Raw genomic sequence first — 121,896 nt, 5'->3', positions numbered from 1 at the left:
ATTCTCGTAGAAATCACATCCCAGTCATGCCATTTGGCATGTGAGTGTACTTTACAACCATTTACTTTACTATAGACCCTTTGAAGGATGCTTTTTAAGAGTACAGACAGCATTTACGCTGGATAGATGTCCAAAAGAGAACTGAGCAGGGAGGAAACATGTCTTGTGAGAAACTGTGGCCCAAACTAATTGACTGATTGACCCTTAACAAGGTTTGATGGCTTTGTTCAAGACGGAAATGGTGAATTCAGTTGTGAACTGTTGAACATTGAAACAGTCTGTGATTCTTGGAAACTGAGTTGTTCTGTCATTTACTGGTGACCTTTAGGTCATGTTGTGTTTTCACACTGAGGAAGGCAACAGAAGTGCTGTACTGATGACGTAGGGCTTGAAGTTGACTATTTTGTTTAGTCTTGCATAGATAGTGAAAACGCAATTTTACCATGAGGATTTATGCGGTGAGCAACTGTACCAGCTGTATTTTGTAGATCCAGTGCAAATTTGAAGACACAAACCACCCAACACTTTATCCATTCCTTGAAATTCAAGATAATGTTCTTTAAGAACCAATGATTCCACTTGGAACATCAAAAACATTGTACATTCAGAGATTAAAATTTAACATATTCTAGAGTTTATTCAGCAGAATAGTGATTCCAACACACCATAGAATCCAGAGTGGACTCCCACAAGAGGTAGAAGTTTTGCCACAGCCCTCACACAGTCCCAGGTTAAACATCGGGTAAATTTGTAGACGTCGGATCAAGTGTAGTTGAAACAGCAAAGCAATGGGATAAAACACACTATAACCACCAACTTAACTGAAATGTTTTATTGTTGTTTGACTAAGATCAAGGCAAAATGCTCTGTGCCTTGTCTCTTTCACAGCGTGTGGATCTAAATTCAGACAGTGCATGGCTACAAATATAACCATATAAAATGTCTGTTCTAGTGTTAAAGACAGTGATGTTAAAGCTGGCTATATGGATACTGCTGAACATGTTCCAGTCTGGTTATATTCTACTGTCAGCCACTAGTACATACTGCTATTCTATTTTGAAGGCATATTTTCCTTATAGTTCATGTGTACTGATTGTTGGCTAGATGTGTAAGTGTGTGTGTGTGTGTGTGTCTGTCCGTAAGTGTGCATGTGTGTGTGTGTAAGAGCAGACTGTGGCCCGCAGAGACCCAGTCCTCCATCTCTAAGCCTGTTCATTCTCCTGGCTCAGAGAGACAGCCAGTGCTGCTCTGTTTACAGCTAGAGGGGAGCCCAAGAGGGACAAAAAGCAAAAGAATTAGCGGTGAAAAGAGCAAATAAATAGGTTCTTCTACTTGAAAGGCTTGCAACAAAGTGCTGCCAGCGCCTGACAGACAGTGAGGCAGAGAGAATAAGCGAGGGGACAGGAGTGTTTCTGTTTTTTTGGCCGGGGCCTGGGTGGGAGGGAAGGAGCTGCGAGCTGAAAGGCTGGAGAAAGTGGAAGTGTGCAGCGTCACACAGTGCTGTTCCTGACGGAAGCCTTTTAATGAGACCCGTGGGGAAAGAAGAGCTCATCAGACTATAACACATCCTGAGAGACCATGCCAACACACACACACTCTCTCCCCTCTCTTTAAATCTCTCTCTCTGTCGTTCTCTCTCTCTCTCTCTCACACACACACACACACACTCAATCTATTTAGTTCTGATATGACTTTTGTGTCAACTATACACACACTGGTCACACATGCAGGGAGGGCCTGTGCTACCGACCTCTGATACGTCATCCAGTGCCAATGCTCTTTGCAATGCAATTCTTAATAACAGCAATAAACCATTTGTAACACTCACTTACCCACATAATTTGATGCAATAGCTATATTGTCTTTTTCTGGATAAGACCTATTAATCTCCAAAGCCAGACTTTAAATATATAGCTTTGGAAAAAAGAGACCATTTAAAAATGATGAGTTTCTTTGATTTTACCAAATCGAAAACCTCTGTAATATAATCAAGAGGAAGATGTTTGATCACAAGCCATCAAACCAAGCTGAACTGCTTGAATTTTTGCACCAAGAGTGGCATAAAGTTATCCAAAAGCAGTGTGTAAAACTGGTGAAGGAGAACATGCCAAGATGCATGAAAACTGTGATTAAAAACCAGGGTTATTCCACCAAATATTGATTTTTGAACTCTTAAAACTTTATGAATATGAACTTGTTTTCTTTTCATTATTTAAGGTCTGAAAGCTCTGCATCTTTTTTGTTATTTCAGCCATTTCTCATTTTCTGCAAATAAATGCTCTAAATGACAAGGAAACAACATGTATTTTACTCAAACATATACCTGTACCTATAAATGAGAAGCTGATTTTTAAACTAAGATGGTGGTCTCTTAATTTTTTTCCAGAGCTGTATACTTAACTTTTAGTAAATACTGAAAATATATAACTTCACAAGGAAGTTAAGAAACCTCTAAAAGCTTCTACTTCTATTATATCTGCTATATTTACGTTTACATCTGCACTACCTTCCTACCATCCTTCACTACCATTCGATATAATGCAATTGTTTTTTTAAACTATTTATTTTAGAACTTGCTATGTTATTATATAAACGTGGAAATACTTGACATCATTGGTAAATTTTATATATTTTGTATATTTATCTGCCACTATTGTACTTTTTCAAATTGGTCAAGCTGGTCTAGTTGGTTGACAATATTATCACTTGACCAGCATAGAATATGTTTTTGATGATGATGAATTTGATTGTTTACCTGGTGTACAATCGTTATCAAACCCACTGAACTAAAGTAACACTAAGCTAGAACTGACCAAGCTCGACCATTCTGATTGATCAGCGTGACTAAGTGCACAAATCTCAATAAACGTGGATTTTTCGATCACGTAGCTGATCAATCCTTATGTCTACAGCTAGCATTCTCCTCCAAGTGTATTTAGCTGTGTATTTAGCAGAAATGTAAAAATATGCGCTTTTCAGGCTTTACAAATCTATAAGGAAGTACATTGTTCTTTTTAACCTCCCCAACTTGGTGACATCCTGTGATACTCAGAGACCTAGCCAGCACGTTGGCACTGGCTATGACTTTGTTAGGAGAAAATAAAATCAAGAGACTTATTTTGCTCTAACTCTCCAGCTTTGTGATCGTGCTTTTTAGAGCAGGTTGCTAAACATAATAGCAGGCATGGTCCTCTCAAATAGATAACAGTCCAAATATAGGCCTCCACTGTTCTCTAAACTATCACTAAAGGCTGTAATTGATAAATGGCTTGAAATATTTGACCTCTGAATTTGCCAACAAGTGCAGAATAATAGAGGGAAGGTGCCTGTGACAAAGCCTATGTTTAGGGCTGTTATGTCGTGGAAATAGGCCTAGTCAGTTTATTACCCATACAAAACGCCTCCATTGTTTGTGAGGAATACAGGCCCGCTAGTTATAAAAAGGCCTCCACACAAATAGTGGTTAGTGCAGACACAGGCCACAAAGTTGAGGGCAGACAGGGACAATTGTCTCCAGTAGAGCGGGCTAAAACAGGCACTGTCCAGTGGAATGTAGATGGACAAGACTATGCTTGCTTTTTCTTTTCACCACACTCCTTCAGGCCATCTTCAAATTTGACCAGGCTCTGGAATCAGCAATTATACAGCAGCAGCAGCAGCAATCTGCAATGCTGGCGACAGGAAGGGGAAATAAAAAAGAGAGAATGAGCGAGACGGAGGAAATTTAATGGTGATTGCACTGTGCCCAGAAGAAGTGAGGTGAGGAGAAGAAGAGAAGGGCTTGCCAATTACCTCACATGTTAGGTGGAGGCAGATGCGAGTTTCCCTCCTTTTTGGAAAGCTCTTGCTCAGCTTATTAAGGGTCTCTCACTCTCTTTTTTTTTTTCTACTCTTTCTCCGGCCACTGGAGCCCATAGTCTGGCCCCTCAGTCTGGGTGAAGTAGTCTGTAATGGACAGAAATTATAATGATGGAGAAAGGGCAACTGCAATGCGTAGCTGTGGAACTACATATCAACCAGATTACCTACTGTAACTGAGTATCTACGCATTCACAGAGGGAGCAGTGGACAATAAAACATTAGAACCTCTAATGCATTAATTTTACTTTGATTCAAATGTGTACATCATTATTGCATTATTCAGTATGAGTACGTAAATTAAACGTCAAACTTTTTATGTAGCATATATTTTATTCATTCATTAAAAAAATCACCTTTTCAGTGCGGTATAATAACCAGCTCAAACCGTATCCAGGGAGTTATTATGGCAAGACCATGCATTACATCATACATTCACTTGCCAAGGCCTCTGAAACTCTGAAAAGGCTGTAATGTTCTGGTCCAGTCTACCTAGCCAACTGCTCTTAGAAGAGAGAGCTCTGGCATGCAGCCTAATCTCCCTGATTCCCCGTCCCTCTCTGTTCTTCACCACTTCTCCATTGTCCTTCTCAAATTCATTAGCCCCCGTCCTCATTCAGGAGAAGCGGTGTGGATCGCACAATCGCTCACACGCTCAAAAGACATATTTCTGATAAGCCAATTATGCTGCAGAGCCCGGAGAGCCATGGGCTCAGAGGCAGGCCCTGTCATGCAGGCCTCGCACCAACAAAGTCCTGTCCTTGGGGCGGTCCTGCTGTGGGACAGGGCCCAGGTGGGACACCACTAACCACTAACCTCTGACCATTCTATTGTGATGACATACTGCGGCAATCTGTGGCAAATCAAAAAGTCACCAAGAGTCAAATTCTTTCCTTAGGCCTAAGGTGACATCCTTTGATCAGTTTACACACTGCTGTTCCATGACTTTTTGCCTGTCTGTGTCTTACGCTGGATAATTAGCATTAATATTAAGATTAAAATAAAGTATTTGAGCACCTCTAGTTTCATAAAACACAATGAAGTTTCATGATGTGATAATAAGTAAATAACAGAGGCTGTTTTTAAGGATATACAGTATTTGGATTTAACGCAATAATAAGCTAGAGAAAATGTCCCCCAAATAATGTAGGCCATAACCCAGGTGCCTCCCTTATTCCATGGTCAACGGCTAGCTGTAAACTTCCCCAATGCAGGCTATCGTGTTTGTAAATGGCATTAAAATAACAGGAATTTGTGTTATTGAATCATTGTTTAAATGAATGTCATGCTGAGACAACAGAGGATAATATTTCTCCACTGTATGCTGTCTTTTTCTGTGGAACTGAATGGCAGACTTTATTATATGAGATGATAACAGTGAAACAGAGGGATAGTCAGAGTTTGGTGGTGCTAAAATTATTTTCTGATTGAGTTTATACTGTAAATCAACTAATTGAGTGTGACAGTCTGAGTAGTAGGTTTATTCGTGGCATGCTCCTTCTTATTATACTTTAGCAGTATATTAATCATCTCTCATAGATTTTCCACAAACACTTAACCCATTTTACAGTCGGTATCAGAATTAAAACTTTAGTTCACGGCGGTTGATCATGCCCAACCCATGCTCTGCCAACAAATGTGAGATTTTGTAGATACTGCTGTGAAGTTCACCATATAATGCAAACCATGAAGAGAGTAGTAAAAATGAATCTGGCAGTATGTGGGGTTGTGGACTTAATCCTCAACTGCTTTCCAACTCCACTCTATGTTCAATAGTTTTCCTTTACAATTGTATGAGTGCAGCTTGGCCTATAATTTCTGTTATGGTCATGTGCAGCCTCATAATTAATAATTCAAATGTACATGGAACAAAATGTAACCCACCTGAACATATTTTTTTTTAAGTCAAGATGCAATGTAACGTTATCTAGCTAGCGATTGTTTCCCAAACTTCAGCTGTTTTAGCTGTTATGCTATCTAACGCTAAGTAGCATTCATGCTATCTGTGAAGTATAGCTATAATTACATATTAAGAAGGGTGCTTTTACCAGTTGAGTGGGTGACTATGAAGCTTCATGACCACTAACTTGCCAACAAGCCTATACTTCAGTGTTACTCCCATAACTCAAAGTCTAACCTCACATGTACCTTGCTGCCTAGTTACTGCAACAGCTAACAGAAGAGCACGGGAAGTAAAAGCCTTTAATACAGCACTAGGAGCAGATGTCTGAAGTAAATGACTAAAGACGTTCATCAACTTTAATTATGTGTTTAATGGTTTTCTTTACCATTACTTTTTTGTATCAATAGTATAGTGGTTCATCCAGTATACTGGAGGGGAAATTAAAACCAGTATACAATTTTTACATACAGCCGTACCACTAGAGGTGCTGTGGAGCACTGTGTATAGCAGCACTACCAAAGAAGCACACTGGCAGCGCTCGCTAGCTAGTTAGCTTGCCAGTTAGCATAACAAGGTAATGCACTGGAGTGACAAAAGGTCAGCTCTGTGGAGTCAAACGCTCCATCCTGCCTGGAGAGAAATGAGAACAACACTTTATCTGAGTATCTCTTTTTAAGGTCTTGTTTGATTAAGTCTGATTCCTTCATATGTTGTAAAATTTTGCGGGACAAAGTAAACCCAATAATAATCAAAGCCTTAATTTAGAGCGTTAAAGTGTTTTATATTATATGTGCTTCTAAAAGTACAGTAAGTAACAAACCTATATATATATATATATATATATATATATATATATATATATATATATATATATATATATATATAATAAAAATAATAATAATAATAATAATAATAAAAATACAGTGATATACTGTGAAACTGTCAGAATCTTGAAAAAATAAATTAGGTCATATAGAGTTATTAATCTTTTTGTTTTCTTGCACCAGAAAATTTTTTGAAAAAATGTAAAAGCATAGGGAAATGCCACCACTAACATAAAGGCATGTAACTGCACATACATTGGTTAAGATAAAACGCTGGTTAGGATAAAAAGGGAACTTTAGCAGACTTTTTTATTCCGCTTTTTTCCTCAATTTAGCTATGCTGATTATCCCACCCATTCAGCTATATATCCCCCTATCATTAGTAATGCCTCAACATAAGGAGGGTGAAGAGTAGCATATGCCTCCACAGACACTATAATCTAACTATAATCTAACATTAAGAAGTTTTTTTTCTTCTTTTCACATAGTGTTAATAAGAAGGACAAAATCATTTTTTTAATCATATTTTTAGTTCTATTTACTTTTAGGCAGTCAAAAATCTGTGATGTTAATGTCTTATGTATTTCTGTTGCTCTTTTTTAGTGCACCACAATGTTCCAGACCCACTCCAGCATGCCCGTTTCTGTTATGAGAAATGGAGTGATCCAGCAGACTGAGCTGGAAGCCGGCCCGTGGCACGCCTCCCATACCTACCCTTCCAGTTCCCCGTATGGCTCCTACCATCAACTCCAGCCTCCAGCCTGGACACAACCCTACCCCACCTGGAAGGTACCTGCATTCTCATTCACTGTACAGCTCATTATATCATATTTGCATTTATTTACTAGATTAAAACAGTAGCAATATAAGGCAGTGAGGTAATGTAAAGTACACTGAGAATCTAAAAAGACTCATAACCTCAAAGAGTTCTATCATACTTTGATCCAGTGCAAGTGTAACTCAGGGCAGAGATGAACCCAACTCTGCCTGCAGGAGCAGCAAGATCTCACTGTAGAGTCAGTAATATGGTGGAATAATTTAGTGTCACGTTCTTTAAGACCTCCAGTGAATTACAGTAGCATAGCTGAGCCTGATTAACACAAACAGAGCTGTTGTGATCAATCTATCACATTTAATTTGTTGATTTCAAAATATACATTGAATCAACAGTGATTAGGTGACAGTTTAGGGGGTGATGTTTTTCTCAGTAAATCTCTTACTGTAAGTAAGAGTTAAGAAGGAATCTTATGGTAAGAAATATAACCTTATTTAAACACAAAGGATCTGAATAAAAGATTTTAATAATATAACAAAGTATGGCAGATAAATGTAGAAACCAAATGCAGAATAAATATCTGTAAAGCATATTTAGAGAATAGATAAAAGAAATGCCCTAATGTACTCAGTTTTTTGAAGCACATTTTGATATTAATTAAACAATATATTTGAAATTCAAATTAAAAACATATATTTTGATATAGTATACTAATCCTGTGCATCTACAAATTACTCATAGATTTAAACAAATTTAACACAAGGTATTTTTTGTGTGACTGTATTGTTAATATTACTTTTATATTTAATTTTACTGAATATATTTAACAAGCAGTATATAGTATACAATCATATGTTTTATAATAATATATGCTATAATATACAATTTAATTATACTTTGTATGTATATTACATTTCAAGGCGTATCATTTCTGTGAATAGAAAGTTATTCATTAGTAAATGTGTGAAATATTACATCATGCCAAAAGTCACAGGATAACAGCGTGTGTGTGTGTTGACCATAGTGTGTGTGTTTCCTTAGCGACATGAATTATAAGTTTAGGTGAGGCCTGATAGTGGGTCCTATATGGATGGAACATTCCATTTCTGTCATGTGTACGGGAAATAATTCATAGAAGGTATTACTGCCCACAGTGGACAGCGCAGTGGCTGGTAATGATCGTGACTGTTAGCAACTAGAACTGTCCATACGAACAGACAACAAACTATCAGACTCAATCAGAAACCACATGAGGAGTCCTACTAGTTTCTGTCCAGTGATATATGTGGCATGTCAGTGTAAATACAAAGTTCCTTCTAACAGAAACTGGTTATTGAAGGTGTGCAGAAGAGGCATAGCGCTGGAGCTGCTGGATTTATTGGATGGAAAGTCAGAGGTGATGAGTGAGGATGCGAATGGGTGCACGGTTTAAAATGGGTGATATGAGTTTGGTGGAGAAGTGAGTGAGCTGATAAGTATGTAAGGAAGTGTGTGTGTGTGTGTGATTGAGTGAGTGTATGAGACAGGGAGCATTTTTAATTGGGTGGAAAGGAATGAATGTAGAGTGTCTGAGTGAAAGAGTGACCGACAGATTCCAATTCAGAAAAATTAGGCCTCACACTTCCTCTCGCTACTTCCACTTGGGGAAATCCGTGTTCTACACCAGTCTTACAGTTCTCATTTTAAATCACACACTCTTCATTTCAGAAGCCTTCTTCAATCTCCTACCAATTTCTTCCTCCCAACTCTTCAGTGCTGACTCAACATAAATGAACAGCTCTCTAGGGAGAAGGACTGACTGAGGCCTGCATGGAATACAGAATTTAGGATTTCAGGCTTTGGGACATTTTACAACTGTCTCTATGTATTCGCACATACACATGAAGTGCTGAAAAGTTTTCTTTGCAATATAAAAAACACTTTTGATTTCACAAAAGTGAACCTTTAGTGTGACATAGTGGCACTACAAACAAAAGAAAGCGTGTTCTGAAGTGCTCCAGGGGCCTAGGGTTGTAGGTTTCCATTCCCACTCATATCTTAGTTAGCAAGGATTGAAATATACTATTATCTCCCCATGCAGGTCTATGTAGGTTTTCCCTGGGTGTTCTGGTTTTCTCTCGCCTCCCAAAAAGTTTATCGCAGGGTACCCTGCGATAAACTGGCATCCTGTTTAAAGATTGTTTAGAGACAAATGAGTTCTTGTATGGCAGTGGTTGTCACCCTTTAGATTGTATGGCAGTGGTTGTCACCCTTTAGATCATGGTCCCCCAGTGGGATAAACATTTAATTCTTATTTTCTTTTTTGCTAGAGGCTGTTGCCCAAACTTTACTGCAACAAATGCTACATTTTAACCTTATTATATAAGTTGTAACACATGGGTGACAGTTGTTTTACTTCCAAACTAAAGTTTATTTATTTTAAGTACTTTATGAGCCCTTAAAAAACGTTTGCATGTGCAGATCTAGTATAGAAAAAACTATACAGTATAGAACTGTTAAATTAACTTTCATTCTAATCTGGAAGATTCTATTATTTACGCTTAAAATCCTTTAATTTCCCCCCCAAAATTATCAGTGCTTCTTTTAATCCAGTGCGTTTTATGTATAAATTTTACGAGTCATGTATTAAGGAGCAGTAAAGACACTCATGCCAAATTTCTGTGTTATACAGACGTTTCAGCTTAGTTCTCCAGTGCTGGGCTGGAGCAGCATTAGCATTAGCCGCTAACCGCTATTTCCCCATTTAGAGGTGAGTTATCATCAGCCTGTAGTCTGCTGCTAACCCCGGCTTGCACTGCTGGAGCGGTTAGCTGCTAATGCTAATGCTCCAGCCTAGTCATCTAGAATTTCGGGAATCTAAACTTACTGTAAATAAATGGAAACACTTTACTTACACAAATAAACAGTTTTCAGGAGAGAAATCTGTGTAGATTAACATCCAGCACGTGTTTGACTTTAAAAGAAAGTCTTTTTTATTACAGTTTTGTTTACTTAGCTTAGCATTACTGAACCTAGTTAGCTACCCTTCACCACCACCACCCTTCGGTAAGACCGGCGGAATTAGAAGTTCCTTATAGTGTCTCTTAAAATGTGTCTTATAATCCAGCTTGCCTTATGTATTAAAATATACCAGAAAATAGATGTTCATTGATAGTGCGTCTTATAATACGATGTGACTTATAGTATGATAAATATGGTACTTTCGACATGTTCTCCACAAGAAAAGCTGTTTAACTGAACACCTATTAAAAGGTTGTTCTGGGACGCTAGGTTTCCATAATGGCATCGCTCCAAACAACCCTTTTCGGCACCTTTATTTTTAGAGTGTTTATGTCTGTGTATGAGTTTGTGACCTTTTGTATCCGTGCGAATGAGTGCATGTGTGTTGGAGCTGAAACGTGGAGCTTTTCTCCAGCCTGCTACACTGGTGCTTAACCTCATAATGTGATTACGGACGCATGCCGATGTCCGCACATTGAGGCAGAAACCACCCAAAAGGCTCTTTGTGTCTCAGGAATCATTTCTGTGGAATTCTGACCCTGCGGATTTGGTGGCAGCATTGTTTGGGCAATAAGTCCCTGCTAAGCGCTGACAGATCATGAAGCCTGTGTCACTGTAATCATGCCATTCACATACTCTGTGTGCGTGTGTGTGTATGTGTTTCTGTCTAAACTGGACAATAGAGCTGAAACTGTGCACTGATGAGTCTAAACGTGGTGATTCAACAGCACCCATTGTGGAATGTTAGAGTTAGTTCATTTATTAACCCTTTAAATTCTTAAGCTGATTATCCAGTAATTACATGGGAAACAATGCAAACTGACTGAAGACATTGAGCACTGGGGCAGAATTCCCAAAAGATTTTCTGACAGAAAAATAACGGAATATCTTAAGAAGCAGTCTAAGAAGTTCATAAAAATGTTCTTAGGGAGAGTTTTACATGTAAAGCTTGGTTTGCTCTGGTCCGAATCAATTAATGTGTTTGTATACTTAAAGTGTTTTCCGCTTAGTTCGATTGGGTTTGTTTTCACACAGGGAAAATCCAAATGCGCCAAAATGCATCACACCCATGTGAATTTTATTTCTACTTATTGTTCAGATCTGTCTAGAGCAAGAGCAAAAAAGTAAATACTGGAAGAAGATCCTGTGTTCTGTGCTAATGATAGTAAGCGATAATGATTTATAAGACAATCCTTTATTAGTCCCACTGTGGGGAAAATCACATAACATATAATGATTAGGATGGAGTTTTGAACTGAAGCCGGTGCACTCTTCTTTCATATGTATACGTTTATCCACTGAGCCACTTAGGGACATATACAGCTCTGGAAAAGACCACTTCAATTTCTGAATTAGTTTATCAGATTTTGGTATTTATAGGTATATGTTTAGGTAAAATGAACATTGTCATTTTATTCGATAAACTACGGACATTGGATCTAACATTCAAATTCCAAATTCCAAATTCCAAATTAAAATATTATCATTTAGAGCATTTATTTGCAGAAAAATGGAAAAAAAGATGCAGAGCTTTCAGACCTCAAATAATGCAAAGAAAACAAGTTCATATTCATAAAGGTTTAAGAGTGCAGAAATCAATATTTGGTTTAATAACCCTTGTTTTTATCCCAGTTTTCATACGTCTTGGCATGTTCTCCTCCACCAGTCCTACACACTGCTTTTGGATAACTTTATGCCACTCCTAGGGCAGAAATTCAAGCAGTTCAGTTTGGGTTGATTGCTTGTGATCATCCATCTTCCTCTTGATTATATTCCAGAGGTTTTCAATTTGTTAAAATCAAAGAATCCCATCGTATTTAAGTGGTCTCCATTTTTTTCCAGAGCTGTATTTTTTTATCAGCTTCACACCTTTTCAGGCCCACAGTGTTGAGTGGTCTTCCAGCAGAGAAAGAAGGAGGGACAGAAACACCTGTGGTGGTTTTTAGATCTAAAGTGAGAGTGGAGCTTGACTTTTTCCCCTTTCTGTCTCTCAAAGATGAAAGATGTAAGTGTTGTTTATCTTATGGGGGCAGTTGTGGTGGTTGTATGGGGGTCCAATGGTTGCACAGTTGTTAGGCGCCCTGTTTTCTCTGTGTTTTTGAATCAGTTTTTTGAAAATGCCTGTTTTTTTTTACTGATTTTACCATCTCCTTTGACCATCTTCTGCACCGGTTCAAAGGAGGGAAAAGAGCTGTATTCTTCAGAGAAGAGGAAGAAGAGCAGCAGCCAGTTTTGGGGGTCGAGAAGGAGAGGTGTTGGGGGTGTTCAGGGGGTGTTAGGGGGGAGTCGGATTGGACACATCAAAGTAGGCTTGTGTTTGGTCTGTTCCACAGGAAACCTTTCAAGTTTAAAGCATGTGTGTGTCCGTGTGTGTGTGTGTGTGTGTGTGTTTGTAAGGATGTGTACATGTGGATGAGCACCTGGCCAAAGAGAGACCTAAGAGAGACTTTCCTGGGTCCCCTGAGGCTGTGAACTGTGTGCAACTACACACACACACACACACACACACATTTTTCAGTCTCAGACTGGCAGAGACAGATCCATAACTGTGTATGTACAAGCACACCCCTGCTGTGAGACTGATGTTGTTGTGGGGGTCAGGGAAGGTGAAGCTGTGTACCGTGGGTAGATAAAGGTGGGGGCGGGGGCATTATAGGGGGGCTAATAAGAAAGGGGCTAGGCTCCTGGCAGACTGAGCCACTGGGGTTGAGCTGTGACTTGGGAAGACCACCCATTCTGACTGGCAAAAGGCCAGACTGGGCCTGGCGTGCTGTGGCTCAGTGGGCCATCATCGAGGATAAAGGGTCAGCAGGTGCATAACCAGGACCCCTATCAGTGCAAGAAGTCTGATCTGAGATCAGGCTTCATCAGCTTACCTGACTCTATTCAGTATTACGTAAATGGATTAAGCTGATCCCAGATCAGTACTTGTACTTTGATAAGTGTGTATGATAAATATGGGCCCAGGGCTTTATTTGATGGTAGATATGCCACACCAAGCCTAATCTTTAGTTTAATGGGAAACACTTTATAATATGGGTATAACATGGGTAATTAACAGTACTTATGAAATAATGTCTCAACTGTTTTTTTTAAACTAATATATAATTATTAATTATTATTTACAGCCTTCCTAACATTGTTAACATTGCTAATAATGTATTAATATAGTATTGTCAATAATACATATTTAGTTCAGGCTTTACTTGTTGTAAATGAATGTTTATTACTGTACTGTCAATTGTGACCTTTATTGTAAAGTGTTGTCACCATTTCATCTAATCATTTTAGAACTATTACTTGAATTTCATTCACATTATAAAAAGTTACATCAGCAGCCAATCAAGTGTGCCCTACACAAGGAGCTCATTTTGAGTTAAAAACAGTTAAAGTTCTAGATGCTTGATTTTATACACATGTATCAATGAGACTGACTGAAACACCTAAATTTAGTGATTACAAGGCTAAAAAAAAGACTAATACACAGGGAGTATTCCTGCTTTGTGCAGAATTATTCCAGCTAAGCCCTGGATCCACCTCAATGATGAGAATAAACATATACTGTAAATGAATGGATAATCATTTTAACTGTTCCAGATTAATAATGTTACCTGTGGTTCTGTGTTTTTGTCAGCAGTGTTGCCTAAGCTAGTGCTTGGTTGTCAGATGTTAACATATTATCACCAAAGATTATTTCATTTTAGGATTTCCCTTTTGATCATTTGGGATCTTTAAGTTCCCTTCTCCCAGCAAGTGATGAGTTTGGGACCATTTCCAAATCCAATACTGATTTGTTCCAAACTAGTGTTGAGTTAAAATCTATTTCCAAACTGTATATGAATTGGAATTATAATTTTATAAAATCTTTTCTAAAAAATACTTTTATTATTTAGGAACTATACGTTTAGTCTTCCAAACTTTTGTTGTGTTTGAATCTATTTGTTTCTTTATTCAAACTATTGATGAGTTGGGAGCAGGGAATTGGGAGTATAATGTTCCACACTGTTGAGTTTTCTTTTACGAACTTTAGCCCTATTCAGAAGAGATTTGTTTTTCAGGTGGATGTCTGTGAAAATTAATTCAAACTTCTATTCAGTGATAAAACTCTTGCATCTGGACCAGTGAGTTTTTAGGCTTTCGCTGTCACGTGAAATCACGTTCAGTAGCTCCTCCATTTCCACTCGCTGTTGTGTTTACATGGATCTCTGTGGAAACGTGTGCCCAAAGTGTAATTACGGTGCGTGGCAGTGGACAAATAGCTATTTTATTAAATACAAGGTGACGAAACTCAGAGATGTGCGTCCGGATGGGAACAAAATTACTGGAGGACCACGGAGTTCAGCGAAAAACATCAGATAATTTAGCCTGTCATTTTCTCAGAGGAGGTCTGAGAAAATCACATACGTGGTCATTCCGGATGGGAATAAAATCAAAGAGGACCCCCATAAAAGACAAAAATAACCTCAGGACCCCGTGAGAAACTAATCCTGTCCGAGTAGAGTTTAAGAATGAGTTTGGAAGTGTCATTTTCAGAATTCTGACTTCTGTTTTCCAACATTTGATTAGTTTGGAAGTACAGTCATCTTTTCCAAACTACTGATCATAGCACAAGTTACGAAAAGGTTGTCCCTATGGTGTTTCCAACACCTGAAAGATTTAAGAGCTGACATCACACTAATAAGCTACATGTATTGATGTGTAAACTGTCTTAGCTTTCTGTCAGATACTTTCTGTTTCTGAATTATTAACTTTAAAGAACAAACATGTGGTAAATTACTCCTCTACCAATTCCAGAATTTCACCACTTAAACTCAGATGAAATTTTCTATTATTGCTAAATAATAATAATATTAATAAAAAACAAACAGAGTATTGATATCTTTTCAACAGAAAGATTGTAAAGGAGGCTTGAAGATATGGGCAAAGACACAGTAAAAGGGTTGGCTAAGGACGGATATGATAGACGATGGAAGATGGATAAACATGACAAGCATTTAGAGCTATATCAGCTCGGCCTGAGCTGCACTCTGTCATCCCTGGGCAGACAGAGAACGAGACGTGGGGGAAGACACGTGGAAATCAAAATTTACTTTGGAAATATCTGATCGAGTATAGCTCTGCACACAGCAGAGGCAGGAAGCATGATATTAGTGGCACCAATTATGGCAGACATGCAGCAGTTTCTCCAAAACAACAAAACGATGGCCTGTTTCCCGGCATGAACTCCGTGATCCAACGAGCTGCTTTATGAGGCTCGTAAATAACGATCAAATTGCCAATCGCTAGATTTGACTGTTGAATATTACATTTTGAGATTTTCCTTGAAATGCACTGGAGGGTCTGATTCTGTCCATGCTGTTTGGTGCTTCTTGTTATAAGGCCCCTCTTTCTGTTTCTTTGATCTACAAAGGTTGTTCCCCATTAATAGGATTAGGGTTGAGCCCCTTTAAATGCTCTGTACTGTGTGTTCTGTGGATCGCAGCCTGACCTGTGCTGCATCACCATGTCCTTCCACAGCTGAGACAGAACAAAAGGGAATTTTAGACAAAACTACAAATAACTTCCAGCTTAAGGTCACAGGAGGGGAGTAGATTCTACAAAGGCCCATTCCAAAAGCATCTATCAGTATCTGTCAGAGTCGGAAAATATATTGCTATATATATTAATATATATATATATATATTTTTTTTTTGCTGTATTGATATTGTGAAAGGTGAACACGTGTAAATTATGTGATATTTAAAAAATATCCAAATTTTACTGTGTACTGGGAGCATCTTGCAGTGTAAAAAAATACGTAAAAAAATGTTTTAAACAGCAGGGGTGCCAGAAAATAAAATATTTTACGGACATTTTTAGGCATATCTGCTGCCTGAAAATGGCTATTTAATATTTAATTTATTTGTTTATTGTTATATGAACTGTTTTCGACAGTGATATTACAGAACAATGAACATTTTTTCAAAAACATGTATAACAAGTAAAGTTTTTAAATTACTGCATAAAAACTGTAAGAAAAAGAAATAATTAATGTATTACACTTAAACAGAACTGGAACATTTGAATGAACACTGTATTCTTGTTATTTTTATATGGTTTTCCAGAAGAAAAAAAAAAAGTTAAATAACTGGAGAAAAAAAAAACTCTGTGCTTGAATTTCAAACATTCCAGAAATAAGTTTCTGTGGGTGTTTAAAGGATTAAAGGATTCATTTTTAGAACATAATGTAGCTCTTATGGCAGTTCTTAGCCATAGCTTAAAGGTTAGAGAAGAAGGCTAGGAACTGAAAAGTCACTAGTTAAAAAAAAGATATATAAAAAAGTGTTGTTACCTGTTTTTGCCAGGATTAACTTGTTAAAAATATCTATACAAGAGTAAAGATCTCAGTTAAATTGAACATAATCAAAAAGGTGTACTGTATATTACATCAGTTAGCTTGTCATTCAAAAAAGGGAACATTTCTTTATTATCTGTTCTAATAATGAATAGTGAAATTATAGCAGGGAGGGCATGAAGAGGCAGATTGAAGGCCAGTGAGGCTATAGCTGTAGAGGCCGGCTAAAAGAGAATAAAGATAATGGATTGAGACTATATGGGCATTGTGCCACAAGCTTTGGAAAGTTGTGGCTACACACACACACACACACACACACACCCCACACCCTCACCATCCCACCGCATCAGTGGCAACTTCCTGCTCCACTCCCTCCTCCCCCAGCAAACATGTCGGTCTGAGCCTTGGCATCAGCGGGCCATGTTAACGAGCCCACATACTCTCCTTTATGAGATTAATGCAGTACATGTAGCAGGTGTCTGCCAAAATTCCAGCCCTATTTAAACCTCCCAGCCCATACCAGCTCCATAATCCTATTAGCGCTAATTGAGTGAAGTCGGCAGTCTTTTTCAGTTAAACCAAGTTCAGCCACTAATAAGATTCAAGCGAAAAAAAGGTCCAATGCATGGAATATGCGCCAGGATGGGGTTTTAGCGCAGAGCCAAGTGCATTTCTGCCCTAGGGCTCCTAGAGGGTTAAAGTGGCCAAAGGGGTTTGATGAGGGCTATGTTCCAAACTGTTCTATGCTGAGTTTCAATCCATCTCTTAACCGGTGTGAAAAAGTGTGGCTGGCCGGAACCGTGGTGTTCAGAACATACTGTTTGATGGGCTTTTTCTTCGTCAGTTCTTCCAGTGATAAAGCACTGTTCAAACGTCAGTCAAAGCAACAATTAGGAACATTTCTTCATTTTTCAGGAGATATTTCTGAGGAGATTAGATAAAAGATAATCCACTTGGATAACAAGTAAAAAAACAGGAGTTTCAAAACTTAAAGATTCAGAGAAAGATACAGATAAAACAGGACTCAAAACAAAAAAAAAAACATATAAAACCTGGTAGAGTGGCAGGTGGGGGGTCAACCTGATAAAAAAAAAATCCCTTAAATTTTCCATCTTTAAGAGAAGCTCACCTGTTGCTTTAGATCTGAAGAACTACAGGTATTTCTGCCCGTCCTTCCATTATCTTGAAGATTTAAGAATATAGTAATGAGAAATAAAGAAAAATACAGTAGACAAACTAATCAAAATGCCTAGATTTCCTAGAACTGGCAGACCTGTCCAGAATTCAGACCTCAAAATCATTTAATGTGGCTGATACTTAGATGATGTCACTCCAACAAGAATACATTTTTTGCACAAACACCAAACCCCAATCAGATGAAAGATTGTAATCCACTCAATAAAATGGAATTTACCTAGTAAGCTCACCTAAAGATCTTTTGAGTATCAGACAGCTCAATGCAGCTGCTGTTCACTAACTGATACAGGTATTGATGATAAAAAAACATGTCTGAGAGACTGAAGGCGAGGAATTGGTGTTTAGACTTGTGGTCAGCTTGCAAACCTTAGATACCGAGGTGTTGTGTGCGGGGTTGCTGCCGTTCTCCTTCAGTTGTTCACTGACGTGTGTTTCAGAACTTTCGAATCGGACAGTTCTTTGCACCTGACACTCCACCCTCTTTGACTAAGTCTGTCTAACAACAGAGCGATCTATATTCTGATTGGCTCAACAAGAGTACATTATTATATACAGCTGATGGATTGGCAAGCGTAAGGAATACCATGTGTGGCGTGTGAACTCGTTGAGGTGCGTGTGTTACACGCTTAAAGTGTGAAACCAGTTAACAGTTAACTAAGCACTGATCAGTATTTTGAGCATCCATACAAAACGGAATCATCTCCACAGATAGAAGGTGGACAGAACTGTGTTTATGGTTTATTTAATGAACACACATTTGATATAATTGCTAAAAAAAATTTTGTAATGCTACAGCTTTTACTACTGTGGATGCACAGGGCAGCCATCTTGGATTTAGAACCCAGGGCTGGCGAGGCTCTCCTGACTTTTTGAGTAGGAAATGGGACACCACCACTTTTTAAATGGCATCCTTATTTTGAGATACTGGCAGCCTAATTTGAGATACTGTTACACTACTCAACACTATATCAGACTTTGTATAACATACTGCTTTCTATTAAAAAGGACAAACCAATGTCATGTAGGTGTTGTAGTAGCAGCATCGTGAAGTGTGGAACCTGTGTATCTTTTGGGCATCACTTTCTGAAGAGCCACAGTCCCCTAACCAGATTGTCTCTGCTCAGGCTTTAAAGATGTTATCTTCCTTAACCTTTGGCCATGATCAGCATGACACTGTGTGTGGAAGTATATGTGTGTGTGTAAAAGGGAGAAAAAGACTCACGCTGGGCCACTGTAGCTTTTAATGCAGCTTATCCCCAGGAACCTTTTAGGAAGATACCTTTTAGCTGGGATTTCTCCTCCACAGAGATTAAGCCTAGTATCCTTTGGCAACAGCAGCTAAAAGAGCTCCTGTCTAAACTATTCTTGTGAAGATTATGCGTCATGAAGATGCATGTTGATGAGGTATACTGAGAGATAGACCTAGCTGACTTGTGATACAGTGGAAAGTGGGGGTTCTTCCTGCTTAGAAGCACTGCTTTGATCACCCGTGACTGGGTAGGGAGAACACATGGGTTCTTAGAGATACAGTGCCTAGTGTTTTTTTTTTGTCATTTACTGAGATGATCCTGTTAAAAACTTGATGGATTTTTAGTGGTTAATTTGGAATGCCCTTGAAATATTTGTTCAAAAAGCTCAATTTATGCTTACCTCTATGAACCTAGGGCTTTGACAGTGTTAATAAATTAATTCTGGGCTTGAATTTGGTTTATATTTTTAGGATTAACTGAGATTTTTAAAATTTAAGAGTTGAGTATTTTAAAGCTCATCTCTGCGGTCCTGTATTCTGTTGTCTGGCAAGTCTGGAAAGAGAACAATTCATTATGTAGCAAACATTTAATTATATTATAGATCTTCACTGTTGTGTTTAAAATGTGTTTGATTTTAGTCAGGTAGATACATTTGGGCATTAGTATTTCAGATTATAGGTACATTTGGACAGAATTGATCAAGACATCGATAATTTGGACAGAATTGATCAGGCTATAGATACATTTGGACAGAATTGATCAAGCTATAGATTAATTTAGACAGAATTGTTCAGGCTATAGATACATTTGGGCAGAATTGTTCAGGCTATAAATATATTTGGACATATTGTTTCAGGCTATAGATACATTTGGACAGAATTGGTCCGGGTACAGACAGGTTTGGGCAGTATTTGGACACAATACAGAACATTGTGACAGAATTTGGTTATAGTAAATATTTTTACATGGGTTTTGGCAGAATTTTGTTCAGATGAGTTCAGATGGATCTGGGAAGAATTTGGTCAGTTTACAGATAAGCTCAGACGAAAGGTCTGGACATGACAATAAAAGGCCAGGTCATAGATGACTTTGATTGCATTAATTAATATGGGTTGTCATTCGATTCGGCAGAATGTCATTGAATATGGACCTGCAGTTATGGCAGGATTACAGTTTTAACTGCCCTCAAAAATAGTTAAACATGCTAAGCCTCTGAGCTTAGTCCAGCTTCCTTCCAATCTCTTTTGAATGCTTTTAAGCACTTAGAGCTTATAGTTTTCATACAAGTAAAATCATGCACATTTTCGACTTTCTGTCATATGAAATGATCCTGTTTCATAACTTGTGAACTTGTGGCTTTGGCTGGTAAATCATTATAAGCAGCTCACATGTCCCCCTGAAGCCATAAGAGCTGAACAGTAGATAGCATGAACTTCACAATACATCAGATACATTTTAACACATAAAATCATTAGATGGCCAGATTTTAACTTCATCCTCTCACTGATGTGGGACATTAAAACTGTAACTTGTGTTTTGGCTGTGCTGGATGGTTACTGTACATGCTGATCATTTCCCTACTACAGAAAGATCTATTGATGTATAGTCTAGCACATCTTTGGATCACCTGACAGCCCTAGACAACAGATCCATTATCTGTGTTGACCTGTAATTGGATAATCCACACATATTAACCCCTAAAATGTAATGGGTAAGTAGCATAGTGTGAAGGACCTGAGGTTTACAACCCTAATGAGGTGAGGTGTTGCTAATGGGTGTATTGAAGGGGCTCATGCTGTGAAGTAGCGTGGTGCTGAGTTGTGTCTCCTTTCAAAGAAGCAGCAGGGACAGTAGCAGACCCCTGGGTTGCAGTAGGTGAGCTGGGGTTAAAAAAGAATGAATATTTATTAGTTCTATTGTAGTTGCAGCACAGGTAGAAGAAGAACCTGTAGAGCTAATCTAGTAGTGCTGCTGGGGTTGTTTGTTTTAATTAGGGGGTTCTTTAAACTGTGTAAAAATCAGATGACTTTTGAGTAGAATTAAACAGGAATCTTGTAGGGCTGCAATTAACTATTATTTTTGTAGTCAAACTAATTTTTCCATTAGATGACTAATCGATCATTTTTTTTATTATTTGCCCAGAAGATATTTAAAAAATAATATATGGGTACCATAATGGAAAAAAACTTCATTATAATAATGGGTTCAGGTTCATTAACAACAGGTCAGAAGCTTAGGAGTGCAAAACTTCAACAAGGCGTGTGCGTGTGTGGGGCTGTGTGTGCAGTGTGTGTGTGTGTGTGTGTGTGTGTGTAGTGTGCAGTGTGTATGCAGTGTCTGTGTAGTCTGTGTGTGTGTAGAGCTGATGGTTGAGTGGTACCCATAGACTTTTTTATTATTTGCCCAGAAGATATTAAATAAATAATATATGGATGCCATAATGTAAAAAAAAAACCACTGAAACCTACTAATATAACCAGCACACCACTATCCATCTTTTTCCTTATCAGCATTCATTTAGCTTGAAAAAAAGCATTGCCAGTTACCCATTATCCATTACTGCTAATGCACCATTTTTGGGCTTCATAATAAAAGCCCCAGCAAATAAACAGTTAGTCTATTTTGAACATGATGTAAACACTAATATTTTCAATAATCATAGGTTGTGGGATCCTTGTTCATTTACAACATTAATTCTCTGAAAATCTCTTTTCATATTCAAACAAACCTGCAATAGTAACTGAAATATCCCTACATGAATTTATATTGAATTTAATAGTACATCAAATTTGAACTGATCACCTTGTCAGTGGTGATATCAAATCATCAGTGGTGACACCCAACCCAAGTAAAATAGCTTAAAACCACTAAAGAGGCAATCGTATCTAACCAGCTGCACCTATGTAAGACCCAACAATCCCACTGAGATCCCGCCAGGAACTCTCTTTTTTTTCTTTCTTTAAGCTTGGTGGCAAACCTTTATGTTTGGTACAGTCTGGTCATCTGGGACACCAAGCAAAGGCCCGCTAATCCAGGACCTCCTCACTGCTCCTCATGTCAGCTCCTTTCTAGTTCAGTTCAACCCCTCTTACCAGTTCAGGACCCCCAACACTACTCTCAAGGGAGGAGATTATGAAGTATAAAAGAAGGGAGAAAGAGGCAGAATGAAGAAGAAAAGAGAAAAGGTGGGGGGGGGGGAATCAAAGAATTGGATTAATTGGCATAATTCAAGGTGGCTGAGCACAGCTAGAGAGAGTGTCAGCACTGGGCGAATCCCCACCATCCTCAAAGTTAGACCGTCTGCACAATTAGGCAACTCACCTCTGACCCCGACCAGAATAATTAATGAATAACAGAGAGGATAAAGACAAAAGGCGCAGAGCGGTTTGGGTGAGTGAGAGCGAGTTACACATCAAAGAATGCCAGTAATTGGCCCTGTGGTTTTCATTCCTTGCCCTATTTCTTTCAATTCATTGACTCAAAATAATGGGTTCAGGTTCATTATCAACAGGTCAGAAGCTTAGGAGTGCAAAACTTCAACAAGGCTGTGCGTGTGTGGGGCTGTGTGTGCAGTGTGTGTGTGTATGTAGTGTGCAGTGTGTATGTAGTTTCTGTGTAGTCTGCGTGTGTCTGTGTGTAGAGCTGATGGTTGAGTGGTACCCATAGACTTGCCGACAGGCTGGAAGGAAAAAGTTGCGAGCGATATTGTTGTCCCGCTGAAGACACTGCGAGGCCGTCACGATTTCAGAACTGTTTGTCCACAAAGCCCGTCTCGTCATAATGCTGGAATATAGCTGGTATGGTCAGGTAAGTCAGCCTGGTCTTTAAACTTTTCTTCAGAGGCGTCCTTTAGGGTAATTATACCATTTAGTGTAATGTTTTGTGTCTGCGCAAATTTACAACCACAGGTTATGATGGAAACTGATTCTATAATGTTTGTATTGTTTCTGCCTATAGAAATGCAAACGGACTAAAAATATCTATTTTTGATAAATATATTGTGCACTATATGCAAGCTGAGTTTTTTTTTTTCGATCCATGAAATATTAATAATATCATGCTCAATTTTTAATTTTTCAATTTTTAACTTTCATTTTACTGTAGAAGGAAAAAAAACAGTAAAAATATATTATTAATTTAAGTAATTTTGGAACATTTCTAGTTTTGTATTCGTCAAAAAAATTTGAACAAAACAGAAAGAACGACTGTCAGGTTATGTCAAAAAGTAAAACAAGTAAAAAATAAAGGAGGGTATTGTATATATGTCCTAAAGACGAACTCACCTACAAAACACATACAGTTGTCTCTAACAATGAAAAAAAATTACAAATTAAATTCGACAATAGGCCATGCATATAATACAACATGATGGTCAAGATAATCACAATGACATACAGTCAAACTCAATAACAGCAAGAAGGCAGATAATTTAACATCAATTTTTTACTCATTCCACTGATTAAAATACAGAAGAAATCATTTTAATCATTTGTAGAGCAGGTACATTTTACTTTAGACTTTTCAATAAATCCAATAAATAACCAGTTATTCAGTTATTCTAACCAAAAACTCAAAATACTTAATTTATATTTATATTTCTTCATCCATGAAAGCACTTAAATTACGACACAACTTTACAATAATTACAATAGAAAAGCAAAATAAGTGATTTCTCCTGAAAGGGAAAAATTGTCACTATATGGTTATTTGATTGAGGGGCTTAATTAGTATAATGAACATTTAAAATTAAAAGTACTAATTGTTTTAATTATGCATGTTTTAATATGTTTGCATATAAAGGGTAAATGTCTATATTAAAGGTGAAACTATTTTTTGTGAGTTTTATAAAAATTGCAAATTATTCCTGGATCACATGTGGTACATAAGGTGAAGCGAAATTGTATCCTCACAGTTCAGTTTACACCCAAAGAGAAATATAAATGTAAAATATAATAGAATAAAAATAAAATAATAATAAAATAGATACATACACAAAATATAAAGGAGTAGGTAAAGTAGCAGCAACATGAAGTCCAAAGTGCAAATTTGCAATATCAGCGTGGATGATTATTAATGAATATCAATAACATGAAAAGTGATAAAGTGTCTCGGATGGCTAGGTGGAGTTTAAGAGTCTTCCAGCTTCTGGAATGAACCTGTTTCTCATAAATCATATAAATTAATCACGACCTGTAGAGGAGAAAATTTTGATTGCAGTAAATACTGATTATATTTGCATTAATTGAGCTAAGAAAATACTTATATTGAACAAATAACTACAAAAACTACTTAATTAAATTACATTATATCAATTACTTTTTAGTGGAACATAACCGAACGGCTATGATGCTCATAATATTACTTATGAAAATGAAAAAAAATTACACCCTTAGGAACAGATTTCACAGTAGTTGATTCACTTTAAAGTTTTCTTGCTTTCTTTTATGCATTACACTGATGTCAAGCTAATACAAAATAATAGTTTTCTGATCTTTTTTATTTTTTTTTTTACCAGAATAGAAAATCAGGTATCCTTAACCTAGTCATTTGCCATGTTCTAGCCAATGAAAGAGCTCAATGTCAGGTATTTTAAAGACATATTATTTCTTCTTAATATCATTATCTTGTTTTACTTAGATGCAAGAGCTGTATTTAAGTAAATATAATATATATTTAATAAAATATAATATTAGATTAACTCGAATAATTTAAGTAAACATGCAAATAATTTAGTATGCTAAAGTAACAAAAAAAAGCATTTAATGAATTGTTAATCACAATTAAGTTTATGAAGAGGACTGTTAGCTCAGAGTTTTGTACTGAGCAGTGACAGAAATACTTTCCGTTGAACTCTATTTGCCATTTACCTTCTCCGTGCTCAGAGACGCAGCCTGCTAATGACTCTGATGTGAAAGAGCACAATTTAGGACCTGGGCCTTCACATCACGTGCAGTTAGTCCCACTTAATTTGCTCATAACTCCCAACTACACACGCTTAACTCATTTACTGCAAACTAAGAGATCAGACTAGCCGCACGTGATGAGCTAAAATACCTCACTGCTCCAGCACACAGCCTCCCACCAGGCCTCCAGGCCCAGCCTGACTTCACTAGCTTCATGAGATTTCCCATACCTGGGGCAGCAATGTCAGGTAATAGGTCTTTGGTCAGGCCTTTGGTCTGAGAGATGTCCTGTGGTGATGAAAGGAGAGGTGTCACATCGCTTTAGCTTCACTCAGGGCAGCAGAGCTCACAGAGGAGTGGACCAACACAACCGGGGAGTGAAAGCCTCTCAGGAATGTGGGATTCCCTCCAACTGATTTTGTGTTGCTGCTTGTTATCTCCACGTCCGGGTAATGAAGACTGAGAGAGATTTCATTTCTGAATCAGGAAAACCAAATGGCTCATGTTTTATCGCTGTGGACTGGCTTTATAAAACCTGACAGATTGTCTGCAAACGTTCAAACATCACATTTTTTGATTTTGTCTTGTGAGGCATGAACCTAAAAAAGTCTAGCCGATTATATAAAAAAAAGAAACCTCTCAAAAAAGGAAAGAAACAGAAAAAGGCATTTCTTCACATTATTACATTTTTAATTTTGATATATTTATAGTCTGTTATTATTTACTTTTTATTGCAAAAATTAAATAATAATGGACTAATAGATATGCTCTAAAATTAGTTAATAATAATACTCTAAAATTAGTTAATAATAAAACTGTTTTATTGAATGTTTGCAACACAGATCATGATTCAAGCTCATCCTCATGAACAGCTGTATATGTGCATTTGTTGACAAGCTGAGGAAAACATATCTGAAATCAGAAGTGGAAGAATCACATAAACTGAAGCAGTACAGTAATAATACAGAATGTCACACAAATTTGGCTCAGGTTACACAGTGTCCTCACAGGTTATACACCATTCTCTCTATTACAAGTCAGTGTATCATCAACAGAAGTCTAAAGCTGTTATTTTAAGAAACAGTTCTTTGCTATCTTCTTCTTTACTTTCAAAGAAAGTCAGTGTGACACAGTTTTGGAACATTTACATTGGTCTGTTTAATATGAAATTGTGGCACAATATACACGGCTGCCAGAAGAATATTACATCAAAATGGAAAGAAATGACAAAATGGTGATACATTTTTTTTAGGGTGAAATAAATCAGTTTACATTAGGGCTGTCAACGTTAAGGTAATAACGCACGTGATTAATTTGAAATCAGCATTTTTTAATCCATTTTTTAATCCACCAAGTTTGACCCCAGCTTTCGCCGTAATCTGCCCTTTTTTTGAGAATGTGATTTGGTCCTGATCCAACCCATCTATCAAATATACTTATTTTTAATTGAGCTAAACTGCTGATTGGGCACATTTTAGTCTGATACATAATATAGATAAGCCAGATAATATACTGCTATGAACAAACACTGTCTCGTGCTGCTGCTTCGTGCCATACAGCTCTTACCAATCAGAAGAGACAAGGTGCTTATGTAATTTATTGGTGCGCATTTTGGTGTGTTCGGTGTCCGAAATTGAATTGAACATATGATTATACAGAAATGGCATCCTAAATAGCCTTATCTCTAAAGTGGCATGTTTACAATAGAAGAAAAATGTCAGGTTCTCGTCCTGTCCTAAGTCTCTTCTGTCTGTCTCTGTATTTTTCCTGCACTCCTGTGTGTTTAGTTACCTTTCTACTTAGCACAGGGCCCCTTTCTATGTTCTCCTTGTCTTCAGTCCTTGAGTTTATCTGTAGCTCCGCACCCTTGTTACCTTTCCCCAGGTGTTCCCTGTTTTCTGTCCTGCCTTGTGTGTGTATTTATAGCCCTGTGTTTCCTGTTTTCATTTGTCGGTTCTTGGACGTGTTTGTGTCAAGTTCCGTTTGTTTTTCCAGTTCCTATGTACATTTTGTTTTGTCATTTTGTATTTTTTTTTTTTTATAAATTTACTCGCATTTGCGTCCGCTCTCCTCATCCTCTTCCTGCTCAATACTTGACAAAAACCAGCTTAACTTTCATTATAAGTTAAAAAATCTGCCAGATTTACATTATTTCAAAAAGTAAAACCGGCAAAATGCTGTATTAAATTCAGCAAATCAGATAAGAGGGCTTTAGATCAGATGAGGATTGCAGAAGAGTAGAAGACGGGTAGAGGAGGAGTAAGGGAGGAGACCCAGGCCCAAGCAGGGCAGACAAGGCCCTTCTCTCAGAGCCGTGCATGAGAGCCAGGCCTGGCATCTTCCAGCACCCTTTCAAATGAAACTCAGGCCGGGCTGATTAATCAATTTAGAGCGAGGGGACTGGGTGTAAAGTGGGGGATCTGTAGCAGGAAAATTACGGCCATCTAATTCCCACAGTGAATTGGACAATTAATGCATTAATCTTTGAAGGATTCTATTAATATTACAAGCCGTCTGATTAAGCCACAGCGGCTGAGGTTAAGCAGCATGAAGGCCAGCAGGGGCTTCAGAAAGTTCAGGTCAAGATGTGGAATTATCTACGCTCCAAACAATGAGATCAGTTATAGAATAATGAAGAGTGAAAAGTGAATAAACTCATTTTTCTTTTTCTTCTTATTAAGTGAAGGGAAATGACAGCATTAGTGTACTGATCATTTCAGGATGGGTCAGCGGAGTTCAGGATTTGAGGACGGTTTCATCAGTGACAGGGCTAATAAAAGCGGGAGCTGTTCTAATAGGAGGGACAGTTTTCTCTCTGAGTGTGTGTGTGTGTGTGTGTGTGAACAGGCAGAGATTTATGTTCACTGTAACTCAAGTGTCAAACGTATGACTGCACGCTTTTGTAATGTGGGTGATTTGTGGCGCTGTGGCTGATATGCTTTAAAAAAAAAGTCATGCAGGACCAAAAGTCAGAGCAGGACCAACACAAAACACACTCAGCCCTCTCACCTCAGTGTGTGTGCGTGCTCGAGTGTGTGTGTGTGTGTGTACTACGAAGCACATGCATCCCGTGTAGACAGTTGCTTCACCAGTCACCACACACAGACACACACACACACACACATAAACACACACACGCACGCTTATTCAAATGGCATGGACTTGAAGAGTCCAGTGCACAAGCAGCCCTTTGTCCGAACCCAGAGCGTGTATTATTAGTTCGGGTAAGGTCAAAGTTGATCTAATTTTCTGCTTAGTTCTCATTAAACAGCTATTGCATTATTTAATTTCCCACAATTCAATTACAGCTGTAATGAATATATGTCCAGCAAAAGCTTTTGAACAGTGGTTTGCAAATTTAGCCCACAAATGTACTTTTTGTGTGCACTTAAAAAAAAAGTTTAATATATTTTACTCAACTCTGGACCAAAGGTCAGAAGAAAGCTTCAGCTTGAAAGTGAAACTTACAACTAAGAGAAGCTGCAGTGCTCTGATCTCAACTTGAAAGTAACTTGAAAGGGAAAAAATAGAAGATAAGATAAGCTTATTTACAGCAAACGTTTGGGCACCCCTCGTCACACAAAAGCAGATCTTGGTGATTTACTACGTAAAAATGAATGAATATACAATTTATTTTTAAGTACAGTTTCTATTTATTTTACATTTATTTCTGAAATAAAAACATAACCCATTGAATATGACATTATTTTTTCACATCAAATACTAATAATATTTTTGATGTAGTATCATAAAATAGATGAATAATTAGAAATTGAATTTTAAAATGAGCACGTAAGTGTTTTGTAGTAGATTATCTGATTTATTTGCACTGGAAAAAAATCTGGAATGCCCAATCTCATATCATTTTAGAAAAAATATTATTTTAGAGTGGAATGGAATACAATACAATACACAGCTACATCAGCCATAACATTAGAACCAAATATTTTGTAGTTGTTGGTGCCACCACAACAGATCTACTCATTCCAGGCATGGGCAATTGGCAGCCAAATGCGTCTCCAGTTAGTCAGATTAAAATCGAATTGCTGTGTGGGACTGAACATGCAAATATGCTCATTGCATATTACTATTACTATTATTACTATTACTGTTGTTTAGGTTGTACTGGGAGAATTTTTATTTGTTAAAGGTCAAAACTCTATTGCGTCCTCAAATGTTTTTTTCTGATTTTAACACATCAATAAGATAAGATAAGATAAAACTTTATTGTCCATTAAATTAACATTAAATGGAAAATTGTCTTTGGCAGTCTGGCAGACAAATACATGAAATTACAGAAACACAGTAAGTAAATAAATAAATAAAAACAAAATATCTAGTTTTACATTTAGTCTCTTGCCTGATGGGAGCAACTGAAACGAGGAGTAAAGGGGATGAGTGGGATCACTGTAGACCTGAACTGCCTTTTTGTTATGGATCGGCTGTATAGATTATGTAGTGACAACTGTTTGGCTTTAATAATTTTACTGGCTTGATTAACCAATCAAATTCAAGAACTGACTCTTTACTTGCTGACTAATGTGTATGTCCTACTCCTTGTCAGATGCCACCGTAGATGATCATGATCAATATTTTTTATATCTTTTCTGGTGTGTACCTTAATATTCTGAGAGTATTTCTTGATTAATTTTACGACAAATACAAATGCCCCAGAAATACTTGAACTCCTTTAGAGTTGCAAAAGATTTGTAAAAGCAAAAATATATAAAAACAGACAAATGGATGGATGAATGGATTGATGGATAAATGGATAGATGAATAGATGGATGGATGGATGGATGGATGGATAGATAGACAGACAGATGATAATGTTTGCTTCATTACATTCCTATATGTTAGACACAATATGGTATTTAAATACATTTAACTTTATGTATTTATATAGAATTATGTATATAGTTTGTGCCATGTAATACATATATCCTCTAATTATATTTATATAATATTTATATAACAATCATAACAGAGCATCTACAGTACAAGTTTTATTTTATCCAGACTCTGGTATTGTGGTAAAACTTTATCATAACTTTAAATCAACCAGTGTTACCAAAAATTTCAGCTCCCTAATGGCTCCTGCCAGACATTCTCCCACATCGGCCACAGCAGCTGTCTGCCTCTGATTGAGCTGATATCACTTTTAGCACTCGCCGTAAATCAACATTCAGGCACATCTACAGCCTCTTCAGATCAGACCACAGCCCACTTTCTAAAGGACAATTTGTTCCTCTTATTTAATCTTTCCTGACATTTGGAATAAAATGGACTGGTTGTCTTCTGCTATCTTACACATACATCTCACATCTAACCCAACAGTGACCTATGAGCTCCAATGGCTCTTAAAATAAAACAGTCTGGGTCAATAATGAGCCACTTCTACAGGGTTCACATGTACTTTCTGATGAGCTTTAAATACATACTCCACTGTCACTGCTGGACGGGTCTTGGATAGGCAAGTCTTGTGCGCGGCTCTGCTGGGAATACGCAGGGTTTGTTTAGAGAGCAGAAGGTGTAGTAATTTTGAGAAGCGTCATTTGCTGACAGTATCTGAAGCTCTGCTGACACAGCATTCTAACGCAACAACAACTTGTTGTTTCATTTGTCGAGCTGCTGTGGAAAGTCCCATCACTTTAATGTAGTATGCTCAACAAATACACTATAAACTTAAAAAAAAGGTAGTTTATTATTTATTTATTTAGAATAGTTTAATGTGTTGAGTTAAGAGAGTTTAGTTATGAGATTTAATCCATATGCTCTTTCAGCATAAATGCAGTCTAATCTACTTTAAGGACCTAAGTATGTCACCAACAGTAGTGACACTGTGTTTACATTGCTAAATAAAACTGCTTATATGTCACTGGGATTTGTAAAAAAAAAAAAAAAAGGTCTTAGATACTCAGGCTTTTACAAACCAGTGATTAGCTAAGCCTTGACAAAGAACCTCTTTCAAAAGCACATAGGACCCTGTGCTGCGGGTGCTGGGTGCCTTTTTTCTGGGCCCGGTGTGATGGGAAGTCATATGACACAGTATGGTTACCTTGTGAATTGGAGGGTGATACTCACACTGTAGAAGGTCAGGAGACGGGGGGACATAAAGACCTGGCTGTGACATAAAGATGTTTCCCTGCAGGCTGGACAACACAGACAAACCTATTGCTTGTAGATTTGGATCATGAAACAAAGTGGAGTTGGTTGTATTTAGGCAGAGGCACTTTTATAAAGGGTTTTTATAAATGCTTCAATGGTGTGCAAGTATTTTATCAGTGGTGGTTAATCTGCTGCTGGATCCACTGGTAATTCTGTATAGAGAAATACTTGGTTTCCACTGTACAACTTTTTTGGTACAGTATATTTAAAATGATACACTGTATCCACAAAAGTATTGGGACTCCTGTTCCTTCATTGTTTCTTTTAACATCTTTTATGTTTTTCCTGCTTTCCAAATTCCAAAAAAGGGAAATTTATATAGACAAAATGCCCAAAAGGATCACTTTTTGTTTCTTTAAAAAACCCAAAAAGCCAATGTGTAACTTCTGTACAAATTTGTTTAACCTGTTATCTCAAGAACCTTTCTCTGCATTAACAAAGGTTCCATTAACTTTCTATGGTTCTTTACGCTCATGTGTCTCATTTACAAACATGGTTCTCTAAAAAAAAAAAAAAAAACAATCACATTCATTTGAAATGGTTGTTCTATGGTGCCACTTAAATATAGACACTGAATTATACTTTAGAACGCATGTTTGTGCTGAAAACTGAAATAAAACAGTAGATGAGTCACTGAAAGTTACTGTCAAAGAAACTTTGAAGAAGCGCTTTTTATTGTTTTCCACAATTACTCACAGATTCTCACCGGAGAGCGATGGCACTGCAGTTTTTTTACAAACTTTAGGATTTCTTTATAGCCAAATAAATGCTTTATGCTGATTTATGGTTATTAAGCTGTGAAAATGACATGGTGTGATTTTAACGTCATGCTTCCTCCTCCAGCTCTCTAGTGATTTTTTGGGTCATGTTCTACTGTTGTACAGTAAGGACATTTTTTGGTTTGTGTCCGTCGCTGCAAAAGTGAACTATTTCACACAAGCTCCAGTTTTCTCTAAATTGATTTGGTATTATTTGTGTGTGTGGTGGCAAGCGCACAGAAGCAGGGTCAATCTAAACTTTGGGAGTCCAAAAGAACCGTAGGTAGCAGAAGTTAAAACAGTCCTGTTCATGTTGCTTGCCATCGGCTACCGGAGCCCTGAGAGAGCACAATTGGCCTTCCTCTCTCTGGGTGGGTAGATGGCACTCTCTCTACCCACATCACTACAAAAGGTTGCTGTCACTCAGCAAGAGTCGTCTGTGAGCTGGTGTATCGGAACCAAGTCGCTGAGTTTTTCTCCAAATTAGCTGCGAATCTACTCTTCAGCAGCAGTTCGAAAAGAGGTGGTGGCTGACTTCACATGTGTTGGAGGAGGCATGTACTGTGCTGGTCTTCACCCTCCTGGTGTTGTGGCATCACTAGTAATAGGGGAAGTCCTATTAAGTGGGTTAGGAAACTGGCCCTAAAAGTGGGGAGACAATGGGGAAAAAAATAAATAAATATATATATATATATATATATATATATATATATATATATATATATATATATATATATAAAACATTTAAATTAATCATTAAAATCGATTTATTGCCCAGCTCTATAGCCCACAGTGCAGTGTGAACTGTGCAAGTGCAACCTAAGAACAGAACTGATAAGAGCATCATTAGCTAAATGCCAACAGTGAAAATGTAAGGGAGTAAAATCCTTACAGATATACTTGCATAGATCTCTAGGCTTCATTAACAATGTTTAAAAAATTATTACAATTTGAACTGAGTAACTGAGAGCAAATGGAACTGGTTAGTTAAACACTTGCATTTACAGTCTGTTACTTTGTCTGACCGTTGGCATGCTTGTCCTGACCCCACAATTAGATCTGGAAGAGGAGGGCCGCTGGATGGGAAAAGAGAATGATTTGTCCGCATTCCTGTAAGGTGTGTCTGTGAACGGCTCGCCTTGTCGGCCCTGACACAGGGACAGCGTAATTGATTTAGGGCAGAAATCGCATTACAGCCCTAATTACATCTCTTCTGAAACTGGCTGGAGTTCCTATTCATCTTTCTCCAAGCACGAAGAACTTTCAGCAGCGTATGAGATTGTTTACATAACAACACAGCATGAATGTGATGCTGTACTACATGTCCAGATCTTTCCTCTTAACTTCACCCTCTGATAGGAAGTGGTTATGCAGTGCTGGGTTAACCTTAAAAGCATATCCAAACGGAGATGACACAGAGTGTTACGCTGAATAAACCAAATGAAATATATTAAGACATTCTGCCTTCATTCCTTAAGGGCACTCACGTCATTAATAATGGACTGTGAAAATCCACTACTTTGCTGTACCAGACTTTAAGCAGTGCTGAAGAATCAGGTTTGAGGTTTTAAAATACTGCAGATACCAATGACAATATTTTGGACAATTTTTTGGTCTATTTTTTATATATACAAGCCACACCGGATTATAAGGTGCATTAAGCAACACTAGTAAGGATGCCTACATCAAAGTAAGCAGGGGTGTCACCATGTTTCCTTTTAATGGGGAAGCTGGGGGGGGGGCACCTGAGTAAACAAAACTGTAATCATTAAAAATATATATATATATTTAAAGCGCTTTCATTTATTTACCGTAAGTGAGTTTTCAGTGTAGTTTCTCCAGCACTAAGGCTGGGTGCAGCAGCATTAGCATTAGTCGCTAACTGCAGCGCTAGCGTGATGTAAATGCCACCCGATAACGCTAGACTGTACCTCAGCAAAGTGGCTTTACTGCTCCTTAATACCTGACTGGTAGAATTAATACATAAGGTGCACCAGATTATAAGGTGACTTTTGGGATTTTAAGTGTGCCTTATAGTATGAAAAATACAGTGTATATATGTATATATATACACACACACACACACACACAGTATCTTTAGCCTTTTTTTATTTTGAAGCAAAGCTGTATACATATTACATACAGTGCTACATTTCTCTACCCAACAGCAGCTATATACTCAGAGGGAGCAGTAACTCCCGTAATACAGTAAAAATGGGTGTAATATTTAATTTATATATGAATCATTAAAGTGTAGCTGCTATTATGCATTCCTTTTCTACTTGGATAAAACAGGCCTCAGATGTGTGAGCCGGACTTTGAAGTCGTGTCTCAGAAGCAGACCAACTTTTACAGGAAGTAGCTCATGTTTAATTCATGCTCTATGTGGGACTAACAAAGGTGAGCGTTCGGACTGGGACCTGGCAGAGCGAAGGGGGGAAAACGGCTAAGCAGAACTTTCAGAAGGGGTAAACACACTCAAGCACACACATACACACACACACACACACACACACACACACACACACACGCACAGACATACACACACAAATACACTCAGGTGTGTATACATACACACACAGTCACACATATATGCAAGAGTACCTGGATACAGACGTGCAGTGCTTATTCACACACGTGCATAAGGATAGATAGATACAGTATCTACAGAGACATGGATGCCAGCATCACAGCCATGCATTTACACACTGCACACATACATATAGGTACACATATCCACCATCTGTAATTCTAATATGATGTTTGTAGGCTGTAAATTTTTTTTTATTTTAATTCTTAATTCGATAATTCTTTAATGACTAAACAAGCTATTAAACATTTTGGATGAAGCTATAATAACCTTAGCATCCAGAATATCTTAATATTTTTGAAATCTTAAAGCAGGTAACTTAATAGGAAAACCTATATACAGATAATTATGTATATATATATATATATATATATATATATATATATATATATATATATATATATATATATATATATATATATATATAATCTATATGTAATTGCAATATATTATTATAGGCTATATAATTATGAGGTTATTTCATCACTGCTGAGTGAAAAACAAATATCTCTAAAACGACAACTTTACAGGAGATAAAACCTTTTTAACCCTTGTGTGGTGTTCGGGTCTGTGGGACCCGTTTTCATTTTTCATCAAATGATACTAAAAAAATATTTTTTCCAACTCAAACTCATTGGCATTGGCTCATTTTTTGTGAAAAACATATATCAAAACACATTTTCGATAAACACACACTGTACACCCCCCCCCCCCCCCCCCCACACACACATTTATATTACATACAGTATATTTGGCCAAGGGCTAATAAACATTGCTTCATTTGTAAATTTGAAACTAAACAAATTTTCGACACATATCTTGAGTTTAATTCATTTTCTTTTACATTTTATTAAAAAACTAATAAAAAAAAGAGTAGCACTTTTTAAAAGAAATGTAACATAAGAAAGGTAAAGGGCAAATATTAACCATGTAAGCTGTTTATATTGCTTGCAATTTAGGTGAAGCAAGCATGTGTAAAGCATTTTAATGTAAAATTGCTTAATTTTGCTGAATTAAATACAAGTAACAAAGTAAACGAGTAACAAAAATATGAACACCACACAAGGGTTAACTTACAATGGAATCAGTGTAAAAAATATTCTTTTAGGTCATTATGTAGAATTTCTATTGGTCACCGTAACAGCATAGCCAGCTGTGCTTAGCAGGGCTACTCAGCCACAGTTAGCAGCATAGCCAGCTTCGGTTAGCAGCATAGCTATCTCTGGTTAGCAGTACAATTCATCGGATTAGCTTTACTGCTCCTTACAACCTGACCGGTAGAATTTATACATAAGGCACACTGAAATATGAGGCGCTCTGACGATTTTTGGGAAAATTAACAGATTTTAGTCTGAACAATATGTAATATACTGACAGGAAGTTAAGAGGGATTAAGTTGGTATATGTAATTTTTTTTAATATATGTTTACCTTTGAATGGATTTCAGGGGGTAAAATCGTTTTTTTTATGAAGAAGGTTGTATTATGTTCCAGAAAAAGAATTAATTAAGATATAACTGTTCACCGAAAACTGCCATAAATTTCCATGTATAAATTTCCAACCACAACTGCATCAATGCACACACACACTCATACAGTATAAAAGCATGCATGCAAGTAAATGCAAACACAAACACACATTGTGTTTGTGAATATATACATATGTCAGCAGGTACACACCCACTTTTACACACTCAAGGGTGCAATGCAGGTTCAAAGTGCTTGTAGTGTATTCCAGAAACCCTTCCTCAGCATTTCCCAGATCAGTTCAGGAAAAGGCAGCTGAGGGAATCTGGGAAATAACAAAGGCCCGTCCTAGTGCAGAGCATGCACGCTCACTATTAACACGCCTGAAACATCTGAACGCTTCAGAAACAGAGTGCTGTACTTCAACTGCCATTTGAAGTGTAATCATTGTAATGTGATTCATCACTCTGTAGTGTGTGTAATGTAATTACTGCCTTACATGGCTGCCATTATTATCCAGGCCTTGTCAGCCTCAGGCTGAAAAATTCAGTTTGACTCATTGATTAAAACACAGGACAGCACATTAGTATTGCATGTTTGTGGGGTCGTAATAAGATGTCCGGACCATCTCTGAAATGTAAAACAAGCAGGATGTGGTCAACTACAGTGTGGAGCAACCAGAGTTGATTATGAGTGGAGTGGTATAATGTGAAAGTTATTAGAAGAGTGGTTTCTACATGTTTTACGTAATAATTTCCTTTCTGGAGCTACAGTGCTAATGTAGCCAGCATGAATTGGAAGCTTACAGCCTCTATTAATTTATCATAGATCTGCCTTAAACTGCTGTGAAATGATAAGAAATCTCATTGATGTATCAAACTTTGACACATTTTATTTTTAGACATGCATAATTATGATATTTCTGCAACAAAACAAAAAGTTATGTTTCCATTAACTACAGTATATACTATGTATCACAGAAATCTCTGGACCACACCCAACAATGTAGAGCATCTGGGAGCCCAAACACACCAGACAGTTCTGAAAGAGCTGAAGAGCCCTTGTTCATACACTGTTTCAGAAAGTTTAAAGCAACCATTAAAAATCGATGTGTGATAATCAGATCACTCATATTGGCCAGTCATTTCACCTAGCATGCCTTTGGCTTTTCTCTCTCTTTTTTAACTTGTACTTCAGTCTGACCTTAAAGTTAAATAACAAATTATGTAGCTTTGGGAATAATAAAAGAAAAAAATACATTTTATCATCCTTTATCTGCGATCTGGTTACAAATAGTATTATTATTATTATTATTAGTAGTAGTAGTAGTATTATTATAACCACACAAAGGCTAAAGAAACTTCGGCCAGCAAATATCTTTTGATCACATTTGGCATAAAGGGTAAAATAATGTGAATTAACTAGTGAATGAAAGTAAATACTCTTTAACAAACAGGCTGACTGAATTGTGCACACTTCCACATTCAATGCATGCACTTTTTGACCTCTCGCATTCTCACAGCGTCAGTACGCCGGTGTCTGTGACCTGCTAATACCCAGAAACGTGTATTATGGACAGTATTTTTATGTGCAGTTGAATATTCCTATTCCTGGTCTCTGTGTGTGAGTGTGCTTGGATTGAGGCCTGTGTATCAGGGAGATAACCTGCGAGTGGAATTTGCTGAGTAAGAATCTGTGTATGAGCAGAAAGGAAAGAACCAGGAACAGCGCTTCACCTTCCCCCCAACCGTCCTGCTCTCATCCACCTAAAATTGTGCCTCTGTCAGGCCTTTGGCTAATGGCTGGGGTTGGAGTGAAGCACCACAGAGGAAACCATGGTGCTGAGCATGCTGATGTGTCATGCCTTCCTCTCTGGGCCCAGTTTTTCAACGTACACACAGCTCAGGAACACACGCAAACACACACACACACCCACACACACACATATGTCCTTCTGACTCACTGCAGCTCCTTCTTCATTGAGGTTTCAGTTGAAGGAAGCTGGGTTTATGTGTGTTTTCGGGACTTCTTCTGCTGGAGCCATGAGCCGCTGCTGTGTGGTTAAAGTCATCTCCCTCACTGAGGTCCAGCTACTGCCGGTAGGTAGCTGCAGGTGCAATAAGAGAGAGAGAGAGAGAGAGAGAGAGAGAGAGAGAGAGAGAGAGAGAGAGTAAAAGAGAGGAAACACTACAGTTATTATAAGCATATGTGAATCTGTGTGTGAATGAAGGGGTGTGTGTTGCAGCTATGCAGAACTACTGCATTTAATGCTGAAACTGGTTTAGAAATGTGTTTAGCTCAAAAAAAAACTGCTACTGCATACAGTGCATCTGACTAGGAATGACAGATGTTGAATTAACAAAATTAATAGAAAATGCTTTAGCATATGATTCTAAACTCATGATACTTATGATAATATGTAGCATATATAAGTACATGCTGCCTATACACATGATGTAGCCTGTAACTTGTCACTGCCATGCAAATCTCCAAAGTATTAGACTTCACAAGAACCCTTAAGTGTTAGTGGAAACCAATGTAAAAATCTTGCAAGGAAAGGAAAATAAACAAGCTTCTCACTAGTTCATAGTGTGGTATTCCACTCTCCTCCTGGACAGAGCTTCCAGTTTCATTACTGTGCTGAAAAAACCCTTAGCTCTTGACCAGCATTGGGAGATGCATGAAGTGCTGTAAGATTTTCTTGGAAAACACTGCACTGACTTTGGACTTGATAGAACACAGTGGATCAACACCAGCAGATGACAGACATGTCTCTCCAAACCATCACTGATGGATCAAGCAGCTTGGACTGTGTGTCTCTACACTCTTCCTCCAGACTCTGCTCCATTGATTTCGAAATGAAATGCAAAATTTACTGATGGTCAGTGATGGTTTGGAGAGACATGTCATCTGCTGGTGTTGATCCACTGTGTTATATCACGTCTAAAGTCAGTGCAGTGTTTTACCACAAAATCTTACAGCACTTCATGCTTCCTTCTGCTGGAAACTTTATTGAGATGCAGATTTTATTTTCCAGCAGGAGTTGGCACACTGCCCACACTGCCAAAAATACCAATTGGTCTTATATAATATTATAATTTGCTAAGACACTGATTTTTGGGTTTTCATCGGCTGTAAGCCATAATCATAAACAGTAAAAGAAATAAATGCTTAAATAGATCACTCTGTGTGTAATACCTCTATATAATATATGAGTTTTGAACTGAATTACTGAAGTAAAATAACTTTTCAATGATATTCTAACATTTTTGAGATGCATTACTAGATGCATTACCAGAGTAACTGGAAGAGGCCAGACACATCAAATTCCACACAGCCAGTAAATGGAACAGGGATTAAATCCACAATCCCCTGGAGTTGGCACCAGCATGCCCCCCCAGAACAGGGGATGTGTTTCAGAACCTTGTAAAAAGGTTTAAAAAAAATTATGTAAATGTTATTTGACAATTTAAAGGTTCTTTTTACATAACTCTTTTACAAAAATGGTACCAGTATATTATGAAAAAAAAAGAGGAAATTCTACAGTATCACTGAACACACCCTCTGTGGCACCTCTATTTTTCAGGAGATCCAAGGTTTTGTCTTAATACGGAAGTTCTGACAATGCAATTCATATGCAGAAGTATGCAGTTTATTAATGTAATGATACAGCACTTCCACCCTGAAAAATGTATATCTGAAACAGATGGAATTCTGCACTGTCATACCCAAACAAGACATGGCTTTCCACAGGAAGAAGAATAGTCTTAATGGTTAAAGTGGATTTCAGAATCGTTCTGCTTATTCCTGCTTTTACTTTCTCTTCCCTTTAGAAAGCTCTGTGGTAAAACGATTGTGTGCACGTCTCAGAGATAACTCGCAGTCAGCAGAGCCCACACCACTGTTCTGGGTGGGCAGGTGTGGAGAAGGGTAGAAGAGGAGAAGATGTCTATGAGAACAACGCTATTCTATTGATTCAGCCTCAGGCTTCGCTGATAAACGTGATAAAAGTCATTGATTCCGAGCTGATGCTGTTGGGAATGGTTTGTGGGTGGGAAGGGATTTGTCCATAATTTCTACAGTTAGTGCTAATCATCCAACCCAGTGTTTCATAACTTGACCTTTTCTGAAGTGAAACAAGAACTTGGCTAATACTGAAAGAGAATTGAGCAACATCTGCTCATCCAAAGCAGAGATTAGCTTCCAGTTCACACTTACAGCCGGTCTGGAAGCCTGATGAATGGTCAAACGCTTCTAGAGCTCACAACTTAAAAAGGTAATGCAGAAAAAAAACATCTAATCTGGTTTCTTTGTTTGCCTATGTGATTTAGGGAGATCTAATTCAGATCTATTTCTGTAATTTAGTAAGATGTTCTTTAAATTTTTTATGCTCTTCCTCACAGTTAAAATTGGATGCACTGCGGAACTATAATTCATCTAAATTCACAGACGTTTACATTTTTGTAATCTTGATGAATTTTAGAGAAAAGAGATTTAACCCCTGTTAAGTGTTGTACATCAGATTAGTCCCCAGTTCAGAAGCTCAGTACTTTACAATCTCTGTTTCTCAGTAAATTAATGCCATAACATTTTACAATCTGAGGAAAAGTATTTTTAAATGCCTGGAGCATGGAACTATACAAGCAGTAGCTTTCACTTTATATTTGAAAGAGAATAAAGAATTCTTGTTTTCATGTGTGTGTGTATGTGTGTGCTTGTGAGTGGAGTTTGTTTGTATGTGTGTGCGTGCGTGTGTGTGTGTGCGTATGCACTCTGTCATATCAGATTAGCCGTGTGTCCAGTCAGTGCAGCATTCCTCATCTGAGTGAGTTAAAAGGCAAAATGAAGTTATGAAGCTACAGCTGCACTTCTACTATGAGCCAAACCCACTGCTTTCTCTAAGCTGGTATAGAATTAGAAAAAGCAAACATGACAAAACTCAAATTTCTGCTATGATTCTTCTTTATGCTGAAGCCTACCCGTCATCTTTATCCGGTTATAAGGATTATTTTTATCTTATTTTTTCAAAACTACTGCTAAATGTCTGAAAATATTTTTTTTCAGTAGCAGTGAAATGACCTATAGTCCACCACTTTGCTGTATAAGAATGCTGGCAGGAAGAACAGATAAATGCCTGGTTTAGTTCATTTTTTTCAATTTAATAAATTAAGTTTTTAACATCCTTTATTACATCTAGTATCAGTTTATTCAGTTTACTACCTCTTCACAAACTCTCTGTTTTCCAGCTGAAAGACACAAAGAATTGTACAGGACTAGGATTGTAATGTTAGCGGAGGTAACTTTTAGCATTTGTTTGTTTATCTAAAAACTTTAAAAAATAAATTCCACACACATGTGATCTACTGTGGCTTTCTGTGCTCTCCATATGGTTCTAATTTACCATATTTTTCAGAGTGTGCATCAAATTATAAAGCGCACTATCAGTGACCATTTCATACATAAGTTAAGTGACACTAGTCACTAGTTTATTAAGTGACACTAGTAAGAAATTTAATTCTTTAAAAAAAGGAGCACTGGATGTTAATCTCCACACATTTCTCTTCTGAAATTTGGGTTTATTTGGGTGAGTAAAGCGCTTCTATTTATTTACACACGTTAGCAAGCGCCTAGCTAGCCCCAATTATCAGCACTAGCCAGCTGTGGTTAGCAGCGCTAGCCAACCATGGTTCGTGCTAGTAAATGACTGAGGTAACCCAGTGCGCTATCAAATAGCAGTTTGTTTAAAATAGCTTTATAGTTTTTATCGTTTATAGTTTTAACACAGTAAACACGCAGACTACAGTCTAATATACTCACCTCTGAACGACGAAAGAGCTAGCACTGCAGTTAGCGGCTAATGCTAATGCTGCTGCACTGTGGTTAAATGTGTCTTGAAGAAACAATTGAGTTTAAACTACTATAATGAAGCTTAAAAACATCTGAGAACACCTCTTGAAGTGGTTTGAGTGATCTGTTTCTGTTCTGTAATAAATGTGTATTGGCTGTGTTTACACTTGTATTTGTATGTAGATTGGCTTTATCGCTATATAATCCTGATTTAAGAAACATGGTTTAGGGGTTTAGGATTTCTTGCTAATAGACCACTGCAGTCATGCTTCCTTCTGTAATCCTCGTATGCTCATATTTGGGGTTCCTTGTCTAAGATGATTTTGTATTTGGCTAAAATGAATGGGCCTTTTTTAAAACTCACCTCTAGGACATTCTGTGTTTAATAAATATTTTTAGAACCCTGTAGGTTTTATTCTGTGTACATTTACCTCCTGAACAACACTGGATCCTCTGAATTACCTGAGGATGCTAGCTTTTAGCTAATGCTACAGCACACTGAATGGGCATTGCTTACATTTCAGTGTTTAAATAGCACTTACATTTAGATTTAGAAAAGTTTCTATTTGCATTTGATGGTACAAATTAACACTCAGTTCTTTTATCCATGTAAAGAAAAGTCCTCAAGGCTTAATATCATCTCAGTTTTGTTTAAGTTGGATGAAAAAATATAAGCGGATCCTTAAATAAGCAGAAAATGGTTCTAAAGGTTCTATATTTATAGTAAGAAGTTTGATGTAGAGAAGTACGCCCAACCCCTGGTTTATTTCAATATCAAGATGCATTTTGAAAAGTTCTAGCCAGTTCATATTATTCACATTATCCAGCAGCTAAATGTTGTGTAAATCAGCCTTTCAGAAAATCCTCTTTGGCCTGTTGTTGTTTTCAATACGGCTGTGTGTCTTCACACATAGGCCTGCCATTGTCCGGCCAAATTAGTGACTGGAGAACCATTACAGCTGGAATCAAATTACAGTCTCTAATTGACTAATAAGCATGTCTCCTGCATTTACAGTAGAGAGAGAGGGAAAGTAAGGGAAGGACATGATCTTAAAAAAAGGAAAAGTAAAGAAGAGCTCTGGAGGAACACACACTCCTGCGAGTCTAGAGACACAGGAAACACTGTGCCTTATTTAACCTTCATAACCTCAGCCTGACAGAAGAGAAAACACACTCTATTCACTTCTGACCAGAACTGCAGGCTGATGAAAGGAGCTTTGCTGCTGGGCTTCTGACGGATATTGGAAGTGGAAGCAGAGTGATATCTTGAATATGCATAAGATGTGATATAATTCTGGATTATTCTATGGAAACGCCTATTTTTGTGTCCCTAAACTTTACCAGATAAATTACACTATATATATAAATGCATTTGCATTTCATTTTATTTAAAATAAGGACAGATCAGTAAATACAATAGATGATAATGTAAAGCATAGATATACTTAATATACATACTGTACATGTATTATTATAGCAACAGAAAAATAAGAAACATAATTACACTAAAACAAGGATAGTTATAGGGGAAATACAGACAAACAAATAAATAAATGTAAAAAAAAAACTATGATCAATAATATCTGACCACATACTAATGGTTTAAGCTGAAGCTCACTGGAGTCTAGTGTATGACCATTCATGAATTGCAATTGACAAAGTATTGGACAATTTTATTTAAGGTTTTAGGTTTTTGTAAACCTTCTTGAGCTGTACATTTAGAAATATGCATTTTTTTAATTAATTAAATAGTATTCCAAGCGCCAAAGAAGTGCTAGTCTACAAACTGATATGTGAAAGGTAAATTACCATTTTTAAAAAAAATAATTTTCACTGCAACATTATACACATGACTATGAAATATATGATTTCTGTTACATGAAACACGAATGCAGGATAAATATTATAAAAAAGATATAAGAGAGATTGTGGCCCCTAGGAGTTGTCTCACTCCTGTCTCAATCTCTTATTTTTAAATTTATAACCACACTGATGGATTTACTTGGCCACTTTTATTTGCCTATTTCGTGAAGGTCTCTGGAAGAAATCACACTGTGATCCAGCTGTCTATTTTTAATTATTTGAAATCTTCTCATTTAGCTCGTGATTTTATGTGAAGCTTTTAATTGAAGTCACTAATGTGACCTACTTTAGAAATAAAATAGGAAACAACTAGATTAAATAACATATTGAATCAAATATATCATGATTAATAGATAACATTTAGTTCGATGGTCAGTTGCAGGCATTTTTTTAATGCATTTTTTCATTAAAATGACACTTCTTAAAATGTTATCTTCCTTTGTTGGCCATAATATTTAAATAAATGCACAAGAAAGGTTTAAATAAGCTGTCATTTATATATATATATTTATACACCCATTAAGGTTTGTATGTTTTAACATAGTCTAAACAAATAGTTCAGTGAAGTTAGAGATTCTTTTTCTTCTACTGTAATAATTACTGGGCTGCAACTGTTTGAGTTAAACTTACATAAACACAAAAGATGAGTTTATTATAAACCGTTCGATTAAATTTCCTCTTAATATAGATCTCCTAATATAGACCGATAGCAGTCTTATGAGCGTGCTGCTCTGAGAGCATTCTCTAAATCAAGTTGCGTAACTCTGTCACTTTCAATTACAAGTTATTATCATTATAAAAAGGAATTAGGAATAAACTCAGTAACCGGAAATATCCCGTCAAATTAGGCTCAAAAAGATTGACAGACAGTATTTTATAAAACCAGTCAGATATAAAAGTGTATTTTTGGATTATGTTCCCAAAAATCAAATTGCATTCTATTAAATCAAGGGGTTTGCCAAAATATGTATGAAAAATATGTGAAAAAAATTGAATACTTGGTGATCAAAGGATTTTTATCATAATTTTTAATAGAAATAGATTAATGTAATATTATTTATTTCAGCAGATCAGCTATTATTAGACAAAAATGACAGTGATTGACAGTCAACTGGTATATTTTTAGCCACATGGCAATAAACGTTTATTTTTGGATTTTTCCAAAATACCACTGAGTCGTGTCACAGTTGGCCCTTTGTGAACTTTGACAATTCGATGACAAAACGAGGCAGTTTCGTTCTCCCCAAAAGTGAATAGGTCCATCCTATATTTAGCTTTTACGATGTGTTATGGACTAAAAAAAGATGAGAGCCCAGCTCTGGACAGTTAGTTTTCGAGAGCTGCTGGAGGACAATGGTCCTCAGAGGGCTGTGTCTGAAACGCCCCTGGGTTATTCAGAAACCACACACAACAAGCAGCATTTGTCTCTGAGCCCCTGAAGCAGAAGTGACAGCGGGTGGATGTGGGGAGGGTGGGGGGGGGCTGTCTGTTGGGCAGTCCTATTGAATTGGTGATATAGGCAAAACACAGGCATCGAATGGTGATCAAATCCTGGCAGATCAGTGGTCTGACGACCCACTGTTTGAGGTGATTACCACTCTGGGCCATAAAAGGACAGGCCTGGCCTCCTTGCTAATTAGGTCATTAGGTTTCTGCACCTAGTCAGTTTATAAGGACGGCGTGGGCTAAGAGGGGGCAGTCACTACGTGTCCTCTCACAACATAACTTCAGCCTGGGATCCTACAGGAGTTCCTCGTCACAGCTGAAGAAGACACACTGGTTCTGAGAATGCCACACTTAACCGACTGTAGCTACTACAACATGCGAGACGGAGCCCGAGTTTCCAGTGTAAGGACTTGTTTTGCTTCAATGCGACTTTGCTCTACTTTAAAGCTGGTTTGGAGCTTTTTGTGGTCTTTTAGATGATTTTAAGGCTTGATTTGGAGACTGTTGATGTTTTGATTTCTGTTACTAATTTGCTATTTTGAGGGTTACTGTTGAACGACTTAATCTAAAGGTTTCTTTAGATTAACGTGTTCTAGAATCTAAACTACAATCTAATCTTTGGTTTTCTGCTTGTTTTTGGAGAATTACTATTGGCTGAATGTTTTGTAAATTGCTTTTTCTAAAGAGATATTTCTATGGTAGTATGGTAGCTTCTGTCAACTGGGTATTTTGCAGATTTGGTATATTTAAAGATATTTTTGGCTTTCTGTTACACATTGTTAGGTGTGGATAATGTATGTAAGAGTGAATTGGTAAATAGATCTTCTAACATAAGTTTAACTTCATCTAGTAGATTTTATTCACTTAAATAGAGCCAAACCTCATGAGGCTGACTCTCTGTCTGACAGAGAATTCTTACTGATAAAACAACTGTCTCAACCCTCAGGTTCAGAACCACCTGGAGAACTCTAAGTACCACATCCACCAAGCCCAAGCCCAGCAGGTCAAGCAGTACCTCACCCTAGGCAGCAAGCTTGCCAGCCAGGCCCACCCGCACCCTGGCCAGGCCCTGGGCAGCATGCCGGTCATGCGCAACGGACACATGCCGCCCGTCAGCGATAGCAGCACACCCGGCAGCCCCGTCACCCTGCTAACACTCGCCAACAGCCACGACAGTGAGGTGAGTACCTTCACAAAGCCCATATAAGACACAGAGACACTATCTCCCAAAACAGACACACACACACACTCAATCATATCAACATCAAACATGTAGCTAGCACTGGTGAGGAGAAGTGAAATCAATAAGGCCTCATAAGTTTGATAAGAGGCGTTTCCCCACCACCCACTGCAGCCTTTTTGAGTGGAAATGATGAAATGCTTGTTATCGGCTTAAGACCCCGGCCTGCTTCTCGCTGCGCTCTAGTCTACATTCACTTAATGACCATTAGCCTTTGATGTCTTTGACTTCTAAACAGTGGAATGAGACGGTTTTAAGAGATGACACATTGAGTAACTGTTGACAGAAGGACATGGGGTACACTGTGGTAATCACTGTTTTCTTTTTTAGTTTCCGATGGACGAGGTTATTGATGATCTCATTAGCCTTGAGTCCAGTGGCTTGGATTGTATGGAGCCTGGCATCATAATGCAAAACAACGTAAGTATTTATCACGTTTCTTTTTCTTTCTATGCGTAGATAACTTACTTTTACTTGTAAACCCTGGCAAAATTGGAAAACATCTGTATGACAGTCACTCTAAAGCTGATATGTTCAGACTGTTAGCCCAAATCTGATTTTTGGGCTATCTATCTATATACAATTGCATTCAGGTTGATTTTTTAAAAGTCTGGACAGCCAGAAACAACATAAAATCAGTTTTTTTTTTTTTTTTGCAAAACAGATCAAAAGCACATTATAGATGTGGTTTGAAATGCGATTATAATCAGATTTGTACAGATTTGTCTTAACTGGACTCTTAAATCAGATTTAAATGAAACTTTTGAGTCACTTACAACTTCACACAAAAAATTCAAAATGCAACTAACTAACTAACTACCACACAAATCCAATCTCATAACTTGTAGATAACAGTGTGGACAGTCTTCTCACTAGATCTGATTTAAGAAACAGTTCTGATTTGCTTGCAGTCTGAACACAGCCTAATTAACCACATGAAGCGCAGGGAGGTGGAGGGTTTTGTACTTTCAGATAAATCTTTTAAGAACATCAAGGGAGGAATAACAGATCTGAGGTGCAAACAGAAGGTGTCTCTCTCTGGTAGGCTTGGGAAAAAAGGCCTCTGCCTTTGTGTGAGGTCAGACTAAGTCCAACTCAGAGTCAAAGTTCATGGTGTCTGTGGGGAAGAGACTTAACTTAGAGGCGTAACAATACAGATTAGTGGCCTAATACAATCAAGGCAGTGTGTGGAATGCAGAAAATGAGTGGTAATGAGTGCAGGGCCTTCATGTACTCCTTCACTTACTCTCTGAGGAAACTCCCTCTTTCAAGCCAAACACTGAAACAGACTGAGAGAGTGAGTGAAGGGTACAGATAAAAACAAGCAGATAGAGACAGAGACAGAGATAGAGATAGAGAGGTGCACAGGCAGATGTTTCAGATGGTATTCAGCTAAGGAAGTGTAATTAAGCTAAATAATAAAAAATGCACGGCTAAAAAAATCTGCGTCTACTGGATACAAGTGCCCCCTGTGTTTCTGTAGCCAAAAAAATTCAACAGCCCCTCGTTGTAGCCTGGGCCACGGACAAAGAAGCACTTGAGTGGTCATTACAGTGACACCTGAACTCAGTAGAGAGGAACGCATCACTGAAAGAGAAACTGTCAAGTCGCATTCCAGAACACGGTAAAAAAAAAAAAAAGAAAAGAGAAATAGAGAGAAGCTTAATGTTAAAAAATTAAGAAGGAATGGTGTGATAGCTGAAGTGCCAAAAAGAGTCAAAGTAACGGTTATAACACGCAGCACTTACACAAGTCTTTCATCAAGAGTGACATAACTTAATAGGCTTATTCAAACAAGCTTCTGTTGATTTAACACCTACTGGAGTGAAATTATATCAAAATCATATCAAATCATATTTTACATATTTAACAACTAATAATAGTTTAACAACACTTTAACACATTTGTCAGTAAGAAGGTTTACAGTACAATACTGGCAGCTGTGGTTTTCAGTGTTTTACCACATTTTTGCAACATTAATTGCTGAAAATTCTACTATTCTACTGATTTTTTGAATGTGAACTTTACCCTAAAATACTGTCAGCTGTGGTTGGCAGTAATGTATCATGTTTTATTTACAGTTATATACAGTTAAATATAGTTATAGTTATAAACAGTTAATAATTGTAAGATATAGTATTGTATTCTACAGTACAATACAGACGGCCCCAGTTGCTGTATTTTTTTACAGGGTCACTACAATGATTAAAAATCAAATCAGGTAAATTACTTTAAAATCTAATCATATATTTTACAGGGTTTCTAATGTGATTTATTTAAATCGGTATATACTTTATATTGCCATTTTAATTCATAAAATAAGCCTTTATAAATGTTTTATGTAATTATGTCTATGCAATAAATGGCTTATCTAGGCATCATGTAGAACACAATTATGAACACTGCCTTAGTAGTATCTATGCAATTTTGTATCAGCAAACTTTGTTTTTAAGAGTGTAAAAAGCAAAGAGATGGAGGGATGGACTGACAGCTGAGACAGAAGAAGTGATGAAGGAGAGAGGGAGTGTGTATGTGTATGTTGAATTAAGAAAAAGGGGAGGGCAGGAAAAGAGAGAGAGAGAGAGGCAGTGAGGCATTGGATTGGGCTAATGCTTAGACTCCCAGTGGGCTTGTTCAGAAATGATACCATGCTTAAACGGATCAATTCGTTCTAATTAGTCATACAGCGCGATGCATCACGCCGTTTCACCGTGTCAACATATCCGCCAACACGGATGGGAATGGATTGAAGTGATTAGGACGCTGGCAGTCGAGGGACTGTAACAATCTTTCATTTTGATAAGCGCTCGCTTCCCAAGCTCAGATAATGGGCTGCACGCAGAACAAGCACAGCAAAGCAAGCAGCACTCAAACACCACACACTCGCCTGCTCTTACCATACCTCTCTCTCTCTCTCTCTCTCTCTCTCTCACCATACCTCTCTCTCTCACCATACTTCTCTCACTTTCTCTCTCTCTCACCATACCTCTCTCTCTCTCACCATACTTCTCTCTATCTCTCTCATCATCTCTCTCTCACCATACCTCTCTCTCTCTCTCTCTCTCTCTCTCTCACCATACCTCTCTCTCTCTCTCTCTCTCTCTCACCATACCTCTCTCTCTATCTCTCTCTCTCTCACCATACCTCTCTCTCTATCTCTCTCTCTCACCATACCTCTCTCTCTCTCACCATACCTCTCTCTCTATCTCTCTCTCTCTCTCTCTCTCTCACCATACCTCTCTCTCTCTCTCTCTCTCTCTCTCTCTCTCTCTCTCTCACCATACCTCTCTCTCTATCTCTCTCTCTCACCATACCTCTCTCTCTCACCATACTTCTCTCTATCTCTCTCTCTCTCACCATACTTCTCTCTCTCACCATACTTCTTTCTCTCTCTCTCTCTCTCTCTCTCTCTCTCACCATACCTCTCTCTCTATCTCTCTCATCATCTCTCTCTCACCATACCTCTCTCTCTATCTCTCTCATCATCTCTCTCTCTCACCATACCTCTCTCTCTCTCTCTCTCTCTCTCACCATACTTCTCTCTCTCTATCTCTCTCACCATACCTCTCTCTATCTCTCTCACCATACCTCTCTCTATCTCTCTCACCATACCTCTCTCTATTTCTCTCACCATACCTCTCTCTATTTATCTCTCTCTTTCTCTTCTGCTGCCTTTCTCTTATTTTATTCTCTTTCCATTTTTTCTCTTTCTTTCTCCAACTCTTAATGTCTCTCTATCACCATATTTTCTCTCTATCTCTCACTCTTAATCTTTTTCAATCACCATCTTTGTTTCTCTCTCACCATCTAAGTTTCTCTCTCTCACCATCTCTGTTTCTCTCTCACCATCTTTTTCTCTCTTTCACCATCTCTTTCTCTCTCTCACTGTCTCTCTCTCTCTCACCATCTGTTTCTCTCTCACCATCTTTGTTTCTCTCTCACCATCTTTCTTTTACTCTCTTACATCTGTTTTTTCTCTTTCTTTTCAACACTTAATGTCCCTCTCTTACCATCTAATTTTCTCACTTTCCCTCCAACTCTTACTCAACCCTTACTGTCTCTCTCTCTCTATCCAACTTTTATTTCTCTCTCCAACTCAATTTACTTTTGCTGCCTCTTTCTTATCTTATTCTCTCTCTCTTCATCTTTTGCTGTCTCTTCTTCTCTTTCTTACATGCCATAAAATATGCTCTTTTTTATATATTTTTGTCATGTAACTAATCCATAAATCCATAAATTGCCATGATTGTAATCACTATCAATATTCTATGATGAACTGACTTGTAAAAATGTCTGAAAATCATATGGAATAAAAAAAAATTTTGTTCTATAAGGTTCTATATTTTTATTTTTTGGAACAGTACCCATCTGACCCTCTTTCCTTTCTTTCTTTTCCAAAGATGTCTCTGAACAGTGGCATGCTGGACATGTACGGCGGTGACCAAGGTATGACCGCCCCTCATGGTGGACTGACACCCCCCTCATGCCCCACAAAGCTCTCTGTTAAAAGGGAAGTCACAGGTACGGAGCACAGCTGCCTATCTGTCCAGGTGCCGGGTCCGGCTTCTGAAAAGCCTTACAGCACACAGAAAGCCTGAGAGGGTATCGGGGTCGTGATGATGTTGATGCTGTGAGGCTTTTTGGAAAGCGGACTCTGCAACTTCACCAAAGACTTTTCAACAGAGGAAGCAATCAGCAAAGTCTAAAGAAAAAAAAACAATCAGATGTGTAACCTAAAGACTGTAACTGTTCAGGCAATGTCAGGCTTCATATTCTTGTGAATATGAATTCAGTGAATATGTTTTTTGTGTGTAAATTTAGTGTACAGATTTACACATTAATAAAAATTACAGGTCCAGGTCATCCCACCATCTAAAAGAAATTCAGGCACATGCCCCACCTACTGTAACTGTAACTTTAACTGTAATGTCTGCCATGTTTGCATGTGAGTACATGACAACTGCTTTAACCCTAATGAGGCTGAATGTGAAAGGAAAACACGGCAATATGCTTTAAGTCAATGGCTGCCTGCTTATTTTGGTGGCTCAAAGTGCGCATTGTTTTCCTTGATGTTTTATTGCACGTATTTCGCATTATCAACGCTTCAGTTCGCTGAATGTGCTGGGGTATGTGCTTGGCGTGCTACGTATGGCACAAAAGCCTCTTTCAGCGAGTCACCCCCCCCTCCCCCCCTTATGAATGTCATGCATCAAGTAAAGTTAATTGATTTAGGAAATATTAAGGATGCCTCAAGAACTCTTCACTCTGACGAGAAAATAAGTCAATTACATCTTTTTCACATAAGCGTGCTGCGGGACAATGAGTGGTTGCACAGGGCTTAAATGTCCCTATTGAATCAGCAGAAAATGAATTGAGAAATCCAATCACACGTCCCAATTACATAATTTGGAAGAATGCGAGCGCGATTCTGGACGCGGGAGCACTTCGCCTCTGCCCTGATTCAGTATATCAGCAAATTTGCAAAGCTGAGTTAATTGTCAGAGAGGGTGTGTTAAAAGAAGGTACACCGTGTTTCTGCAACATGTCAATGAGCTCGTCTTCAGGGCCTGGAGGAATGAACACAGCTCATTCATAGCCACTTATATTGCTCTGGGTGTTGATTCATAATGTGCTTAAGGCCTAATGCCCATTTCAGTGTTAAAAATGTCTTTTAGAGGCCCTTGCCTTGCTTAAATTAGATAATTTGATATTTCCCAATTATTCACAATATTTATGGGCCCTGGTTTCAGGTGTTTGTTAATTATATGTAATCTAAAAATAAGCCTGCAAAGATTTTTCACTACCTACAGCTCTGAAAAAAAAATAAGAGACCACTTAACAATGATACATTTCTTTGATTTTACTGACTTGAAAACCTCTGGAATATAATCAAACGGAACATGGATAATCACAAGCCATCAAACCAAGCTAAACTGTTTGCACCAGGAGTGGTATGAATGTATCCAAAAACAGTGTGTAAGACTGGTGGAGGAGATTATGCCAAGATGCATGAAAACTGTGTTCAAAAACCAGGGTTACTCCACCAAATATTGATTTCTGAACTTAGAAATTTAGAAATTTCTCATTTTTTTCAATAAATGCCCTAAATGACAGTATTTTTATTTGGAATTTGAGAGTAGAGAAATGTTGTCCATAGTCTATAGAACAAAAAAAAAATAAATTTTACTCTAACATACATCTATAAATAGCAAAATCAGAGAAACTGAATATCTCTTCATTTTTAAAAAAATAAATATTCACTTATTTTAGATTTTGTACTTTGTTTCTTTGTTTATTGTTAACCTTTTAAAAAAAATGCTGCCATTAGTCTCCTAACCTCTCTTTTCTTCTTTTTTCTTTCCTTCCAGAACACGACACAAGAGTCTTGGCAAAGGAGAGACAGAAGAAAGACAACCACAATCTGAGTAAGCTGCCCTCCTCATTGAAATTCACACTCTGTGATAAAGTGTCAGTATGATATGGCTTTTGTTTGTTTGTGTTCTTCACTGGATAACCATTACCGTTTTCTCCTTTACCAGTTGAAAGACGACGGCGATACAACATCAACTACAGAATCAAGGAGCTTGGAACTCTCATACCAAAGTCCAACGACCCGTAAGTTCCGTTTTTCCCCCATATTGACCATCAAAGACCAGCTTATATTATTTTCAACCAGCTACTGTATCAGCAAACTACTGTTTTAAACAATGCACAATGTTTTTAGAGATGGAACAATATGATATTGAGTGTCAGAAACCATTAACCATAAACTACATAGAGGTGTAGAGGTATATAAAAAAAATAGCTAATAATTTTTTTTAAGTAAACTGACTGTCACTTTAAACTGAAATCTATTAGTCTAACATGGAAGCCACCACAAAGTAGCATAAAACTGACCCGGCTTTACAAAACTGAAATACCAAATGACCCCACTTTCCGATTGACACCCAAAGAGTGATTTTACTTTTTCTGTTCTCTCTCAGTGTGAAGAGGTATCAGTAGCTCAGTGCGAATCTCCATTTAAATGATGAAAATGGGGTTAAATGCGAAGCACATAGCAGTCGAATCAAAGTTTAAGTACAATTGCACCTACAGATGGAATATGGTCCAGAAAGGGACTCCAGTGGCCCAGCTCAATTGAACTTTTGATAGAATTTAAATGGAAGGTTACCGTTGTCACTGTGCCATTAACACAAGATAAAGGAGATGATTAGCTCTGATCAGACCGACGTCTTACTCCGAAGAAAGAGATAATTTTACCACACTTCCTCACCTTTTAAAAAAGTAATGGAATCGGGAGCGGCCGCACTTTACTTCGGCTTCCAAAGTTCATTTTTTCCCCCTTACCTCTTCCGACACCTATTTTTACTCAAGGATTAATTTTACCATACAAGGGCCACAGAATGGACTTTCTGCAGACACACTTAACTATTCTATTAAAATTCCCATTCAGAGGCAATGTAATGTCCGAGAATGAATAATTGCCCATGTAAATCACCATTTCTTATTCCTATAAAAAGGGGGCTTTTTGTGAGGGTATTTTTCCTGCGTGTGAAGGTTCTGCTGACGCCAAGCTTGTGTGAAAAAGGTTATCTTTTCCCTTCTCTGGCAGTGATATGCGCTGGAACAAAGGGACCATCCTCAAGGCCTCGGTAGAGTACATTAAGTGGCTACAGAAGGAGCAGCAGCACGCCCGCGAGCTGGAGAGCCGACAGAAGAAGCTGGAGCAGGCCAACAGGAGACTGCTGCTGAGAATCCAGGTAGAGAGAAAGGGAGGGAGGGAAAGAGAAAGTGAACTTTTCTCATCACAAAGCAAACTTGCTGGACAAAATATAAAAAATGTGGAAACTATACAAATGTTAAAGATATATCTTTCATAAATGGAAAGAAAACAACAGTTTTTTTTATGGAATCAATGACTCCTTAAAAAATCCTTAAACATTCAGACATGTTGGTAAAAATGCCTTGAGATTAAAAACTAAAAAATCAGCATATATAAACATAAATATATTAATTATACAATTTATACAAAAGTCGTGGGATTTCAATATGTAAATTGACCATAAAGGGAATGACTTGAGTGAGGTTGAACACTGGCCAGTGTGCTCATGGCAAGTCCATGTTTAAACGAGGTCTGTTAGTGGGTTCCAGGTAAATAGGACATTTAATTTTTGTTGTATGTGCATTTTACATACATTTATTTATTCCTTCCCAGTGTCACATGTGTACAAGCAATACATGGTAACAGAAGGCAGTACCACCCACAGTAGACAGCACAGTGGGTTGAATTGATCATAACCGGCGGTGTTAGAATTGCTAAAATTGCTAGAATTGTAAACATTCAATGCAGGATACTCATGACTTATTTTAAGAAGAGATTTTAAGAAAATTTGATAAAATCAGGCTGAAAACATTCACATACAATTCTGTCTCATGTCCTGCACCTCTCCCAGGCCTCCCCACCATGGCCCTCAAGCCTCCATTGTGCTGATACTGAAGTAGCCTCTGTTTCTGATGTTTTCAACTGTGATTTCTCTCCTGGTCTGAAGCCAGCGAGTCTATGTAATGACCTGATTAATAAACAGTGAAGCTACAGCTCCGTCAGGAGAGCAGTGGGTCTGGAATTAGATTATGAGGCCTAATAATACAGAAGAGTCCCCCCTCGTCTGAAATTATGCATTACATTCCCGCAGTATTGACATACTCACAGAACGGGCGGCGCAGACATTACAGGAGTCCTCACACTCAGAGACAATGCAATTAGCCCCCAAAGTAATTACCCACAGTCCCCCATCCAGCAGCTACTGATCCTCCAGCAGGCAATCCTACCGTCAGACGATCGACAGAACTTGATTACAGAAATTATTAATTCATCATTTATAACACTGGCCACTTATTTATAAGGATATAGACACACACAGACACACATATGCCAACCACTTAAACAGATGGTTACTACGTGCTTAGAGTGTGGCTATCTATTTTCTATGCAATTGACTGTGAGTAGACATTAATTGAACCTGAATATCTGTTATTATTATTATTATTATTAGTTAATGATGAACTCATCAATCATGTCTGGATCAATGTCTGTATTTGATTCTGTAATATGCAGTAACAGACATACTTCAGTATTTTAGCACACAATAAGGTCTTTTATACAAATATTACAACACAGGATGAGTGGACCAACAAAAATAAACCAATAAAAATAAATAAACAGAAATATAACAATAGAAATAAAGCAATGGAATGGTCAAATAGAATGTTAAGTCTGTATCTTTGGTCCATTTTTAGTTCATATCATTTTTGATATGTCTTTTTTGTATTTCAAAAATAGATCTATTTAATATATATAAATAAAATTTCTAAATCAGAAAAATGCAACCTTTTTGTTTTCTTTGCTTTAAATGACAGTTTACATAATGTAAAACTGGATTAAATTACAAATATAACAAAAACATATTAAAAAAGAGAAATAAAGTCAATCGTTTGGCTTTCCTAAAGCATGAATTGTACGGCTACTGTAAAGGTAACTCATGATGTATACAATCAATTTATTGGTCTATTCAAATAGTCAATTTCTATTGGTTCATTTCTGTGGGTCCATTTATCATGATGTTTTTTTTTTACAAAAAGTAAAAGATGGGGTGTTTCAAGTAATCACAAACCTTAAAAAAAAAGACAAAAAGTGAGATTACAAAGTTTTGTTCTAAAAGCGACACACAATGTACAGTTATTAATTGAATTAAATTTTTTAAATTTACATTGTTTGTTAAGGACACTGTTTTAATAACCCATCCCGCATGTGCTTGTTTTTAACAGGAGCTGGAGATCCAGGCTCGGGCTCATGGCCTGCCGAGTGCCCTGGGGGCTGTGGAGCTCTCCTCTCATCTCCTAAAACAGCAACAGCAGCAACAACAACAACAACAGCAGCAGCAGCAGCAGCAGGTGGCCCAAACTGTTCCAGGACCACAGGCCCCTCAGGCCTCTCAGCCTGCCCTGTACCCTCAGGAGGATCTCAGCGCACCCGAGTACCTCCAGAGGAATCCCCTGCCTGCGGTCATCTCCCTGGCAGGAGGCGGAGGAGCCGCTGAGCAGGTCGACGCCTCCACCACGTTCTCGGACCCCCTCTCGCACTTCACGGACTTCTTCAGTGCCACGCTGAAAGAGGAGCACCGCCTTGATGAGATCCTCATGGAGGACGCGCTCTCGCCGTTCGGCGCTGACCCCCTGCTGTCCGCCACCTCCCCTGCCGCCTCCAAAGAGAGCAGCCGCAGGAGCAGCTTCAGTACAGACGACAACGATGACCTCTAACCGGCCAGCCTCTGACCTCTGACTGACTGAGGTCGACCTCTGCGGTCGGGCCGCTCCACTGCTCCCTCTAGAGGAGAAAAACTGAAAAACGGGCACTTGCACACTTGCGTATGAGTGTGTGTGTGTGTGTGTGTGTGTGTGTGTGTGTAACTGAACTCCCGCTTTAAGCCCACATTGGAATACAGGGGGTCTTGTCTGGTCCTGGAGATCTTCAAGCTTCGAGAGTTTAGTTGTGAAAGGCTTAGCCCTTCTCTGATGGCCTTTTTTAAATTTACTTATAAAAAGGGTTATGGTTGTTATTTAGCTTACTTGATACAAAGATGTATATACATTCTGTAAAACAATATTTCCCAGTTAAAAAGAAAGCCAAAAGTTTTTTTTTATGTTAAATCATAAAAAAAGCAGTAAATTAAGATTTGAATTTCATATTTAATATTTAATGCACAGAATATTAACAGCCTCCCTTTCATTTATATAGATGGCCTAATCATCTTAGTGTATAGCTTAGTGGATAGCTGCTTTTTAAAATTATTTAAATTGAATAAATAATACAAATAAATCCAAACAGTAATGTGTGGATTATTGAGGAAAGTAAGTAAACCAAAAGACACAGGAAAAACCCTAATTCATACATTTAGAAAACTTATCATTATAAGAAATGTGTAACTAACCAAAGCAAAGTGTTAGCCCAGGGCCGGCGTGTGAGCTTAAGGGTTAAACTAAACAGAATGTTAGAGATCCAGGCCCAGAGCTGGCTGATCCTGGACTACACAGACGAGGAGTGAGACTTTCCTCCACGTCTTGCACCAATGTTGAATCAGACACATCAAAAGAAAAAGGGAGACTGACTGAAGTGCTGATGCTTATCTACTGTCCAACCAAACTTACACTTACACTTTCATAACACTGGTCACTCACATCCACTGGAACTCAAAAACTCTCTACCTGTTCCTGAACTGTAACATAATGGCATTGTTTATTTGGACCAGTAACAACAGGAGAAGACGATAGAGAAGATGAAGAAGAAGAAGGGGAGAGAAGAGGAGTGTTATTTCTCTCATACTTTATCCAAAAACTGGTTAACTTTATAACCACTGTAAAGAGGAAGCAATGCAAATGTAATTGTAATTACTAGCCAAGAAAAACCTAACATGCCTTTTTATTGTTTTTATTTTTATTGTTCTGTTGTTTATAAAGTATTTTTAAAGGAAGATATCTGTTTATGTATTTATATGTCTTAATCTCTGTATTGTTACAAGAAAATTTGTAGACAATCTAACATGTTTCATTTTTATAACTTTGGGGGTGGGGGAAATACATTAAACCCCTTTTTGATAAATTAAGCCTTTTTTGAAGTTCTTTTAATAATCTGTGTGGCTTTAAAGTGAACCAGTATGGACTGTACACAGAGCTGGCACATTTTACTCTTTAGTGTACTGGGATGTTTTCCTATGTTTTGGGTCTTTGTTACAAACTGCCTGTATGGAGAACCTCTTGTCGTGATGGAACAACAGTGGGTCTAACTTGCTATTTCAGTCTATTTTTTCAGTATTTAAGTCTAACTCAGAGACTCAGAAAACCAATTGTCTTTTTGGGGAGGCGTGGGACTTTTCTCAAACTCCAGAAATGTATTGTCCCATACATCTGGAACTCACTGTCATGTTGGCTTGCCATGAGCACACTGCCCAGTGTTCAGCCTCACTCACAAGATAAAACCTTACAATTTATACAGGTGTGGTTGTATAGATACAAACCTTCCCCTGAGATAACAATCAATTAACATACTGCTATCCCATGCCATTACCTTAACTGCAATAAGTAATCAACTATTTAGTAATTAGAAGTCATTTTTGACATATATTTTTTTAATATATTTTATATGTTGGATATTATTATGTTATGCATTATAATTTCTGTGAAAATAAAATGCTGCCAAAATATTTATTTGCATAATATTGTAGAACAATTAAGTGGATCTTTCCTCAGATATTATTTGTGCACAAAGCATTTGTAAGTGTAAATAACCTTTGAAGAGTATAAAGAACCTCAATATAAGGTACAGGTTTTGGGAAGAACTTAGAAATTTAGTTACTTACTAAATTTTAGGTATAAAACAGTAAAATGACTGCCTAGTATATCTTAAAAAAGTTTCTACTTTAACATATGTAGCACACACACACACTCACACACACTCAAACAGCCCTGATTGTGTTTTAGAGCTCCTCCACTGTGCTGCAGCTCTGATGAGGTCTTGGCCTGTCTGAAGAACGGCCAGCTGAGAGGTTTTGGCTTTGAGTGACATCCTGATTGACCACTGATGAGGACGACCCCCGCCGCAGGCCACTAATGACACGGAAAATACCCGTAATTACGCTCGGGCCCAAAAGACAGCCGCTGAAACACAGCTGTGTGTTATTGCTAGGGGTCTGATGAGCACGCCGTTAGGCCGAACTCCCATAATCCCCCCGCCCTCAGCCCCAAAAGCACATGCCTTCTGCCGGGTATTACACACAAACCATCATAAATACTTATAAACAGCATGTATGCCTATCCCCCAGTGCTGTTCCCCGTCTGCTCTTACTGAAGTTTATTTAAAGTTTTATTTTGGACTTTTTTTAGCACTGTACGATAGGGAGTCTTTTGAAGAAACATTTCATTAGCTGAGACTTTTTTATTTTTTTTTCAAGCAAATTCAAAAATGAAATAATGCATTAATAATACAACAAACACTGGTAGGGAGAATAACATGCCAATGCATTTCAGCGGATAGCCTGTGTTCCTCATCAAAGCCTGGCTAAATTAATGTTTTAGAATGTTATTAGCTTATATGTTTCTCCATAATGAAATCGAAAGCTTCGGCGTGTGTCTCCTCTATAGTCGGAAAGTAAAATTGAACCACCATATCATTATCAAATGCAGATACTCCGACTACAAAGTGCCGAGTGATGTTTACGGGTAATTGGCCGATGCAATTACAGAAAGTAAATATGGATTTTCATTAAAAGGAAAACACAGATAGCCTCTGCATCGCCTTATGAAATTCATTTTCATGAGCGCAATTCAAATTTTCCCATTTCTCAAACACTTCCAGAAGCCTTTTACATCTGCAAATACAGAGCTTTGATATATGCCAACTTAATTACTATTCATAACAAAAAAAAAATCTAATATTTAGAACAACAGCACACAGGCTGCCTTATTTTGGTTTGAATGCTGTTGAACATTTAAAAGCATAAATTTACAATAAATATGAATGACTATTTACTTAAGTTACAAGTATAAACACTAATGCTGCTGGATTTAAATGAAATAACAAATGATAGAGAAATGAATAAGGCAAGACCTCATATCCACCAGTGGGATTCGTTCCTCAGACTTAACGTTGAAAAGTGAAGAATCTGCTGCTGACTGTCAAAGTATGAAAAGTGTCTGAATATAGAGAGAATCCCATATTCACTTTACTGTGAATTATGTATGAGTCGACTGTAGGTAGATTTGGCAACATCACGGAAACAACTGTAATTTAAAGATTCCTTCTGATGTAGTTTAAAATCTCACAAGAATATTAAATTGTGAGTCGAGTATTGCAGACTAAATAAAATCATGGACAGCGTGTGTTGTTACACTTCCAATTTCAAGTGTTTCCTTTAAAAAAATGTCTTTTCATCAATCAAGTTTTTCCCAAAAATCGTTAGTGCGCCTTATAATCCGGTGAGCCTTGTGTATGAATTTTACCAGTCAGGTTGTAAGGAGCAGTAAAGCCACTCCGCTGAAGTACAGCGTTATACAGGAGTTTCAGTTTAGTTCTCCAGCACGAGGCTACAGCATTATTAGCATTAGCGCTAAGCCCACCGTGCTAAGCGCTAGCTCCTTCGCCATTTAGAGGTGTGTATATCAAACTTTAGCCTGCTGCTAACCTTGGCTAGCACTACTGGAGCGGTTTTAGGATTAGCCACTGACCATGCTAAGCGCTAACTCCTTCGTCTTTCAAAAGTGAGTAAGTTATATCAGACTGTAGCCTGTAGCCTTTACCATGTTAAAACAATGGGATAAACCGCTAGCTAATATCGCCCTGGCTTACCAGAACATTCAGGTTTCCTCAGTGTAGAGCTGTCAGGCAGCACCCAGCTTTAGTGGAAATCTTGAAATTTAAGCTTACTGTAAATAAACAGAAGCGCTTTACTCACCCAAATAAACAGTTTTCAGGGCAGAAATCTGTGTAGATTAACATCCAGCACTCATTTGGCTTTAATGGAATTTTTTTTTTTTAAAGAATTACAGTTTTGTTTAATTAACCTAGCTTAGCTTTAGCTTTACACCCAGTGGCGAGACCTGCTGAATTGACGGAAAACATGGCGACACCTCTGTTTCTTACTAGCAAGGCTGTTCTGAATTTGTGGAAAAATTAAAAACACAACAGCAAAAAAAAAGGGTGCAACTCCCATAGGACATGCAGTTTAAATTGAATCCACTTGCTGTTAGGCTGCTGCTACTTGGTTGCTATGGTATTTCAGGTGGTTTCTATGATGTTGCTAGCTGGTTGCTTTGATAAACCAGATAGCTGCTTTGCTGTCTCAGGTGGTTGTGAAATGATTGCTATGATATGGCTGGGTGTTATTAGTGTAAAAATCGGTGGATCATACTGAATGTTGGGAGGTACACAGTAAAAATGTGGCAGAAAAAGAATAGAAATGAAGATAAAAAGAATAATATTATTCAGATAACAATAGTTTTGCAATGTGCAACTATTTACTATTTTGCTATTAAATAAAAAAAAAAAATATATATATATATATATATATATATATATATATATATATATATATATATATATATATATATATATATATATATATATATATGTATATATATATATTTTCTTACTTTTATGACTATAAGTTCCAGGCTAGATGCTGTAGAAGAAGTGCAGGTACTGCAGTGTCAGCAGACTGAATACTTCCTGAATGGCCAAAAGTTCTAACAGAAATGCTATTTTTAGAGACTGTCCACAAAAAAAGAGCTGGACATTATTTAGGAAACACAAGTTCATTAATTAAACTCTCATATGGATAAAGGTGATCATGCGTGATCAGAGATTACTGTCAGGTCATGTTTTGTACATTTCTGAATCACACTGACAGCAAATCCCATACTGTATATACCGGACTCCCAGACACCCAGAGACCAGATATAAACGAATACCCAGAAATACAACCTACAGATATAGTTCATTCATACAAATTAATAATCATAATGAAGCATATCTGTGTAAGAGACAAGTGTATGAGTGTGAAGAACCTTTTGTAGACTTTAAATTACAGTTGTTTTTTTTCATTATTTTATCAGTATTTAAACATTATTCATTTATTAAAAACATGGTTCTTAATTAAGTGAAATGTGGTTCTTCTATGGTTCAAAGGACCCACTTTGTTTCATATTTTATTTTGTGTATTTCCACTTACATCCATTCTAACTTCTAAGGTTTTGTTCATATATATGTTTAAAACGATAGCTGTTATGTGCATTTTACAATGAATTGACCAATAGAAATGACTCAAAAATGACCTGGAAATTCAATCCTTAACATATAGTTATACATATAACAGCCTATATGTATGACCTATGACCTTGTATGTCTAAAATATCCACTTTCCTAAAAAAAAATACTTAATTTTTAATTTATTGGAAATTAATGTAAAAGGATTCAACTTAAGTTATTTTGAAGCATTTCTATTGTTCCATTTTAACATAATACATACAACTACTGCCAAATTTAAACAATATCAAAATTCAAAAATATAAAAAAGCAGATATAAGGTATAAGGTTTTATTCTAAATGTGATGTTACATATACATGTTAAAAAGGTCTTTTGTGAGGTATAACATTTTGTCATTTTATCTCCAACAAGCTGTACATTCCCGATTCTCACATATTCTCAAGATATTAAACAGTATGTAACTGTATTTTATGCTTATTTGTGCAAGTTTTTTAAGGAACAACTCATCAGTGAGTTAGCCTACTTTACCCTCTCAAATATGCATTCACTCCCCACTTCCTCCAGTAGATGGAGATCACACACTGTGTCCATTCTGCTCATAGACTCCCGCCTCTCTGTTTTCTCCTCATATTTATCATTATAGTCTGCTATGGGCAGAGAATACACTCCCCACAGCTAACTCCAGCAGCAGCCGGAATGTGTTCCCCATTTACACTGTTCACAAACACACACATACACAACTTATCACTGAAAATAATGAGCAAAAAGAAGAAAAGAGGCTTTAAAAGAATGAAGTGCATCCACAACATGTACTGACAGTGTGTGTGTGTCTGTTGAATCTTGGACACCAGTGATGGTCAGTAAAGATGTACTTAACATAAAATCAAATCAAATATTAATGATTTTTAAAATTCTAAAACTTAGAAACATTTATACAATCAAATACTTTTACCAAATAGGCCTGTCACAATAACTGTCACGATAGATACAGTATATTCAAAATAGAATTGCGATAAACAGTATTATTGTCATTTTAAGACCATTTCAGCCACCGATTTAACCCTCTATGACCTAAATTATATTAACATCTAAGTCCCTGTGCATATAATACATATACATTTCTGTTTTGACCTTTGATAACCAAGCTGATCATTTGAATCAAATGTTTAAATGCAAGGAAATACTTTCTTTACTTATTTTTTCACATATACATTTATTTTGATCATTTATGACCCACTTGTATGTCTCACTGTAATGAGTGTAGATATGCCTTGTAACATAATTGTTTTATTTAAATAAACAAACAAATAAATAAATACATAAAAAAGAAGGTGCAATATGATGTAGTAACCAAATATTTGGTTTGTTGTCTGAGAGCAACACTATGCCATAAAGGGTTAGAGATAATATATTAGCATAACAAAATAACCCAAATAAATATACAATGGAATTAAAAAACATGAATACATAAACATAAGCAATATTAAAACTGCTATTTGACATAAGTTGACACACCAACTCATTCATATTAATGAATGTTCTCCTTGCTAAGAAACACACAATGGGAAATATGAAAGTGAGAAAACTTACATTTAAATAATTAATTAATAAGTACAGAAGTATACAGTAATTATTGTAACAAACCCAGTTTTGTACCTTTATATTATATATTAAATATTACACCTTATTTAATATATCTCAGGTGTAATATTTTAATATTTTGTACACCCAGCAGAGCAGAGCAATGGGGATTTCTGATCAGTCCCTCAGTGTATATAATTCAATCCTAACTTTACCTCCAGAAGCCAAAAGTGAATTTTGGTAAAATTGATTCCCCACAAATTCCAAATACATAATACCTGAGTGGCACCGAGATTAACCTAACCACACCTAACTCAACCCTCCCTTTAAACTAAGAAACCAGACTCAAATCTTGTCAATGTCAAAATGTAATGTATTTTACTAGATCCACACAAAATAAAACATTAAGACCTAAATACAAACAGTTTCAGTGCATTAGCAGCACCAGAATATACTCCAGTATTCTCATGTATTTATATGTGTATGCAGAGATATAGCAAAGCTAAACCAAAATACATCCCAAAACCAATTATATATCAATCTATGAAACCAAAAGCTAATAGTACAGTAGTACAATATTATGTATTACACTGGGTCCTCACACACACACACACACACACACACACACACAAAAACAATATCCAAATAGTATGCAAAGTACATGAGTAGCACCACAATACACCAGAACACACCAGGTATGGTGTTTGAAGATACTGCTGCAAAGGGAAACAAAAAAGATTTGGTCAGATTTGATCCCACATCAGTGTGCATTTGGTTCTCCTAATCCAACCCTAACATTAACATCAGAAACCAAAATTTACCTTATGTGAAAAAATGTAATGTTTCCTACTAGGTCCCCATAAAGACTAACAGTTCTGGTATATTACTGTCAACATACCAACATACACATTATAGTCTGCTATGGGCAGAGAAAACACTCATCCTCAGCAGCAAGAGTGTGTTTTCTATTCACACTCTTCACAAACACACACATTAACCACAAATTAAGCAAAAATAATAAGCATAGAATTTTATTAATGGAATGATGTGCATCCACAACATGTACTGGCAGTGTGCGTATCTGTTGGTGAAATTTAGCTACTGGTGATGATCAGTAAAGACGAATTTTAGCAAGACACTAAAATAAAAAATATATATTTGTATTCTATTAAAGTATTCACATTTCTTTTACATTATAATTTCACATTTACATATTGTCATATTGACATTTACCTATATTAGAAGAAACTGCACTCTATCTCAAAGACATGATACAAACATACTGCAATTCTCACTAAACCACAATAACTATACACTGATTTTACAATTGTAGCTGTACTGTTATTACATGAGTAAAAACAAGCAAAAACAATATTTGGTCAGATTTGGTTCCACATCAGTGTATATTTGGTTCTCCTAACCCAACCCTAACAATAAAATTAGAAACTAAAAGTGATCTTTTGTGAAAGGGTTATTTTTATGTGAAACTAGGTCCCCACAAGTCACCATGAACAGTTGTGGTACATGACTGGCACCAGCATACACCAGGTCATATTGAAGGATTTGTATAGTAATAAAATATAGTATTATATTGGATAAAGTAATCAAATATTTTGATTTTTTTTTCTAAATGGTTACCTTAACATTACCTATAATACCTATAGTATTATCAACTTTGAGGTTTGAGTAATTTACAGGCTCTTCTGTAGGTCAACTTACCATTAAATGTTCATATATTATATAGTGCAAAGGATTGCCAAGATTTTAAATGTTTTTTTTTCAGAAAAAAAAGTAAAATAAAAAACAAAATCCACTTTTTTTGTTTAAATGAAACACATACAGTTCTAAACACACACTGTATACAAAAACACACACTGTATACAAACATGAACCTCAATTTAATTCTCCGTATAAGCTGGAGGCTGCTGTAAGATGTTAGTTGTAAGTTAGTGTGTAATGAGGCAGTTTCAGTCCACACTGTATTCTAGGTATAAACATGAAAGTGCCAAATTCCCATGTAAGAAAATAACTTTCTATGAAAAATCTTTCAATTGTACTTTCTAATAAAAAAATGAATGAAAGGTTCCTTATAGAAAGAGAGGTAGTTCTCCTATGGCCTCATTTCTTAAAGAGGCACCTTTATACTTTTAAGAGTGTATTTGTGTGTGTGTGTGTGTGAGAGTTTGTGTATATATATATATATATATATATATATATATGTGTGTGTGTGTGTGTGTGTGTACGCGCTGTGACCCCACATCATGACCCCACTTCGTGACCCTCTGTGCCACACTGTGCCCAGCCATCCCAGCATCCTCTGGGGCTCTGAGTCTATTCTGTGTTTATGGGGGCCGCACCCCAGCCGCACTTCACCGACGCCCACGTCAGCGGCCGGAGAACGGCGTATTAACAGCGGAATACAAAGAGATGAAAACCCTCCAGCTGGGCCCGGCACTATAAAAGCCCCCCGATGCGATTTCCAGACAGTTCGATTGAATCGAACCAGATGCCAAAAACATAACTTCAAACAAATTGACTTCCAATTATTGGAGTGCACACTTCCAGATGTGCTACAGATGGGGAGGAGGGGGGCGGGGTGGGCGAAAGGTGTCCCGGGCCACAATAAAGCCAGGGTAGAGCGGGGTGTGTTTTAAATCACCCCCCCCCAGCTCAGAGCGGGACAGGATGTGAGAGGACGAATGTGGCTAAGGAGAGAAGAGTGTGTCATTAGGACAAAGTGAATCCACAGTGCTTGCTCCCTGCACACACACACCACACCACACACACACATGCACACACACACACCGCGGTGGGGTATGGGGGGGAAGCAGTATGCTGTCATCTAGCCGGGAGGTTTCTTTAATGCTAATTCAGAAGTGATCTCCAGCAAAACCTTCATCCTGAAAATGAAATCACAGGCAGAGGACACTCGCGGCTCCGGCTCAGCCGTGCATATGCATGAGTGCATATTAATTTATACCTATACATATATTTGCAAGCTTGTAATGAATGGACATAGGCTTAGAGCCGCTCGCATTTTATACACCTAACCAGTTCATACTCCAGCAGCACCTCTACACACACTCACTGTTTTATTATAATGCAGAGTAAAATACAACTGTAACATCTGCATGTAAAATGTTATGTCATTAAGCAGCAGCAAATTATTAGGATTTAATATAGTTTTGTATTGTATGTATTTTAGATTCAATATCAAAATGTGTTACTGCCAAAACCCCAGATTTTATAAATACCCCTATTTTATAAATATAATCAAAACCATGCATGCTGTCTAATTTACTCAATAACTCAGTAAGTTATAAATAACATTAAGTTAAGATTAAGTTGTCTTAATAATACAGTACATGTTTAAAATCGAACTTCTAACATTTAATTTGTGTTAATATTTTAGCTTATTGAACTTAAAATTATTCAAAAAGTTACTCGAACAGTTTTGGATTTTTTTAATACTTGTAAAATACTTTTAATTTTTTTATAGACCTTTCAAGACAAAACAACAAGCATAACAAAACAAGCATAATACCCCTCTAACCCTTCCCATACCTGATAAACCAACACAAGTTATTAAAAACAAATCAGACGTCTGTAAAGACATAAGATTAACATACACAAACCATCATATTCATCATGTTACAGCACTGGGCTTAAAAAATGCTGCGAAACAAAAGGTTTGCTCGGAGATTTAACTGAAAAATCTTTATTTTTTTTTACAATTTCTAAACTATTAACAGTGATTAATCTTTATAGAACAATACACATTTTTTTCTACAGTATTACATCATACAAAATTCCCTTATGTAGCGCCCGAAAAGGCATGAGGATATAGTTGCTTATTCACTTTTATTTTATGAAGGCCACAGCATTTATAGTTCCCAGCTAATTTCTAGTGTATTAAAGCAAGTGAGGTTAGCTGATAACAAAGCTGAACAAATTCATACAGTGGCTGGAATTCACAGAATAATCAGGAAGAAAAAATAGTTTGTTATACAAGCCATACAAATCAATAATTTATTGTAATAACATAATGTTTACATGGATCAATGACTGTTAAAACATCAGAGTTCCACATGTCAACATACACTGACTGATCAGGTAAACAGCAATAAAGATTATTATATACATGTAGGACACATTTATACAATTCAAATTGTGTCTATTTTAAATTACTGTTCATAACAGTTTTTAAGTATTTTATCATTCTTTAAAATAAACACAACTACTCATTTAAGAAAAATGCTCGCATGTACAGTATGGGTTAGGGCACAGTTTCCCAAAAGTATCTTAGCATTATTTACATCTTAACATGGAGCAAGAGAGAGAGAGAGTGCTCAGATAAAGCTCGCTCAATCATCTAAGAATCATCTTAGCGCTCAGAACCTTTTGGATTTTTTACTAAAATTACTAAAAATTATGGAAAATGTCATTTTAACACATCAAACTAATTAAAATCACAATAGTTATTCTAATAACTTTAATTAATCATACCCTGTACTTACAGTTCCCCTACAGTTCAACTAAATGTGATAATAAGAGGTTCTGTGAAGCAAAGAACACACACCTTGTTTTCCCCTAAAGAACCAAAAACTAGTTATATGTCAAAATGTCAAGTTTTCTAAGTGGTCCCCACAAAGACCTAGGTGGCTCTTCTAACCAACATATTCCTATAACTTAACTAATGAGATAAACAGTTTTAAACTCTTTAAAAATCTGCAGAGTGGAGTATGAAATATTTATAATATTTGAAACTGTGTCTATTGTTTTAAATGTTTTGCTGTTGTGGTGTAAAATACATGCATGTTTAGATAGATACTTTTCCATCATGTGTAAGTGGTGGAATAATGGAAAACAGAACACATTTCAACACTTTTTTACACTTTGTAAAATCGTAAAAGTTGTTTCTGTAAAAGCTATAAATCATACTCTGGACTTACTGTTAAAAAACATGTGACAAAAAAAGGAGCAAAAAAAAAAAAAAAAATCCATTCTTATTCCATTATTCCCTGAAGAAACTACCAATGGTGACTCTTTAAAATGAAATGTGCACATGGTGGGAACCTCTTTAAAGTTTAAAAAGTGTGTGTCCTCCACACGGTAAAGGTTCGTTCCGTAGCAATTAAAGACACTATTAAAGAACCCCACATATCAGTCAGGAACCTTTTATTTATAGAGGAGTGTAGAGAGGACATTTTCTAAACACAGGAGAGAACTCCAGTCTGAAGATCCACTGCGCTGTTCCTTTGTCTAATATCTATAGTGTGAGCACTGTGTGCAAAGGGCTAGGTGCTTATCTCGTTAAAAGCGTTAAAAGCGGGGGGCCTGCGGGGGCCTTTTGGAAGAGGAGCTCTCCTCTGGGGCCCCCGGCCCGTTTAACTGCACCGTTTCACTGTGTGATCCCCCAGCCCTGCCTATCTGCGCCTCTGTATTCAAATGGAGAGCAGTGCTGAGGCCTCCGCCTCTGTTTAATTCAGGCCCCTGCGCGGGACTATGCTAATCCACCGGTCCGGCCGCCACTCTCTCGCCGTAACCTCTGCTAATCTGAGTGACCTTGGCAGAGCGGCGGACGGGACCTGTGATTGATTTGTAATTCAAAATGAGAGCGACAGGTCTGGAGCCACGGGCCGCTATAACGGAGCCGAGCGCTGAGGGGAAATCAGGCAAATAAAATAAGCCGGAATGAAAGTTTAATCCGGGTGTGTGCGTGTGTGAGTCTATCTGTGTGTGTGTGTGTGTGTGCGGCGTGAATCAGTGTGTGCTGGCTGAGGTAAGCTATACGGCCTTTTGCTGCTCTTCTGGGGGTACCTAGTAGGAGTAGAAGTGTGTGCAAGCCTGTTTGAGCGCCAGTTTTTGTACTTTTTCTCTGAGACTTTGAAAAAGATATAAAAAAAATAATGATTTTGTAAAAAAAAATATATATATAAGGTATATATATATATATATATATATATATATATATATATATATATATATATATATATATATATATATATATAGATAGATAGATAGATAGATAGATAGATAGATAGATAGATAGATAGAATCTGGTAAAAAAAAAAAAGAGACCACTTCACTTTCTGAATAATTTTCCCAGATTTTGCTATTTATAGGTGAGTAAAATGATGACACAGACACAGACAACATTTCTCCCATTTTTTTTTCTTAAAATATTAGAGCATTTATCTGCAAAAAGGCTCAAATAGCAAAAAAGATGTAGAGCTTTCAGACCTCAAATAATACAAAGAAAACAAGTTCATTTTGCTAAAGTTTTAATCGTAGAGTTTTTAATCACAGTTTTCATGCACCTTGGCATGTTCTCCTCCACCAGTCTTACACACTGCTTTTGTATAACTTTATGCCTCTACTCCTGGTGCAAGAATTTAAGCAGTTCATTTGGTAAAACTTGAATGATGAAACTCATCATTTTTTAAAGTGGTCTCTTATTTTTTTTCCAAAGCGGTTTATATAAATATAAATTACTAAATCTGCATTTGTTTTCCCTGTACCACACATGGTTCATATTTTTCCATAAGTATTATTCTATACACTATACAATGATATATCACTCACATAGGATATACTGTAGGTATAACCCCGACATTGTGTCCCGACGTTGTATAAAAACGAGAATGTGTGTACGTGTATGGTCCAGGGTGTCAGGTTTGGTTGGCTCGTTACCACACAGAGATAATTGGCGCTGCATGGGCCGGCCCGTTTGACCACGGCTCCGTGCATTATTCATCCGACGGCGTGCCGGCACCAGGCCCTTTAGAGGTGGACTCATTCATTATTAATGGGTAATTGTTTATTAAATGCACAGCCTTGACCCTATTATGCCTATTACAGACTGCACAGAGCAGCCCGGCCATTTTTACCATATTCCACAGATCCTCTCGCAGCTCCGGAGCCACGCGGGGCAAAAGGCAAAGGCAAGGCGGCCGGGAGGGACAGAGAAATGAAATGCTGATGCTGATGATGGAGAGAATGATGAGGACTTACGAAGACTAAGGGCGCTAACAGGTGCACATACACACCGAGGGATTCGTGAGGTCAAAAGGGAGAAGGGGGATACAATATTTATGATTGTAGAGGACTTAAAGATGTGAATGCATAAATACGTATAAATACATATTACCGCTAAATGCAAAAAGAAAAAGATTTTTTTTTGTTAGCAGTTACAGGGGGGACCATGCACCATTTTACCAAGATTTGCCTTTAGCTGTATTAGAAGATATACAACCTCACCTATCATATCACGTATGTGTTGCATTGTTAAATAATAAATAAAATAAATGAATTATTACGTATTAAAATAAACAATAATAAAAAAAAAACACTGACAGCCCTCTTCACCCTTCACCCTCACCATCTTCCAAAAAAAAAAAAAAAAGCTGTCCTAAACCTGTCTAACACTCGGACCGTGTTACTCTACAGGCTTCACTCAGCTCCGTATTCCTCAGAGACTTGATTATAAGAGGGCCAAACTCTTGAAATTCCAATTACAGGAATTCTTCAGTGCCAGTATGGCAAGTGGGCAATTGTAACATCATTAGTGAAGGAGTGGAGGCTTGAACATGACAGTTGGAGCAGTTCTAGGTGTGCATGTGTGTGTATGTGTGGGTGTATATGTATGTGTGTGTGTGTATGTATGAGTGTGTGTGTGTGTGTGTGTGTGACTGAATCTGATAAAAGGTCATTTCTTTTCAGCAGCAGTGCAGATGGAAAGGTGCCGGACACTAGAGGTCAGTGTTGGAGCAGAATTAGGCTCATGTGTCTCTCGCCGCTCCTGTGGTCGAACACTCAGCTCTTAGTGAAATACACAACACACAACATGATGTAGATGCTGCAAACACACACTAATCTAATGAACAGATGATGTTTAATAATGCTAATGATAATATTAATCTTAGAAAATCTATAATCGATGAAAAACTAAATAAAACATATAAACATATTCCTAATTAAAATAAAACAGGAATATTTCGAATTTTGCAAGAAAAAGGGAATCAAAAAGGGAAATTAAAATAGTTCTGCTGGCTTTAACAGCTTTGATTTTACAAATTTGATTCTAACAGTTATTAAACATGTTTTTTTTTTTCAATTTACATTTCTGTATATTCTGTGAAAGACTCTAATCACTTATCACACCCAGGGTAGGGGTGAGATAAGCTGCACTTCTTTATTAGATTCAAATAAACATCGTAGAAAAGCTGAAACAGCTGCAGTTTGCTGAATACAGATCAGTACAGATGGATGAACACAGGTGTTGTATTGTTTTATGTGTTTGATGTTGATGGAGGTAAACTTATTGCTGAATTATTCAATTATTCAACACGTTTCGAACAATCTCACGTGCTGCACGGTGTTACTGCCTCATCTTTACTTCCCTATTTTTCTTTTCGTCTTTTTTTAAGGAGTGGGTGGCGTTAGTTAAAAAAGAAGACGAGGAGAAGAGAAAGAAGAGGAGGAATCTTGTCGGAGGCGAGGGGAGCGATGGAATATTTCATTACCTTTGTGGGGCTGAGGGTGATTAATCTGAAGTGTGAGTTGGAGGGGCTCGAGAGTGGGCGTGGAAACTAATGACACTTTTCTGAAGAGGCTTTCCGCTCACAAACACGGCCCGGATCTGGTCTCGTTAAAGAACAATTAATTAGTGCTGTAATTATGAGGATGATAGTCCAAATTAAAATCGGCCCGGATTAATTAAATCACGGGAAACAAATGTAAGAAAATATTACCTTTTCGGGGAGACAAATAAAATTAGGAGCTGTTTCTACAGTCTGCTGGTTTTGCACTGGAATACAGAAACAGAGCAGAGCTTCCTCTTATTACTACTGTATATATTATATTACTCTCACAATTAACATCAGCTTTATAGGGCCCAGAATAGAACCCTGTGGAATGCCAAACATAATTATTATATTAATTACACAATAATTATAATAATTTACAGTATACATATATACAGTGCATTAAGATAAATAACTGCTTGTTTAATCTGGGGTGTATGGGATTAAGTAAATAACAATAACAATAATAATAATAATAATAATAATAATAATAATAATAATAGAGCAAAAATAAAAAACTCAGCATGCAAGACCACGCTGATAAAGCTCTAACTATCATAATGCCTTATTCAGCACGATTGGACACATGCACCTTGGTTATGTAAAACCTGGTGTCTAAGGTTATAGCACTCTGTGTAGAGGGAGAATACTACTAATACAATACCAAAAATAATTAATAATATTAATAATAATATTAATAATAATAATAATAATAATAATAATAATAATAATAAAAATAATAATAAGAAGAATACATGTAAAGTGTGAATAAAATAAATAAAATAACTGCATATTTTTTACACTTTTAAAAAACAGTTCTTCCAATATTCCAGTCACTAATACCCTCTCATTTACTATAACCCATAAACTGCTTCACAGCCATTTAATAATACCGCCATAATGAGCAGTGTGTAAGTTATGCATGTTGTATAAGACAGGCTGCTTTGCATATAACAGCACACGCATGAAGCCCTTTTATCAAACAGGCTCTTGTATCTAATAGCTTGTTATGGATTAGCCCAGTTGACTTAGATGGCATTACGAAGCCGAGGCAGCAGCAGAGCCGAGGATGCGCCGCACAAGATCCCTCAGAAAAATCAGGGACAAATAATAGCTTGTTATGGCTGGGGAGGCATGAGGGGGGTCGGATACACACTAATGCCATTGCTGCTTTGTTACTTGCCATGCATCCTAATAACCTGAGAATAAAACACCCCTCTCTCCTTTTCCTCATCCCCCCACCCCGCTCCCCACATGATGGAATTTTTCATGTTCGGTTGGAGCTGTCATATTTAAAACTGTGAGCGTTAATGTGTGTAATCTGCTTTGCAACACATCAATTATGATGGATATTCCTCCAGAGCCGGTGTTTTTATTGCATTCCTCATGGTAATCACTCTTCACTTGTTAGGGAGCCAGTTTAGTAAATAATGTTCTGCGCTGGAGGACACAGCCAAGCCTGGCTATGGCTGTGTGTGTGTGTGTGAGTGAGAGGAAAATGTGATAAAGAGAGTGTATGGATCTATTCATTAGCATGTACTTACAAATACAGGACTTTTAATAAAAAAAAAATAGCCCATTGTGTCATTGTGTGACCTCTATCTGTGTCCTTTCTCACACCACACACACACACACACACACACACACACGATTTCTTTTATACATCTCTGCTGAACAGCTGCCCTCACACTCCTCAGTAAGGTTTTTGAACCAGTGCTGTTAGTCCTGTACAAGCAGTGACAATCAGAGGACTAGAGAACAGTACAACACAGTATTCATTAGAGTGAAGTGAGAGCCAGAGACCAGTTTACAAGATAGATAGATAGATAGATAGATAGATAGATAGATAGATAGATAGATAGATAGATAGATAGATAGATACTTTATTTATCCCGAAGGAAATTTAGTTCACACTGCTCACAATAAACCCAACAAAATCACACAATATATATTTCCTCAGAAAATATACTAGACTAGTATCAATACCTGCTTTCTGTTAGGCATACTGTGTGTGTGTGTGAGAAAGAGAGAGAGAGAGAGAGAGAGAGAGAGAATGAGGCAAATAGACAGGTAAAAATAAAGCAAGAAGTTAAGAGAGAGAGAGACAATAAACGAAAAATTAAATTGTTAAAGAAAGAATGAAAGAGAAAAAAGTTTTTACTTTACACCCCGTTTATTAAGTTTTTTCTCAGAAAAGCATTTTCCATTTTAGAAAAACAAAGAATTGGCTTCCAAAAAAATTAAAGGAAAGAATAAATAGAAAATAATAATAATAGAACAAAACCAAAACACACACACACACATGCATACACTGCTAAAAAAGAGAGAAAGGAATACTGAGACATACATTTTAAAAAAGAAAGAGGGAGAGAAAATGAGAGAATCAAATACAGACAGAGAGAGCAAGAGTGAGAGGTCATTTCCACAGAGAGAAAGTGAGAGATAGAAAGAGTTATAAAGCGAGAGTGAGAGAGAAAGACGGAGGTAGCGAGAAACTGGTATAGAGAGAATGAGCGAGAGAGGTAGAGAGAAAGTGATATAGAAAGAATGTGAAAGAGAGAGAGAGAGAGAGCAAGAGAGAGAGAGAGAGAGAGACGGGTAGAGAGAGTTTGATTTGTAGTGTCAGTTCTAATCCGTGCTCTCTCTACAGTAGAGGGGTGATAACAGTGGGCTTAAGACCAGGCCGCTCTCTCTCTCACCGCACAACAAAGCCCCGTTTGTTCAGCAAGCACACCTGAGACACACGCACACACACACACATGCACACACACACACTCACACTATCAGGGGCCATGCACTGGTGTGTTCCTCCTGGTGGTCTGTGGGGAGGTGTGAGAAGGTTGAGGGAGGATGTTAGATGGATCTGTTTCAGTCTTGCTCTGAGTTTACTCTGACACATACTCTGATCAGATAATTGTATAAAAAAAGTATTACCCTGCTGACAAACCAACGTTAATCAACCTTTATTAAACCCTGATCATCACATCAGATCACATACATCACAAAAATGAATGAAAAAACTTTAGAGGATAAAATAACCTTTTAATTGAATTCCCATTCATTCATGTTAAGCAATTATATTGGTCCAATAATCCTGAACCCACATTTACACATGTCCAATTTACATTGTGTAAACATTTTTTTTTAATCTAAAATCAATTAATAATTGTTTTTGTAAAGGCAGGAAAATCTGTAAATTGACATCCCTGCACTGGCATGCCAACATCATGTCTAGGGACTTTGACCTGTCACGTGGAAGCTAATCAACACTGCTCTGAGCTGTTGGATATGAGTGTAAGGTCTCTTGCGTTGAGTGTGGATGTGATTTCTGCACTTGTCACAGAAAATTCTACCCAGAAACCAAGATGTCCTGATCATTACCACCCACTGCACTGTCCACTCTGGGATGTAATGCCTTCTATCCCTTTATTGTAATGCATAATATTAGCAGCAGCAATTTGTGGCAGTAAATTTTATTAAAAAAAAAAAAAAAACAACTGACAATTAATAACATAGACAAAAAACATCAACTCAAAATCTCAGCTATTTAATGTTAACAAAACTTTTTTGATATTTTATATTTTAACCAAAAAAGCAAAAGTGAGAACATTTCAGATTTCACAGCGTGGCAAGCTGTCTCCAAACTTCTGACAGGCAGTGGAAATGGAAATCAGTATGAAGCAGTCTTACAAATGCTGGCATCACAGGACCCATCACAGACTCCAGGCCGAAATAAAAAATCTCAAAGACGAGACATATGTTAGCAGATGTGGATGTGGGTACGCAGACGTGAGAATAGTGAGACCAAGTCATTATTCTGCTGCGGCGACTCTATAATCCCTCGCTTCATTTTCCCTGACTGCAGCCACCTCTAAAAATAAAATACAAGACATTCTGACATGGGTCTGTTTAGTGGCTAAACGCGATAAGATATTCTTATCAATTCTGACAATCCTCAGACCAGCAAAGCTATGACAAAACAGTCTGCAATCCAGGAAAGAGTGGCTGACCAGACGCAAAAAACGAGTGTCAAGAATTCATTTAGCTGTGAAAGGCAGCCAGAGTCTGGCAGTTTGACTGAGAGAAAGAGAGAACGAGAGAAAAAGAGAGAGAGAGAGCAGCACTACAGCAATGAGTTGGAAACTATATCTGTATATTGTTCCAGATCCAGCTTATAAAACAGTGGCATGTAGTAGTGAGTGAGAAAGAGAGAGAGAGAGAGAGTGAGTAGCTGCATGGTGTAATTTAAATATTAATATACAGTGAATGCAGAAACGTCTACACTGTTGCAGCTTTAAAAAAAACCTCTGACTACATTTACTACAGTTATTTACAATCAGCTAATTAAGAGCGTGAATTTTACCTTTCCTTACAACATACACTGACTTATGCCAAACAGAGTCAATATCTAGAGTATATAGAGTCTGTCTGTCTGTCTGTCTATCTATCTAGAATTGCCCATGCAAACAGACAAGCAATTCAGAAAAAAATAAATAAAATAAATCACACCCACATTCAGAGCAGGAAACCCCCCTCATAATTTTCAAATTTCAGTAGCATAGAACTTGGCAAAAGTCATGGGACGCTTGTTTACTAGTTACACTTGGATCCAATTAATTCTGGCTTGTCAGTGTACGATGGCAGCCATACATGCACATTATCACTGTCCAATGAAAAACAAGTATCTCCATTTTTGTTGATTTTTAGTTTACAAAGTTTAAATTTGAACACACAAACTGTCCCTTACACTGTGTCAAAAGTTAATGATAAAAAGTCCAATAAGGATCCTCCAAAATGATCTGAAAGACAACTCTTTTTACATTGACTTCCATTGAAAGTGATGAAGGTATTATCTCCTGTAAAGCTGCTCCTCCGTGTCTCCATCCCAGTCCCGTTTCCTCCATGTGCCCCCGTTTGTGTTTATTTGTAGCTCCACCCCCTTGTTACCTGTTCGCAGGTGTTTCTTGTTTCCCGTTAGTCTATGTGTTTAAATAGTCCCCCTGTTCCTGTCGTCCTTGTCCGGTGTTTTTTTTTTTTTTTTTTTCACTTCAGTCAGGATCTCGTGTTTCATTGTTTCTATATTTGACAGTATTCTCTTTGTTTCATGTTTTGTTCTCCTTTCTTTTGCTTCAGTTGTTTGTTTCTTTAATTATTTAGTTCCTCTTTTGTTGATTTGTGTTTTGTTATTAAATCTACCTTACATTTGTGTCCACCTCCACGTCTCCACCTTACCTCAGCCTGACCCAGAGAGTCGTTTCTTACTACTTAAGGTTATCCTTGTTTCTTCTGTCCAAAAAAAAATGTACCAGATCTGGACAGACTGTATAAATGTTTTCTAATCTGTCAGTCTAATCTGACCTATTTGGTTTTAAATGTTAACTGTTATTTGCATCTTTAAGTAAATCCTGTCCTTTAAATCTTTTTTTTTTTTTTACTTGAGTAGATGTTGTGTGAGGTTCCTCACTTACTAAGGAACAAATTCTTAAATCACTTAATTCCTTTGTTTTTGCATTTTGACGTTGCTAAGCTTACCATCTTTTTATAGATGTACACAATTTGGCCACGCCCAAGTTTTTTTTTAAATCTTATTTCCTCCCCAATCTGGAAAACCAACTACCCCACCCACTCATTAAGACTCCACCTATCACTAGCAATGATACCAACACTAGGAGAGTGAGGGACAGCATACACCTCCTTCAAGACATCTGAAGCCAGCCACCGCCTCTGTTAGTGTCGCTGGGTAGCCAGCGAACTCGGAGGAAAGCGCAGCAACCCAGCTTTCATATACCTGCTAACAGACGACTGTGCTAACCAACAACAATCACAGTGGAATGTGTTTTGGGGAGAGAGAGCACCATTTAAGCCACCTAGAGAAAGCAAAGCCAATTTTTCCTCTCTCTCTCGGAGTCCGGCTGCTGATTGCAAGCGTCACATTTCAGGATTCTAAGTGATTTGTAGTCTGCTGGACCTCTCACTCCTCTGGACCACCCACTCTCAAAGTTTCTGATTACTCAGAATTAGATTTATTTGAGTTTCTACCTAATGATGGCCTCCTGCATCAACTCCACTTTGGACAACATGATATGAATGTCTATATTTTGCATCATATAACCAGACTTCAATAACTTATTAAGTATCTGGTTTTAAAAGTACGCAGGATTGAAAATTTAACATTCACACCAAGGGAATAAAATTGTTGATCTTTCTGCAAATCCACCGTCTGCAGCTGTCCGACCTGGCCCTGCCCGGCCCGCAGAAACAGGAGACGGAGAAAGCTCTGCTGTTCTCAGTGGCCTCTCCTTCACACTGCTGATTACTCAGACTCATTAGCCATCCAGCCACCTGTGAATAGAGCAGAATGAAGGGAGCACCCTGCTGCTCTGGCCCGGTGTAGGTGAACCCGACGCGGGCCACGTCCGGCCCAGAGTCTGCCCAGCTGTGGAGGAACGTGACGCACCTGTGGATCACCGGAGAAGGCACACAAGCTGCATTGTGTCTTGGTAGAGCTCTTACATAAGAGCTTGAACTGGGCCTGAAATTCTGAGCTGTCCATGTTTTTTATGTGGGATTTCATTGGTTTAAATCCAGACTTTTCATTCCGCACACATTGAATATTTTCAGTACTTATTCTATTTAGTAAAAATAAAGATCAATCAGAGCAATAAAAATACTGTATTTTTTGCACTATAAGGCATACTGGACGTATATTTTCTTGTGTTTTTTTATACATACATAAGGTGCACTAGATAGCGGCTAATGCCGCCTGACAGTGCTACACTGAGGAACCCTGAGTGTTCCGGGAAGCCAGGGTGATATTAACTGCCAGTTCATCCCTTGTAGTTTGTTTTAACATTGTAAACATGCAAACAACAGGCCGATAATACTCACCTCTGAACGACGAAAGAGCTAGTGCTGCAGTCAAAGGCTAATGCTAATGCTAATGCTGCTTGAAATTTATTTGAGAAATTATGTTTGAACCCAACCTAACCCTGACCATCAGCCCTGGACAAATATTTCAATATAAAATATGTGTGATCCTGGGAACCGCCAGGACTCCATTTCAACATAGACAGCAACTCAAAGAAAACTTATTTTAGTAAAGAAAACACATACATTCTAAACTCTACACCTACCAGGGTGTGTTTAAGACTCAGCAGCTGCTGTTTGGGTGGGGTAAAAGCTTTTAGAATAAAAAAGCTTGACTTTTTCAAGCCACCAAATGTGTTATACTTCAAGAATCAGACCCCCCGATCTTCCCTCTCCCCCTCCTCCTTTCTTCTCCCTGCAATCCTCTTAACTAAATACAGTATTTGCCCTTTAGACTCCAAGCCCCATAATTCAGTCTGTTCTCTTTCCCACAGACAAAAGCAGATGCTTCGTTTTTTTTTCTTCGTTCTCACATTTGCTATCTCGTAGATTCGCGGCATTTAGAAGTAAAACAAAAAAAGAAAAAACACCCAGCGCAGATCAGGTGGCTTCTCTCAGTGATCCGCTGGTGTGTTAACAGAGACGTTGTGCTGCTGTCAGACTCGCTCCCATCTTGTTTTGCCAGGTGGAGCCTCGACGTCCTGATCTAAAGCAGCTGCTGGGGCCCTGATACCAGTTTAGTCTGCAAAACCCAGGCCAGCGCAAACAAATATGGATGAGGCCTAAGATCGATCACAGCGCATCTGCCAACCATTAGCCACGTATCGAGAGAGAGAGAGAGAGAGAGAGAGAGAGAGAAAGAAAGAGAGAGAGAGAAAAAATAAGCCAGACTGAGCTTCACATTAAGTAAATAAACACATCCTGGGGCATCATTATTCATTAGTGCTAGACAGCCTGGATTTTCCCTCAGCAGGGTGCTGGGAGAAGACACACACCTGCAGACACACACACACACATACAAACACACACACACATACCGGTCACACACCACACTCTTTCATTCCCTTCTGCTTTTTTTTATTTTTTACAGTTCCAACTATCTGCTAGCTAACTAAGTGATGAAACCCTATGCTAATCTGATACATACAGTCCTTATTACACACATAGATGCACACGCACTATATGGACAAAAGTATTGGAACACCTGCTTATTCATTGCTTCTTTCAAAATATAAAAAAAATTATAATATATAAAAAAATGTATAATATATAAATATATATATCCAACTCATATCATAATTCATTCATCTTGCCATGAGCTTCACTCATGAGATAAGACCATTCTCAAGCCATGCCCTAAGGTAATAACACTTCATAATTAGTGTGCATACTGCTGTCCCGTGACTTTTGACATGATGGTATACTTTCCACGCTCATGGATTGCAATGCAATGTAAAGGTCTACACCTTTAAAATAAGAGTTCAATAGGAGTACTGTTTCCAGGCATTTGCGGGACCCCCAAGTCAAACGGAGCCCCACCCCCAAACTCCACTGATCATTCCAATCCAGTTATATGAGGCACCTAAGCAAATTACACTAATTGATTTAAACAGATGCAAATAAACATAAATACAGTAAAAAAAATAACAATAATTTCTCATTTTTAGTTAAGTAGGTTATATCCTGAGCCAAGCTGTAGAACAAAGGGTACCACTTTAAAATGAGACTACCTTTATAACGGGTTTATAAATGGTTTACAATTAGTTTATTAATGGTTACTAATTAGGTTGTAAATGCCTTAAAAATAATTTATAATCAGTTATAACACATACGTTAAAAGGGCAACAATGACCTGTTGTTTGCCAAATAGTGAACCCACAGCCATCTATATTGATGCCCTTTGTACATATGTGTTGTAACTGATTATTAATTATTTTAAGGCATTTGTATAACATGTGTTAAGAAATAGTAAATATTAATATTAAATGTATTCATACATAATGACATTCAATCCTAAAACCTTATTATAATTAAGAGAGTGAAGTGTCATATGGGTAATCTTGTTTGTGCTGACCCAAGTGTCTGAAACTAGTGAGTTGTATCTGGATATTTGACCTGAACTGTGTATGTGGGTGAGTGTGCAAAGGACAGTTAAGCTGACACCTCAAAACTGAATGTCCAGTCTGTAGTATGCAATGCAGAAGTCAGCACCTAAGCAGCAGAGATGAGGCCTAAGATCTAAGTATCCTGTCTCTCTATCAACTCTACTTCGGGCTTCCATCAAAAAAAAAAAAAAAACAGGGGAACGCACTGGAGCAGTAAGAGATTTCCCAAAACATGTTACAGTGTGTAGCCATAGTATGAACCTAACTTAAAAAAAGTTGCACTAACTGTTATAGTTCGTTACATTCTTTAGCAATAACTGCCAGACAGGTAGCTAACATAAACATTACCCCTATATTGTGTTGCTAAATTACATCATTTGTAAATGATTATTGTCTTGTTTTTTTTTTTCTTTTCTTTACTTCCTCTTTATCTCTATCTTTTCTTTTCTGGCTTCATGATGGCTGAAGTTTCATATTTTGCCGGCTGCAGGAATGACGAACCTTTCTGGCTGAGTACTGTCAGCAACTAGTGGGAGGGGCCCCCTTGAGGGGGGTTTTGATAACAGTGTTGTTGTACTTTCCTGCATTGACTATCACAGAATTTGAAGGGGTGCTAACACAGTTTGTTGTTGCATTCAATTTATAACCAGTCATTGTCTGGGGGCCCCAGATCAGCTAGGTGCTCTAGGAAATTGATTGGTTTGCTTGCCTTGTTGCAATAGGCACGTTTGTTATGAGATTTAATCCAAAGTTCAGCATTAAAAAAAGAAGAAATCTTGACAGTAGTGATGTTGTGCTTACATCACTAAATAAAACCACTAATACGTGATGAGGCTGTGTAAAAAGAGAGAATTATGGGCAGAAGTTTGTACCAAATTTGGAAAATGTATTAATTTGCACTCATTTAAAAAGGTAATGTAAATAGCGCTAGTATATTTAGTTATTGCTCATTGTTACAGTGATGAAATTATGTTTGATGCGGATGAATAATAAGGACTAACTGACTGACTTGTGAAGCTCACTGGTAACCCATTTTATTCTCACCTTATTATATTTTGAAATAAAGTGTGATTAAAACAGCACAGTGAAACTGTCCACTATTTATATTCTAAAAATACAAGATCCTGCTCTCTGGTGTGTGCTCTGACTCGTGTTTTGTGAACTGTGCAGCTGCTCTGAGGTACTTATGGACCTTTCTGCTGGCAGTTTGGACAGTTTGCTCTATTCAGTCTTACTGATCACATCATATATTTACACAGCGATATACAATATGAAATATCGATGGTGAATTAGTAATGCCGGCATTCTCCCGGACAGCCAAATCAGAGAGCGAGAACACATTTACAGCAAACCTGCTCTGGACCTTTTATTTTCCCCTCGGTTTGATGAAACGCACAGGCGATGAAAAAATGAGCGAGGAATTCCGGAGCGTCAAAGCAATTGAAGCGTATTCCTAACACACGCCTTTCCTGGGAATGCTAAATAGTTAAAAAGCAAGGAAAAGCTTTTGTGTTGATGGCTGAACACTGAGAGAGCTCACAATCAGAACAAGACCTTCTGGTGCATAGTCTCTCTTTCTCTCTCTCTCACACACTCACACACACACTCACACACACACTAGGACAGACAATATCTGAAAAAAAAAAATGCCAAAGAAGCATGTGAGGAGATAGAGAGAGAGAGAGAGAGAAAGAGAAGGAAAGGATAGTGTGACAAAGAAAAACATCTCGAAATAGTGAGTGCAGTTGGTGATCACTGAGAGAAAGAGAAGCACAGAAAGAGTGATAAATGGAGAAATAGATAGGAAGAGAGTAAATGATAAAGAGAGAGGAAAAGATAGAGGAAGAGAAACAAATGACAGATAGAAGAGACATCAAAAGTGGTGAGAAAAAAAGGACTGGAAACAAATATAGAGAGTGTGAGGAAAAAAAAGAGACAAGTAAAAGTGATAAGAGAGAGAGGCTAAGATAACAATTGAAAAAATAAGTAAAACAAGAAAGAATGAAGAGAGAGAAAGAAAGAGACAGAGAGTGAGTGAAATTAAGAAACAAAAGCAATGATTAAAAAAGAGAAACAGAAAGAAGTGTGTAGACAAAGAGAGAAAAGTGAGTGAGTATAAAAATATGAATGAGAATTTAGAAATTGGTGAAGAGAGCTGAGTGAGTGAAAAAAGAGAGATCTGAATGAGTGAAAGGAGTGAAAAGAGAGGGAAACAAGGTTGTGCATAAAAATAGAGTCTAAAACATGAGAAAGAAAAAAGAGGGAGTGAGAGAAAGAGCGGAGGGAGAAAGAGAGGGTGAGTGCTCAAACAGGAGAGTGAAGAGAAAGAGAGAAACAAAAATGAAGAGTGAGAGAAAGTGAGTAAAGAGATTGAACAAAAAGAGAGAGCTAAGTAAGTGAATGGAGCAAAATGATAGAGAAACGAGAGAGAAAGAGAAATGAGTGAGTGAAAAGAGAGAAACAAGTATGAATAAAAATAGAGTGTAAAATCAACAGAGAGTAAAAATATGTAGTGAGAGAATATACACAGAGAGGGGGGTGAGAGTAAATGCAGTAGAGAGAGAGAAGAGAAAGAGAAACAAGAATGAGAAACAGTGAGAGAAAGTGAGTGAAGAGAGTGAAGAGAAAGAGAGAATGGGTGAAAAGACAGGAGGAGAGATACAGTAAATGAGAGTGTGAGTTAAGAGAGAGTAAATGTAAAAACAAGAGTGAATGAGAGAGAGAGAAAAAAAGAACAGGAGAGAGTGAAAAGAAAGAGTGGGAGGGGGATTAAAGTAAATGCAGGAGGGTGAAGAGAGAGAAACTAGAATGAGGAGTGAGTGAAAGGAGTAAAGAGAGGGAAGAAAAAGAAAGAGTGGGTTAAAAGAGAAGAAGAGAGATAGATGAGAGTGTGAGTGAAGAGAATGATTGTAAAAACAAGAGTGAATGAGAGAGAGAGAGAGAGAGAGAGAGAGAGAGAAAGAAAACAGTAGACATTAAAAGGAAAGAGTGAGAAGGGGATGAGTGTTAATGAAGGATATTGAAGAAAAAGAGAAACAGGAATGAAGAGTGAGAGAAAGGGAGTGAAGAGAGGGAAAAAAAGAAAGAATGGGTGAAAAGACGGGAAGAGAAGAGAGTAAAGAGAGCATGAGTGAGACACAGAGAGAGAGAGAGAAACAGGAGAAAGAGAGAGAGAGAGAAAGTAAAAAGAGGGAGCGAGAGAGAGAATGAGTGAATGAGAGAGAAAAAAAGGGTGAGAGTAAATGCAGGATAGTGAAGAGAAAGAGAGAATCAAAAATAAAGAGGGAAAGAAATGGAGTGAAGAGAGTGAAGAAAATGAAAGAGTGAGTGAAAAGACAGGAAGAGAGATAGATGAGAGTGTGAGTGAAGAGAACAAGGGTGTAAAAACAAGAGTGAATGATAGAGAGAGAGTGAGAGAGGGAGAGAGAGAGAGAGAGAGAGAGAGAGAGAGAGAGAGAGAAAGAAAACAGTAGAGATTAAAAAGAAAGAGTGAGAAGGGGATAGGTGTTAATGCAGGAGAGTGAAGAGAAAGAGAAACATGAATGAAGAGTGAAAGAAAGGGAGTGAAGAGAGGGAAGGTAAAGAACGAGTGGGTTAAAAGAGAGGAAGAGAGATAGATAAGAGTGTGAGTGAAGAGAGTGTAAAAACAAGAGTGAATGAGAGGGAAAAACAGGAGAGTGAGAGAAAGAGAAACAAGAATGAAGAGGGAGAGAAATGGGGTGAAGAGAGGCAAGAAAAAGAAAGAGTGGGTGAAAAGACAGGAAGAGAGATAGACGAGAGTGTGGGTGAAGAGAGCATGAGTGTAAATGCAGGAGAGTGAAGAGAAAGAGAAACATGAATGAAGAGTGAGAGAAAGTGAGTGAAGAGAGGGAAGAAAAAAGAAAGAATAGGTGAAAAGACAGGAAGAGAAGAGAGTAAAGAGAGCATGAGTGAGACAGAGAGAGAGAGAAAGAAGAGAACGAGAGAGAGAGAGAGAGAGTGATGAAATGAATGTAGAGAACAGATGAGTTTAAACTGCTACACCTGTGTGTGTGTAGAGCCTGGGCTCGTGCTGAGCGGTGTAAAGGTTAATTACATCACTGCTGAGGCCAGAAGTAACGCAGCGGCTCGCTGACGTAACCTGATAATAACTGTAATACTGCTGACTGTTATAAACTCATCATTACCCAACACAAAGACCCCTCAGGTTACACCCCCCACCTCCAACCACACACACCACACACACCACACACACTACAGCCAGCCCAGACCTGCTGATTTACTACAGTATTATACTCTGTACAGCACTGTTAATGCAGTCTGTCTGAGAGAGAGTGTGTGTGTGTGTGTGTGTGTCTGTCTGTCTCGGTTAGTTTGTTTAGACCCTTCATACAATCACACACACACTGACGGACCACCATTACCACTGCCCACACACACACACACACACACACACACCTGTACTACTGATAAAGGCAAGTTCTCAGAGAGAGAGAGTATGTTACACACTCTCTCTAAAACATCATCTCTTAAACACACACACATATACACACACATACACACACACACATTTTCACTGTTACTTGTTACCGCAGGAATCAATTCCATACCACACCACCCCTCACCAACACTTGATTGTCTCACAGTCTGTGTGTGTGTGTGTGTGTGTGTGTATGTGTTATGTGCTTTTGAGGCCATAATTAATCACTCTGTGCTGAGGGGGTGTTGTGCCAAATGGCGTCAGTGCAATTTATTGCAATAAGCCGTATCTGAGAGGAATGCACTTCAGCACCTTTAACACAGCAAACAGTGCAGGAGGAGTGAGAAGCACTCTCTCTCTCTCTCTTTCACTTTTTTACTCTCTCTTTCTCTATCTCTCTCTCTCTCTCTCTCTCTCTGTTCATCAGCAGTGTAGTACAACTGAGGGACTGACATATACAGCAGGAGGGTACAATACTCCAGCTCCCCACACACACACGTTTTTGTTTGTATACAGATTCTTGTGGGGCCTTTCTCTCTGAAGCGCCACATGTCCTGTGAGGACCAGGTAAACGTCCCCAAACTGTTGTAGTTTTAGTTCCCTAAAACTCTTTGTCAGTGTTCCAGTGTTTAGAGCATATTTTCTCTAAAGCTCTATTACCCTCTTAAGAACCAGTTAAATGTCCCCAAACTGTTGTAGTTTTAGTTCCCTAAAAGTATGTTATTTTTTCAGTCTTTAAGGGATACTTTCTCTATTAACCTTGTAAGGTAACCAGGTAAATGTCCTAAAAATGTTGTAGTATTAGTTCCCTAAAATAATATGTCAATGTTGCAGTCTTCAAGACATCTTCTATTGACATAGGAACCAGGTGAATGTCCTCAAAACATTATCATATTCATTTTTGTTTTTCAGTTTTTCATCATCAAAAATAACTACATATGAGATCACACAGTCCCAGGCCCACATTTTATTCCCATCTTTTGGGACATTTTCAGTCGTAGATTAAAATAAATTCTTGGGACCAGGTCCCCAAACATCAAAATGTATTTGTTTTCCCCTCATTTGGACCCAAAAGATGCAAAAGTGTGATATGTCTAGTGAGTATCCAAAAACAGGAAAATATCCCAAGGACATTTGGACCACAAAACAATGTGTAAGACATTTGTGTAGCTGTTACAAAGTTACAAAGCAATTTACAGAGTTCCAGGTCTGAGCCAGAGGCAACAGTGGCAAGAAAAAACTTGTGGTCAACAACAGCAGACAGTAGAACAAACCACACAACTTGTGTAATAAAAATAAACAATGAAGAAATGTATAATGGATGTAGAGTGAATCAAGTTATAGTTGACTAAAACTGAAAACTGAAAAAATACAGAGGTGAACATTGAGTGATAAGATTTTGTTTTTAAACCTTAACAATTAACTATAAAACATGTTTGCACACATGTTCCTATACTTGTGGATCAATTTCATTGAGTTCAAGTTAAGTATTCATTATAGGGAAGACAGAGGGTGCCATACTGTGACATACACTGTAATATTGTTATCAATTTTAAAAGTATATAAAAAGAAAAATGCAAGTTTTAATAATAGCAGCATTATGTTTTAAAATCAGTCTATTTTGTTGTACTTGTTCTGCTTTTTTAAATTATTTTACTGTGAATTTTTTTCTCTATAACTATTTAGCATTGCAGTTTATATGCAGGTACTAAAAAGTCTGCACTTTAGTATTGTGCTAAATCTTTTGTTACATTGCATTCTTTTTATTGGTAAGTTACTTTGTTTATACAATAGACATATACATATATAAATTAGTTAAGAAAATGTGCTTCTCTTGAATATTTCAGAGTGTTGTACTATATAAATCTAAAACTACATTGTTAGAATAGTTTTCTTTTTTTCATATCGCCTACAATATCATTGTAGCAAAATACCCTGAAATACCTTGATATTATTTTAGAGCCATATCGCCCACCCCTACTGTACTGTATCAAAATGATTGATTGATTCCCAATGCATCCCAATACTTGTTGTATATCTGGTTTGCACATAAAGTTCACTTGTGCCCCTGCTTACTCCAATACACACACGCACACACACACACACACACACACACACACACACACACACACACACACACGCAGAGACAGAGGTCCTCATCATACCTAATCCTGCTGAAGGATACTGCTGCAAAGATACAGGCGGGAACGTGTCAGCGGCAGGCAGGGAGAGTGTAGCTCCCCAGCAGGGAGCTAGATGTGGGTCTGGAGGGAGTTCCTGAGGCTACAACTGAGTGACAGGCCACAGCCCGTCAACGGCACAAATGAAAGAAGCCCTACTACCATGCCATTCAAACCGCTCCTCATTACCCAAAACATATTATGCCCCAACAGGAACGCTAACAGAGAATCTGTACACATATGCCATTAGTCATGGGCAGACACTGTGTGTGTGTATATATATATATATGAGTGTGTACGAGCATGTGTGTGTGTGTGTGTGTCTGTGTGTTTTCTTCTGGAATGTGAGGATGGCTGAAGGTCGCCGAGACATTGAGGCAATCACCCTAATGAAAACAAACGAGGGAGAAGGAGGCTGCTCAGCCTCTGGATAATCAAACACAACTCAGAGAGAGAGAGAGAGAGAAAGAAAGAGAGAGGGGAAAAAAGAGCGAGAGAAAGAGCGAGAGATGCAGACACACACACACACACACACACAGAAAGTGAGATACACAAAGCTAGAGAGAAAGTAGTTTCTTCTGTTTTTCCAGGCCACTCATGCAGATTTAAAGAGGTCTGAAGATAAAGTGAGGAAATAATTCTTCAGTACCCTGCAATCATGTTTATAGAAGCACTGGGGATTTCTCAGCAAAAGTCCAAAACTTTACAGACCCTACAGCTGCTTCACCTCTCATTACCACCCTTCAAAAGACAGAAAAACACGAGGCTTAGTAAAGCTTTTACAAAATGCACTGTGGACTGAAAAGTGCTGGACCACCAGAGAACGTAATAATAAGTAAAACTATTTATCAAGACAATCAGCTTTTATTCTTCTAAAGCACGTATATAAGGAGGTCTGCTGTCACCTTTCCTGTCTCTGCTTGCAGTAGACTGGGTTTTATACAACAGTTAGTTCCGACCTCACAATCTGATTGGTTGAGAAGTGTTCTAGCTGTGATGATATTCGTGATAACATTACGGCCTTCTCACACTAAACTTGTATCACTCCACAGACGCGTTGCCGAGTAACGACGTATATACACACAGTACAGTTTTGAATCATCGCCTCCACCGGCACCAACAGCAGCGTTAGCTTAACACAGGCTAGCGCTCAGCCGCGGCACACTTGCCCGCAGCCTCTCTCCAGTCACCTACCCACAGTACAGCCACACCGACAAGCTAACCAACACCACCCAGCAAAACAAACAGAAATGCTCAAAAAAATGCACAGCGTTCACCTGAAGACGACTCCACGGAGCAGGAGAGGAGAGTATTAGCGTTATTTCACGCTCCTAACGTCACCATCTTCGCTTATTCCCACTTTTGCTTTCAAGCTAACTTTCGTGGTGTTAGTCTGCCTGAACCATACACTGTTTTGTAGTTAAGTTGTTGTGGAACTACTTTTTGGCGGAAGGCACAGTGCATATTAAAGCATATTCAAACTGAATTTCCTAAAGTTCTTTGATTTATTTTCTTTATTCATTTTGTAAAAATAAACTGTTGTATAAAAGCAATAGAACACTCGAGGTCGTGTGTTATCGCGAATAGCCGTGATGTTATTCGTGATAACACACTCCCTCTCGTGTTCTATTGCTTAAATAAAGACATCTGTAAGAAAACTACAGAAAAATTGGATCCAACGGACTCTGAACATGACCAGACAATCTGGACTTTGTCGACAGACTGGCCCTTCTCTCCCACACCCAGTGACAAATGCAGTGAAAGAGCAGTGCTATTATGGAAACCTTAACTGTGCCTTAGCATTCATAGAGGGATGAATAGCATGTTTCTTATAGTCAATTTGCCTTAACCTTTGAAAATCAGTTATTTTGTTAAGAACCTGAATAGAAATTTACAGGAAACGTTTTAAATAACCTGGGTCCAAAACTGTAGCATTAGAGTACAAATACAAAATCAATTCAAATTCATAAAAAAAAAAAAAAAAATCTCTCCTCAAAAAGTTCCTTAAGTTCAGGATTCACATTTACCATCAAATATTTTTTGAGTTTATTTGTTCTAACAGTTCATAGAGCCACCAAACCTTCATTTCCAAGCATCATATCAATAATTTTACTCAGCATCTACAAACAACTCACTCTGACTCCTGACCACTACACAAGAAATTTGGCAGTGTTAAATCAACATTGTTAGTGTTAAATTAACACTGAGAGTGTAAAGTTTAACACTAATAAGTGTTGATTTAACACTAACAGTGTTGATTTAACACTGCCAAATTTCCTGTATATATATATATATATATATATTTTTTTTTTTTTTTTCAATATCTTAAATTAATTCTGAAATTTACCCTTTTTTGTACATTTTTCCATATAGTTCATTTTATATGACCAGTCTATCAGATTGTTGTAAATTCCAGCACCTATCCTATGTGACAAGTGCTGCACCTTTTTGTTTAGATATGTTCAGAGAAATAATGCAGATTCTGTAGGAGATTCTCCTACAGAAACTGCACTGTAAACACATAAGCTGTTTAAACTCAAATTAATTAAGTCAGATTTACACCAAACTGGATATTTTTTAACTATTTTGAGTTAGCTGAACATTTGTGGGCACATTCAATTCGGTTATTCAAACAGAGATCGAATAAGTTGAATTGAAGTTGAATGAACTTATAAGAACTGAGTTTAGTCTGTTGCCATTGGCAGCTTCTTTTCCATTGGTGTCTGGCACAATCTGCAATTTGCATACTGGGTGTGCAACCTATTTTCTGAAACCATCAGTGTGTAGTGATTTCACCCTGGGATCTATGAATAGAAAATCAGGGAAACTCAGGTCTTTTAATTTTTTACAGTGTTGTATACAGGCACTTTTACTGTATTTCGATATTTCCCCTTTTTACATAAAATCAATTTACATTTATTGAACATGTTTGTGATATTTAAATCTAAATTGTTCAAGCTAAATTGTTCTGAACTTCAGAAAACTTGTAATACGTAGATGAACATTGCTAAAATCATTGATTCCAACCAATTCAACCAATCGTTACACAGCGTGAGAACACGTGGTGCTCGCCTGAACTGAGACTCGTGTCCTAATTCCCTCCCAGCACACGGCCGCGTTGTATCAGCGAGGGCCTGTGTAGCGAACCGCAGCCAGCCGCTGCCTCTTCATTAGCATGGAGGCTAATTAATGAGCAGCTGTAACTCAGACTGTAACATGAAGGTGGCAGCTGTGCTGTAATATCCCCACTGGAGGGAGAGAGAGGGAGTGAAAGAGAGAGAGAGAGAGAGAGAGAGAGAGCTTGTGTGTGTGTGTGTGAGAGAGAGAGAGAGAGTGAAATAGACAGAGAGAGAGAAAAAGAGGGAAAAAGCATCATGAGGAGATCATTGAGACATTAGCACTGATCAATACGCAGAAGCCCACTATTGCATATAAACCATCCCAATGGAGCCAGTGCCTGAGGCAGGGTAGAGAGGCAGGAAACATGGGTTTTTCATGGCGTATACACACATTCTCACACACTCTCTCTCTCTCTCTCTCTCTCTCTGACACACACACACACACACACATATACCGAACCATTACACACTTACAAACACAATATTCCCATTGACTGAGCTGCAGGTGTGCAATGGGTTTTGACACATCGGCTCTCAAGGCGGCTTAATAAAGGCATTATTGTGTTGTAGGAGTATAAGGATCTGTCAGCGTTCATTATTAATGTGGCTTAAGTTGCTGTAAACGCCCGACGCTGTGTACTTCTGCTTCAGTCGCAGATGGAGAAAAGCTGCAAAGATGTTTTTAAGGTGGAGGCCGACTTAAAAAAAAAAAAAAAAAACGCCTCAGAGGAGAAGAGAAAGCATGTCTTTTTTACGCTTTAAAAGCTCGTAATGTTAAACCCGCCGTTTGCCGTTCGCCATTCCTGTCACACAGCCTCTCGATCTGAGTCAGCAGCATCCCGGGCCTGGAAGCGAGTGAGCATTCTGATTGGGAAGGATGCCCCCTATTGTAGTGAGGAGGAACAGGTGGGAAAAGAGGCTCTATCAGACAGTAGCAGGCAGCCGGCACGAGCAGTAAACAGCTGGCGGAGTTCCAGCAGCCCCGCGGCGCCGGGGCCGACACTTAGCCCGGCCCTAACGCTTCCTCACAGACCCTCTAATAGACCCTTCAAAAGCCTGCCACGCTATCTAGATTTCATTTTCGTGCCTGTTGCAGAGTCTGTGTGTGTATGTGTGGCTGTGTGTGTGTGTGGCTGTGTGTGTATGTGTTGCTCTGTGTGTATGTGTGTGTGTGTGTTAGCCGCTTGTTGACACGGATTGCTTGGCTAGTGTAAGCTCTTGAGTGCAGTCTGCGGGGAGGATTGACTGTAATCGAACTGAGCTGCCATCCCCTCAGTGGTGGGGCTACGCCGGGGCCTGTGTCTTGACAAGTGTGTCTGGCGGGTCAGGGACACAAACCACACACACACACACACACACACACATACTGTGTACTGTAGACTTTAGTTGTGCAAATGATGCAGGGTTGCCGCAGTTGGTCTGCAGGTCTAGGTTCAGCAACAGTATGTGCTGAAAGAATGAGGTCAGTAATTGCAAAACTGGATGGAAATAAGTCTTGTACAGGTTATATTATCACATCATATGTCATATGTATAAGGGTCAGATAGACTTAACAGAAAATGTTGTCTATCTTCCCTGAATGTTGTCAATCTGAACAAAGATTGTAAATATTCAAAAACAACCACAGCCCTAATTGCATCCCACACAAAAGGAGCTGCTGGAGGAATAAACAATTATACACACACTATTACATGTTAAAAATTTACACACACTAATTGGTGATGACACATAGTCAATTACATAACCTCTACAACTGTTAAGAATCTGTAACAATGCCTACTTCACCAGTAATTACACTGTTATTACATGTATTGTTAATATGTAACTACACAGTTTTTTGAGAGACACGTATAATCAAATGGCACAATAATAACAGCTAATGAAGCCTCAAAAAACTACATACAGTACACTGATATGGTAAAAGTCATGTGATAGCAGTATGTAACAGTGATAAAAAAGTGTTACATCAGGGATGGGGCAGCTGTCGGTAGACGTTGTTAGGTGTTAACTTTTGAGTGCATTGCACACAGTTCAGGGTTGTTTGCTTTAGCTTCCGCTGGACATGGCCATCTAAAAGTCACGGGCACAATACTACTCATATTTATTTATTTATTTTTTGAGTAATGTGATGGTATGAACACTTTTGATCCATTAAAGAAACACTTCTGTAAAGGAGATTATAAACTACAAGGACAATACATTTGGGACACTTGCTCATTACATGCTTCTTTTAAAATTAAATATGATAAAAAGGTGCCTCTAATGTTAAGATTCAGTGACAATTTAGCATTAGTGAGATCAGATTGTAGAATGATCACTACACAACCAATCCAATCTAACTCCAGCAGTTGGGCATTTTATACCTGTCCAACCCATGCCTGACATTTTGCAATAAGATGCCAGTAAGTTTATGTTTATTTGCTCCAGAAAGTCCTATTCTTTTCACATTATTTCTTTACATGGACTTAGCTACTAAAAGTAGCTACATGCATTTATTAAAAAAAAAAGATGAAAAAGGTAACCACAAACATTAGAACATACATTTAGGGTTCATTTGAGGTCTTGTTGTCTCGCAGTTGATTTGGTCAGCATTCGAGTGCAATGATTCTGTTCACACCTGACCAACCGAATCACACCAAGGGTGAAAATGAATCAGAGTTCAAATTAACTGGACCAAAGGTGCAGGTGTGAACTAGCTTATTGTACTCAGTGGCTTCCAAAGGGTCATGGCATATGGCTTCAAGGATTCTCTTTGTCAGTCATTATGTATATATATGTGACTGAGCTTTAAGAAAGACTAGAAGATAAACATTTAAATGCACAAATTTTAATCCACACAAAAATTGTGCTCTAAAATGAACAGAAAGGTCTATATATTTACAAATTTACATTCTGTCTCTAAATGTTTGATAGGACTGTATCTACAAAAGGATGCCTGTCCAGACACGCACTGAACTCTATGGTTACAGAGACTGAACTCGTAACGAGACTACCCAGAGACAGTCCTCCATTTTCCTCCAGTCATACAACAAACAATAGGAGTGCTGGTTCAAGGTGCTGAAGGACAAGGTATTAGTAGCATGAATTAATGAGTGTCCTGAAAGCCTCGTTAGGATCTGCCACGCTACTTAGCATTCAGCGGGGAGAGCGTAATCAATTTTTCATGTTGATGGGGGAATATTTGTGTGGATGCAGCAAATATTTCCCATGCTGCCTGAAAAACAAAAGGCGCAGAGCCCGGGCCCGGCTATGAAAGGGAGCGGAGAGGCATCTTTGAAGGTTCTCCTTCAAAGCGGCGCTAGCCTCCGCGGCCGCGCCGGGGGATTTGTGTTATTAATTGAAGTTAATTTTCTGGGATATCAGTTTGCTGGGCACGTGGGGGAAGATTGATGGCCCCCGCACATCTCCCCAGCGTTGGGGAAATGACACTGTTCCTTCACAGCCACGCGCACTTTTATCATTCCCAAATCAAATTATAAACAGGGGGCCAAGCACGAGGCAACCTGGCTGGGGGAGATCTCCATAAGATTAATTAGGCTGGCCGGGCAAAGACGGGAAGAGGGAAAAAATAAAAATAGATAGTGAGGAGGGGGTTGGACAGGAGCGTGTCAGAGAGTGTGCAGTGTGTGCATTGTGTGCAGTGCAGTGTGTGTGTGTGGAGGTTGTAGACGGGGGTGGGGTGGGTGGGTGAGTGGTGTTGGGGGGTAGTGGGTCATTGCTATGTACGAGTGGCAAGTCAATTGGACAATGGGTAATTAGCGGAGGCTGTGGCTAGTCAAAGGCAGGAGGACACGGGCCGCTCTCTCCCGACCTGTGATGTGGAGGGCCGCGGCGCCAACCCCGCATTTAATTAGAGCACTTTGATACCCATAGGAGAGGAGTGCCCGGGGGCATCCTAAACACTGACTGACATCCCGGCAGCCCCGGCCGCTCCCTGCACTCCAATTAGAGACGCACCAAGCTGGGAGGAGCGCCTCCCCTTGGCACGCGGCACACACCACGTCCCCCCGAAACCCCCCGCACCCACCCCGCCAACCCCCGCTCCAAACAAACCCACGCCAAATTGGCATTTGGATTAAACGGCGTGCCGAGATGCCCTGAAGGGCAGCGATGGGGGTGGGGGGGCACGGGAGGAGGGGTCTCACCTGGGCTAATCTAGGTGCCCAATGCCGTCATTATAATAAGGATTCATTTTCAGAGGCAGTCTGGCTGGCTTCGGTGCGCGCTCTTCCGACCGCGGCTCCAGTCGCAAGGAAAAACAGGTACGCGGGGCATGAGGCGCGTGCCGAGGAGCCACGTGCAATATTAATGTCGCAGAGGCTGAATAAATGATAACAATACGGGGGAGCTTTGCTGCGTTACACTGGTGTATTTTTAATGCGCTTGGAAGGCGAAGTCTGACACCACAACATTTTCGCAATGCCGGGCTTTACGCGCACAAACACAGCGCGCGTGAATTATGCAGCGCCACGCTTTCATCTCCACATTCACGTGTTTAGTAAACAAAACTGTTTCTCTTATGCCAACAAGATGTTACAGTGAATAATGGATATTTAATTGAGCACGCACTTGCCAAAGGACAGAAAGCGCTTGTAATTTGTTGTATTATTCAGCGCGCTCTCCCAAGTCGCCGCCAATCTCTGCACGGCGACAAACACGCGTGCAAACCAAACAAAACACAAAAATAAACACTCGCGCAGCAACCCCGGCTCAGCCCGCCAAAACACTGCCTTCGCAACAACAAGGCTCCCCTTGTAAAATCGTAATCGGGCCTGCAACATTCATCTCGCGTGCCTTATGAAAGGGAATGCAGTAGGCTGAGGGCGAACGGAATGAAAACAGAGTAAATATCTGAATAAACAAAGAGCTGACAGTACCAATATGGACTCCAAACACAGCATCCTCCAGCGCTGTCAGCCTTCATGATTCTTTCAAGCTTTTCAACCGAGAAAAACAGTCCCATATGAAGCTGTCAAGACGTGAAAGGCTCAGAAAACAGCTCCGGAATGGATACCAGAGGAGATACCGCTGCCAGTAAAGCTGGAGGAAGCTTTTGTTTACCCGGGATTCAGCGAGGAGTAGTGTCAGGTTCGATACACGCTGTTTGATCAAAGATTATCTTTATCGATAGCGGCTGTCAAGCAAACATGTGTGAGTAATAGCTGGATAATCAGTCAGACAGGTACAGCCTCCGCTGACAACTCAGAGCGCTCTGTGATCATTCTTCATTGGTCGACTGATACTCCTGTTGAAGGTGTCACGAATAAAGCCTCAAACTGCATAATCACAGTGGACTTATGAATATTAACAATGGCAAACATGTAAGAATAATTTGCACAAATTGAACGGGATGATAAAAAGCTAAATGTGTGAAACTGATGTTTCTGCACGGTTTTCTACATGGGACTAGTATTGTGTCCCATGACTTTTTCCACTGATCTGCATTTGTGATATGCATGTGATACCTCCCCTTTATTAAATGTGGATGTGATTTTTTCAGACATCCTCATCTGTTTGCATGGACGATTCTAAACAGATGCCGCCAGTCATGATCATTGCCACCCGCTGTGCTGTCCACTGAGTGGCTATGCCTTAATGTGATAAACATGACACTGTAGACGTAGATATATCAGACTTCACTCATCTTCATCTCCCTCCAATAATCCATGTTGCCTTGCCATGGGCACATTGGTCACTTTTTTATTTAACCTCACTCACAAAATGAAGCCTCACAACTTGAGCAACACAAGTGTGAGCATTTCCAAGCCTTCAGCTGAGGTAATTTTTTTTTATTACCAGTTTACATACGGCTATTCAAAACTTCTTGCATGTCAGCGGATTGTTTGTCTTTTTACAGTAAATTTGGAATGAATGTCAGAAAACTGGAAAATGGGCATTAAGTTCAAGCTCAATATTTACAAAAAGACTATAAATACCATACGAACCATTTTTGTTCCCCTACAGAACCACTCAGTGGACAACTCTTCAAAAAACAAAAAAAACAAAAAAAAAACGGCTTTGTAAATTAGACGTGCAGGTGTGACTCACGTTTTAAAAGTTTCCCAAGAACCACCAACTTTTAATGATGTTGTAAATAAAAAATAAATAACCCTCGAATTGTACCTTCAGTACAGTACTGAAATAATACCCTGAATGAAATAACACTACAGATTCCATTCCTATGATTAAATTATCATCAGTATAATATGTATCCATCTATCGGCCTCACTGCCGGCTATGTTTCTCGAGGCCCACTTCACCATCCTCTCTGTAATCCTCGTGTTCCGTTAACAAGTCACTTTGCCAGAAGTGATTGAACAATTGCCGCTTTTTTTTTTCTTTTTTCGTCCAACTCTCAAATGTCACTCCCACTTAGTGTTGACTGGTGGAGCCTGGCTTCACCAGATGATGCCTGTTCATATCAATCAACAGCGATTTGTTGGTAGAAACATGGGGGCGCATACATCAGTTATTAAGGCACTGACTGAGCATTCATATCAGGCCCCCGGGGGGCTGGCGAATGTGCGATTATTGTTATGATTTGCTTTGGTCACAGTCGGATAGCTATAATCAAGGCCTGAGGTCTCTGAAACTCAACATTCTCCCTGCCATGCTATGCTACATCAAGTCAATTTGATGACAGACTGAAACACGCTATGGTGAGTTAACCAGGGCCGCAATGGTTAAGAGCGAGGGGGGGTGGGGGGGGGGGGGGGGGGCGCCCCCCCCGCAATCATGGAAACGCTGAATAAGGTGCGTGTTCTCCTCCAGGTAATACATACAAATGTAAAGGGAAGTGAAATTTTACCACCAGGCATGTTTGTTTGAAGATTTCATTTAAGGTTTTCTACCCTCTCCTCAGACGTCCATCACACGCTCTCGTCTCTATGAAGTCACGTACAGCTGGAGCGGATGAAAAAGAGCAGAAATGTCAAAGATTAAACCAAAAAAAAAAAAAGCCTCAAAATATTCACACATATTCAGGTGGAATCGCTCGTCACATTAATGCTTACAGGCATTTGATTGAAAAATAACACTGCATATTGAAATAGTACATCTGCAAAGCAAAGCAAAGAAAACGCTGGCACAGAATGGAACATGCAAATAATAATAATTTAAAAAAAATGCAGTGTTTCCTATATTTACTTTAAGTTTTACGTTATGTTTCTTGTATTAATATACAATCCAAAAAACAGAGGTACGATATGAGTACTTTTTTGTACTCAAAGGTACACTCTTCATAATTGTACCATCAAAGGTACAATATTGGTCTTCACAGGGTCAGATTTGTTCCCTCTGAAGTACAAAGTAATTTCTAACAGCAATAAGTACAGATTTGTACCATTTAACCAGACAAAGGGCACATTCATTATTCTGTATCACTGTACTAATAAACAATATGTATTTAAATTGCACATTTTTTATTTGAAAGCCAAACAATTTTGGATCATCAAGTTTTTGAGCCATATTTAGTTGATGATAATGTTTATAATGTTTATAATCTTTACTGGCACAAAAAACATGAGTACAAAAAAGGACTTTCACTGAAAGGTACTTTTTTGTACCTCAATATAAGGTACAGCCCCAGCGACGAACTTTGTACCCTTTTAAGTACAAATCTGTACTTACTTTTCTTAGTGTGTACAGTACATCCATTCCTGCATTTCAGGCCTTCAGGCCTACTTCTAAGAACCCATAAACGGTGTTTAAAGGCACTGACAAACCTAAGTTAAAGTAAATAAGGTCTTAAGGTGTGTAACAGTATGAAGTCATGTTTGTTACAATCTGTCTTGTCAAAAAGACTCAAAAAGAGCCTTAACACCTTTCAGGGATACTATTGTTTTATATATTTCTTCGCTAAATTATGAGTACACTCACCTGTATAAAGTGAATGACTGAATAATTTTAAACATGTTCAATTTGACTTTATATTATATTATAGTATGGTAACATGCACGTATCATAGACTTCTCTGTGGTGGCTCCAAACATCTGGACGTTGGTGTATCTGCAGGAATATGCACATACATCAGGTTGACGAGTAATGTATTTTGATAACGTGCTCTTTCAGTTATATAAGCCTTTCAATTATATTTTCTTTACTCCTTAGTGGTTAGGATCAGTCAAACCAAAGGCCCAATCAAAGAAAATGCTGGCACAGAAAAGAAAATGCAAATAATAACCAAAAAATTGCAGTGTTTCATATATTTACTTTAAGTTTTACGTTATGTTTCGTCTGGTCAACTTTTATTAATGTATTAATATACAGTACATCCATTCCTGCATTACAGGCCTTCGGGCCTACTTTCAACAACCTTTAAACGATGTTTAAAGGCACCGAGGATGCCAAACAATGACGCCGTCCAGGTGTTATTTTCTCCCATTCTTCTGACAAACTTCTTAAGGTCCTAAGGTGTGTAACAGTATGACGTCATGTTGTTACAATCTGTCTTGTCAAAAAGACTCAAAAAGAGCCTTAACACCTTTCAGAGGTATACTATTTTTTTATATATTTTTTTTCGCTAAATTACCTGTGAAATTACATTACATTACATTTGGCAGATTACAACATTATGTAATCATTTTTTAAATTATTTTTAGACATTATTATTTACTCTTATTTGTATACACTTATCTAGACTGTGTTTCAGGAATTCATATTTTATTATATTAACAAATGAAGTTGATCAGACAAAGCAAATATTGATGAAAATATGTCTCCTTTTTAGTTCTTTAAAAATAAAACATTCTACAAGAGGTGTTCATTATATATGAATAATCTCAAACCACCAGACAATTAGGCTTCAAAGGGCTCTTCTAAACAGAATCATTGCATTTACTAAAGAAATCACTTTAAAAAGTGCACAACATAGAATTCAGCAATTCAGAATCTACACCAATTATATGCCATAACATTAAAACCACTGACACGTGAAGTGAATTACGTGAAGTAATATTGATTATCTCACTACTGTGGCACCTGTCAAGGGGTAGAATTTAATAGGTTAATAGGCAGCAAGTGTAAAACAATCAGTTCCATTGAATCCAGTGATTCTGGCCACTAGTTAACCAATACTAAGAGTGAATACTGAACTGACACACCACCCCTAGATCCTGCTTAGTACCAAACAGAAGTGGTCCAGCTAGTCTAGGGCTCCCAGGGCCCACTAATTTCAGTTCATGCGAAGATCCCACTTCTCATGCCTCATTGGAGCCCATCAGAGCTGTTTTGGCATCACAGAGGGAGATTACTTTATCGTCGTTCTCCAATGAAAAACACTTATCTCTATTTTTGTCGATTTTTAGTTTACTACACAATTTGAACAGACAGACTGTCCCTTACACTGTGGCAATGTTTTTTAATGAACTGACCAATAGAAACTCTTCAAAATGACCTGAAATAAACTCTTTTTACATTGACTTCCACTGAAGGTTTGCAAGGTTTTTTCTCTCTCCTGTAAAGTTGCTGTTTTGGAGATAAGTGTTTTTCATTGGACAGCGACGTATATGTTTTTTCTCCAATTCAGAAATAAACGAAAAACCTGTAAAGAGTACAGCAGTGTAGAAGCATCACAACAGAATGACTGAATCATTTTAAACATGTTCAATTTGAATCTATATTATATTATATTACATTATATAATGGAAACATGCACGTATCATAGACTTCTCTGTGGTGGCTCTAAACATCTGGACGTTGGTGTATCTGCAGGAATATGCACATACATCAGGTTGACGAGTAATGTATTTTGATAATGTGCTCTTTCAGTAAGCCTTTCAATTATATTTTCATTACTCCTTAGTGGATAGGATCAGTCAAACCAAAGGCCCAATCAGAAATACAAAAAAAAAAAAAAAAAAAAAAAACACACACACACACACAGCACTTCATCATCGCAGGCATCAGGCTGCGAGGAAAACCTCTGACACCACGCTACATCTCCTCAGCAGCTGCAAGCCATTACCATTTGTTATAGATTCTGTATATCAACAAGGAAAACATTAAATAAAGAGTTCCATATGTTAAAAATGCCATTTGTGTGCTGGACGTTAAACGGTTTTGGGTAATTTAACATGATCCGTTTTGGAGAAGGAGTCTAGACCCCTTCCAGCACATTCTATCCCTTTACCCTCGGAAAGAAAAGGAAAGAGAAAAAAAAAAGCGAGGGAGAACGGGATGAAAAACACACACGTCCACGCGCTCAGACACACACCAGTACAATAACATTTACATGGCGAATCACAACCACATTGTGATTGGGTGTGTTGGGTTAAAAGAATATGCAATATGCATAGTGGCCTACAGACATCTCTCTCTCTCTCAATCCTTCTCTCAATCCCTCTCTCTCTCTCTTGCTTTCTCTTTCTCTTTCTCTCTCTGGGCAGATAAGCCTGAACTTGTTGCGTCTTGGCTCGCTCTCTTGGCTACGGCCCAGCGTTGCCTATTAAGGCGGAATGCCTACAGCGCCAAAAACAAACAAGGCTGTGACACGGCGCTACATTAAGGCCTCAGCCTGTGACAGTTCACGCGCTAAACTGTTGTAAACACCTCTCACCCGAGTGAGGGAAGTTAACAGCAATCTGTGGGCAAATTAATGAGGGGGCTTCCCTCCGCCCGCACCTGGCGCTGTGCCAGCCATGCAACAGGCGGGCAAGAGGGGAGAGAAAAAAAAAAAACGCAGGGCCAGCCAGCCAGCCAGCCTGCGAACCTGCCAGCCATCCAGCCCAGTCAGCCAGCAGCGCCGGAGCTTAACGGCGGAGGATGGAGGAGATGGATTCCAGATTTGTGAGAACAAACTCCGGAGTGTATATCTTTAAACCTGACTGCAGTTCAAAGCGACAGCTTGAGTAGTAGTAGGCCTAGCCCTAACCACACACACACACATATATATATATATATATATATATATATATATATATATATATATATATATATATATATATATATATTAGACACACACACACACATATACAGGGCTTTTGGTTGAGCTCATTTACAAAGTGGCCTGTGTGAAAACCCCCCAGCCCCCATCCCGCCCCCTTTCCTCACTTCAAAGCAACTTTATTAGAGAAAAGATTAGGCCACACTTAACCCCTAATGGGCCATAGGAGAAGCCCACTGCAGGCTTTTTTTTTTCTATACGCCACCTTTTATTTGATAGTTTCAGCATGAGCACCAAAAAGAGGAGGGCTTACTCACCATTTCTTCCCCTTAAAAAAAAAAAAAAAAAAAAAAAAAATCCAGCGCTCTTCCCTAATCCTGTGCTCAACTTCACTTCCTCCTCCACCACTCCCTCGTCCCTTTTTTTTTCTCCACCTGCGTACAGCTATAGCTGTAGTTCTCGCCTCGCCTCTCTTTTCCTTCTCTTTCTCTTTTCCTTCCTTCCCCATTTTTTTTCTCTTTCTCCCTTCCTCTCTTGCAAAATAGGCCAAGGTAACTTGGTGAGTGGCCTCCCCGGGGAAGCGTGTGATATTTAACTACGGCTACAGTGGCATTTACTAATTTTATATGTGCAGAATTTATGTCAGATTGTTATTCAGAGATTTGCCGAGAGCGGAGCAAAGGTGGCCGCTCTCCGTCCACTGTGTATACAGTGGTATTAAGTGAACTATTCACAACACGTCCTGTGACACGCGCGTCGCTATTTTGTCTATAACCGCCGCGCCGCACCCCCCCTCGCGTCACAATTAAAGGCGAACCTTAGCATTTGGAGACAGAGACCTGCGCAGGGGGGGCAATTTGTTGTCGGAGAGCCGCGGCTTCAGATATGGATTGTTAAGGTGGAGGACTGTAAGACTGTAAGTGAGTCGCCCCAACCACCCCCCTCTCCCCCCCTCTTATCAAATGGACCATGTCATGCTTTTTTTTTTTTGCCTCAAATAAAAGACCATATATTGCGTATATACTGTACAGCTCTGGAAAAAAATTAATTAAGAGACTATTTCAGTTTCTGAATCTGTTATATGTATGTTTGCGTAAAATGAACGTATGTATGTTTTATTCTATAAACTACAGACATTATTTCATAAATTACAAATAAAAATATCATCATTTAGAGCATTTATTTGCTGAAAATGAGAAAGGGGTAGAATAACAAAAAAGACGCAGAGCTTTCAGACCTCAAATAAGTTCAGAAATCAATATTTGGTGGAATAACCCTGCTTTTTAATCACAGTTTTCATATTTTAATGCATCTTGGCATGTTCTCCTCCACCAGTCTTACACGCTGCTTTTGGATAACTTTAAGTTATCTTCTTCTTGATTATATTCCAGAGGTTTTCAATTTGGTAAAATCAAAGAAACTCACGTTTTTAAATGATCTCATTTTTTTTTTTTGCATATATACATTCTTTTACTTAAGAAAATATATATTTGTATATGTGTGTGCACAAACAACTGACAAACATTTTTGGATTTTATATATAGTTCTAAAGGTTTTGCTTTTGTGACGTCACAAAGAAAACTAATTTGTCTAATAAGCCTACATCAATTTAGTCTAAACCATTCATGCTGTACAATTTTAGGCCAGTTCTATTGGTCCATGTTATAAAATTCTGACATTATGTGAAAAACAGTTGCCGGTTTTAGAGTGTGTTAAAAATTGGCAATAAAAATGGAGGTAAAAGGTTGGTTCATGATAGTAGTGATTGGTAAAAGATGTCTGCTTTGATTTGCTGCTCTGTAGTTTGTCTTGTGCGAACTGGCCTAAAACTGTCTACATAACTGTCCAGCATGAATAGTTTAGACTAAACTAGACTACTATCATGCACAAACCTTTTACCTCCATTTTTATTGCCAATTTTTAACACACTATAAATCAGGCAACAGTTCTTCATATAATGTCAGAATTTTATAACATGGACCAATAGAAATGCTCTTAAGTGGCTGGGAATAATTGCATTTTGCATAGCAACATTATGAAGCATTTTACATTAAAATGGCAGCTTCAAGATCATGCTTATGCTCACATCAGTGCCTTGTATTAAAGAGAATGGAGTATATAGATACTATTTCTCCTGTCCGCTCAGCACTCTGCACTGTGCAACTTTGGTGGAGCTGGCTGGAAAATGATTGGAATGTCTGTATAATTATGTGTACTATTTGTCATATTTGTGTTCTGTATTTTACACAAGCCCAGAAATATATGTTTGCATGTTAACGGTTGGTTTTTAGTGCATATATAAATAGCAGCTCTCACAAAATAATGTTCTCACAGTTTCTTCCATCTCCTGTAAAATTAGCATTTTGGAGATTTTATGTCTAAATATTAAAGCATAGGACCAAATAAAATGAAATTATGTAAATATGAGTTATGACTGGTTTCACTGCATTAAACCACACAAACATCAAGAAAAAAACACCTGATTCAAGACAGAAATTGGATGTAGGAAATGCAATAAGCCCTACAAAAAGAAAGAAGACTTCACCTGAACGCCACATTCACACTTCAAGGGCAGTCAGATAAAAAAAAGAAAAAGAAAAAAGAGCACATGCCACCTTATTCATTTTGAAGATACCAATGGAAAGAAGGGTTATTACAGTAGACGGATTTTACTCAGTTAAGGACTTTGTGAAAGACAGTCATTGGTAAGCAAACTCGATTCACTTCGTCGTGAATGGAGAACCAGGAAGTACCCTGATTAAAAAAAAGAAGAAAAAAAAAGGAAAAAAGAAAGAAGTGAAGTGCGGATGAGGGAGGAAAGGAGGGTTCAGGAGATTGACCCAAAGGGCTTAAAATCAAATTGCTGGGGTATTGTATTCCCTCCTTTTTCCAGTTCTGCCAGTAAGCTCCTTATTGATACACATGTGCTGAGACCACCCATACCTGGGGCTCATCCCTCTGTCAAAGCGGCCTCCATTCTAAAGCTAATGCCAAATCCCCCCGGGGGGAGATCCCGTCTCCTGACTCAATAAAATAATTAGTTTTTTTTTTTTTTTTTTATATTCTTCGGTGGGCACTGCCGTTAATCAAGCTCACTAACATATGCAAGAAATGTATTTGCTCTTATCCTCCCTGACTGCTACCGCTGCCACTTTTATCTCCCAAAGTCGCTGGTGTGCACTTCTGCCAGCCTCTTAAAAAAAAAAGAAAAAAGAAAAAAGGAGAGGAGAAGCCGAGAGAAAGAGATAGATGGCGAGAGTGCTTTTTTAATTTCGTGTTTAGTCTACAGGAGGGCGAGATTACGACTCCCTTCGCTGGAGAGCAACTCTCCGGTACTCTGGTATCAGCAGAACGGCCCCGGACCTCAAATAAATCCGAGCCGAGCCGGCGAGACGGAAGTCCGTGTAATGGTTTTTGTTCAAATAAACACCAGCCATTTTTTTCCCCCACTCTTCCCAGAGATTCCGCTGCGCGTAATTGTCAGCCATAACCGCGAACATCTGTTTAGTGCTGACGTCTCACTTAAACATTGTCCCAACAATTACAGCACTCTTAAACAAACAGGCTGTGATATGATTGGAAGAAAGGAGGGGGGGGGGGGGGGTGGAAAATACAAGCTAAGGAGGCAAATATGGAGAAGTTTAATGTAACCATTTCAGGCGACGTGTTATTAGAATTAACAAAAGAGTTGCAGAGAATACCGCGGGGAGCAGACGTGTTAAAGCCACGCTGACAACAAGCCAGAGCCCCATCAGATGAGGATGCTTTATAACACTTTGCAGCTCGCAGAGGCTCTAAAATATGGAGCGTTAATGCAGGTCCTGACACGTCTGCATGTTTCTGTCCCCCCCCCCACCCCATAACAAATACAAGTGAGTCAAGGGGTTAAACTAAGCATGTAATTACAACTTTTTGCAGAAATATATTCCGCTCACATCTCCCTAGAACTAATTAATGTTACTTCACTTATTTTGGGGCGATGCTGTTTTACCGCGCCAGGCCCTGCGTCTCTCCGGTGGCTGTGCCTTTAATTCAAATCAACAGTGGCTGAATCTAACACGCAGTGTTTGTTCGCGTACGGCGTGAAATGTGGAGAAAGCGCGCTTCATGAACTCAGAGGGCAACATTCGCCTGTTTTTTTCACACCAGCAGACGTGTTCAGCGAGCATGTAGTAAAGTACCATAAAGAAAACTCTCACAGAAGCACTAACTTCACAGCAGAGAGAACAAAAAAAAATATGATCTTAAAGGAACCAAAACCAGAATCTCTTCTTCTGCTGGACCTGCAGCACGGAATCAACATAATGAACACAAAATGCATTTAAAAAAATAAGACAATGGCTAAAGCAACCACGCACTGATTCCCTTTAAAAAAATTTTTTTTTTAGTTTATTTACGAGTGCAAGTGCAGGGAAATGTGACTAATTATTTTCTATATTGAAACAATACAGTGAACATCTGCCAACTTTTCAACTTTTCAACTGCAAAAAAGGGTTGCTTTGCAAATTTTTTTCTTAAGCTGTGATTTTCAAAAAAAAAAAAGAAAAAGCTGTGAAACAAACGAAGAAAAGTTTTTTCTCATGACTTCAGCAGAACCTGAAGAAAGGTGTTAACCTGTCTCAGAGTTACGACACAAACGTAACTGCTGTTTTGCAACCTGTGCAGTGTCATCATTATACATTCTTGTTTTCGTTCTTTTTTTTTTTTTTTTCATTTTTCTTAGAAACCAGATTTTTTTAAGCCTAGTTTTTTTTAAGCCTAGGGCATAATGTGCTACAATTTACTTTCTGCATCACTGAACTCAGTACACTTCACACTAAATTGCATTTAGACATATTTGCTCACCCATCAAAATCACTGAACTCATGTTCCAGTCCCTTCCATGGCCACAAGTGTATACAAGTATGTACAGCAGTGGCGTGCAGTGAATATAGTGGGTGCCCCTTCTGCAAATCACAACTACAACTACCTACAAGTACAGGCAAAAAAAACTCACCAGTAAGGCAGCATTTTATTGTGAATTAGTTTCACATTGAAGGACAGCCTTTAAAAAGGCTTTTTAATATGATGTGACACAATATCTGTCTGATTTGCAGTCGTTCAAAATCGGCAAAAGAGTCCAAGCAGACACGTGACAAGAAGCAATTTGATTGGTTAGAACCGCTGTCAGTCAAAGAGTCCTGTAGCAACTAAAAAAAACACAGACTAATGCATTAAATTAGTGGCTGTTTTTTTTAGTTCATTTATAAAATAAATTCTTACACTGACAATAGCTATTATATATATTTTCTGATTCAAAATTATGTAATTATTTATGCACTTATTCATCACTGCAGTCCTCCAAACTTCATGTGGTCTTCAGATTAGCTCAAGAACAATAGAGCATAGAGAACTTCATGGAATGGGTTTCCTTGGCAAGAGATCTACTCTCTATTGGCTTCATAGACATGGATCCATAAGCAAGTCAGTCAGAGCAGTGAGTACAGTGAGGTCATGTGATACACGCCAAATAAGGCAAATCAAGGAAATTTAATTACCAGAAGAAACAATTCCAGTCAAAAGATTGGAAACACCTACAAATTCAATGTTTTTTCATATTGGATGGATTAGCTTTCAGTTAACAGCTGTGCTGTTTCATGAATTTCTTGCCCTATTAATGTGTTTGAGAGCTACAGGTATACAGTAAATATCCCTATTTGAGTAATGCTCTAATCCATATTAGGGCAAGAACTACTCAACTAAGTAAAGAAAAAGAAATACATTAAGAAATGAAGGTCAGTCAATCTGAAAAACACGTTCTTTGAAAGTTTCCTCAACTGCAGCCATAAAGACCATCAAAAATATTATGATGAAGCTGGCACTTATCCGGACCACCCCAGGAAAGGAAGAGAAAGAGTTACCTCTGTTGCACAGGATAAGCTCATAAGTGTTAACAGCCTCAGAAACTGCTATTTAACAGCACTCCAGGTAAGAACCACCTAAATGCTTTACAGAGTATTTTGGTTTGTTTGGTTTGTTCACAAGCCATCAAACCAAACTGAACTGCTTGAATTGCTGCACCAGGAGTAAAGGCATAAAGTTATCCAAAAGCAGTGTGTAAGACTGGTGGAGGAAAACATGCCAAGATGCATGAAAACTGTGATTAAAGACCAGGCTTATTCCAGCAAATATTGATTTGTGAACTCTTAAAACTATGAATATGAACTTGTTTTCTTTGCATTATTTGAGGTCTGAAAGCTCTGGACCTTTTTTTGTTATTTCAGCCATTTCTTATTAAGCCATTCCTGCAAATAAATGCTCTAAATGACATTATTTTTATTGGGAATTTGGGAGAAATGTTGTCTGTAGTTTATTGAATAAAAAAAACAACTATCAAACAAATACCTACAAATTGCAAAATGTTAAATAGAACCATGCTTACAGAAGCCTTTAAGGTCTTATGTGCTATGGTGTGGGTCCAAAAACAAGTAAGCGACAACTTGTTTCCTACAGATAAAAAAATACAATTTGTGGAGGCAGTTCCCAAGATACAAATTAAGACTAGTCTTAGACTGCACAATATATTTTAAATGGAATTTTTCCATTGTTATCGATGCTCTGTATCTATATCTATTCTATATTGTTTAAAGATGGGACATCATCTTCCTCACGATCTTCATTTGATGCATATTAAAGTAGACGTGTGTGCTCCGGCGCAAACTTTCTACGAACAGAGAAAAAAGAGTGAGTTTCGCTGAGATTTTCCATCAACAGTCATGAAAAGTGTGTTTAATTAATGCAGGTGTGCGATGAAGAACGAAGCCTCCTCTCCCGCTGCATCAGAAGAACGCAGAAAAGCCTCTGAGCCCCTTTCATCCCGGCCGGCCCCATCGCATGCCCATTCCTAATACATGAGCCCATTGCTGGCCATTGTGGGGGGAGTCCTGCATCAACCAACAAAGCAATCAATAAAACATGCAGGGCTGGGCCTTCAAAGGCAGGGTAAACGCAGCTGACATGGAGGAGAGGCCGGCAGACGTGTGTGTTTTGTCAGATGGGCAGAGAGGTAATGAGATACACACAACACAGGCCACAGTCGCAGGAGCTGCACTTCAGCTAACAACTACTCCTGCTACTACTACTCTGAGAACACGGAGAACGGGCGAGAGAGAGAGGAAGAGCCAGAAGAAGAGAGAGAAAGAGAGATAGAGAGAGACAGGTACGCAAAGAAGAAAAAAGCAAAGTAAGAGAGAGACAGAGAGATAAAAAAAAGAAAGACAACGAGAAACATGGGGTACAGAGAGTGAAAGAAAAAAGAGAAAAAAGATATAGAATAGCAGGAGGCAAGGAGGGGTGAACAGAGTTCAAGACAAGGGCAAGAATAGAAAGAGAGTAATGGAACAGTGGATCTAAAAAACAGCATTAGATAGATAGATAGATAGACAGACAGACAGACAGACAGATAGATAGATAAAGAAAAAGTGAGAGAAAGACAGACAGACAGACAGACACTTTATTGATACCCGAGGGAAAATTCTAGAAAACGTCCTAGAATGATAATCAGATCCTCTGTTTTATGTACACTTCTCCTCAAAAACATTGTGCACTAAAAAAAGAATAATCAACTGAGAGGAATAAAACTTAGTGGGTAGTTGAGCCAGACTAGTATTAAGTTATTTCCTTATGTCTTGGTGGAGTCCAAACTTCAAACTTCCATGTTTGGAGGCACTGGTATTTCACACCATGCCAGATCTAAAGGCACTTTGACAGCCCACCTTTCTGTCAAAAAGAGTCTTCTACCAGTACTGTTCGAGTACAGGACAATGCTCATCCACGTACTGCTGCCGTCTCGTAGCCAGACCTATCCCTGATTAATAATAAATGGGATGCTACTGGACACACCATCAACATTCCACTCCAACTGTGTGAATGTTTAAGCTGGGTGGGATGGATTATAGCAGAACGTTGGAACAGAAGGTCACAACATCTGCAAAAATGATATTTAACGTAAAACACCCTGATGATGCAGTCTAAACTGCTACAGGTGTAATTTCTTGTTGGTTAAAATTGAACTACTTTCATTACTGTGAGATCCAGGCCTATTGTAACAAGGCAAGCAAACCAACCAATTGCATTGGGCCCGTGCTAGCCTGGAGTGAAAGCTACCTTAAATTCTGTGATGTCAATGCAGCAAAATACCATAAAAAACACTCTTAAGGGAACCCCTCCTGTTAACTGTAGCCAGTCAGCCAGGTTAATAATTCCTGCAGCCAGCAAAATATGAAACTTCAGCAATTATGACAAAAAAAGAAAAGAAAATTTTGCTTGGACGCCAAAATGCCCTAAAATTGCTAGTGAAATCACAAGCTGATCACAACTGAGATGACAAGATAGTAATGGCTGTCTGCCAGTTGACTCTTGATGTATTTTGTTTATTGTTGATGTAAAAGTTGGGTCTGTGCGCTGTGTTGCTGCTTGTCCTTTTGTGTGTGTGTGTAAGAAGTGAGGGTATATGTGAGCTGATGGCACAACTGAGATGCCAAGATAGCAATGAACGTCTGACGCTTGACTGTTGTTGTCAGGGTTCGAATCAGTCAGTGGCGAACCTGTGTTTTCTGCTGCCAAGATAACAACACGCCAGATTATTACCTGAACACACCTCACTTTCTCACTTTCAGACCATCATGCCGTGCCAGGCCATCATATATATCACTGCAGATACTGTATACTCGTGTGCGCCGTCGCCGTTTCAATGGTGCAGAAGCAAGGGGGGCAAGATAGTAAAATAAGGCCCATTGTTTCAGAATAAAATAAATAAATAAATAAATACAAAAAAAAAAATCTCACATCTAACTTTTACTCAAACTGAGGTGACTGATCTTTGGGGAACCACAAAAAAATCTTTAAAGCACACGAATCCAGTATCGCTCCTGACACAGGCTGCACCTCGGAGAAGCAGGGGATGCATTTTTCATATGTCCGCGCCAGAGTTATCTGTTTGTTATGGTTATTCGCGAGGAGTCTCTCTCTCTCTCTCTCTCTCTATCTCTCTCTCTCTCTCTCAGGTGGAAAACAGCTTTAATTGGGTCCAGAGGATAACTCACGCCGGCGCCTTTCGCGCGGCATAATTGGAATTAAGTTGAGATGTACTCCCCTCCAAACAATCACGGCGACGGAAAAGCGGTCAGAGGCGTAATGCCGCCTGCACAGCGCGGACCAAATTAACAAAGATGCAGCAGCATTAGTGCAGGGGTAAGTGGTATCGCACTAATAGAATCAAAGGCACGGAATCAAAGTTTTAATAAAGGAAAGGGGGGGGGGGGGTAGGGTGTTGGAAGGGGGGGGTTCGGAGGGGGGGGGCATGGCGTTGTCAGCTGGCATCAGTGGAGGAGGTTAATTGGGATGCGGCGCGGATTCCTCTGTTGAGCAAACACGCTCTTTGAAGGTGACTATGGAGAAGTGCGTTGCCTGGTGATTGCCCTGGCTCATCATTTATCATAATTATGCTGAGCAGAAATTAGAGACGGCCCTGTTCAAACCTCCATCATGTCTGCTTTCCCTCGGACACGAGCACCTCATCATCGGCCGGCGGATCGACTGCCAATCATCTTCGCCACCGCTGTCCTCAATCTATAATCTCCAACTCCCCTGATGGGAGGAAAGAGAGAGAGAGACACACACAGAGAGATGAAGAGAGAGGGAGAGGGAGAGAGACATACACCTACACTTACATCCACAACCCTGCACACGGTAAAGATTTATCAGCAAATAAAAAAAAAGTGAGTAAATAAATAAATAAATATATATATAACCAGAAACTAGTGTTCTCATAAATTTTAGATGACAAGCATATTGACTGCAGGAGTTTGAAGCTAAACAAGTACATCCATAGCCTGAAGAGGTGAAAGTGAAGGGGATGATAATTATTTATATCATGCCTGGAAAGGCCAGAATCCATGGCAGCTCTGTCTCTATCAGGTCTGGGGTCATTTCTTTATAAAGCTTCTCACACTCCTCTTTCTCACACATTTTTTTTTTCTCGGTGTAGTATCGTATGAGAACCTCACTGGAAGTAAAACTTGGGAGCATCCCAGCTAATGATGGAAAATAAAAGTTTTTTTTTTTTAATCATTTAGAGCATTTATTTGCAGAAAATAAGAAATGGCTGAATTAACAAAAAAGATGCAGAGCTTTCAGACCTCAAATAATGCATAGAATTATTTTTTAAGGGTTCAGAAAACAATATTTGGTGAAATAACTCTTGTTTTTAATCACAGTTTTCATGTTTTCATGCATCTTGGCATGTTCTCCTCCACCAGTCTTACACACTGCTTTTGGATAACTTTATGCCATTACTTCTGGTACAATTCAAATTCAAGCAGTTCTGCTTGGTTTGATGGCTTGTGATCATCCATCTTCCTCGTGATTATATTCCAGGGGTTTTCAATTTGGTAAAATCAGAGAAACTCATCATTTTTAAGTGGCCTCATCATTTTCATTTTTTTCTAGAGCTGTATACAGTATATAGCACTAGAAAATAAGGCCAGACCAGACCAGACAGCAGCCAATAAAAGTGGGGGAAATTTTTTGGGCCCAGGTTGGGCTTGTGCAGTGAATTTAACTCTGTTGATCAGTATCAATACTACTACACTGTCCACTGTGGGTGGTAATGCCTTCTATGAAATTTTCCGGTAACACTTTCTATGAATGTCATCTTTATTAGACTCTATAACTATATTCATAATATATTATAATGCATTCATAAGGCATTATAAACATGGCTATTCATATTTATAAAAATGCATAACCCACTATAGCCATGTTTATTAAGCATTATGACTTGTGATCATAATAAATTTTAAGCTATGCTTATGATATACATGTTAAAATAGTATATAGCTATCGTTAATAATATAGTTCCACAATGAAAGTCTGTCACTTTACTTAGAGCGCACAAAGACCTGTTATAATACATTATAATTGACTATAACTAATATTATATTCAAGACAAGAATAATTTATGAGTGGTTAAAAATATATTTATAGGATTATTGAGGGTGTGTTTAAAAGTTGGAAGCTGTTTTAGTCATGATACAGTCTACAAGCTGGGACTGAGTTTTTTGGTATTGACGTATAACATAAACGCAGCTATTAATGCATTATAATCACAGTTCATGATGCATAATAAACATGGCTATGATAAATTACAGAGTTTTATAAACATTTATAGCCATGTTTATAATGCCTTATGAATGCATTACAATGTGTTATAAATATGTTTATAGAGTCTTATAGAGATGACATTCATAGAAAGTGTTACCAATTTTCCTTTTATGATATAATTCCTTGTCACTTTGTCATAAGCACGGTGGCCAGTGTTCAGCCTCATTCACAAGATAACACCTCAAAACTCATAAACAGGTATGGATGTACAGTACATCCTGCTAACTCGAGTCACTTCTGGTCTCTCCAAATAAGCTTTTTAACCCTCGCTGACAGGATTGTATCTAATATACAGCTCAGACGTCTCCCTGACAGTATCACGACCATCAGCGCTATGGCAGAAGCAGTCAGTCTCTTTCCTGGCGGCGCTGTGTGATATACGACCCGGTTCAAGTGGCTGTGTCACAGACAGACAACATCTAAATCTCATATATGAGGAAGAGGGCGTCAGTCAATAGGATAAACCTGCTGTGTCTGATAAGGCCTCTGATAAAGTGCAGGAAATGGCCTTCACATGACAGCTAATGCTCTTCTTCACATTTAACCAGCGTCAAATCCACTGTGTCCACACACACAAACAAGCGGAAAGCAGCTCGCTCGTCTGTGCGGAGAGCGGAGATTTTCCTTGTATCTCCGGAGCGCTCAGACACGCATAATTCATGTTTAATATCAAAGCAAGAGAAAGCCAAATATGTGACACATCACATTCCAATTTGTTGCCCAATGAAAAATTGAAGAGTTATGAAATACTAATCAAGCCTCTTGTTTACACGGTCCTGATCTTTGACTCGTGCATGCACGCGTGCGTGTGTGTGTGTGTGTGTGTGTGTGTGTGTGTGCGTGTGTGTTGCTCACACTGATCCCCGTGTTTGACACTGAAGCCCGCCCTGTGCCGGCCTGTGTTTGTGGCACTGTGTTCAAACACTGTAGCCAGACACAGACATTAGCTATTACACGCAGCCCTGCAGCCTGAGGCCCCATATATTTACCAGAGGATGTAAGCGCAATGTGCCTTTCCTCCTCCACACACACACACACACACAAACTCATGTGTGAAAAATTAAGAAATTCTTTGATTTTACCAAATAAAAAATCATAAAATAATCAAAAGGAAAAGACGGATGATCACAAGCCATCAAACCAAGCTGAACTGCTTTTTTGCACCAGGAGTAAAGGCATAAAGTGATCCAAAAGCAGTGTGTAAGACTGGTGGAGGACATGAAAACAAAGATGCATGAAAACTGTGAACCTTAAAAACAACCAGGGTTATTTTACCAAATACTGATTTCTGAACTTTTAAAACTTTTAAAACTCTATGAATATGAACTTTATGAATATGTTTTCTTTGCATTATTTGAGATCTGAAAGCTCTGCATCTTTTTTTTTTTTATAATTTCAGACATTTCTCATTTCCTGCTAATAAATAAATGCTCTAAATGGTATATGAATAGTTTTATTTGGACTTTAAGAGAAATGTATGTAGTTTATACAATAAAAAACAATGTTTATTTTGCTCAAACCTATACCTGTAAAAAGCAAAATCAGAGAAACGGATTCACAAAATGTAGTCTCTCAATTTTTTTGGTAGGATTTTTTCCTTACTATTTCAGATACAGTGTATCACAAAAGTGAGTACACCCCTCACATTTCTGCAGACATATAAGTATACCTTTTCATCTGACAGCCCTGACAAAATGACACTTTGACACTTTGAAAAGTCATCTGTGTGCAGCTTCTATAACAGTGTAAATTTATTCTTCCCTTAAAATAACTCAATATACAGCCATTAACGTCTAAACCAAACGCAACAAACGTGAGTACACCCCTCTAAAGACCACACCTCTAAATGTGCAAATTCAGCACTGCTTAGTTAGATTTACTAAGTCTCAGGTGTGCATAGGGAGCAGATGTGTTCAGTTTTGTAGTGCAGCTCTTACACTGTCTTATCACTGAAAGTTCCAACATGGCAGCTCATGGCAAAGAACTCGCTGAGGATCTTAAAAGACGAATTGTTGCACTACACGAAGATTGCCAACACCCTGAAAGTGAGCTGCAGCACAGTTAACGACACCCCACATCCCACCCTACTTTTATGTAGATATGACACAATATCTGTCTCATTTGCATACGCAATTCCATGATATTCAGATAACTATTAAATAAAGCCAGCATGCGCGCCATTTCACAACTAACCAATGTGTAGCGCCATCATCAGAACACTGCTGAGAAGGGGTTAGAGCTCAATGGCCCCTTAGTGAAAACCATGAATCTGATTGGTTAGATTGTCCTAAATCTAATTTGCTAGTAGACTTATTTCTGCACCCTTTAAAAAATCAGTAGAAGGGTGAGCGCAGACACTAGGGGGCAGAAGCCATTTTAAAAAGCAGCTTTGATTGGTTAGTACCGCTGTCAGTCTTAGATATGCATCCTACAGCAACTAAAAGACGCAGACTAATGCTTTGAATCACTGTTTTATTTTAGTTAATTTATTAAATATATGCTTATTGCTTACAATAACTATAATACATATATTTCCTAATTAAATATGATGTAATGATTTACATGCACCTATGGTCACCCCTTCTCTGAAGGGTAAGAAGGGCCCCACTGCACACCACTGAACAGCTGAACACAGACTACTTTTCATTGTGTCAGATTGTCATTTTGTCAGTGTTTTCCCATAGAAAAAGATATACTTAAAAAGGGGTGTACTCACTTTTGTGATACACTGTACAGTACACGCAAACATTCCCTACCACAACAGCTTAAACAATAATCTGCTTCCAAATTCAAGCTTCTCTCAAACTGAAGAATACACTGCTTTGGGTGGGTGGTAGTGGGTGGGAGGGAGTCTGGGGGGGGGGCACCCCTTCATGCCATCACACAGGCAGAGTGTAAAAAGCTGATATTATCTGCTCTAGCTGAAGGGAATCGCGCTGTGTCTTTTGTTAATTAATTCCATACCTGTCTCCATGCTCAACTGTGGAATTCTTAACACGTGCCGTATTCGCATGTACACCACCCGGAAAAAGGGGGATCCGAAAAGATAAAGGGGGTGAGTAGGAGCTATGAAAGTCAGTACATTTCTCTCTCTCTCTCTCTCTCTCTCTCTCACTCTCTGTCTGTCTGTCTCACTCGCTCACTCACTCTGATTTTAACTCTGAGGTGTAAAGTGAAATTGCTGCACTCCATGATAGAGCCAAGGAAGCAAGAGTGTCACTGAGAGAGAGAGAGAGAGAGAGAGAGAGAGAGAGAAAGAGAGAGAGAGAGTGTGTGTGTGTATGAGTGTGTGTTTGGGGGGGGGGGGGGGAGGTGGGGGTGGGTGACAGACATAGTAGTGAGTCCCCAAGGTGCTCTCCAAGGAGCAATAGATAAAGATTCTCTTGGGAAATTTTTCTCATTAGTCCTCAGACACAGTTCGGTAATTCAGTGGTGTCAGGTTACCATTTGTCATGAGACAAAAAAAAAAAGTGTCTTTTTTTTCTATGCTTTGCTTCTTTTATTTGGTTATGTCACTTCGGTGGGAAAAAAATAAAAAATTATAAGCCCAGCTTGCATTCAAACAAAGGCCTCACGCACACAGTTTACATTGAGCGTGCTTAATGAAGGATGGCAAACTCGCCGCACGATGCTTATCGGCCCGCGTTGGCAATAAGACTGTCTGTAATGATTAAATATGAGCTGAGCTGTTTCCGTGATCTCCGCACAGTTTCTCCCTGCTCGTGACCACGGGCTGCTCTTTTTCCTCATTGGTCATTGTTCATATTTTTTATTTATTTTTTTCCTGTACAATTACAATCACAAGCTACTGAGAATTTCAATGATTTGGAGCCATATCAGTCAGTATGAAAAAAAGTATAAAAAGAAAAGAAAAACATCCTCAGTATTTTTTATTTTGATTAATTATGTAAACACTATTAAAATTCCAAAATATAACAGTTATGTTCCAATCCTTATAAGCTATAGAGCTGCAGTTGCAGAATTTACATACACTGATTACGGGCGTGAATGAGCTAAAACATACAGTATGCCATTCATAGAAAAAAACAAAAAATTATATAATTTTGTTTCTAACTTTGATCCCATTTTCTCACCAATTTACACAGTCAATAACCCAACCCACTCATTTTAGGACTCTGCCTATCACTAGTGATGCCCCAGCACATGAATGGTGAAGACTTACTATCACATGCATCCTCCGATACATATAAACTGCTACTGATGCAGCATTGCTGAGTAGCATCACAGCGCTCTCGGAAGAAAGCGCAGCCACTCGGTTCTGATGCATCAGCTCACAGACGCAGCCTCGTGCTGATCGACATCACCCTTTGAAGTGATGAGGGGAAAGAGCACCATCTACTGTACCCACCCAGAGAGAGCAAGGCCAATTGTGCTCTCTTATGGCTCTGGTAGCCGATGGCAAGCTACATGAACAGGATTCGAACCGGCAATCTCCTGATCATAATGGCAGTGCCTTAGTCAGCTGGAACTCTCAGAGCCTGTAATTTAGTGCACAAATTCTTATACTGAAATTACTGAAAGAAATGGTTAATAAAAATACAATATAATACAATAAATAAATATATACAAATAATTACAGGACATCTGACTTTTTGTTAAATGTCCATTAGCAATTTGCACCATGATCTATACCCCACCTACAGTAAGAAAATGAAGGGATTAATCCACACTGATGCATGTGGTGGTCAGAGCTACGAACAAGTCCACTGGTCTTCTTTAATTTCCTTCATTTTCTTGACCATGGTGAATTGAAATAATGTGAACATGCCTTTAAAAGCAAAGTAAGAAAAAAATGATGCTGAAAAAAAAGATTGTAAGAGGTTTAAAAATGAAGTATGATTGTTTTTGATGTAAAATCAAAATCATCTTTGTCTTGTGAAATGCAGTCAAACAATATAAAAAAAGAAAAATGTAGGACATGGGCCCTTTAATGCTTGACTCATTTTATTTACCGCCCACGCTCCAGACAAGTAAATCACAAGTAATAAAGCTAACCTGTGTAGGAGCAGTTATCTTCTGATACAATACGTGCTCCCTGAACAAAAGCCCCGCTCTGGGTTTGTAAAGCGGCCTGACATTCAGACGTTTTTACTGCACTGTCCTCCGCATTCATTCTCCCGCAACAAAAGGAGCTCCTGCTTATGTGTCACTATGCGGACAAAGCCATACCAAGATAAATGAATTCCTGCGGTTGCTTGTTTGAAAGCGAATATTCATGCTTTTTTTACTGGACTTGACACAACAGTTGGAAAAAAAAAATGGTGACCGCTCCCTTTAGACCAGTCCAGTGCAAGGAGCAGCTGCAGAGCAGCGAAACCAGGAGAAAAATAGCTCTCTCACCTCTTTAGGAATTCTACGATCCCAATCAATATCGACCATCTTTCTGAGCCTAGAAAAATAATGAGTCATAAAAAAATCACGACATTCAATTCCAGCTTGATAATATAAAAAAAAAAAAAAACACCTCAGTCTTCCTCATTCGGCCAGAGAATCACTTTCCCCAGACTTACAACAGCTACTGCAGCCATGCATGAGAATATATATCTATTATTGCTCATCTATTGCTCATATCTTTAACCTCTCAAAAAAAAAAAACATTAGCTCAGAAAATAATTAAGCATGTAATTCTGACTGAATTATTTCTCATTCATTGCTTTCTGCTTTCTGTGTTCGTAGATCAATAAAGCAGCTTTAGGCAAGCACTGGCATTTCTTGCTTCTGGACTCTGACCCCTACAGTCACGCTTTGCACTTTGCACATGTCTTTTTGGACAAGCTGAAAGATACAGAGCACAAAAAGACTATCCTTAAAAAATGTAAAACTCATGTATTATACAGATATATCAGACACAGAGAGTGATCTACTTTAAGCATTTCTTTTTTTATTGTTGATAATAATGGCTTACAGCCAATAAAAACCCAAAAATCAGTGTCTTAGAAAATTAGAATTTTATATATTATTAGAGCCATCAGTACTTTATGCAGTGTGCCCAAAGTCCTGCTAGAAAATGAAATCCGCATCTCCATAAAAGTTGTCAGCAAAGGGAAGAGTGAAGTGCTGTAAGATAATTAATTTAGAACTTGATAGAACACAGTGGATCAACACCAGCAGATGACATGTCTCTCCAAACCATCACTGATCATCAATAAATTTTACATTTCATTTGGAATTCAAGGGAGCAGAGTCTGGAGGAAGCGTGGAGAAACACACAGTCCAAACTGCTTGAGGTCTAGTGTGAAGTTTCAATCACACAATCAGTGATGTTTGGAGAGACCAGAGGCGGTTCTTTAATTAGGCAAACCTAGGCATTTGCCTAGGGCCTCGACCAAATCTGTCCTCCATAGGGGCCCCCTAATCTGACCATCCCAGCTTCAGTAAATACACCAAAAACAATGTTAATTTGTTACTTATGTAAAGTAAATAAAAAACTTATTTCTATTAAAAAAAACAACAGAAATATCAGCAGAATACCGAATTAATGTCTAAATACTAATTGTCCAAACACACATACCCCCTCTGTTGCTTGCATTGAACTAGTCCATAATATGATGATGTAGCAATGTGCAACACGATGTGTTTCCTCTAATTACACCCAAGCCAAAGCAAACACTGGTAATTTACACTGATAGTAAATAAACACAAGAGTGTTACTGACCAAAATAAACACTTTTTAGGAGAGATATAAGTTGTGTGTAAATATTTATGAGACAATACCTGACAAAATCTGTTTTAATGACGTTAATAAACACCACTGTGACAGCGCTAGTCGCAGTTTCACCGCAGCAAAGGACAAGCACGTGAATCCCTTAACTAACCAGCCATTACTGATTTCTGCCCCCAATAACCCTTTTGATAACCTCCAATAGCCTTTAATAGTCTTCAGTAGTCTTTAACAGTCTAACCTTGCAGCCGTGGTGTGTTCACTAAACTCCGTAGTTATAAACATCATGTGGTTAGCAGCGCGCTAACTGACCTGTTTATAATGTAATCCGAGCAGTGACTCCGTGACGGCTGCTCTAAACTGCTGCTGTTAGCTGCTTGGGCTGAAAGATGAACTGTAGAGAGCTGTATTATCCGTTTAGTGGGGTTAAAACCTTAAGAAAACTAAAAAAAAAAAAAAAAACGCTCCAGACTGACTGAGCTGAACCTGTAGCCCGTGGCTGGGCTGTAGCTCTGCCTGAGTAAAAACAGCAGGGCTCATGCTGCTGCTGCTGCAGCTCCGGCTAGTGGTTGGATGAGGAACTGCAGCTTCCTGTAAGCGAGCAGTTTCACCGGCCATCCAAACACAGCTCTGATAAACTGCTTAACCCTAAACTCCTGAATCAGATCAGCTAAAATCAGAAGAATATCTGCTGATCACTGATACCGTATTTTGGCTGAAAATCGGCCGATACCGATACGCTGCCGATTGATCGTTCCATCTCTAGTTATTTGATTTATGTGTGTGTTTCAAGAATGAGGGCCCCTTGTTTATATTTTGCCTAGGGCCCCAAAATGGCTAGATCCGCCCCTGGGAGAGACATGTCATCTGCTGGTGTTGGTCCACTGTGTTCTATCAAGACCAAAGTTACAGCACTTCATGCTTCCCTCTGCTTACAACTTTTTTGGAGATGCAGATTTCATTTTCCAGCAGGACTTGGCACACTGCCCACATTGACAAAAGGACCAGTTGGTCTTATGTAATATTCTGAGACACTGATAATCATCACCAATAAACGAAAAAAACACTTAAAATATTTCACTCTAAATTAACTTTTTTAAATTACAGCATATTCAGTATTTTTGAGATGTACTTGTAGTTCCACTGCTTCACAGTTCAGTTGCTGGTGGACTTTACACACCGTTATCTACTTCAGAGAGTCCTATTGTATTGGCAGTACTTCCTTACATCTCTACAGGGACCAGACTAGCTGTGTGTGTGTGTGCATTTGTGAGCTGTTTCAGCAATAAGTGCAACTTAATGCTGCTGAATTTAATGCAGCATTGTGTACATGGTATACTTAATGTCTATTCAAATATTTATATAGATGCTAGCTCTGATCCTGACCCATGTCAGGGTCTGCAAGGCTTGGGCCTTAATAAAACTCTTCAGATATATAAATATAAAATATATAATACATACAGTGTCTGTAATTGTGCCCCTGTCTGTGTGTGTATATTTATGTGTGAGAGAGTGTATAAAAGGCCTTATGGTAAACAGTAACTCGTTCCATATGCTTGCCCTCCTCTTTATGAGTGTTGGCACCAATACAAAAGCCTGGTGTGTCATCCCACCGAGCTAAGAGGGGTCAGAGGGTGGGCGCGTCTCCCCTCCCAGGCGGTCATTTAACTCCTCTTAACGCCACGGCCCGTGCAGATTGCAGCCGTGTTGCATAAAGGAGGTTACGCACACATTGCTGGAAGGTCTCCGGGCCTCATTGCATATTTAAAAAACGCTGAGTCCCGCACGGGGGCCCACCTGACCGGCCAGATCATCCTTCATCTGACCTTGGAGAAGGATGGAAGCCCCCATCAAACCCCCCAATCCCCCCCCCCTCCCGCTGCTTTGACGCGAGCTTTTCTCCCACATTACCCGGCCCTTTATTATTGATATCGCGGAGCAGAGGAAAAAGTGCGAGGCCAGGCGCTCTTATTACACTAAAATGTCTAGAGATGCGC

At 38.4% G+C, this 121,896-nt stretch overlaps 1 protein-coding gene across 6 annotated transcripts; it reads left to right on the top strand.

The window, feature by feature from the left end:
* The first annotated feature begins 7,192 nt into the window (after positions 1-7,192).
* On the top strand, positions 7,193-58,085 carry tfec (transcription factor EC). Of its 6 annotated transcripts, none has more exons than XM_049473416.1 (8): positions 7,193-7,374; positions 46,129-46,362; positions 46,753-46,842; positions 50,823-50,943; positions 52,791-52,847; positions 52,962-53,037; positions 54,035-54,182; positions 56,248-58,085. In XM_049473416.1, exons 1-8 carry the CDS (start codon positions 7,198-7,200, stop codon positions 56,737-56,739), a joined length of 1,395 nt encoding a protein of 464 aa, XP_049329373.1. In that variant the 5' UTR covers positions 7,193-7,197; the 3' UTR covers positions 56,740-58,085. The 6 variants fall into 6 exon arrangements, with proteins under 6 accessions (XP_049329373.1, XP_049329374.1, XP_049329376.1 ...); XM_049473417.1 differs by having other exon boundaries at positions 50,823-50,868; positions 56,248-58,083; XM_049473419.1 differs by lacking the exon at positions 7,193-7,374 and adding an exon at positions 22,690-22,948 and having other exon boundaries at positions 56,248-58,084.
* The last annotated feature ends 63,811 nt before the right edge of the window (positions 58,086-121,896 follow it).

Source organism: Astyanax mexicanus, chromosome 2 (assembly GCF_023375975.1).
Source record: "Astyanax mexicanus isolate ESR-SI-001 chromosome 2, AstMex3_surface, whole genome shotgun sequence".
Classification (NCBI taxonomy): Eukaryota; Metazoa; Chordata; class Actinopteri; order Characiformes; family Acestrorhamphidae; genus Astyanax; species Astyanax mexicanus.
This window is presented reverse-complemented; position numbering and strand designations above follow the sequence as displayed.

Coding starts and splice junctions, on each gene's coding strand:
- tfec (XM_049473416.1), top strand. CDS start 7,198: ATGTTCCAGACCCACTCCAGCATGCCCGTTTCTGTTATGAGAAATGGA. Junction 46,843..50,822: donor GCATCATAATGCAAAACAAC/GTAAGTATTTAT, acceptor TCTTTTCCAAAG/ATGTCTCTGAACAGTGGCAT. Junction 50,944..52,790: donor TGTTAAAAGGGAAGTCACAG/GTACGGAGCACA, acceptor CTTTCCTTCCAG/AACACGACACAAGAGTCTTG.